Raw genomic sequence first — 130,879 nt, 5'->3', positions numbered from 1 at the left:
GTGGATCTCATGGCTTCCAGGATGAACAACAAGGTTCCTCAGTTCCTTGCTCGGTCCCTCGACCCACGGGCCCTCGGAGTGGACGCCCTGGTCCTGCCTTGGCGCCAATTCCGACTCCCGTACATTTTTCCTCCTCTTCCCCTACTACCGAGGGTCATCAAAAAGATCAGGGCAGAGGGGGTACCAGTGATTCTCGTCGCACCAGACTGGCCGCGTCGGGCATGGTACGCCGAAATGGTTCAGCTGGTAACCGACGTCCCTTGGCGTCTTCCAGATCGCGCGGATCTTCTTTCACAGGGCCCAATTTACCATCAGAACTCAGGGGCCCTGTCTTTGACGGCCTGGCTGTTGAGTCCTGGATTCTAGGCCAAGCGGGTTTCTCTCCCAGGGTGTCCTCCACCATGATCAGAGCTAGGAAACCTGTTTCCATGCGTGCTTATCACCGTACCTGGCGAATTTTTTTCTCATGGTGCGAGGCACAGGGACGGTCCCCTCTAGTGTTTTCTGTTCCTTCCATACTGGAGTTTCTTCAGTCCGGACTAGAGTCGGGACTTGCCCTTAGCTCCCTAAAGGGTCAGGTTTCGGCATTGTCAGTTCTTTTCCAGCGGAAGATTGCCAATAGGTTGCCGGTGAAAACTTTTTTCCAGGGAGTCTCCCGTGTGGCGCCTCCCTACAGGTCACCCTTAGATCCGTGGGATCTCAACTTAGTTCTCGGAGCACTTCAGGAGGCTCCCTTCGAACCGCTGCAGGACGTTTCCTTAACCCTTCTTTCTTGGAAGGTAGTCTTCCTGGTGGCCGTCACGTCCATCAGACGGGTCTCGGAGTTGGCTGCGCTCTCTTGCCGCCCTCCCTTCCTAATTTTTCATCCGGACAAGGCGGTATTGAGGACCTCTCCCACCTTTTTGCCCAAGGTCGTCTCCTCTTTCCACCTAAATGAGGAGATTGTTTTACCTTCGTTCTGCCCGACACCTGTCCATCGCATCGAGAAGGCTCTACACACTCTTGATGTGGTGAGAGCTCTTCGTCGGTACGTCTCGAGGACGGCTCCCTTTCGTACGTCAGACGTCCTGTTCGTACTTCCAGAGGGGCCCAGGAGGGGTTCTCCTGCTTCAAAAGCCACTCTGGCAAAATGGATTCGGTCAGCCATTCAAGAATCCTATCGTGTCAAGGGTGTGCCTATCCCAGCTGGGATCAAGGCTCATTCTACTCGGTCGGTGGGCGCCTCGTGGGCCATTCGGCATCAGGCGTCGGCACAACAGGTCTGCAAGGCTGCGACGTGGTCCAGTTTGCACACCTTTACCAAGCATTACCACATTCATTCTATTTCTTCCGCAGACGCCGCCCTTGGCAGGCGTATTCTGCAAGCGGCAGTTCCTTAAGCCGTAAGCCAGTGGTACATGGGGTATTAGCATATTGCTCCCCACCCAGGGACTGCTTTTGTACGTCCCATGGTCCTGTGTCCCCCAATGAGGCGTAGGAGAAAAGGAGATTTTTGTTTACTTACCGTAAAATCTTTTTCTCCGAGCCATTCATTGGGGGACACAGCACCCACCCTGTTAGCCTGTTTTGGCTTGTTGTTACTTCTTGGTTTTGACATAGTTGTCTTTGTTCATGCTCCTACTGCTTTACTACCGAACTGGTTGAAATTGTATCCAGTGATGGGGTGTATACTGCAGAGGAGGAGTTAATCTTTCTGTCTACTTAGTGTCCTCCTAGTGGCAGCAAGCATACACCCATGGTCCTGTGTCCCCCAATGAATGGCTCGGAGAAAAAGATTTTACGGTAAGTAAACAAAAATCTCCTTTTTTCTCCTGCGCCTCACTGGGGGACACGGGACCATGGGTGTTATGCTGCTGCCACTAGGAGGACACTAAGTGAACACATAAAGAATTAACTCCTCCTCTGCAGTATATACCCCTTGACTGGCCAGTAAAGACCCAGTTCTTGCTTAGTGTCTGTAGGAGGCACTTGGGTCTGTTTTCAGACCCCACCGTTTTTATTTTGTTTTCTGTAAATTTTTATTTTTTAATTAACGGAGTGAAGGGGGCGACTGATTCCTTTCTAGAGTCCGCTCTCCCCCGAACCAGCAACAGGTGAGCACGGCGAGTATACCTCCCCGTACCTCTCCTGCGACGACTGGGGCACTCCTAATCTACGCTAGGGCGACGGTTCCTATACGGTCCCGATCTCCCCCCTGTAAGATGGCGAGCACATAGAGTATAGCTCTTATGTGTATCTCCCAGGCTCCTCCGCAATTAAGCCCTCACCTCGGCGTCATGTAGTCCCCACGGCATCCGTAAGTCCCCTGCGGCAGGCACATCTGAAGACGCACAGATGCTCTCCATCCCCCGGCATAGGGAGGATCGATTGCGCTGGAGGCGGCATCTCCGCTCGGTGAGTAGTACCCTTCCTCACGCTGCCTGTGTGGGAAGGTGCGGTCCGGGTCCCTGGGGAGAGGTGTTGCTGGCTAGACGCCAGCGGCAATCATTCGGCGCTACGTCGCGGCTGCCGGCGCTTTCCGCCGGCAGGCTTCATAAATTTAGTCCCTGGCTTCTTCAGCCGGACTAGGCTGCAGTTGAAATTCCCACCCACTACTCAGGCACTTCTCGCTCTGAACAAGAAGAGCCCTGCAAATCTCGGGCGCCATCTTGGGACGCCACTTCTGCGGGGAAATCAGCCGAAAATGCTACTTTCCCGCTCTTCCTCCCTGGGGACACCAGCACAGGACTGTGGGTAAGCTGCTCCACTCTATAGGGAAAAGCTTAACCCCTTCTCTGCACCCATAGCCCTGCTATCGCAGTTTATTGGAGGAATAGACATACACTATGTCTCAATCTAAGGAGGCTAAAAGGGGCAATAAAAAGCACACTGTGTTTTTTACTTCATGTGCCACTTGCAATTCTGCTTTGCCATGTGCCCACAATAGCCCTTTGTGCCAGAACTGTGACCCGGCCTGTGCGCAGCCACCGTCTGCCTCCACCTCCAACGACCCCGTTGAGCCTAACCCTCCTGAGTGGGCCGTGTCCTTGTCACGTTCAATGGACTCCTTGGTCAAGGCATTGGACTCTTCGGGGATCCTCCCTAAGCCAGAACTCCCCTCCGTCTACTGCGACGGAATCTGGCGCCGGTACGGGGCTGTCCGACCACAGGGGTGTACTGTACTACAGGAATCTCGGGGTTCCAGGAAAAGAACCCATCTCTCGTCCCCCGTACACGCTCGAGCTTCAGCATCTGCGAGCTCATCTCGCTCCCCCGAGGGTCGCAGTGTACATGACGGAATACAAGTCGGAGGAATCTTTAACCCAAGACTCCTCTGTCGGTCAGGAGACACTTGACTCCCTTATTGAGGCAGTCAACAAAACACTAATGGTGGACGAGGAATCTGTATCCACTCAGGAACACGTCGTGTCTTTTAAAGAGACTAAACGCGTCCAATAGATATTTGCTAATCACCCTGAGTTTCAGGACATTGTCCAAAAACACAGGGAACACCCGGATAAGCGATTTACGGCTCAAAAGGCCACGGAAGCTAAATATCCTTTCTCCAAGGACCTGATGGAGTTGCTTCTCTCTCCTTCTGTGGATTCTGCCGTATCACGACTCGCATCCAAAACAGTCCTATCTCTGTCTGACGGTTCATCAGTCAAAAACCCTTCTGACCGTCAAATTGACTACCTGGCTCGTTCAGTCTTTGAGGCCTCAAGAGCAGCACTCCTTCCATCTTTTGCTGCTACCTGGGTGGCTAAGGCAATGGTTGCCTGGGCAGAGGTGTTAACCTCTACCGTCCACAACAGTAATCTTCCCCCAGAGGCGGCCAGACTCGCTAACCAGATAGCTCAGGCCGGAGACTTCGTAGTTAACGCTTCCATAGATGCGGCTAATTGCGCAGCGCAAGCGGCTGCAAACTCAATCTCCATCAGGAGGGCCTTGTGGCTCCGTGATTGGCGAGCAGATTCTGCTTCTAAAAAGTTGCTGACTTCTTTACCTTACCAAGCTGGTCGTTTATTTGGGGAGAAACTAGACCAAATCATTTCTGACGCTACCGGAGGGAAGAGTAAATTTCTTCCTCAGCAAAAACCTACCCGGCCCTTTCGGAATCAACAACAGTTTCGATTCCGGTTCTTTCGTAACAACTCCAGTTGGTCATCCACTTCCCCTGGTTCGGGACGGCGGGAAAACAGAAATCCCCAGGTCTCATACAGACCTAACCGTTCCTGGAAACCCAGACTGAGACCTTCTGGCCCTAAGACATTCGCATCCCTTAAACCTGCTACAGAATGACTCGTCGACGTGTGCGGCGGATGTCTTCTTTCGTTCTGTCAAAATTGGCTCTCGGTCGTTCACGATGAGTGGGTCAGAGAGCTCGTGTCCTCCGGATACAAGATTGAGTTTTCTTCTATCCCCCCCACGCTTCTTCCAGTCCTCTCCCCCCAAATCAAGAGCGTCACATCTTCAGGCCATACAGGCGCTTCAAAAGGGACGGTGTCATCGTTCTGGTCCCTCGAGACCAAAGGTTCAAGGGGTTTTACTCAAACCTATTCGTGGTCCCAAAGAAGGACGGGATTCTTCGGCCCATACTGGACCTCAAGCTGCTAAACAAGTTTGTACGGGTTCGACACTTCAGGATGGACTCGCTCCGTTCCGTTGTCGCGTCCCTGGAAAAAGGAGAGTTCCTTGCATCCATAGACATCAAGGACACATCCCGATTTTTCCCTCTCATCAGCAGTTCCTGCGCTTCGCAGTCCAGGACGAACACTTCCAGTTTGTGGCCTTGCCCTTCGGACTCGCCACTGCCCCCAGAGTCTTCACGAAGGTCATGGCAGCTGTCATGGCCATTCTTCACGCTCGGGGAGTGGTAGTTCTTCCGTATCTGGACGACCTATTAATCAAGGGTCCGTCCCATTCTGCCTGCGAGGAGTCTGTAAGTATCACTGTGGATTCTCTTTCTCATCTGGGTTGGAAAATCAACTTCGAGAAATCATCTCCAGTGCCGTATCAGCAAATCTGCTCCCTGGGCATGATTTTGGACTCTTCCCACGGGTTAGTCATTCTCCCTCCAGAGAAGGTCTTGACCTTACAACAGGGAGCGCGCAAGCTCTCTCGCCCAGTCCCTCATTCCATTCGCTTCACGATGCGCATCCTTGGGAAAATGGTTGCGGCGATAGAAGCCGTTCCGTTTGCGCAGTTCCATCTCCGTCCCCTGCAACAGGCGCTGCTGTTAACCTGGGACAAGAGTCCGTTCTCCCTCGACCGTCGTTTTCGCCTGTCCCCACAGGTCAGACAGACCCTCAGGTGGTGGACGCTACAGTCCTCCCTGAACCAAGGGAAGTCCTTTCTCCCGACGTGCTGGTTAGTGGTGACCACCGAGGCCAGCCTTTTGGGCTGGGGCGCAGTTTTCAATCACCACAGAACACAGGGTCGTTGGTCCACACGAGAGTCGCGTCTCCCAATCAATATCTTGGAGATTCAAGCGATCACACTTGCCTTACACAATTTTCACAACCTTCTCGCAGGCCATCCCATCAGAATCCAATCCAACAATGCCACGGCCGTGGCGTATATCAACCGGCAAGGGGGAACCCGCAGCAGGGCAGCCATGCACGAAGTCACCCACATTCTACGCTGGGCTGAGACCAATCATTCGCTCATCTCGGCGATCCACATACCGGGTGTGGATAATTGGGAAGCGGACTTCCTCGGTCGCCAAGGTCTTGCCTTGGGCGAGTGGTCCCTCCATCCGGAAGTCTTCCAGCAGATTTGTCTTCGCTGGGGGACGCCGGATGTGGATCTCATGGCCTCAAGGCTAAACAACCAGGTTCCCCAGTTCATTGCTCGATCCCGTGATCCTTGCGCCATCGGAGCAGATGCTCTGGTTCTGTTGTGGCATCGGTTCCAGCAGCCAAACATATTTCCTCCTCTTCCTCTGCTCCCGAGGGTCATCAAGAAGATCAGGCCAGAGGGGAGACCGCTGATCCTTGTCACGTCGGACTGGCCGCGCCGAGCATGGTACGTGGAACTCGTACAAATGGTCGCCGTTGTCCCCTGGCGACTTCCAGATCGCATGGATCTTCTCTCACAGGGCCCGATTTGCCACCAGAACTCCGGGGCCCTGTCTTTGATGGCGTGGCTGTTGAATCCTGGATTTTAGCCCAAGCCGGATTCTCTCCAGGGGTTTCTTCTACCATGATTCGTGCTAGGAAACCCATATCCATGCGCATTTATCATCGCACCTGGCGCACCTTCTTTTCGTGGTGCAATGCGCATGGACGTTCTCCTGTTGTTTTCCATTCCGTCCATTCTGGAGTTCCTCCAATCAGGATTAGAGTCAGGCCTTGCCCTAGGCTCGCTCAAGCGACAAGTGTCCGCATTGTCAGTTCTATTCCAGCGAAAGAACGCTTCCAGACTACCGGTTAAGACGTTCATCCAAGGAGTCTCCCGGGTGGTCCCTCCCTATAGAATGCCATTGGCTTCATGGGATCTTAACTTGGTTCTCGGAGTTCTTCAGGAGGCCCCTTTCGAACCATTGCAGGACATATCTCTCACCCTCCTTTCATGGAAGGTGGTTTTTCTAGTGGCGATTACATCAATCAGGTGAGTCTCTGAGTTGGCGGCTCTCTCTTTTACCGACCCCCTTTTCTGATTTTTCACCCAGACAAGGCAGTTTTGAGGACTTCTCCCTCTTTCCTACCTAAAGTCGTCTCCTCTTTTCATCTAAAGGAGGACATTGTCGTGCCGTCATTTTGTCCGGCACCAACCCATCGTATCGAGAAAGCTCTCCATACTCTTGATGTAGTTAGGGCTCTTCGGCGGTACATCTCTCAGACGACTCCCTTCCGTAAGTCTGACGTCTTTTTCGTGCTTCTGGAGGGACATAGGAAAGGTCTAGCCGCCTCAAAGGCCACGCTAGCCAGGTGGATTCGCTCCACTATCCAGGAATCCTACCGTGTCAGAAACACCCCTGTCCCAGCAGGGATTAAGGCGCATTCGACTCGGTCGGTGCCTCTTGGGCCATTTGGCACCAGGCGTCAGCACAGCAGCTTTGCAAAGCTGCGACATGGTCCAGTCTGCATACTTTTACGAAGCACTATCACGTTCATGCCCAGGCTTCTGCAGACAGCGGTACATGGGGTTTTAGCAGTGCAATTGCTCCCCACCCAGGGACTGCTTTAGGACGTCCCATGATCCTGTGTCCCCCAATGAGACGTAGGCGAAAAGGAGACTTTTGTGTACTCACTGTAAAATCTTTTTCTCCAAGCCAATCATTGGGGGACACAGCACCCACCCTGTTAGCCTATTGGCTGGTTGTTGTTGTTGGTCGTTCCTCAGTTTTGACATAGTTTACATGTCTTGGTTTTCTTATACTCCTACTGCTTTACTACCAAACTGGGTCTTTACTGGCCAGTCAAGGGGTGTATACTGCAGAGGAGTTAATTCTTTGTGTTTACTTAGTGTCCTCCTAGTGGCAAGCAGCATAACATCATGGTCCTGTGTCCCCCAATGATCGGCTCGGAGAAAAAGATTTTACGGTGAGTACACAAAAATCTCCTTTTCTTTATCGCCTCTCATTGGGGGACACAGGAACCATGGGTGTATGCTGCTGCTGCCTCTAGGAGGCTGACACTATGCAAATAAAAAAGTTAGCTCCTCCTCTGCAGTGTACACCCCACCGACTGGCATTATACTCTCCAGTTTAGCTTAGTGTCAGTAGGAGGTGGACACGGGTCTTTCTTTAGACCCCTATCTACCTCAATGTGCGTCGTTTTTCTTTCAGGTTTCCGGAAGGGATACAGGGTGATCAGTCACACCTGTAGTCCCACATTATGGACTATGAGTACGGCGTGTACTGCCACCCCGTATCCTCATAGATCCCTTTCCAGGACCAAGAGCTTAGCACACAAGCGTGCTTAGAAGTCCGGTCCTGGCTCCGTCCCCCACCCACTCGCCCACCAGAGCCTGTCGGTTGCGGAGACGAGGACATCCATCAGCTCCCCGGACGTCTCACCCCCTTTTTTAAGGTTAGTATCGGCGTGGGAGGTTTGAGGTAAGTATTTACCATTCAAAGGGGGGGGGGGGTCTTACTAGGGGCTCCCAGATACCTGGTCGTGGCTTGCAGATTGCCGCAGCATGACCCAGGTTTACAGATTTATTGCGCGCAGGCGCGTTTCTTCTGGCTACGGACAAAGCCTGCCTTCTATCTGACGCGGGGTCCCTACAGGCTGCCGCGCCGTTTATTTTCCGGCGCCGCGGTTCTACTTCTCCCACCAGCGCTGCAGCCCTGACAGGCTGGCGCACCGCTGGAGAGGGTTTTTCTCTGCGGCGCTCTTCAGCGGCACAGCCTGGTACGCTGCTGCACCGCCTGTGTCTCTGGCGGCGCTTTATTACGGCGCACTATTCCGGCACCACGGCTCCTTTCCTCGGCTGCCGGCTCCTAATTTAGGCCCCGGCTTCGGCCGGGGCCTACTTCCGTTTTCGCGCTCCCCCACTTCCGCTTCAGCGGGCGGGCTTTTTCCCGCCCGACATACTGTGTCCTGCCCACCGGCGCCTCTCTGTCTGACTCCGCCCCCTTCCTCCAGACGTCTGTGTGTCCTGACCGCTTCTCAGGAGCAGGAGCTCACGCAGCGCGCCCCGCACTTTCGCCAGCGCACTCTTCTGTGGGCACAGCACACGTTCTGCGCAGACTACAGCACCTCGGGGCAGGAGTTCTACCTTTTCATCGGAGACCACTGCAAACGGGTCATCTCCCAGGACCGGGTCCGTGAGTAGCTGCACTGCAGACTGACACTCCCCTCTGCCCCACTGTCCCCTAACATGCTGGCATTTTCTTCAGGGACCTCTCAAAATGTCTAACTCTAAAGGGGGCCGCTCTCGTCCTCCTACTTCTTCATCTTCTGTCTTAGTCAAGTACTTTGCATGTTCGTCCTGTAACAGCAAACTTCCCTCAGGTCAGTCCTCTCCGCTATGTCAGTCCTGCAGCAACCCGATTGTTCCCACCGCCCAGGATCCCCCGGCCGATCCGCCCGAGAGTGATGCCCCCATCCCAGGCTGGGCCTCCTCTCGGTCTCAAACGGTGGCCGATTTAACACGGGTGTCTCAAACCCTGGTGTCCGTACTGGATCGGTTACCCCTGCAGACCCCTGCCGTTGCCAGCGGGTCTCAGGAACCGCCGCCCGAGCCCTCCTGGATAAGCCACAAAAGGTCCAGACAGGAACGTCGGTCTGAGTCCTCTTCTCGCTCCATCTCGCCACACGGCCCTCCCCTGCGGTCGGTGTCCCCCAGATCCTCCTCCCCTGAGTCAGGCGAGGCATTCTCTGATGCGCACTCGGAGGGTATTTCGGAGCTGGATTCTAACCAGATCGCCACCATGAGGGATATGGTCCAGAATCTCATTGGGGCAATAAACCAAACCTGTGGCATCAAGGATCCCTCTACGGAACCCGCAGATCAGGCGGTTTCATTTAGACGGGCCAAACCACCTTCGAAGTTTTTTGCTCCTCATCCTGAATTCGTGGTAATCTTGTCCAGAGAGAGAGAGAGAACCCGACCAGACGTTTTCAGAGGGGAAAACGCCTGGGTGTGTTATATCCTTTCTCTCCAGAACTTACCGCCAATTGGACAGTCTCTCCCTCGGTGGATCCCCGTTTCCAGGCTGTCCACCAACACGGTGCTTCCACTGTCCGGCGGAGCATCTTATATAGTTATAGAATCCTTTGCGAAGTCAGCCTTTGAAGCGGCTGCAGCGGCTCTATGCCCAGCTTTTGCTTCCACTTGGGTCTCAAAATCCATTTCCAAATGGGCCATAGATCTCCGTCGAGGTATCCTGGACGGGGCGCCTCCCGCGCAACTAGCGGAGCTTGCCAACCAGATTTCCCACGCTGGTGAATACCTGGTCTCCGCCTCCCTGGATGCCACGTCTTGTGCGGCTCAGGCTTCCAGCAATGCTGTTGCCATCCGTCGGACCGTTTGGCTCAAGGCCTGGCAGGCGGACTTATCTTCCAAAAAGTCCCTTACCAGTCTGCCCTTCCAGGGCTCTCGTCTCTTTTCTTCCCAGCTGGACCAAATCATTAAGGACGCCACTGGGGGTACAAGTTCTCTTCTCCCCCAGGCTAAGCCTCGTCGCCCTCCTCCTAGATGGCAGTTTCGATCCTTTCGGCCTTTTCGTCGCTTCGCGGCGTCAAACTCCTTTTCCCAGCAGCAACAGAGGCCACAGGCACGTCAAGAGAAGAAGGCGGTGTCCTTTAGGGCCACTCCGTCCTGGCGTCTTCGCTACTCCCAGGGTAGATCCTCCAGGCCCAGGACTGGAAGATCCACCTCTGCATGACTCTCGGCAAGACTCCAGCCCAACTCCCAGGGTGGGCGGCCGCCTTCTCTTTTTCAGGGACGTCTGGCTTTCCGCAGTAGAGGACGCATGGGTCAGGGAAGTTGTATCCTCGGGATACAAGATAGAGTTCGTTTCACGACCCCAGGATCATTTCTTTCGAATCCCGTCCTCCAAGAGATCCCCCGCTCTAGTTCCGGGCTTCTTCGCAGCCATCGCTTCCCTCCTCAAAGCCGGGGTTATCGTTCCCGTCCCAGAAAAAGAAGGGTTCACGGGTTTCTACTCGAACCTTTTTGTGGTACCGAAAAAAGACGGCAAGGTTCGCCCCATTCTGGACTTCAAATTGCTGAACAGGAGAGTTCGTCTGAGACACTTCAGGATCGAATCCCTTCGTTCAGTAATTGCTTCCATGGAGGCCCAGGAATTTCTATGCTCAATAGACATCCAGGACGCCTACCTCCATGTCCTGATATTTCCCGGACATCACCGTTTCCTGCGCTTTGCAGTGCTCCGGGAACATTTTCAGTTAGTCGCCCTGCCGTTCGGCCTCGCAACTGCTCCAAAGGTGTTCACGAAGATCATGGCGGCACTGATGGCTATCTTGAGAGTCAGAGGCCTGGTCCTATTTCCATACCTCGACGACATCCTCATCAAGGCTCCGTCCTTTTCTCAGGCTCACGAAAGCCTGGCCATTGTTCTCGACACCTTAGTCCATTTCGGGTGGCTGGTCAACCGGAAGAAGTCGTGCCTTATTCCTTCTCAGCGCATCATCTTTCTGGGCATGCTCTTCGACACTCGTCAGACCAGAGTCTTCCTTCCCAAAGACAAGAGATCCACTCTTTGTCGGGACATACGCTTGCTCCAGGGTCCTCGGCCTCCCTCCCTCCGATCGGCCATGAGGGTTCTGGGGAGGATGGTAGCAACATTGGAAGCGATTCCCTTCGCCCAATTTCACTCGCGACCTCTTCAGCAAGCCATTCTGTCTCAATGGGCGAAATTCGGGCCATCTTTCTGTCCCTCCGCCACTGGGAAAGGATTCTCAGCGGCCTGCCAGTCCGGATCCAGATGGAGAATGCCACGGCCGTGGCATATGTCAACCATCAGGGGGGGACCCGGAGCTCCTTGGCCCTTGCCGAGGTATCCAAGATCCTCCTTTGGGCAGAGGCGACAGTTCCGGTGATTATCCACGGTGCATATCCCCGGCGTGGACAACTGGGCCGCCGACTTCCTCAGCCGCGAGGGCCTCGCGGCAGGGGAATGGTCCTTGCATCCGGAGGTCTTCCATCAGATTTGTCTTCGATGGGGGACTCCGGACGTGGATCTCACGGCGTCTCGAATCAACAGGAAGGTTCCGCAGTTCGTCTCCAGGTCTCGCGATCCTCTCGCAGTGGGCGTCGACGCTCTGGCCATCCCTTGGTCACAGTTTGTGCTGCCCTACCTGTTCCCACCCCTTCCACTACTTCCCAAACTGTTAAAGAAGATCAAAGCGGAAGGGGTGCCGGTCATCCTGATCACCCCGGATTGGCCCAGGAGAGCCTGGTTCACAGAGCTCGTCAACCTTCTCGCGGACGCTCCCTGGCGCCTTCCAGACAGGCCCGATCTGCTGTCTCAGGGTCCGATTTCTCCCTTTGAGCCCCTTAGGGAGATTCCTCTATCAGCTCTATCTTGGAAGATGACTTTTCTTGTGACCATCACGTCTATTTGCTGCGTTTCCGAGTTGGCGGCTCTGTCTTGCCGACCTCCGTTTTTGGTCATTCACCAGGACAAGGTGGTCTTCTGGCCTCCACCTTCTTTTCTTCCTAAGGTGGTTTCCACCTTCCACCTCAACGAGGACATCATTCTACCTTCTTTTTGTCCAGCTCCGACTCATCCTCTGGAGCGATCGTTGACCTCGTCAGGGCAGTGAGGATCTACCTGGATAAAAACTCCACTTTCCGAAAGACGGATTCCTTTTTCGTCATTCCTGATGGCACGCGCAGAGGCCAACCGGCTTCTAAGGCGACTATTGCTCGCTAGATCAGAATGGCAATTTTGGAGGCTTACCGGGTCAAGAACAGAGTGCCCCCTCCTGGGATTAAGGCTCACTCTACCCGGGCAGTCGGCGCCTCCTGGGCGGTGCGCCACAGGGCTTCCGCCCTACAGCTTTGCAAAGCGGCAACTTGGTCTTCCATCCACACGTTCGCCAAATTTTACAAGGTCCATACCTACGCTTCGGCGGACGCCAGCCTAGGCAGAAGGATCTTGCAGGCAGCAGTGGTGAGTCCTCTGACCTGATGGAAGTCTGTTTTCCCGCCCTAGGGACTGCTTTGGGACGTCCCATGGTTCCTGTGTCCCCCAATGAGAGGCGATAAAGAAAACAGGATTTTTGGTTGCTTACCGTAAAATCTATTTCTTGGAGCCTCCATTGGGGGACACAGCTCCCTCCCAATGTTTCTGTTGCTTTATGTTATATGACTGTTCTCACGTTTACAGTTCTCAAGTTTGTGGTTATGGTTTTTCAACCTTGTTCTTTATCTCCTACTGCTTTCTCACTAACTGAAGAGTATAATGCCAGTCGGTGGGGTGTACACTGCAGAGGAGGAGCTAACTTTTTTATTTGCGTAGTGGCAGCCTCCTAGTGGCAGCAGCATACACTCATGGTTCCTGTGTCCCCCAATGGAGGCTCCAAGAAACAGATTTTACGGTAAGCAACCAAAAATCCTGTTATTGCCTTTGTAATAGATGTGCAACCAGTCATTGCAATCCTGCCTCTCATGATAATGAAACTGCTGAAACTCATGGAAAAGACAGGTAAAATTATTAAAAAAAAACAAAAAAACCTCTTATGGCCAATGTGAAAACTGCAAGATTATTTATCTGAATTGTGATTGACTTTTCATAATATGTATATTGGGACCTAAACTCAACCATGAAATGCTGCAGTCCCATCTTCAGTGAGAAGAGAAGGCTCAAGGACAGGAATCCGACTGCCCAATACTTAATTCTGCAACATCAATGGGATACTAAGTCCTTATGTCCAATTCTTGGGTCTTTATAGAAGAAAAACAAGTTCTGGTTCAGTTTGGCAGATCCGATTCCATGGGAGCGATAAGAGAAGTAAAAAATAAAAACCAGCACTCAAGAAATAAAACTGATTATAAAATGTGAACAAACCTTTATATGGAGCACTGCTTACCAGTCAACAGAAAAACCATAACGCCAAATTATAAAAAAAAGTACAACAAACCCACCAGGTCCTCTCCCAGCAGCTGCTTCAGTCATCCATTCATCAAAATCAACTATATAGACAATTATGAAATTTTCAGATTTACCAGTTATATTGAATTAATTTATAAAACAAAAGGAAAAAAAAATTTCAAAGTAGAAAAATCACTTTATACGGTGAATGTGATCAGGTACAAAACAAGGGGAAAATTACAGGTGGATGTAAACGAAAAAACAAACAATCTGGAAGTCTGTAAAATATAAATTCCTGCAGTCTCTTATAAAATAAATCCTGAATTTTTTTTTTTAACATTGCAATGATTGATTATAATTTCAGTTATCGTCGGGAATTCTGGAATGTAAAAAAGTTTTAAAAACAAACTAAAAAGTGTCCAGTAGATGTGGCCGCAATGTGTAATGAGATATATACAGAAGTGAACCAGTCACCAAAGTTCTATGCGGACGGGCTCTTATTGCTGTGGGACACAGACAGTCATGCTGCAGGGTGGGCACAGCCTTCTACAGGGGGGGCACAGCCTTCTACAGGGGGAGCACAGCCCATAAGGGAGGGAGAAGAGGTGGGAGATGGCAGAGTGGTCAGTCCTTGTGCAATGTCTGGTGTAAGTGGAGATACAGTGGCTTCTTGGTTAGCAGCTGCAGCTTCTTCCGTTTAAAGTCTGTTGGTTTCTTGTAGCTGCGATCAAAAACGAAAAATCAATTACATTACTGATCCTGGGTTAAATCCTGTATTTTACCCCAGAGCTGCACTCACTATTCTGCTGGTGCAGTCACTGTGTACATACATTACTGATCCTGAGTTACATCCTGTATTATACCCCAGAGCTGCACTCACTATTCTGCTGGTGCAGTCACTGTGTACATACATTACATTACTGATCCAGAGTTACATCCTGTATTATACCCCAGAGCTGCACTCACTATTCTGCTGGTGCAGTCACTGTGTACATACTCAGGATCAGTAATGTAATGTATGTACACAGTGACTGCACCAGCAGAATAGTGAGTGCAGCTCTGGAGTATAATACAGGATGTAACTCAGGATCAGTAATGTAATGTTATATCCTGTATTATACTCCAGAGCTGCGCTCACACTGATCCTGAGTTATATCCTGTATTATACTCCAGAGCTGCGCTCACTATTCTGCTGGTGCAGTCACTGTGCCCAGACCTGGCTGACAGTGTTACATCCTGATCATTTACTACTTATACAATAAGTAATTATCAGCAGCTGGGGTATCGAGGTCACTCACAGCTCTATTACTATCTGGCCCGGTTTGATTTCATCCATCTCCATGAAGGCAAAACACTTTGTGCTTGTGAAACGCTTCTTCGGCTTGTAGTGCTTGAACTCGAAAAAAATAGCAGCTCCTGGAAACCAAGACATAAAAAGGGTTAATAAACGTGGAGGAGCAAATGACTCCCTCTGCTTATATTCAGACCACGCGTGCTACGGAAATGAGCGTCTGAGCCGCTGCGCCTCTGCTCGTGCAGGAGACATCGCGCAGGGTTGTAACGCACTCACCTTTTGTAAGTTTTTCAACGTGTTTCTGGATATCGATCTCGACGTTAAAATGAACGTATGTGTCCTCCTTCCTGGACGCCATCGGCGTGTCCTGAACCGGCGTCAAATCAATGCCGTTTAGATCTGCGAAAATAAAGCGTCAAAATCATCAGAAATGGGAGGGGGGAAAAAAAAAACACTAGTGAAGCTCCACAGTGACAGTTTCCTCTTATTTCTCAGCTTTAATCATCTGCTGTGAAATGGAAACAGTCAGCAAGCTGCTGATCCTATTAAGTGCTTAGGCAGCAGCTCGTTATTAACCCCCCAATCCCCGACACAAAATCCTCATGTAAATATTGATTCCTGGGAGGGGGTTAGCGCCACGTAATGGGGTACAAAGGCATAACAAGGGGCACCAACATCAGCTCACCTACTTACTGACGGTTTCTATGATTTATAAAAACAAAAAACAAAACACTTTAAAATTAACTAAAAAGTGATAATCTATTAGGAAATAATAAAATATAACTGGAGAATTGTGTTCAGGAGTGGACATTCCCTTTAATAATACTTAAGGAGCCAAAACTACAACTCGTCCCGGAAAAAAAAACAAAAAAAAAAAAACCACTCAAACAGCTAATAAAGTTATGGCTCTTGAAGAAGGTGAGGAAAAAAAACAAAAAAAACCAAAGCACAAAAAGAAAAATTGTCTGCGTCCTTAAAAGACTGACTTGCAAGTACCGAAACATTGCTTTAAAAAAAACAAACAAAAAAAAAAACAAACACGTCACTGTCTCTTTAAGGAGGAAAAAAAAAAAAAAAAGGATTTTGAATCTAAATGGGACGTTTTGCAATAATCTTACAAGACACAACCATCTCCCACAATGCACCGCTAAAGCAGCGTCAATCTCGGTCCAAAGGCGTGGAGCGGCGAGCGCGCCAGATGAGAACATGGGAGAGAAAATCTACTGACAGCAGCTGTGGAGCCGGGAGAGCAGGATTCCCAGAAAAGGGGCAGCCGCAGTGTACAGCCCCCCCGGGAGGACGAGGGATGAGTGCAAAACCGGGGATTACAGCGCCGGCCGGACACTGCCATAACTGGAGTATTATAGTACAGCCCCGACCCCCACAAACCCGGCTCCGCAAGGCAATATAACTCATGTAGTCAGAGACGCCGGCGCCCCCTGTGGAATACGGGGATATTACAGTGATGTTCTAAAACCTATCGGACACTCACCCTTCACACTGACCGTCATGTAGGGGTCAATACACTGACCGGCGTCTTTCAAGCCGATTTTCTCAATTCTGATGGTGAGGAGGGTCATGCCAGGCTCGGAGGGCAGTCGGGGGAGGAGAGTACCTGGTTCAGTAGAAAATATATATATTATGTGAGAATTAACTCCAGGATCTCACCCTCTGATAGCAGGACATGAAAGAGGCAAAAAGCATCAGAAAATTAAGTTGCAGCTTTTTCTATCGCCACAAGGTGGCAGCAAAACAAACTACACTCCAGCCACAAACAGTCTCAATTTACAGCCTACAGTAAAGGTGAACATTATACATTATTTCATAGATATTAGAGGACTAGAGGGTTAAAGAAGCTTTCCAATAACATGGATATCCTGCGGCTGTCAGGGCATGCTGGGAGTTGTACTTCAACAGCAGCTTACTTCCACCAGGTCTAGACAAACGTTGATGTGTTTGAGGCTGGTCAGCAAGAGGACGCTAATGTTAGACTCCCCCAGATTTTCCTTTACAGGCTAATTTACAGTGTCACAGTCCACATTTTACAGACTGTGGGGTCTCTAATTTGGCACCACGCCGTGACTTTTTGCGTGTGATGGATGGATATCTGTTAGGTTGCAGCAAGACCCCAGTCACCATCACTACTTGAGCTGTAACCGTATAACCATGCGATCAAGTCACCTGCAGCCCCCGCTTTAGCTGTGAGCACCAGAATTCTGTCTGCTTGCACTCACCACTAGGGGGAGCTCACAGCTTCATCATAAATCAGTCTTCAATTGGCTCCCCCTAGTGGTGACTTTGTGCAGTTTTATTAACAGAGATCCTGATCCTGTGTGTACATGAAGAGTAACACTATTTCCAGCCATTATTTGACTTGTATCTAGTTTTTCCCTCCATCTCTGAGCTAGTGGGTGGACAGTGGCTACTATGAGGTCTCTAGCAGTCATCTCTAAGCTAGTGATTGCAGAGTAGCAGCCATGATGTCTCCCATAAGCAGCACATGCAGGGACAGCAGAGCAGGAACCCCTCACTTAACAGATGTTCAGAAGCAGCATGGAGAACATTGTACATCATCACTGAGCAGTATAGATGTGAATCCAGCTCTGGGGTGAAATAAAACACTTACTAGTAATGAATGGTAATGCAGGGAAAAAATGAATGGGGAGTCAGAACTACACAAGCAAAACATTAAAAAGAAGCATAACGATCCTGCGTTCATACCTTGGATGGCTCCTGACATGGGCAATGATGGGGCACATGCAAATGAGGAGGCCATGCACAGGTGACAGGAAGCGCCAAGCACAACGATGGGGGGGACAACCAAGCAGGGCACAATCACGGAGGAAAAAACAAGGAGGCACATTTATTAGAAAAGGCAGCTCTTGTTTCTATAAATGTAATACATTGTATGGTTATATCCGGAGCACCGCGATGGGGGTGGCGAACCCTCCAAGTATTGTGACCCCAAAATAGCAGCTATGGCTTCTACAAATCCTACCCTCAAAGCGATACTGGATCTGTAATCAAACTCTAAATACTCAGCACATTCTCTGCTTTTCGCAGCTACATCACATCCAGAGCTGCATTCGCAATTCTGCTGGCTGCAATCGGTCACGAGGAAGCAGCAGTATGGCTCTAAATGCAGCTTTGGATGTGAGTGGAGTACAGAACCTATAAGAAATAAGATAAGGAAAGTGACTAAACATTTTATGGAGCTTTAGGGAATTGGCCAGGACAAAGATTTTACGCACAGATCTGCCGTTCTCGCTATGGGGCACATGATGCTCGGTCCTACCTTATTTCGCTATGCCCCATCATGTGCCGTATATCATGCACGTGATTTTCCCCCTTGACAGAGTATCCCCTGCTCCGCTCACTTCTCATCTACCGATTGCCGACAGGTCATGTATCTGTACTATTCTAATGGCCAAGACAGCTGCACGGTCCACGCTGCTTGTAAGAGTTATCGCAGCCCGAATATCCCTTTAAGAGCTTCTGTTCTACAGTTTAAAGAGGTTGTCCAGGACAGACATTGATAAAAGCGATGTTATAAATAATAACAGAGGTTTCTGCTTTACCAAGGGCCCAGCAAAAACATGTATTCACTTTCTTAACAAAAAAAAAAAAAAAAAAGCGCCACCTCTATTTTCAGGCCAAGTGTGGTACTACAGCATCCTTTCCACAGAGCTCAATTGTAATACCAGACATGACCCATAGGTGTAGCGCTGCTCCTGGAAGAAGGCGGCCATTGCTCTCAACGCTGCACAGTCGCCGGTTCTTACCAGGCTCCCGAGCTGGAAAGGAGTCTGGAGAGCCGACCCCGGCGCCTCCTTCATCTTCCTCCTCCTCCACTTCTAAGTTTTCTTCTTCTCCTGGGGCCAAAATCCTCCTAGAAAATAGAAAAATAATTTGTCATTTCTCTAAACCTGGTAAGAGGGGAAATATTAGTATGGACGATGACGGAGGGGGACGTAGAGGACGCCGCAGGGAGGGGGACGTTGAGGACGCCGCAGTCTATGGAGGCGACGTACGTGATGTGCGGGCAGCAGTCAATGCTGATAACTTCCATATATCTGCCTAATCAGCGGAGGAGGAAGCAGAGCGCGATCCCACGACAGATGTTCTGCTGTAATCCGTGCTGCAGCCTATATAGGTCACTGCGAGCTGTGTATACCCTCTGTACACCCTGCAATGCTCGCCACAAGACATGGCAGCCACCGATATGCGGGGGTGCGACTTCTGGGACCCCCCGAATCACGGCCAGGATTTCAGCAATGCCAAATTCTACGCAAATCTCCTCCATGTCTGACTGTCCCAATTGCCCCTCACCACAGACGTCCACCTCATTGATCCCCTGCCGCTCCGTTCTGGGGTCCTCTACTTCCTGGTGCCTCGAGATGGTTCAACCAATCACTAGTGGCAGCGGTGATCCGCCTCATATAGTGATTAGCTGCAGAGGTCACACATCGTCTCTGCGGCAGGGGCCGAGCTGCATTGGAATGCAATGGCGGGAGATTGAATTGCCCATGTGGACAACTCCTTTAATTGGCGGGACGTCACCGCCATTCACAGCTGTGCAGAACGGGGGATGGAAGGTGGCGGGACAGCGCACCTACCTTAAAGGGACGGGCTGAACATCAAAGGGGAATTCCTTGCTGAATGTTAGAAGGTTGCCCAGGACTAGAAAGTGGGAGAAAAAGAGTTAATAAAATACACGATTTCTCCAAAAACTCATTAAACATAGAAATAAATTTGGCGTCATTAACCCCTTCTTCCTGCTGCGCCCAATTTTCATTTTGGCGCTTTTGTTTTAGTTTTTCCACTTCTTCAAAGAGAATTTACATTTTCTATTTATTTTTCTACTTTTTCAGCAATATTACCGTATAATAATAATAATAATAATAATAAAATATATATATAATAATAATAATAATAAAATGTAATAAAATAAATATACTAAAAATATATAACAGTTATATAATAAAAAATAATAGTATTAAAAATATATTTTAAAAAATATATAATAAAAAAGTAAATAATAATGTGAACTAATTGTTATTATTAGCGTTTTGGGGCATAATTGATTATGATTTTTTTTTGTGTGTGTTTTGTTTACTAAATGTTTTATATAATGATCGGGGTTTTTTGTGTTTCTTAATGTTTTAAAACTTTTATTTTTTTCGATTTCCCCTAGAGGCCCTGAGCCCATGATCTTAGGGTCGCTTGCACAACATACTGCCATGCCCCTGTATAATGGGGCTGCCGATTTTGGGTAAAGTCTCCTTCATTATATAGTACCGTATTATGGCACCCCACGTTCCTGTTGCCGCTCATGTGCGCCCAAAGGGACCGCCCCGTTTAGATGCCATCGTCACAGACTGACTGCGCCATGTACACGATTGAACAGCAGTGATGGGAGCGAGCTCTGGTCGCTGCATATACTTACTCGGTTCTAGTTTCTTGAGATCCTCCAGCTGGAATCCTTCTCGACTCTGTGTGGACTGTGGAGAGAGAGGAGGAAGACTTAGGGGGCTCAGCGACAGGACGATGGCTGCACCAAGCAATGGATAATGTACAATCCAAAGTCCCTGCTGCAGTCAGGAAAAACACAACGTAACCCCCCAGGCGTGATCCCACCCATAATGTAAAAACACCTGTCCTGCATGAAATCCGTGGCTGTGACCCCACAATATAGCTGTCTCTCCGTCCTTGGTCCCGTTCTTACGCTGCTGATTTTGGGTCTAGTTCTCCAGTATTACCATGGTCACCGTCACTATGGGGGGCTCTGGGGTCCGGTTATATTAACATAACGTTACATCAGCTGTCAGTTATAACACTAAATTAATACGCTCAGCACAATATTGGCTTTTTCTGGAGCCCACACCCTTCACGCTGTGACTGAGGTTACACTGGGGGCGATTCATTCACGCCGTCCCCGGCAGGTCCTGTGGTGGTGGCACGCTGCCAGTCATCTCACAGCTGTCAATGAATAGAGGCCGACAGCCAAGAATGAACCGCAATGCATACGAGACCCCGCTCCACCTATCAACCGCTCCCTTCCCGCACCCATAACAGATCCAGCAAGACAAAAAAATGTAACGTGTGGTGAGGAAGCCACGGATCTGCTGGTAAGGAATAAAACCTGGAATTCAAGGCTTCCACCATGATACTGTGGCCTGATTACCGCTCCGCTTTTCCAATACAGAACTTCATAAAGTTAAAAGATACAATTGCAACTACATGCAAACACCACTAGGGGAAGCTTACTACTACAGATTTATAGAGCCACCACTAGAGGGAGCTCACTACATACAGATTTATAGAGCCACCACTAGGAGGAGCTCACTACATACAGATTTATATAGCCAACACTAGAAGGAGCTCACTAAATGCATATTTATACAGCCACCACTAGGGGGAGCTCACTACATGCAGATTTATACAGCCACCACTAGAGGGAGCGCACTATATACAGATTTATACAGCCACCACTAGGAGGAGCTCACTACTACATATTTATATAGCCACCACTAGAGGGAGATCACTATATATAGATTTATATAGCCAACACTAGAAGGAGCTCACTAAATGCATATTTATACAGCCACCACTAGGGGGAGCTCACTACATGCAGATTTATACAGCCACCACTAGAGGGAGCTCACTATATACAGATTTATACAGCCACCACTAGGAGGAGCTCACTACTACATATTTATATAGCCACCACTAGAGGGAGATCACTATATATAGATTTATATAGCCAACACTAGAAGGAGCTCACTAAATGCATATTTATACAGCCACCACTAGGGGGAGCTCACTACATGCAGATTTATACAGCCACCACTAGAGGGAGCGCACTATATACAGATTTATACAGCCACCACTAGGAGGAGCTCACTACTACAGATTTATACAGTCACCACTAGAGGGAGCTCACTACATACAGATTTATACATTCACCACTAGAGGAGCTCACTACATACAGATTTATACAGCCACCACTAGAGGGAGCTCACTGCATACAGATTTTTACAGCTACAATAAAACTCAACAGTAGCTGAGTAAACCTGTCTGCAGGAAGCTCCCCCTAGTGGTGGCAGCAAGCAGCTAAAATGATATTAGTTACATTATGACGAGAAGCAGAGATTTTTAATCCCTCTTCTCAAAACTTACCCTATCACGGTCCCCAAAATAGAAACTAATGGAGCAAACATAACACTCACCTGCAGGGCGGCGCTGCGTAGCTCTAGGCATGTTGCGATTTTTACAATTGTTTTCTGCAAGAAAGGAAAAATAAAAGTACATTTATGTATTTTAAATTAAGTATATTTATATAAATATATCTGGAAATTGAAGATAACGGAAAACCAGCAATTTGAATGCTGCTTTGGTTGTGACTGGAGGATGGGACATAAAATTACATAGCAGTAGAAGATAGATCTTTGCGAAGTTAAAGCAACATATTCAGAATTTCTACGTTTTCACAGCTACCAGCCACAATATCTTTAATATCTTAAAGATGGGGGGCTAAGCGGCTGCTTATGTCTATAGCAGCTTATCCCCCCAAAAAGATAAAATGCATTCTGCCTATCAAGCCCTAGAGACATCAGACTGTTGGAGGATCTAGTCGGACACTTCATTCCTTTTACAGATTTCTTATAGATTGATTTCTTAGTAGCCGCCCTCGCGCCCCTTATCGGGAAATCTGCAAAATTCACAAATTAATTTTCACACTTCCCCGCTCAGCCTCTCAGTTCAGGATTATTAATAACATGTTTCGGGGCTGACAGCCAATTCTGTAACAACATTAACCCTTAACTCTTCCTGTATCAGCAGAAGAGAGACGTCCCTTCATTGAAGTTACAGCGAGTGAAATCAGTAATGAACACGTCACCGATTTTCTAAGTAATTATATTCCTAAAGGTGCTATTGACATGGAATTCTCACCAGATGTCGCTAACAATCCAACCAATCCAAACAGGCAAACAAATCATCCATAGAGGTCTGTAATTTAGGTGTAATAATGATAAATGACACAGGGGAAAAGTATTGAACACAAGAAGAAAGAGAGGTGCAAAAAGCGATGGAAAGTCATGACACCAGACTGAAATCTATCAATACGGTAATTAAAAAGCAGTCCTGCCACTTAGTGACAAACAATATCAGATGGTTCAACTGATGCCTCTAAAAAGGTGTCTCCTTACCAAGGTGCAGCACAAGATATATGTCATGATGAGTAAAACCAGTGAGTTGTCTCAAGACCTTCACAACCTTATTGTTGCAAAAACATACTGATGGCATTGGTTACAAAAGAATTTCTACATTACTGGAGGTTCAAGTGAGCACTGTTGAGGCCATAATCCGGAAGAGGAAAGAAAGTAATTACACCATAAACCGGCTATGTCCAGCTGCTCCCAGCAAGATTTTAGTCAGAGGAGTGAAAAGAAAAGGATCAGAAGAGTTGTCCAAGATCCAAGGACCACCTGTGGAGAACTACAGAAAGACCTAGAATCAGCAGGTACAATTGTTGATTCCTCTTATATAGTAAGTAATGCACTCAATCTCCATGGCCTATACGCATGCTCATCATGCTAACTCCATGGCCTATATGAATGCTCAACACGCATGACTCCATTGCTGAACAAAAAGAAAGTGCGTTTAAAGTTTGCGCAATAACATTTAGACAAGCGTGTGAAATACTGGGAGAATACAGTCTGCTGAGAGGAGACCACAACTGGATTTGGAGGTCATAATACACACAATATTTGGAGGCCAAAAGACACTGCATATCACCACAAAAACACCATAAGAACAGTGAAGTTTGGAGGTGGGAACATCAGTATTTTTTCAGCATACAGCACTGGCAAACTTCATATAACTGAAGGAAGGATGAATGGACAAATGTAAAGAGACATTCTTTATAAAAAAAAAAAATCTGCTGCCATCCACCAGAATGATAAAGATCAACCGAGAGACAATTCAGCAAGACAATGATCTCAAACACACAGCCAAGGAAACTATCAATTGGTTTCAGAGAAAGAAAAAAAAGCTGCTAGAATGGCCGAGCCGATCACCGGACCCGAATCCAAAACAAAATGTATGGAAGGAACTAAAGCTCAGAGTTCACAAAAGAAGCTCATGGGACCCTCAGGATGTGAAGAGTGTTCGTGTGGAAGAATGAGACAATATGACACCTGAGCAAGGCCTGCGACTAGTTTCTAGGAGGCGTCTTGATTCATTACCAACAAAGGCTTTTGCATGAAGTATTAAATACATTTCAGTAAAGTGTTCAATACTTTTACCTTACATCATTTCCCATTATTACACATAATTTATGGACATCTATGGATGATTTCTTTCCCTGTGTGGATTGGCTGGATTGTTATTGACATCTGGCGAGAATTTCATGTCAATAGCACCTTTACTTAGAAAATTAGTGATGTGTTCAATACTTCTTTCACCTGCTGTATTTCTTTCACTAACTGTTTGTACCTCCAAATTAAGTGAATGAAGCAAGTGTATCTCCAGGGGTTCAAGATGAGGCCCATAGGTGAAAGCCTCATCCATCAGACAAGTATAGCATGTTCTGTGGTTACGTCTGAGGTCAGAATATCCTTTGGGGGTCGGGCTCTGAACCCACTTGATAAAAGTAAAAGGCAGGTGCACTCAAAGTTGGTCACCAGTGTCAGAGTCCCGGGCCAGACAACAGACCTCATAATACTGGGACGAGAGTTTACGAGGTGTCCCCCGGACAAACATACATTGCACCCAAGCCCATAAGTGAACCGTCATCTTCACAATTTAGGCAGGGTGCGGCCGCTTCTCAGAACATGAGTGAATAATGCCTACTGGGGGGCTGCCAAGATATGATCCATTTTCCATACACAGACACTTTCAGGTCTCCAAATCCCTCAAAAGCCATAAAAGCTCAAAGCTCTGGTGATGTGCAGAGTAAAAACAAGTTCACGAGACCTGAGAAAGGGTCTAGAATGTGACAGCAAAAAAGTGTTTAACCATAATCCTCCCCTTGTACATAGGAACAGTATTATAGTAGTTATATTCTTGTACATAGAGAAGTATTAAAGTAGTTATATTCTTGTACATAGGGCAGTATTATAGTAGTTATATTACTATACATAGGGGCAGTATTATAGTAGTTATATTCTTGTACATAGGGGAGCAGTATTATAGTAGTTATATTCTTGTACACAGGAGCAGTATTATAGTAGTTATATTCTTGTACATAGTGGCAGTATTATAGTAGTTATATTCTTGTACATAGGGGCAGTGTTATAGTAGTTATATTCTTGTACAGAGGGGCAGTATTATAGTAGTTATATTCTTGTACATAGGAGCAGTATTATAGTAGTTATATTATTGTACATAGGAGCAGTATTATAGTAGTTACAGTCTTGTACATAGGGGCAGTATTTTAGTAGTTATATTCTTGTACATAGTGGCAGTATTATAGTAGTTATATTCTTGTACATAGGAGCAGTATTATAGTAGTTATATTCTTGTACATAGGAGCAGTATTATAGTAGATATATTCTTGTACATAGGGGCAGTATTATAGTAGTTATATTCCTGTACATAGGGGGCAGTATTATAGTAGTTATGTTCTCGTACATAGGGGCAGTATTATAGTAGTTATATTCTTGTACAGAGGGGCAGTATTTTAGTAGTTATATTCTTGTACATAGGAGGCCGTATTATAGTAGTTATATTCTTGTACATAGTGGCAGTATTATAGTAGTTATATTCTTGTACATAGGAGCAGTATTATAGTAGTTATATTCTTGTACATAGGAGCAGTATTATAGTAGATATATTTTTGTACATAGGGGCAGTATTATAGTAGTTATATTCTTGTACATAGGGGCAGTATTATAGTAGTTATATTCTTGTACATAGGGGGCAGTATTATAGTAGTTATATTCTTGTACATAGGGGCAGTATTATAGTAGTTATATTCTTGTACATAGGGGCAGTATTATAGTAGTTATATTCTTGTACATAGGGGCAGTATTATAGCAGTTATATTCTTGTACATGGGGCAGTATTATAGTAGTTATATTCCTGTACATAGGGGGCAGTATTATAGTAGTTATGTTCTCGTACATAGGGGCAGTATTATAGTAGTTATATTCTTGTACATAGCGGCAGTATTATAGTAGTTATATTCTTGTGCATAGGGGCAGTATTATAGTAGTTATATTCTTGTACATAGGGGCAGTATTATAGTAGTTATATTCTTGTACATAGGGGCAGTATTATAGTAGTTATATTCTTGTACATAGGAGCAGTATTATAGTAGTTATATTCTTATACATAGGGGGCAGTATTATAGTAATATTCTTGTACATAGGAGCAGTATTATAACACAGGAGGCGCACACCATAAACATGTAGGAAACAGATTAGCACCCCATGCCCATCCAGCACCTGTCACTCAATATGCCTTCAACATTATCATAAGTAGTTAGTTTTTGCTACTATAATACCGTCCTCTAAACCTAACAATAAAACACAAATGACAGTAGGTGAGAACCTGCTCCCCTCCTCCATTACCAAGCACAGATCATGCCCAAAACACTTCTATGAAAATCAGTAAGTTACAATATCAGTTTTTCGGTCTCATCCATTTCAGATATCCATATTGTATAAGCTGACATGAGACTCTAGATTTCCGTAGTCCGTCATGTAATGAGAGTGATAATGCTCATTTTCTCAGAGAGACGTGGGCGGCAGGATGAGATGAGGATAACCAGTGATGCTATAAATCTTGCTTATCCTCAAGTTTCCTATGGACAATTACATCTAACATAGAAAACCAGAACCGCACGTCTCACGCACAGAATCTGCAGGTGTCAGTAACGTCCTGGCCTGCTGGCAAAGCATCTACCACTAGACTGCAAGAGCCCGGCCCTTAGGGGCCCAAGAGGCTTTCGAACTCCGCAGAGGAATTATTACTTGATGTTTCTTTCCTGTTTAAGTCCTTCAGGGTCTGAGATAATCTTTCAAGAATGCTGAATTATCTTCTCGCTCCATACACTACACGAAGAGGCTTAAATGAGATACAGATTTTAAGACTTGATATTAGTAATGTCTTGGCAGAGAACATACCCCCTCCCTCCAACACGGCTCCCTACCTAGCCTCCTGAATGTGGAAGAAAGACCATCCCTGGGAGATAACACAGGAAATGTCTGACCGCAGGCAGCGAGTCTGATGTACACCATGAGACATTACACTCCAACCTACAGCAACATATTACTGCTATACATCATACCCACCTGCCGGCTACAACCGATAGGACATATATTATATGGTAGGAGCAGTATTATAGTAGTTATATTCTAGTACATAAGGGGCAGTATTATAGTAGTTATATTCTTGTACATAGGAGCAGTATTATAGTAGTTATATTCTTGTACATAGGAGCAGTATTATAGTAGTTATATTCTTGTATATAGGGGGCAGTATTATAGTAGTTATATTCTTGTACATAGGGACAGTATTATAGTAGTTATATTCTTGTACATAGGAGCAGTATTATAGTAGTTATATTCTTGTACATAGGGGCAGTATTAGAGTAGTTATATTCTTGTATATAGGGGGCAGTATTATAGTAGTTATATTCTTGTACATAGGGTCAGTATTATAGTAGTTATATTCTTGTATATAGGGGCAGTATTATAGTAGTTATATTCTTGTACATAGGGGCAGTATTATAGTAGTTATATTCTTGTATATAGGGGCAGTATTATAGTAGTTATATTCTTGTATATAGGGGCAGTATTATAGTACTTATATTCTTGTACATAGGAGCAGTATTAGAGTAGTTATATTCTTGTACATAGGAGCAGTATTAGAGTAGTTATATTCTTGTACATAGGGACAGTATTATAGTAGTTATATTCCTGTACATAGGAGCAGTATTAGAGTAGTTATATTCTTGTATATAGGGGCAGTATTATAGTAGTTATATTCTTGTATATAGGGGGCAGTATTATAGTAGTTATATTCTTGTATATAGGGGGCAGTATTATAGTAGTTATATTCCTGTACATAGGGGCAGTATTATAGTAGTTATATTCTTGTACATAGGGGCAGTATTATAGTAGTTACAGGTCCTTCTCAAAAAATTAGCATATAGTGTTAAATTTCATTATTTACCATAATGTAATGATTACAATTAAACTTTCATATATTATAGATTCATTATCCACCAACTGAAATTTGTCAGGTCTTTTATTGTTTTAATACTGATGATTTTGGCCTACAACTCCTGATAACCCAAAAAACCTGTCTCAATAAATTAGCATATCAAGAAAAGGTTCTCTAAACGACCTATTACCCTAATCTTCTGAATCAACTAATTAACTCTAAACACATGCAAAAGATACCTGAGGCTTTTAAAAACTCCCTGCCTGGTTCATTACTCAAAACCCCCATCATGGGTAAGACTAGCGACCTGACAGATGTCAAGAAGGCCATCATTGACACCCTCAAGCAAGATGGTAAGACCCAGAAAGAAATTTCTCAACAAATAGGCTGTTCCCAGAGTGCTGTATCAAGGCACCTCAATAGTAAGTCTGTTGGAAGGAAACAATGTGGCAGAAAACGCTGTACAACGAGAAGAGGTGACCGGACCCTGAGGAAGATTGTGGAGAAGGACCGATTCCAGACCTTGGGGAACCTGAGGAAGCAGTGGACTGAGTCTGGTGTGGAAACATCCAGAGCCACCGTGCACAGGCGTGTGCAGGAAATGGGCTACAGGTGCCGCATTCCCCAGGTAAAGCCACTTTTGAACCATAAACAGCGGCAGAAGCGCCTGACCTGGGCTACAGAGAAGCAGCACTGGACTGTTGCTAAGTGGTCCCAAGTACTTTTTTCTGATGAAAGCAAATTTTGCATGTCATTCGGAAATCAAGGTGCCAGAGTCTGGAGGAAGACTGGGGAGAAGGAAATGCCAAAATGCCTGAAGTCCAGTGTCAAGTACCCAGTCAGTGATGGTGTGGGGTGCCATGTCAGCTGCTGGTGTTGGTCCACTGTGTTTCATCAAGGGCAGGGTCAATGCAGCTAGCTATCAGGAGATTTTGGAGCACTTCATGCTTCCTGGCACCTGCTCACCGTGCCAAAACCACTGGTAAATGGTTTACTGACCATGGTATTACTGTGCTCAATTGGCCTGCCAACTCTCCTGACCTGAACCCCATAGAGAATCTGTGGGATATTGTGAAGAGAAAGTTGAGAGACGCAAGACCCAACACTCTGGATGAGCTTAAGGCCGCTATTGACGCATCCTGGGCCTCCATAACATCTCAGCAGTGTCACAGGCTGATTGCCTCCATGCCACGCCGCATTGAAGCAGTCATTTCTGCCAAAGGATTCCCGACCAAGTATTGAGTACATAACTGAACATTATTCTTTGATGGTTTTTTTGTTTGTTATTAAAAAACACTTTTATTTGATTGGACGGTTGAAATATGCTAATTTATTGAGACAGGTTTTTTGGGTTATCAGGAGTTGTAGGCCAAAATCATCAGTATTAAAACAATAAAAGACCTGACAAATTTCAGTTGGTGGATAATGAATCTATAATATATGAAAGTTTAATTGTAATCATTACATTATGGTAAATAATGAAATTTAACACTATATGCTAATTTTTTGAGAAGGACCTGTATATTCCTGTACATAGGAGCAGTATTATAGTAGTTATATTCTTGTACATAGGAGCAGTATTAGAGTAGTTATATTCTAGTACATAAGGGGTAGTATTATAGTAGTTATATTCTTGTACATAGGAGCAGTATTATAGTAGTTATATTCTTGTACATAAGGGGCAGTATATTATAGTAGTTATATTCTTGTACATAGGGGGCAGTATTATAGTAGTTATATTCTTGTACATAGGGAGCAGTATTATAATAGTTATATTCTTGTACATAGGAGCAGTATTATAGTAGTTATATTCTTGTACATAGGAGCAGTATTATAGTAGTTATATTCTTGTACATAGGAGCAGTATTATAGTAGTTATATTCTTGTACATAGGAGCAGTATTATAGTAGTTATATTCTTGTATATAGGGGCAGTATTATAGTAGTTATATTGCATTTGCTATGAAACTGGCATCCAATGTCCAGAGTAAAGAGTAGGCCATGACAGAAATCAGAGCACTTGCCTTCTGATCCTCTGTGAAGTCGGACGAGTTGGTCGGTGACTGCGCTTCCTTCTGTAACTGTCGGGCCAATCTATAATGACAGCAAGTTAATTATTGAACATATTTTCATCATAATTTGGTTTAAAATGAACATTTAGTAATCAGCGATGAGAATCCGCACTGAAAAAACATCTATTTTAAAGCCTCATTGATCAAAACGGACTGACAGAAAACAGCAGCCTTGTGCCCACAACAACCGGAGTGCGGCCTTCATGTTCCTTCACCAGGTTGAGAAGTGAAAGGTGTGTGGTAAGTGGTTGCTACGGGCATTGAGACTTGTTTTTTTCCTGTCAGACATCTTGGCTATATGAGCTGGTGCTTCACATGTCTTTTTGAGGAATCGGACAGCAGACCTCGCCTTATTTTACCTCAGTTTTCTAGTCAGTAAACTGTCGAAAAATTGGCACATCTCTGAATCTGTGCCCGCATTAAAAGTCACACGACATGGACTCCATTTTTTTTTAATTTTTTTTTAACACATTTACCTCAGAAAACGGTCCTACATTTAGATGTCTTCCGTTGTCAACTAATTATGAAGCTTTTAGTAATAACCATTTAACCATTTTTAGGAAAACTGTGCGAGAACCAAAATGGTGGAAATGTTGCGCAAAAGTGTGTGAGATCTCGCATTTTTTTTTAGGCCAATTTTACATCTTTCGGCCGGCGTAAATATAAAAATGAAAAAAAAAAAAAAGACAAATTTACGCCGATATATGACGGCGGTATATTTCTGATGCACGCCTCTAGTTTATGGGCATCATACAGCAGTGCTACCTGGGGTGCGCTGTCCCCTTTAAGAGCGATTCAGCTGTGGCGAGTAGCAGGGAGGTAGTGTGTGGCGTCGGCCGCCCGTCTGTGTATGGATTTCATCTCTTATTCACATCCTGTTGAGAGTCTCCACCCAAAAAAAAAAAAACACTGCCAGAGATTCAGGGTGGGAACCTGAGCAAATAATCCTGCAAAACTGACAGGAATGGAGGAAATCTGTGCGCAGATAGAGTGTTACTGTGTGCAGCCTGCTCCATAACACACAACAGGGGGAAAGATGGAAAATAGAAAAGATCAGAGCTGATGCCGGACACACAAGGAGCTGATCTCAGGCCGGCTACTACATGAGGAGGCAGATCTGACAGTCAGGAGTCTGAGAAAGCTGGGTGCTCGCTCACATTGGAAATGAGAAAAAAACGTAAAGGACGTCGTCCTGGTTAAACGGGTATTCTATGCGTGCCCCTCTGACATTACTAGTCACAACTGACATTCAGGGGTCCAGGAAAGTTGGGTGAGAGTCATAATGTTCCCAGAAAGTATTTTAATTTTTTTTTTTAAGTTTTATTTGCCCCTTTAAGATCGACTAGTCATGTCTGTGCAATGGCGCATTACTGTACGTAACCCCACAGAGCAGACATGACCAATCAATCGCACCAGGAGGAACAAATCTTCCCAAAGCAGCGGGACAACATGGAGAATCCGGAACGAGCCTATCTCGTGTAAAAAGACGGGTCATTATGTGAGATCTCTGCTTGCTGTCAGTGAATGGGATCCCCAGTGTTGTCTCGGCCATGTGATAGGATACTGCACATGGAGTAGCGTCGCGATCCATCAGCCACAACAGTAATGTGTCTGCCCCCCAAACAAACTGCTACCTACCTTCAGGCATCATCATTAGCCAGGTTGGCTAATCAGAAGAACTGAGAATGCCAGGATGTAAGACGCGGTTCTGAGGGCTCCAATCCAGCGGTCAGACGTGGAAGATGGACCAAGTTCTGAGAATCGATCCGCACCAACTCTAGTAACGGCTTATGAGCTTTCTCATTCACTGACAGCAAGCAGATGGTGTCAAGAGCCAGATATTGGTAGGTAGCAGCGGTCTGGCTGGTGGTGGCACCTACTCCGTGACGAGTCACATCAGGGGGAGTCTAAAGTCACTGAGATTTGCTGGTAATGCGGGGTCCCCATTATGCTCTCACATCAGCACCTTTACCTGCCCCTTCCTGACCTCATGAGTCCGAGCTTCTAGGCTACAAGTGACATGTGACGGATGCATCATAGACTTCTATGGTTAGGAAAACCGCTATAATTACTACCCACAGAGGGTGACGGATGATGCGGGCACTTAGGGACTTTTACATTACTGCTTAATGTCAGGAGCAGGAATAATCCCCTGCCAACAAAACACGGCAGATACCCTGCAGATTCTTACTTACATGGTTGTTTTTCAATTACTCATCATTGTCAAGACCACCGCTTGCGGTCAGTGACTTTATTATATCTAGAAGCAACAAACCGTCCTACCCGGATACACTCATGCAGGATTTTTTTTCCTTTGTAATGAACGCCTCCATCTACCGAAGAGCTGGTGTACCATAATTTATTGGGGAAGATTCACAAAGATTTATTGATGTGGATTTTTGGGGGCTGAAAATAAAGCAAAAAAAAAAAAAGTTTTAATTTGCACATTTTCAGTCACTTCCTTTTGGCTTGCGTTATTTGTTAACTGTGTTTGTGGCAATTTTCAAAATGGTCACACATTTCGAAAAAAAACAAAACGTTCTTTTCTGCCTTTAACTTTTTGTGGCGTTTTAAGCACAAAAAAGTTGAACATTCCTCAAAAATAATATTCCAAAATTTTCGACATTTTAAAAAGTCACCATTGATGAATCAACTGGAAAACCCAATCTTCGCCCACAGTGGTCAACAGTAAAAAGAAAAACATGAAAACATATATAAAAAAAAAAAAAAGATCAAGGCGCAAATAAAATAAAAATAAATAAAAAAATGAGACAAAAGAAAATGCGCCAGTGAAATAATAAACTAGGCCCTATGGTTTTTGCTGGGGTTTTTTTGGGTTTGTTTTTGTTTATTTTTTATATGGCCTGCGGTAAATAAATAAATAGCATAGTGCCTGAAAATAATATATGGTACTTAGTTACATGTTTTTTTTAAATAAAAAAAAATGCGAAAGCCATCACACCTCTTCACGGTGACCGTAATTGGAACAGTCCCTATTACAGTCACCATGAAGGAGGTGGGATGGGTTTCACATTTTTTTTATGTAAAAAAAAACATGTAACTAAGTACCGTATACTATTTTCACGCACTATGATATTTATTTATTTTCCGCAAGGTATTTAATCATTGAGTTCCTGTCTATGGTTTATTTTATATATGGGGCCTTTTTTTGGGGGGGGGGGGGGGGGCATAATTTGAAGGGAGATTTCTTTCTTCAAGCAGAAACGACTGAAAAATGTAATAATTTTTCAAGTGGAAAAAACAAAACCAGGAACGTTACAGGCCCGTTTTCCATCTGACAAGCTCATGCACATAATAGCTGAATATTAAATGCGGTTTCTGGAGCAGAATCTGCCCTAAAATCCACGCTGAAAACGCTGTATGGTCGTACTTTAAGAATATAGGAACAGATAACGCCTACAACCCCCCAGCGATCCCACCCCCCAGGGTTCAGAACACATCTTACCCCAATAATTGCAACAAAATCAAGGGGTAGGGGTGGGGGGATTCATCCCAAATTATCAAACAGAATTGGAGGACACGTTCCCCAGGCACATGTAATACAGGGGGAGGATATAACTGATGGGGGCTCAGGGTATTAGGGGCAGCACCCTATTGGAGGCAGGGAGCCCCCACCCAAGGGGGAAATAGAGGCAGCCCCCCTCGCACACACCCCCAGGGGGAATTAGAGCTAGTGCCCCTCCCTCCAGGAGGAATTAAGAGGCAGTTCAGGGGCAGGGATCCCCCACCACCAGGGGGGAATTAGAGGCAGGGATCCTCCACCACCAGGGGGGAATTAGAGGCAGGGATCCTCCACCACCAGGGGGGAATTAGAGGCAGGGATCCTCCACCACCAGGGGGGAATTAGAGGCAGGGATCCTCCACCACCAGGGGGGAATTAGAGGCAGAGATCCCCCACCACCAGGGGGGGAATTAGAGTCAGGGATCCCCCACCACCAGGGGGGGAATTAGAGTCAGGGATCCCCCACCACCAGGGGGGGAATTAGAGTCAGGGATCCCCCACCACCAGGGGGGAATTAGAGTCAGGGATCCCCCACCACCAGGTGGGGATTAGAGCCAGGGATCCCCCACCACCAGGGGGGGAATTAGAGGCAGAGATCCCCCACCACCAGGGGGGGAATTAGAGTCAGGGATCCTCCACCACCAGGGAGGAATTAGAGGCAGAGATCCCCCACCACCAGGGGGGAATTAGAGGCAGGGATCCCCCACCACCAGGGAGGAATTAGAGGCAGGGATCCCCCACCACCAGGGGGGAAATTAGAGGCAGAGATCCCCCACCACCAGGGAGGAATTAGAGGCAGGGATCCCCCACCACCAGGGAGGAATTAGAGGCAGGGATCCCCCACCACCAGGGGGGAAATTAGAGGCAGAGATCCCCCACCACCAGGGAGGAATTAGAGGCAGGGACCCCCCACCTCCAGGGGGCATTGGAGGTAGGGACCCCCCACCTCCAGGGGGCATTAGAGGTAGGGACCCCCCCACCTCCAGGGGGCATTAGAGGTAGGGATCCCCCACCACCAGGATGAATTAGAGGCAGGGACCCCCATGTGTCTGGCTGCTGCACCTGTCCTGGTCTCCCCTGCAGTGACACGGCGCGCAGCCAGGGGGCGCCCCCAGCAGCACTGCCCCCCACTTACATCTGATACTCATCTATGGCCTCCACCAGTTGCCCCCACGAGTCGAAGTCCGTGCCCTTCTTGAAGCTTGCGTTCCATTTCTGCAGGGTCTTGCTCTGATCGCTCATGGCTGGGGCACGACACACCCAGGGACGAGCGCGCCTCCACTCAGCTGTGCATTGTCCGGAAAGGTTCACACGTCCCGGGACCGGTCCCGCCGCTGCTGCTGCTGCAGATGCTGCCCCTCCTCCGCGGCCAAGCCCATCACAGTGAGACTGGAAGCCCCGCCGCCCAGCACCAGACCCCGCCCTCACCGTCATCAGCCAAGCCTCACTGTCATCGATAACCCCGCCTCTTTCTCTACTTAGGACATTCCTATTGGCTCATGGGAAAGAAAACGCCCACCGGTTAAAGGGCATTTCAGAAGGGCGTGAGGTTACCCTGGCAACCACAGCAGCTTGGTCATTTGCGCATGCTCACCTTCACATGATGTCATCCAACTCCAGAGGGGGCGGTGCTTTTGGAATGATTGACAGAAGGGTGAGTGAGGTGGGAGCGGCAGGGATGGTACTGGGCATGCGTAGAGGCAAGTCCTGGCCGTGTTTACCTATGTGACCGCTCCGTCATGAGTCTCCTCCTCCCGCAGTGGTGACCGCTCGTCAGGTGGAGACTTCCTGTAGTGTCACAGCCGGGAAGAAGGCTGGTAAGTGTGAGGGAGGTCTGTGAGGGAGCCGAGAGCATCGGGGGCTACACGGCGACAACTTACAGCGCTGCCTGCTGTGGTGAGTGCGACCTCATAATGTGCAGAAGCCGTGTAGTCACACAGCACGGCCACCTGTGGCTGGGCTTAACTGTAGTGGAACTACAAGTCCCAGAAAGCCTGTTCCTGCACTTCCAGCCGATTCATAGTCTGCAGGTATCGGGGCATGCTGGGAGTTGTAGTTCTTACACCTGCATAATGAGTTGTCTAGTGTCTGTCGCTCCCTTCTCCGGCGTCTGTCGCTCTCTTCTTCGGCGTCTGTCGCTCCCTTCTCCGGCGTCTGTCGCTCCCTTCTCCGGGGTCTGTCGCTCCCTTCTCCGGGGTCTGTCGCTCCCTTCTCCGGGGTCTGTCGCTCCCTTCTCCGGGGTCTGTCGCTCTCTTCTCCGGGGTCTGTCGCTCTCTTCTCCGGGGTCTGTCGCTCTCTTCTCCGGGGTCTGTCGCTCTCTTCTCCGGCGTCTGTCGCTCTCTTCTCCGGCGTCTGTCGCTCCCTTCTCCGGCGTCTGTCGCTCCCGTCTCCGGCGTCTGTCGCTCCCTTCTCCGTGGTCTGTCGCTCCCTTCTCCGGGGTCTGTCGCTCTCTTCTCCGGGGTCTGTCGCTCTCTTCTCCGGGGTCTGTCGCTCTCTTCTCCGGGGTCTGTCGCTCTCTTCTCCGGGGTCTGTCGCTCCCGTCTCCGGCGTCTGTCGCTCCCGTCTCCGGCGTCTGTCGCTCCCTTCTCCGGGGTCTGTCGCTCCCTTCTCCGGGGTCTGTCGCTCTCTTCTCCGGGGTCTGTCGCTCCCGTCTCCGGCGTCTGTCGCTCCCGTCTCCGGCGTCTGTCGCTCCCGTCTCCGGCGCTCTCTTCTTGTTGTAGATATTATACGGCCGTCTGACTGCGCCCTTAGACTCAATACAATTCAAGAATCTTTCTATTTACGCTCCACCTGTGATTGTTAGCGGCAGGTCCTGGCTGTAATGTGTATTACAACCTCACCTGTCGGTGTATGGGGTGGGCTCGCTGCATGAACCTACTCCATACACCTGCTTCCGACTTGCGCTATATATATATGATTTTTATGTATTTTCATGACTATGAAAATTGTACATTCACACTGAAGGCATCAAAACTATGAATTAACACATGTGGAATTATATAGTTAACAAAAAAGTGTGAAACGACTGAAATTATGTCTTATATTCTAGGTTCTTCAAAGTAGCCACCTTTTGCTTTGATGACTGCTTTGCACACTCTTGGCATTCTCTTGATGAGCTTCAAGAGGTAGTCACCGGGAATGGTTTTCACTTCACAGGTGCGCCCTGTCAGGTTTAATAAGTGGGATTTCTTGCCTTATAAATGGGGTTGGGACCATCAGTTGTGTTGTGCAGAAGTCTGGTGGATACACAGCTGATAGTCCTACTGAATAGACTGCTAGGGCTCTTTTCCATTTGCGAGAAACACGTCCGTGTCTCGCATGTGAAAACCAAGCTGTGGCGTGCGGCCGCATAGCAACACATGGAGCTGCATGCTCCGCTCCAAAGTGCCGGCGCCACAGCTTGGTTTTCACATGCGAGACACGGACGTGTTTCTCGCAAATGGAAAAAAGCCCTTAGAATTTGTATTATGGCAAGAAAAAAGCAGCTAAGTAAAGAAAAACGAGTGGCCATCATTACTTTAAGAAATGAAGGTCAGTCAGTCCAAAAAATTGGGAAAACTTTGAAAGTGTCCCCAAGTGCAGTGGCAAAAACCATCAAGCGCTACAAAGAAACTGGCTCACATGAGGACCGCCCCAGGAAAGGAAGACCAAGAGTCACCTTTGCTTCTGAGGATAAGTTTATCCGAGTCACCAGCCTCAGAAATCGCAGGTTAACAGCAGCTCAGATTAGAGACCAGGTCAATGCCACACAGAGTTCTAGCAGCAGACGCATCTCTACAACAACTGTTAAGAGGAGACTTTGTGCAGCAGGCCTTCATGGTAAAATAGCTGCTAGGAAACCACTGCTAAGGACAGGCAACAAGCAGAAGAGACTTGTTTGGGCTAAAGAACACAAGGAATGGACATTAGACCAGTGGAAATCTGTGCTTTGGTCTGAGGAGTCCAAATTTGAGATCTTTGGTTCCAACCACCGTGTCTTTGTGTGACGTAGAAAAAGTGAACGGATGGACTCTAGATGCCTGGCTCCACCGTGAAGCATGGAGGAGGAGGTGTGATGGTGTGGGGGGGCTTTGCTGGTGACACTGTTGGGGATTTATTCAAAATTGAAGGCATAATGAACCAGCATGGCTACCACAGCATCTTGCAGCGGCATGCTATTCCATCCGGTTTGCGTTTAGTTGGACCATCATTTATTTTTCAACAGGACAATGACCCCAAACACACACCTCCAGGCTGTGTAAGGGCTATTTGACCAAGAAGGAGAGTGATGGGGTGCTACTCCAGATGACCTGGCCTCCACAGTCACCAGACCTGAACCCAATAGAGATGGTTTGGGGTGAGCTGGACCGCAGAGTGAAGGCAAAAGGGCCAACAAGTGCTAAGCATCTCTGGGAACACCTTCAAGATTGTTGGAAGACCATTCCCAGTGACTACCTCTTGAAGCTCGCCAAGAGAATGCCAAGAGTGTGCAAAGCAGTCATCAAAGCAAAAGGTGGCTACTTTGAAGAACGTAGAATATAAGACATATTTTCATTTGTTTCACACTTTTTTGTTAAGTATATAATTCCACATGTGTTAATTCATAGTTTTGATGCCTTCAGTGTGAATGTACAATTTTCATAGTCATGAAAATACAGAAAAATCTTTAAATGAGAAGGTGTGTCCAAACTTTTGATCTGTACTGTATATTGTCATGAAAGGGTTAAACACCTGGTATAAAACGCTAAAAACATGGCTGATCTCTTCCAAAAACAACAAGTCGCCTGTACTTAAGCTGTCTATGGCAATGCTGCTGGTCCCTAGTCACTTTTTGCAGCTGGTCCTGCGGTTCTAATCCGCTTTAAAGGGGTTGCCTGTACTAAATTGAACCCATCTAGTGGGTGTGGCCTCGCTCTGTACAAGTGTATGGAGTGAGGCCACGTCCACTAGACAGGCGCTACCTGGTACTATGCATAACGCATGCATCACCGCCTTTCCCGGATCACAAATTGGCAAATCTTCGCAGCACACAGTGCGTGTGCTGGGGGGATTCATAAGTCTGCAGTCACACAGAGTGACTGCAGACTTTTCATTTTAGACCAGACAACCCCTTCAAAGCAAATCTGTCATGGACTTACAATATAAACTGTATGCAGTATTAAATGGATCACTTAGACCTGATGCAGCTGGTGAAATTCCTGTGAAAATCCATGTCAGAATGACTGTATAATCCTTTATGAAAGTTTAAATGTCTAATCTATGCCCCCCTAGCCTAATTGACAGCTCCTCAGTGTCCCTCCTCCCTGCTGCTGAATTTACACCCACCTAGCCTAATTGACAGCTCCTCAGTGTCCCTGCTACTGAATCTCCGCCCCCCTAGCCTGATTGACAGCTCCTCCATGTCCCTCCTCTCTCACACCTCTCAGTAGAAGCCGCTGCTGTCAGTCAGTCTGGGGCCAGAGACTGAAGACACTTGGACCCGTGAGCTCCCTCTTTAGTTGGATTTCTAAAAATGCTAATTTTCCAATAATTCTGACTTCTGTTTTTCACAGTTAGTACACCAGCTTCATCAAGTTGCAGAGGTTTATGTAATAATAATGTATTGTGAACTCTGGTGACAGATCCGCTTTCTGTGAGTAGCGGCTGGCTCGTGGCCGTGGCGCCCCCTGTTATATATGACTTTTGTGCTTTATAACGTTCCATCGTCCGATGTGGAAAGTGGCGGATTTCACGACCCGCTAATGATTTTCTTGGCAGTGATTTGTTATTACAGATCTTTTCTATAATTAACCAGCGATGACATCACATGGTCACATGCCGAGTACAGCTCACACATTGCACACCGCGCCCGGAGCCGTGATGCTTCCCCTCACGTGACCTCCGATATCTGATCCATCGCAGGGCGGCTGTGGATTAGATGTAGCTGAGCCTGACAAGTTAGGAGTGTTTCTCCTTCCCTCTGCTGCTTTCTGTGAATACATTTCTCTCTGTGCTCGCTGAGTGTACGTTATCTATTCTCCGTGGTGAGGTGGATCCTCGATGCCCCGGTTCCGGATGAGCACGGACAGGTGGCACCGGTGCAGCAGGACGGTTGAGTCGGGGTGGATTCCATTCACTTTTGGTTTGGACAGCATGAATCAAGTGACAGGTTCCCTTTAAGCCCCCTTTTTCTCATTATCAGTAGGGGGTCCCAGGGATAGGGGCGGCCTCGTCTCCGGTGTCTGGGGATGGATATCACAGAGCTCGGGGCGGCCTCGTCACCGGTGTCTGGGGATGGAGATCACAGAGCTCGGGGCGGCCTCGTCACCGGTGTCTGGGGATGGAGATCACAGAGCTCGGGGTGGCCTCGTCACCGGTGTCTGGGGATGGAGATCACAGAGCTCGGGGCGGCCTCGTCACCGGTGTCTGGGGATGGAGATCACAGAGCTCGGGGCGGCCTCGTCACCGGTGTCTGGGGATGGAGATCACAGAGCTCGGGGCGGCCTCGTCACCGGTGTCTGGGGATGGAGATCACAGAGCTCGGGGTGGCCTCGTCACCGGTGTCTGGGGATGGAGATCACAGAGCTCGGGGTAGCCCCGTCACCGCTGTCTGGGGATGGAGATGCCAGAGCTCGGGGTAGCCCCGTCACCGCTGTCTGGGGATGGAGATGCCAGAGCGCAGGGCGGCCTCGTCTCTGGTGTCTGGGGATTCAGTTGATGTCACTTTTTCAGCACTTCCTCTTCGGGTTACTTCATTGGTCCCGGAGGGACCAGATTTTCAAGTTTGACTTTATTTCCTTATACAGAATTTCTTGATGCTCAGTTGTTTAACTCTCAATGCTCCAACTGCTCATCCCGATGTCACCTGAGTCTCCTCTTAACCGGCCTCTTTGGTATACGCTGGCACATGTTTTCCCATTAGTCAAAGTTTTCCCGCACACAGGGTGAACCATAAGGCCCGCCTGAGCTTAGGATGCCTTGACATGGGCCAAGAAAGTCCACACACTGGTATCTTGAAATGTCCACACCACCAATGCGGCCAATCATGAGCCGCTGAGCGCAGTGATTGGCAGCAGTGGTCATGTGTGCCGTTGTCATGATGTCACTGCTGCAGTGGCGGGTTAACCTCGCGCAACCCAATAGGCTGAACAAACTTATTCCCAGAAACCCCCTTTAATGGTGTAATTTTGAGGACAGGCCTCAGATGCTTAGAGAGGAGTGACTGGCACGAATATGGCTAATATTTTTGCGATTTTTGGCCATTTCATGTCACCTACAGATATGAAGAACCCGTGTGACTTGTGGTGTAATAATAATCAAGAAATGCAGGTCCGTGCTCCTCCGATAACTCCAGGTAGTCATCATGTGCTGCCGTCACGTGAAGTAGCGCAGCGTCATAGACCTCTCCCTCCATGGACCAGGCTCTGTTGTCTTAAAGTGACAGCTACATCTATCTATTATACAGTAGATGTTGTTATAATCCATGTATATAACAAAAAAAGAGAAATGTTTGGAGCCAGGAGAAACTAAACACCACCTGCTGAGCAGAGGGCACAATGTAGGAGTACGTGGAGCGAAAGGGAGGCCTTGCTGTTACTACTGGGGAGTAAGCTGGGGTGATAGGAGGACCCCACGGTGGTCACTGGTCCAAGAGGACACAGATGTCAAAAGGTTGAAATTACTGAGAAAATAGTTTAGGCCTGTTGTGATTACTGGTGTAGAGTTTAAGTCCTCTGCTGTGACTAGTAGGGGGCTCCTCAACAAAGATGTATGGAGAGTGTCATTACCTAACCCTACTTTTGGTGTAAGGGCCTAGACCTGGGCAATATTTGCTTAGAGCCGAATATGGTTTCTCTTTGGTCTGTGTCCCGTATGCAGAATATGGGCTGATATACAGTGGTGTGAAAAAGTTTGCTCCCTTCCTGATTTCCTATTCTTTTGCATGTTTGTCACTTAAATGTTTCAAATCACCAAACAAATGTAAATAGTAGACAGAGATAACACGAGGAAACACTAAATGCAGTTTTTAAATGAAGGTCTTTATTATTAAGGAAAAAAGAAATACAAACCTACAGGGTCCTATGTGAAAAAAGTGATTGCCCCCTAAACCTAATAACTGGTTGGGCCGCCCTTAGCAGCAACAACTGCAATCAAGCGTTTTGTGATAACTGTCGATGACTCTTTTACACCGCTCTGGAGGAATTTTGTCCACTGATCTTGCAGAATTGCTGTAATTCAGCCACATTGGAGGTTTCCGAGCATGAACCGCCTTTTTTAGATCATGCCACAGCATCTCAACCGGATTAAGGTCAGGACTTTGACTAGGCCACTCCAAAGTCCTAGTTCTGTTTTTCTTAAGCCATGCAGAGGTGGACTTGCTGGTGTGTTTTGGATCACTGTCCTGCTGCATAACCCAAGTGCGCTTCAGCTTGAGGTCAGAACAGATGGCCGGACATTCTCCTTCAAGATTTTTTGGTAGACAAGAGAATTCGTGGTTCCATTTACCACAGCAAATCTTCCAGGTCCTGAAGCAGCAAAACAGATCCCAGACCATCACACTACCACCACCATATTTTACTGTTGGTATGATTTTTCTCTTCTGAACTGCTGTGTTACTTCTACGTCAAATGTAATGGGACATGCACCTTCCAAAAAGTTTAACATTTGTCTCGTCAGTCCACAGAGTATTCTCCAAAAAGTCTTGGGGATCATCAAGATGTTTTCTGGCAAAACTGAGAAGAGCCTTTATGTTCTTATTGCTCAGCAGAAAACTCTGCCATGCGGGCTATTTTTCCCCAATCTCTTTCTTATGGTGGAGTCATTAACACTGACCTTAACTGAGGCAAGTGAGGCCTGCAGTTCTGTGGATGTTATGGGGTCTTTTGTGACCTCTTAAATGAGTTGTCGCTGCGCTCTTGGGGTAATTTTTGTCAGCCGGCCTGGGAAGGTTCACCACTGTTCCATGTTTTCGCCATTTGTGGATAATGGCTGCTACTGTGGTTCGCTGGAGTCCCAAAGCTTTGGAAATGACTTCTCAACCTTTTCCAGATGAGATAGATCTCATTTACTTTGTTTCTCATTTGTTCATGAATTTCTTTGGATTGCGGCATGATGTCTAGCTTTTGAGGATCTTTTGGTCTACTTCACTTTGTCAGGCAGGTCCTATTTTTAAGTGATGTCTTGATTGAGAACAGGTGTGGCAGTAACCAGGCCTGCGTGTGGCTAGAGAATTTGAACTCAACTTCCCAAAGATGTGATAAACCACAGTTCATTTATGTTTTAATGGAGGGGGGGCAATCACTTTTTCACACAGGGCTCTGTAGGTTTGAATTTCTTTTTCCCTTAATTTAAAAAACTGAATTTTGTGATTACTTGTGTTATCTTTGTCTAATAATTATATTTGTTTTGTGATCTGAAACTTTTAAGTGTGATAAACATGCAAAAGAATAGGAAATCAGGAAGGGGGCAAACACTTTTTCACACCACTGTGTATATATTCTTTGTGGCTGTTGAAAAAAAGGCAACAGAACTCTGCAACATCATTCATTCTGTACGAAGGGGAGGAGAACCGTAAGGCTATGTGCACACGTCAGGATTTCTGGCAGAAATTTTCCTGACAAAAACTGGACATTTCTGCCAGAAATCCGCACGCGTTTTTACCGCGTTTTTGACGCGTTTTTTGTGCGTTTTTTCCCAATTCATAGAATAGCGGGAAAAACGAAAAAAAAAAAACGCAAAATTAATGCTTTTTACCACTATGCGTTTTTTTTCGCGGAAAAAAACGCACTATGTGCACAAAACATGCAGAATGCATTCTTAATGATAGGATGCATAATGTATGCGTTTTTAATCAGTTTTTATAGCGTTTTTATCGCGAAAAAACGCGAAAAAACCTGAACGTGTGCACATACCCTTAATGGGAAGAGGTTTGCACGTTATTAATCATTAGTTTAGCGATAACCCTGCCTGTCTTCAACAGTTCAGTGATCATCCTAGCTGTCTTGTTTCCAGCTGTTCAGTGACCATTCTGCCTGTCTTGTTGCCAGCTGTTCAGTGATCATCCTGCCTGTTTTGTATCCAGCTGTTCAGTGACCATCCTGTCTGTCTTGTATCCAGCTGTTCAGTGACCATCCTGTCTGTCTTGTATCCAGCTGTTCAGTGATCATCCTGCCTGTCTTGTATCCAGCTGTTCAGTGACCATCCTGTCTGTCTTGTTTCCAGCTGTTCAGTGATCATCCTGCCTGTCTTGTATCCAGCAGTTCAGTGATAATCCTGCCTGTCTTGCCTCCAGCAGTTCAGTGATAATCCTGCCTGTCTTGTATCCAGCTGTTCAGTGGCCATCCTGCCAGTCTTGTATCCAGCTGTTCAGTGATCATCCTGCCTGTCTTGTATCCATCTGTTCAGTGACCATCCTGCCAGTCTTGTATCCAGCTGTTCAGTGATCATTCTGCCTGTCTTGTATCCAGCAGTTCAGTGATAATCCTGCCTGTCTTGCCTCCAGCAGTACAGTGATCATCCTGCCTGTCTTGTATCCATCTGTTCAGTGACCATCCTGCCTGTCTTATTTACAGCTGTTCAGTGATCATCCTGCCTGTCTTGTTGCCAGCTGTTCAGTGATCATCCTGCCTGTCTTGCCTCCAGCAGTACAGTGATCATCCTGCCTGTCTTGTATCCATCTGTTCAGTGATCATCCTGCCTGTCTTGTATCCAGCAGTTCAGTGATCATCCTGCCTGTCTTGTATCCATCTGTTCAGTGATCATCCTGACTGTCTTGTATCCAGCTGTTCAGTGATCATCCTGCCTGTCTTGTATCCAGCTGTTCAGTGATCATCCTGCCTGTCTTGTATCCAGCAGTTCAGTGATCATCCTGCCTGTCTTGCCTCCAGCAGTACAGTGATCATCCTGCCTGTCTTGCCTCCAGCAGTACAGTGATCATCCTGCCTGTCTTGCATCCAGCAGTTCAGTGATAATCCTGCCTGTCCTGCCTCCAGCTGTTCAGTGATCATCCTGCCTGTCTTGTATCCAGCAGTTCAGTGATAATCCTGCCTGTCTTGCCTCCAGCAGTACAGTGACCATCCTGCCTGTCTTGTATCCAGCTGTTCAGTGATCATCCTGCCTGTCTTGCATCCAGCAGTTCAGTGATAATCCTGCCTGTCTTGCCTCCAGCAGTACAGTAGACTACTGATGATGTGATGATCTTTTGCACCTTTGACCAGGGGGACACATATGATATTTCACAGGTATAATATTACAGATTTTATGGTCACTTCAAGGAAAGCCAGTGAAGGTCAATAATGGCATGTGACAGCGATGTTTGCAGGATTTTTGAATTGATTTTGTCCTTTTCTTATTTCTGATGTGACGTCTGATTAATAATCTGCTTCCGTACAGTCAGTGACATTCCCGTCCCCACAATACAAGACTCTGCGTACAATCAGCGGAGGATGAATGCGACTTTGTGCCGGATCCTGTAATAGTTCATCTGGGAGGATTACAGTAATGACATTGTCTGCGCGTACCCAGGACCTCCGCACAGTCATGTGTCCTGCCCACTGTGATCACTAACGCCCCCCGCAGACAATGGCGCCCTTCACATCTATAGAATACAGTCAATGGAGGGGGCGGAGGTGGGAAATTTTTCGGCTGTTCCAAAAAGCTTTGAAGTACATTTTCTTTCAGTTTGTTTCTTTTGGTTACTGGGAGCCTTTTCTGTGTCTGGGAGAGCTGACAACCAGTCTGGTTGTCAGAGGGGGTCGCATGCTTGGCCGTTGCTGTGACCATATTGGCTTTCTGCTGGCCTTCCAAAAATGAAAATAATGGCCCAGTAGGCTCCTGACTTCTCGCCAGCCAACTTTGATCACCGCCATTTTTATGCCTGACTTTACAGCACCCAAAATAGTTCAAAGCAGTGGTAACTCCATTCATACCGGTGGTCCACAGCGAGCTCTGGCGCTGTACGGTGGTGTCATCGCTCGTTTCTCTCCACGTTGGTTTTATCACTGTATTGTTAGATGTCGTTTCCTCCGCCGCTGTGATTGTCTCCCTCTTTATAACACTTACATCTTGTTTCAGGAGAATCGCACTTTGGTAAAGGAACGATCACCCCAAAATGACCCACTGGTTTCATCGTAACCCACTCAAGGCCACTGCGCCGGTCTCCTTTAATTTCTATGGCGTCGCCTCCACCCCTGCAGCTTCAAAGATGTGCAGGTGAGACAAACGTCACAGGTCAATGCCCAACCTACCATAAGGTTTTGATTTGCTATCACTTTACAAAATGAGAATATCCCTTTTAATTATAAAAAGTTCTTATTGCCACCACTAGAGGGAGCTCAAGTCATAAACATGCGAGTCCACTGTATGCAAGGAGCTCCCTCTAGTGGTGACCGCAGCCAGCCAGAACGTTATCATGTGCCTCTATGGCTTTTAGAAGAGATTTTGCAAACTCTTCCCATCAAAAAAACAGAGCACCATCCCTATAGAAATATTTATTAGCATGTCAGAGAATTGCTGCCTGATATAATGTAATATTTCATATTTTCTAGCGATTTACGGACGAGCAGAGTGCGACTGCTGGAACTATTCACAGATTCCACCTGTAACCCGGAGATGATGAAGAACGCCTCAGACACCTATTTCTCCCTGCTACTGGGTGAGTGGAGAAAGGGGGGGCAATGTGGTATTTGTTTTAGGAATTCAATTTTGTGCTGAAAAAATCTTTAAAAAAATTAATAAATAAATAAAAAAGCAAAATCAGTTCCTATATTTTTTTGCATTTTAAATTCTCGTTTTCCACACTGTTGTCTAAATTACGTGATTTTGTTTTTTTTCTTCCTTTTGATCTGTATGATTACGGTGATATCAAATACTTATACGTTTTTTATATTACTTGCAAATAGTAATAGCACATATCATGGGGAAAAAATAGCATCATAGCCCCAGTTACAGGGGAAGTTCGGCCTCAGAGCTGGTCTGGGACTGCTAGGATCCGACCGACTGGAGCAAGAGGGTCCGTTACTGCTTCCTGTACTCGTTCAGCACAGTGTGTACAGCCATGAAGAAGGCAGAGAAGGCAATAAACCGTCTCTGCCTTCTGTATGAGGAGTCTGGCTGTGTCTGACAGCTCCTTTGCTCCAGCAGTCGTGAGAATCAGCAGATCTGAGACGACTACATTCGGACCGGATCTATGTTGCCGAACACTTGGTGATCCTTAGAGAAAAGGCAATTATTATTTTTGGGTTTTTTTTGCTTTTTTTAAGGAAGAATACCACGAACTTTTAATAAGAAAAATTCAAAAACTTTATGACACGGTTGTCGATTTTTACATTTTTTGCGTCTTGGCGTTAACCCTTTGTTTACGGCATCCTAGGGGTTCTATGTCCGGTATGTGTAACCTCAGAGCCCAGAAAATAAGGCGGTAAAGCCGACGTTCAGCGCAACTTACAGCAAGGGAACACAACACTGTATAAGAAACGCTCTAAAGGTGCAGACTCGGTGAAGTTCTTGGTCTCATATTCTGTGTTGGTTCTTTTCTCTTGGACATTTAGGCTTCATTAATGCGCTGGATGGAGGAACTCAAGACAATAAACTGCGATACATCCAGAACTTCAAGTGGACGGACACCTTGCAGGGCAGCGTGCCAAGGTACAGTATACATGAGGAGACTGGGCGAAATAAGCATTGAACACGTCACCAATTTTCTAAGTACATTTATTTCTATGGGTGATATTGGCATGAAATTTTCACCAGATGTCGGTAACAACCCATCCAATCCACACAGGCAAAGAAATCAAGTCATAGATGTCCTTAAATTTAAGTGAAATAATGAGAAGTGACACAGGGAAAAAGTATTGAAAACACTTGAATTTGCTTTTTGTTCAGCCATGGAGTCTTGCGTGGTGAGCGTGCATACAGGCCATGGAGGTTGCGTGGTGAGCGTGCATACAGGCCATGGAGGTTGCATGGTGAGCGTGCATACAAGTCAAGGAGGTTGCGATGTGAGCGTGCATACAGGCCATGGAGGTTGCGTTGTGAGCGTGCATACAGGCCATGGCGGTTGCGTTGTGAGCGTGCGTACACACACAGGCCACGGAGGTTAACTGCATTACTAAGGCTATGTACCCACTATGAGCTTTTGATGATTTTTTACAGATTTTCTGCACTCATTAATTTAAATAGTTTACTTGCATTTTTTCAAAAATACGCAGTGTAAAAAAACTCATCGGAATGTAGCCTTATTTTTGTTTGTTTTTTTTAAAAACAACAATTGTACCTGTTGATTCCAGGTCTCCACAGGTGATCTTTGGCTCTTGTACAACTCTTTTGATGATTCTTTTCACTCTTCTGTCTGAAATCTTTTTTTTTGGGGGGGGGTCATCTGGTCGTGGCCGGTTCATGGTGAAATTACGTTCTTTCCCCATTTCAGTGGAACCTTCAGTAGTTTAGAAATTCTTCTGCAACCACTACCATCAGTTTGTTTTGCAACAATAAGGTTGTGAAGGTTTTGAGACAGCTCTCTGGTTTTACCCATGATGACATGTTTCTTGTGTGGCACCTTTGTAAGGAGACACCATTTTATAGGCATCAGTTGAACCAACTGATATTTGTCACTAAGTGGCAGGATTGCTTTCTAATTACTGATAAATTTCAGCTTGTGTCATTACTTTCTATCGCTTTATGCTCCTCTCTTTCTTCATGTGTTCAATACTTTTCCCTGTGTCATTTCTCATTATTACACTTAATTATGGACATCTATGAATGATTTCTTTGCCTGTTATATATATATATTACACATTATGCCATAAGTCATCCCAAGGGTGTACTTAGTTCCTGTCATTGTTTTCTGTACTTCTTGCAGTGCCCAACAAGACGCCGTTTTCGAGTTGATCTCGATGGGTTTTAACCTGGGTCTTTGGTACAGTAAATTTGCTTCCCGGCTGGCTGGAAAGGAGGAGTGAGTACTGACTTTCCGCACTTCTGTGGCCATGAATCACTGACATGTTGTTGTGGAATAATGGATTCTAAAAGTAAATTATTTTTTTTTCTAATTATTTTATCATTTTCTTTTTTTTTGGCTATCGGCACCATGTCCCCATATCCACAAATCATCAATTACTTGTAGATTTTTTTTCTGACTATTGTTGTTAATGCTCCAGTACATCTAAAAAACAAAAAAAAAAAATCCCAAAAAAACTCTTGGGTCCTAGACAGGGGCCCGCTTGCTCATACAGACTGACACCACAAGCAGCCCCAGTATTTCTCCTCTCCCGCCTGTGGCGGACAATCACATTACTAGTCTACAATAACTGGACGTCTTGTTTGTCAGTCACTTGACCACTGCCACCAATCACTTACCTCCGCAGTGACCTTTGCATATTTGGCAGGTGGCATCTGCAGCCAGTGATTGGCTGCAGTGGTCAGTTGACTGATCAGTGGTCCCAGATGACATCATGTCTGAATAACATGGTGGTACTGAATAGGAGGGAATTTTTTTTATTTTTTTATAATTGCCTACTTTTGGGTCAATTTTGTATAAGCTCTGAGAACCCCTTTACCATGAGAGGACCCCTGGCCTTGTACCGTTCGCGACATCCATGACTCGACTTGATGTCTTTCAGCATTACAGAAACTGAGGCCAAAGAAGTTCACAAGAGTCTGAAGATCGCGGCGGGGATTTTCAGCCATCTCAAGGTAAAGTGCAGTCTCGTACTTCTCCCCAAAAACCCAAAAGTTCTCAGACCTATTATAAATCCATATTATGAGATCACTTTATGGTCTGTGGCAAAAAGATTGAAGTACAGAACCCATAATGCCGGTGTTCATTATGCCGGCCATGCATACCCCCAAAACAGGAAGAGGGGGAGCCAGGGACCAGCTCTGCCCTAAATCTCAGCTGCCAATCTTCTAGGACAAGGGAAGATCCCCCTGTGTAATCCCACGTGCCGAACCTCAGTGTCCCCAGACATTTGCTGCCTCACCCCCGACACATAAGATCAGGATTTAAGGCGTCCGGGAACCCGAAAAGGGCAGAAAACCAGGAGCACACCTGGCGTTAACATCACAAGTTCCAATATCGATAGTGGTCCAACTAAATAGCCCCTAAATGCCACAAAAGACACCCCATAGCAATCATTTGATGGCTGGAACCCCCACAGATCACTAGAACGGGGGTCCTGAAACTTCATTGCAGTCATAATTAAAAGGAGCAGCGCAGTGGCCACTGCACGAGACCCAGACTGAGCCTCGGACTTTTTATCCACCCCCCCAAAGAACCGTCCGTGGTCTGTTACTGATAATAATGGAGCCTTCACCAGACGGCACCGGTGTGAATGTCTCTCACTTCTCTGCTTTTAGGAGACTCACATTCCAAAACTCATTACCCCGGTAGAGAAAGGACAGGATTTTGAAAGTCGGGTGATCGACGCTTATATCATCCAGTGCCAGGCGGAAGCACAGGAAGGTACGGTGGTCCTAGTCATGTATGAGAAGGATTAAGCCCCCACATTACTGTAAATAGGGTATGTATCATGGGGTTCTGCAGCAGCTGAGCTGTGTACGATGAGGTTTTGCAGAAGCCGATATGTGTATTTTGAGGTTCTGCAGCAGCTGAGGTGCGTAGGATGAGGTTCTGCAGCAGCCATTACCCTAGCACTATGTGTTGTCTCTTCTCTCCTGGGCAGTGACCATCGCTCGGGCGATCGAATTGAAGCACAACCCCGGTCTGGTCGCGGCTTTGGCCTATGAAACCGCAAATTACTACCAGAGAGTCGGTGAGTGTTCTCGCATTTCCACCTCTGTCCGAGGGTCGCCCTATGGAGCGGAGTAAATGGTGGCAGCACCACCAGGTCCTGCAGAGGAGCCGCGCTGAGCGCTGCCACTTAGTACGTCCATTCCCAAAATGTCCACTAGAGGGCGCCAGTCACTAACATTTCTAATCAGAGCCGGAACACCCAGTATGTAGACGGACATAACCTTGGGGTCCACCTCTAGGACCCCCGCTATTACCAGGGAGCCCTGTCTGTGACGGAAGGAATGGCCGAATGTGAGCGCTCAGCTGTTTTCTCTGGAGTTACTCATTATTAGCAAGGGTCACAGCACAATACAGAGAGGAACCTGTGGGTCCTTATTCTTGGTCACAGTGGGGGTCCAGATCAGATCCCCCTTTTTTACAGTGAACGTTTTCTGCTATTTCCCTCCGTTTATAGATCACACCCTTTCCAGCCTGGACCCGGCGTACATTGCAAAGTGGAGGAGTTATACCCAGCTGAAGATGTGTTTCTATATGGCTTATGTAAGTGCACGCCCCGTACTACAGGGGGCGCTATCGTCATACACCTCGCACATGAATTTATCCCGTTCCCTCCGCAGTCAGTTTTCAGTTTTCCCTCCTCTTCTTCCAAGAATCATAACTTTTTTTTATTATTTTCCATCCACATTGCCATAGTAGTGCCATGGATGGACCAGTGAGAGCACGGTTATTAGTACCATTTCGGGGGAACATATGAAGTTACTGCTGCTAATGATTGCCAGTGTTATTTAAAGGGTTACTCCCATCTCCAAGATCCTATCCCAGTATGTAATTATAGTGTTAGTAAATACCTCCAATTAGAAATGTAGTATAGTTCTCCTGATTCGCTGTGTCACTTGCCTCATGTGCAGGGCATTGCAATAGCAGGTATCCATGGTTACGACCACTCATAGTGACAGTTAGTTGCTAGTGGCCGTACCCATGGATACTTAACCTATTGCAATGCCCTGCACATGAGGGAAGGGACAGGTTATCAGGAGAACTAAACTACATTTCTAATTGGAGGTATTTACTAATATTATAATTATTACACCTACTACATATTGGGATAGGATCTTGGAGAAGGGGGGAATAAGTGTTTAAACAGCCGTGATTGGAGCTAGTTCTGGCTGCTGCTCGTAGCCTCAGGTACTGGCTGTATAACACAGCCGGCACCTGCCCAGTATGGCACAGGCTCAGCTAAACACCTGCACCCGACATGTGATGTACATCGAGGGGTTAAGTGACATCTTTACTTGTGCTCCCCCTATCTGCTGTGTGTCACATATGATGGGGATCAGCGGGGACATTTTGGGGTCCGTCGGCATCACATATCCTGATGGTGGGTTGGGGGTGGTGGACACTTTGCATATCACACCATGGTTATTACTCACCGCTGCCCCCTACAGGCTTTCTGCTATCACGGTCAGACTCTCCTAGCAAGCGACAAGTGTGGGGAAGCGATCCGGTCCCTGCAGGAATCCGAGAAATGTAAGTCCATATTGGTGTGCACCTGATAAGCCAATGGCAGAGAGATAAGCGGAGCCCCGATACCGCGTACCTCCAGGTGACATAAGTGATAGACAGGGGCATCCGACTGCTGGGGTGGCCCAAGTCCTTTCTGTAAATGGAGATCTAGCGCGCATGAACGACCACTACCACTGACGGTCCTATAGTAGGGTATGGACCAATGGTCGAGTGTGCAGTCACACAGGGGACTTCAGGACCCCCCATTCTCCATTTATGGCCGCAGCATCGTATGTTCATCGTCTATTCTGTAGGTCGGTGATGTCTTTAGTGAGGAAGAAAAAAATATATAATACCCTGTCATCTGCTCATTTTGAGGAACTGAACGGATTGTCCAAAGCTGACAGCCTCTTATCCAAATGCTCTGATCAGGCCAATCCAAATTCATCCCCTTCAGTCCCCCCTCTCACAGCGTTCAGTCTGAGGTTGAGAGCAAGACTTCAGCTGCATCCCCCTCCTTCCCCTTTTTTGTATTTACTAGATGGTGGCCCGATTCTAACGCATCGGGTATTCTAGAATATGCATGTCCACGTAGTATATTGGTCAGCCACGTAGTATATTGGTCAGCCACGTAGTATATTGGTCAGCCACGTAGTATATTGGTCAGCCACGTAGTATATTGGTCAGCCACGTAGTATATTGGTCAGCCACGTAGTATATTGGTCAGCCACGTAGTATATTGGTCAGCCACGTAGTATATTGGTCAGCCACGTAGTATATTGGTCAGCCACGTAGTATACTGGTCAGCCACGTAGTATACTGCCCAGCCACGTAGTATACTGCCCAGCCACGTAGTATACTGCCCAGCCACGTAGTATACTGCCCAGCCACGTAGTATACTGCCCAGCCACGTAGTATATTGCCCAGCCACGTAGTATATTGCCCAGCCACGTAGTATATTGCCCAGCCACGTAGTATATTGCCCAGCCACGTAGTATATTGCCCAGCCACGTAGTATATTGCCCAGCCACGTAGTATATTGCCCAGCCACGTAGTATATTGCCCAGCCACGTAGTATATTGCCCAGCCACGTAGTATATTGCCCAGCCACGTAGTATATTGCCCAGCCACGTAGTATATTGCCCAGCCACGTAGTATATTGCCCAGCCACGTAGTATATTGCCCAGCCACGTAGTATATTGCCCAGCCACGTAGTATACAGCACAGAGCCACGTAGTATATTGCCCAGCCACGTAGTATATTGCCCAGCCACGTAGTATATTGCCCAGCCACGTAGTATATTGCCCAGTGATGTAGTATATTGCCCAGCCACGTATGTCACAGGTTAAAAAATAAACATACTCACCTTCCGATCCGAGGGCCCCTTGTAGTTCTAACATACTCACCATACTTGTAGTTCTGTCGCCTGTCGTTTTCCGGTCCCAGCCTGCTCGCGCAGGGCCTATGATGACGTCGCGGAAACATGACCGTGACGTCACGGCAGGTCCTTTCCGCGCAGGCGCGTAGGACTTGCGATGACGTTGCGGTCACATGACCGTGACGTCATAGCAGGTCCTTCTGCCAGACCATCCGTGCCAACGGAACGTGCCGGTTGCATCGCGAGGAGCGGGATAGGCGGCGTAGGTGAGTATATAATCATTTTTTATGTTTTTTATTATTTTTAACAGATGTTTTTACTATTGGCGCTGCATAGGCAGCGTCAATAGTAAAAAACTTGGTCACACAGGGTTAATAGCAGCGGTAACGGAGTGCGTTACCCGCGGCATAACGCGGACCGTTACCGCCGGCATTAACCCTGTGTGAGCGGTGAGCGGAGGGGTGTATGCGGGCGCCGGGCAGTGAGTGCGGGAAGTAAGGAGCGGCCATTTTCTTCCGGACTGTGCGCGTCGCTGATTGGTCGTGGCAGCCATGACAGGCAGCTGCCGAGACCAATCAGCGAACGAATTACCTGCTACAGAAAGAAGGACAGAAAGACGGAAGTACCTCTTAGACAATTATATAGTAGATATACAAGCAGTTCTGGGGACAGTGACGTTGGGTACATCGATAGTTCTAGTGATCATAAATCATGTTATATATAAAAATGGAGGGATTGGTTCATTGTTCTTACCTTTCTTTGTCTAGTTTATGGCAAGGCTGAGGCTTTATGTAAGGAGTATGGTCAAACCAAAGGAGCAGGAACCACAGCAAAGCCCTCGGGTCACATCTTCTTCAGGAAACTGGGAACACAAGTAAAGAACACGCTCGCGAAATGTCAGCGGGAAAATGGATTCATGTAAGTCACAGGTTTCATGGAGAATAACTCCGAAAGTCTCTCCTCTCCAGGACAAAAGGCAGCGATGGCGTCAGATGCCCCTCGGTACAGGAAGGCAGCGATGGCATCAGATGCCCCTCGGTACAGGAAGGCAGCGATGTCACCAGATGCCCCTCAGTACAGGAAGGCAGCGATGGTATCAGATGCCCCTCGGTAGAGGAAGGCAGCGATGGAATCAGATGCCCCTCTGTACAGGAAGGCAGCGGTGGAATCAGATGCCCCTCTGTACAGGAAGGCAGCGATGGAATCAGATGCCCCTCGGTACAGGAAGGCAGCGATGGTATCAGATGCCCCTCTTTACAGGAAGGCAGCGATGGCATCAGATGCCCCTCGGTACAGGAAGGCAGCGATGGTATCAGATGCCTCTCGGTACAGGAAGGCAGCGATGGTATCAGATGCCCCTCGGTACGGGAAGGCAGCGATGGCATCAGATGCCCCTCGGTACGGGAAGGCAGCGATGGCATCAGATGCCTCTCGGTACAGGAAGGCAGCGATGGTATCAGATGCCTCTCGGTACAGGAAGGTAGCGATGGTATCAGATGCCCCTCGGTACGGGAAGGCAGCGATGGTATCAGATGCCCCTCGGTACGGGAAGGCAGCGATGGCATCAGATGCCCCTCGGTACGGGAAGGCAGCGATGGTATCAGATGCCCCTCGGTACGGGAAGGCAGCGATGGCATCAGATGCCCCTCGGTACGGGAAGGCAGGGATGGCATCAGATGCCCCTCGGTACAGGAAGGCAGCGATGGTATCAGATGCCCCTCGGTACAGGAAGGCAGCGATGGCATCAGATGCCCCTCGGTACAGGAAGGCAGCGATGGCATCAGATGCCCCTCGGTACAGGAAGGCAGCGATGGTATCAGATGCCTTTTCGGTACAAGCTGCCAATATCAGCAAAACCATATTCATTGTGTCTTTCAGTTACTTCCAGAAGGTTCCTCCGGAGGCGCCAGAATTGGAGCTAAAGGCAAATTACGGTCTGGTGCAGCCCGTACCTTTTGAGCTTCCAGCTATGAGCCCACAATGGACCCCGGAGACGCAGGCAGGATTCGACCTTACGAAGAGGCCAAAGGACGACAGTGTAAGACCCTGGCTCTGATCTGCTGCTGCGCCTTGTAGTTCATCGCGGGTTGTTCCCTGGTTTGTACATCACTCTGTAGCGGCAGGTGACCCTTCATCCACATCTCCCCAATGCTGATGTACATCTTCCTTAGAGCCAGAACTTTCACGTTTTGCCTTTGATATAGCCATATGAGAGCTTGTGTTTTGGGTGACAAGATATAGTTTTGAAAACAACAGTGTAGCTTATCTTAAAGAGATCCCCTCCTCTGAACTGTCTATACGTGCATATTGCTCGTCTCCATACCTTTAGCTAGAAATTCTGTTCCTCCGAGAAATCGCCGTTAGAGTCAATATTCAAATGAAGCTAAAGTGCTTTCGGCATGTGAAAGCACTTCAGAGTTTCTGCTCTCCCCAGCTCTAATCTCTTGCCTTTTGCTTGATGAACGATTCCTTGTCTTGAAGTCGAAAAGCAAAGAAGCTGTCAGTCAAACAGAAGGCACCACTGGCTGAGAATTAGAGCTGAGGAGAGCAGAAACTCTGAAGTGCTTTCACATGCTGAAAGCACTTCAGCATCATTTGAATATTAATTCAAACTGCAATTTCTTAGTAATGGAGAAGTAGACTGGTTCTGTAAAGATATGGATGAATGGCAGTATGTGGCTCTATATTATATATGTTAGTGCAAGGAGCGAGCGCAGCTCCTGAATTTACGCACAGTACATAGAAAAGGTCGTCCTATCTCAGGAGGAAAAGAAAGACAACTTGGCGGTAGAACAGAAAGTTTGGGAAATGGTCACTGTTGTTTCCACAAGAATAATTTAATAGTAAGAACAAATATAACAAACTTTCTAATCTACAAATATAACAAACTTTCTACTCGTATCTTCTCAGAGACATCTGCTTCTTCTCCACTTATGAGCCACTTCTTATCCTCCCCAAACCCGCCCCCCCTCAAAGGGGGATTGAGGAGCAGAGTGAGAGTCATAAAAATCCAACTAATGATTTTTAGTACATTTCCTACCCTAGAGCTGTATTCACAGATACACTGCTCAGTACAGCTGTATAATGTCCTCCACGCTGCTGCTTTTTAAACACTTGTTTCATGGAGAAAGTAGAACAGGAATCTCATAGGGTGTCTGTGTGTATATGGCACATCATAGCAGCTACTTTACACCCACCAGCTCAGAGACCACTGAAGAGCACAGACAGAGCCTGCAGAGGGTAAACTGGTGAAAATGCAGGATACAAGTCAAATAATGGCCAGAAAGTTTTATTCCTCGTGTGTACACATGACTGCTTATTCTTACCAGTCACCCGACATGACAGTCTGCAGTTCTGCTTCATATGATGTCCCAATAAAAACCTCTGATACCTTATTTTGTATTTTTTTTTCAGAGAGTGCGGAGATTTTGAGACCGTAAATATAATGTATTAGACAAATGTTTTCTAGCTTTGCGTGTACAATAGATTAGCGATAAAAAAAAAAGGTAAAAGCGACAGGTACTCAAGGTTGGATAAGACTTAACATTGATATTTCCTCATGCTCCAGGCCAAACCGAAGAAAGAAGAGGAGGTGAAGCCCATGAAGGAACCGGACATAAAGCCCCAGAAGGACAGCGGCTGTCAGATCTCCTAATCCACCTGAGGATCCGCTACAATCATTAAACGCCAAAATCCAGGACCTTTCATGACGACTTCCCGGTCTTTTACTCCTAGAGGTGCAGATATCCAATCACCAGATCACATAAGGACAACCCTCATTTTTTTATTTACTGGATATAGGACTTGGACACGTCTCATCCCTCCAGTGCTGGGAATAGATAAGCACCTTACCTAATAAATGGGTGTTCCTCTCCTCCTGGGGGCATGCACCTCTCTAGTAAGAACAGACATGTCTCTAACCATAACCGTTCACTAACCTCATTTTTGCAGCTAACACTGTGTGTAATTACAATCAATACCAAATGAGGGGAGGCATGGTTACAGCCGGACCCCTCAGCGTTCCTGACAAGTCTATTCTGGTAAATTCGGTAGCATCATTTCTTAAAATCATGTAGTCCCCGAAAAATTTCTAAAATCTGTCTTGCTCCACATGAACGACTGCCATGCTTTTATGTAATTATGTTTTATCCCAGAGCTGGATTCATAGCTACACTGCGCAGTACTTCTGTATAATGTCCTCCATGCTGGTGTAAAAAATTTTCTACATAGAGACAGGAGAGCAGGAATTGCTCATGTCTGTGTGTGCCGTGTATGGGAGACTTCATAGCAGCTAGTCTCTCTTCTTCATATTCCAAGCCCCAAATTCCTAGAAATGTAAGAATAAATTGAAAAAATGGGTGTTTAGAGTTGGGTGGATTGAGTCGTGGAACCTTGGTAAATCGGCCAGGTCAGGAGGCTCCAGAATTTATTACATTCTGGGATCCCCGGCGTGGCTCTTGATTAGCCAGGGCTGGTGCGATGTCATCTGTTCACCATACCAGACTGGCTACTCAAAAGCCGCGCTTGGGTATCCCTGAAGGTAAGAGATTCGAGAGTTTCCTGACCAAGAGCCAGAGACTACTGACCCAAGCAGATAGACCAGGACGAATATCAAAGGAACGTCACAATTCAGCATTCTAAGAAAAGATGCCTTAAAATTGACATAATTGGGATAAATGGTCCTTTTAGGGGCCGGATGACCACATACAATGGTGCGACAGGGTACAAGTCATTCACTACTGAAAATGTCTTACGGCAATAAATCTACAACCATTGACAGTGTGCTCACAATCGCTCCCTCATAGCTTTCACTCTCGAACTAGACAGGCGATCCACATGAAACAGGCAGGTATGGCCAACTTTAATGTGTTTAGGGGCCTTTAAAAGGGTGGTCTCGCCTTGGCCAGCAACACCTATCTCGAGAACAGGCCTCTGCGTTGGATTGGCGCAAGCCACCGCTCAACTCATTGTCTGTAGGGCTGCCGGGGATAGCGGAGCACTTGGTGGTCTTCGGCAGGCCCATAGACCATGAATAGGGCGGTTGATACCTACAAGCAGTCACTGTTCTATTCTAAAGGGGCATTTCAGAGCCTCGTTTTTGGGATTTGTGGGGGTCCGAGTTGTGCAACCACAGATCCAACAGACTTCATCTGTTGGGAGGACGTGAAAAGTACGGCACAGTCTCCTTTTATTGCTATATATGTATGGAACGCCTTGTGTATATATAGAGTATAAATGTACAGCAGTGCACGCAGGTATCCCCTGTATATATAGAAGTATATACATTAACTTGACGTCACATCTGGAGAATATTTGAGCATTTTTTTTTGCAGGTATAGAAGATAATATAAATAATAAATCTTTACTTACAACTAATGGCGTCTAAAGGATGTGACTTTCTAATTACAGCCCCGGTGTAAGGCCTGGTATACTCCATTCACTGCTTTTCTGTTAACACTCAGGATGTAAGATCTCAGGTTATTTACTGCTACATAATGGCCTATACCGTATATATTCTCTGCATTAATGCATCATGAAAAATGCATCTAATGGCAAAAATAAACAACAGAGAGCAGAAAGTGACCCCATATCAGCTAAGCCATTAGGTTTTTCCAGCTATTACTTGATGCAATTAGCAGAATTGTGAATGCCGCTCTTGAAGTGATAATAAATCGCCACTTTGGTCTGTACGATATCAATAATTTGCAAAGCACAAGGATCACATGTGGGATGTCTGCAGCCGGCACTAAGGGAAGGTCACTGTCAACTGTGTGTAATTACTATATGGTGGGTTAGAAAGCTCCCCCTAGTGGTGACAACAGATGGGTCACATATTAGGTTGGGGAAAAAACGGCTGGGAAAACTATTAAAAAAAAAATATATGTATTAAGACATTAACCAGTAGAGTTTCAACCCACTGAAGGAGCTGCCATACCATTTACATGATGACACCCACTGCAAAACCAAACTAAAAGGAAAATTTGTAGGAGGTCGACTCCTTCACCCCAAGCCAATTTTTTTTTTTTCCCAATTCTGACCAGTGTCACTTTGAGGTAATGACTCTGGAATGCTTCAATGGATCCTATTGATTCCGAGATTGTGTTTTTTTGACATATTGTACATCATGATAGTGGTAAAAATTTGATATGATTTGCATTTATCGGAAATTTAGGGAAAATTTTTATGCCCTTAAACCAGAGAGTTTCTTGCACAAAATTTTGGAAACTAGACCCCTCAAGGAATGTATCTAGATATGTGGTGAGCACCTTGAACCCCCAGGTGCTTCACAATATTATAACGGTGACCTGAGAAAATGAAAAGTCACATTTTTCCCACAAAAATGTTGTTTTAGCCCCAAATTTTGGATTTTCGCAAGGATAACAGAAGAAAATGGAACCCAAAATTTGTTGTCAAATTTCTCCTGCGTACACAGATATACCATATGTGGAAGAAGACTACTGTTTGGGCGCACGGCTGGACTCGAAAGGGAAGGAGTGATGTTTTGGATCATAGACTTTTATGGAATGGTCTGCGGGTGTCATGACGCGTTTCAAGCGCCCCTGATGTGCCTAAACGGTAGAAATCCCCCATAAGTGACCCTCATTTGGAAACCAGACCCCTCGAGGAATTTATGTAGATGTGTCAAGAGCACCTTGAACCCCCAGGTGCTTCACAGAAATTTACAACATTGAACTGTGAAAATTGAATTTTCTCCTTCCCCTCATTGGGGGACACAGGACCGTGGGTGTTATGCTGCTGACACTAAGTTAATACAAAAGAAAGTTAGCTCCTCTGCAGTATACACCTTCCTACTGGCTCCTAGAGCCGTAAGGCGTGTCCGTAAGAGGCACACGGGTCTGCTATTCAAACCAATATCATTTTTTATTTTAACTTTTAACTCTTAAGATTTTTGACCTGGATGAAGGGGAGACAGATCCTTTCAAGGCTCCGATCTCCCCGAACCAACAACAGGCGAGCACGTGGAGTGTCGACTCCACGTATCGTCTCCTGCAGCCAGGCCTAATGCCGGACAACCAGCCCTGTCCACCAGGATTAAACCCCTTGGATGCAGAGGCACCCTCCATTTTGGCATCCGTGCAACCCCCACTGCTTCACCACTGTCTAGCGGTGGCGGCAATGGAAGCGGTTCCTTTCGCACAGATGCACCTCTGTCCCCTACAGCATGCTCTTCTAGCAGCTTGGGACAGGAACCCGTTCTCCCTCGACTGCCGGTGCCGCCTATCCCTGAGGGTCAGGCAGACTCTCAGATGGTGGACATTGAGTTCTTCCCTCAACCAGGGGAAGTCCTTTCTCTCGGTTCAATGGCTAGTGGTGACTATTGATGCCAGTCTTCTGGCCTGGGAAGCAATTTTTCATCACAACACCGCTCAGGGCCGCTGGTCATCTCAGGAATCAAAACTTCCAATCAATGTCTTGGAAATCTGAGCGATATGGCTAGAGCTAAGGAAAGAAAGAGAAAAGGGAAATCCACCGGCACGTCCAACAGGAGAATAATAGTTACTATTTATTAGAAAAAACTTTAAAACATAAAAAAATGAAACCTCAGAAACCTGACGTGTTTCTGGTGTATATAACACCCTTATTTATAGGACAACAGTGTTGTATACACCAGAAACGCGTCAGGTTTCTGAGGTTTCATTTTTTATCATGTTTTAACGTTTTTTCTAATAGTAACTTTTATTCTCCTGTTGGACGTGTCGGTGGATTTCCCTTTTCTCTTTTTTTCCTTTGCTTGTGATCTTTTATAAATCTTTTATAAATACTTTGTAATATTTTACAAAGTATTGAGATGATGTTTTGTTTCTGACCAAATGCTTGTTTTCCACCGTAGGGTGCAGGTGAAATGGTGGAAAGGCAGACAGTGTGATTTTCTGGATTTTTTTTTCTCGGTTTGTCTCCCGTGGTTGAGGTCTACCTATGATGTGGATTGCAGACGCCTCTCGTCTTTTTGAGTGGTGGAGCTTGCACTGTTGCTGACTGACTAGATACTTTTTTGCCCCACTGTATCTCGCTGAGGATCTGTTTATACCAAGGAAGGTGACGGGCACAAGGGGGCATTCTTTGCGTCTGGAGGAGAGAAGGTTTTTCCACCAACATAGAAGAGGATTCTTTACTGTTAGGGCAGTGAGAATCTGGAATTGCTTGCCTGAGGAGGTGGTGATGGCGAACTCAGTCGAGGGGTTCAAGAGAGGCCTGGATGTCTTCCTGGAGCAGAACAATATTGTATCATACAATTATTAGGTTCTGTAGAATGACGTAGATCTGGGGATTTATGATGGAATATAGGCTGAACTGGATGGACAAATGTCTTTTTTCAGCCTTACTAACTATGTTACTATGATCACCAATGGGTGCGGCACCCTCAGGATGGATCCCGGCTGACATATGGACTTGAAATTGGCAACGTGGTGAGCGTTCTACACTTCCCCTCCCTCCTATGTTATGGCTAGAGCTACTGCAGTTTCATTATCTCCTAGCGGGTCACCCCATCCGAATTCAATCGGACAACGCCACAGCCGTGGCATACATCAACCATCAAGGGGGTACCCGCAGCAGGGTGGCCATGTGCGAGGTATCTCGCATTCTTCGATGGGCAGAGAGAAACCACTTAGTAATCTCAGCAGTACACATACCAGGTGTGGAAAACTGGGTGGCAGACTTCCTCAGCCGCCAGGATCTCGCTTCGGGGGAGAGGGAACTTCATCCGGATATTTTCCAACAGATCTGTCTTTGTTGGGGGACCCCGGATGTCGATCTGATGGCGTCCAGACTGACCGCCAAGGTCTCCAGGTTCATAGCTCGATCGCGCCATAGGAGTGGATGCTCTGGTTCTTTCATGGTGACAGTTCCGTCTTCCGTACATTTTTCCCCCGCTGCCGCTTCTTCCGAGAGTCATCAGAAAGATCAAAGCAGAAGGGGTTCCAGTGATCCTGGTTGCTCCAGATTGGTCACGCCGGGTGTGGTTCGCAGAGTTGGTGTGCCTCGTCGCCGACATACCCTGCGACTGCCGGATCGTCCAGATTTGCTCTCCCAGGGGCCAATTTACCACCAGAACTCAGCAGCCCTGTGTTTAACGGCTTGGCCATTGAATCCTGGATTCTGACCCAGGCTGGTTTTTCACAACAGGTCGCGTCCACAATGATCAGTGCTTGTAAGCCTGCGTCAGTACGCATTTATCGCCGTACCTGGAAGACATTTTTTGCTTGGTGCAAAGCTCGTGGACATCTCCCCTTCGTCTTCTCTCCATTTCTCCATTTTAGAATTCCTACAGACCGGTCTGGACTTAGACCTGGCGCTCAGCTTGCTCAAGGGCCAGATATCTGCCATATCAGTCTTATTCCAACATAGGATTGCGAGAAAACCTCAGGTGAAGTCGTTGATTCAGGGGGTTACTCATATGTTTCCCCCCCTATCGCAGGCCTTTAGACCCTTGGGACCTTAACTTGGTCTTGGGAGTCTTACAGGAAGCTCCTTTTGAACCGCTTCAGGACGTTTCGCTCACTTTTCTGTCCTGGAAAGTAGCTTTTCTCATGGCAATCATGAATCAGGCGGGTTTCGGAGCTGGATGCTGTCCTGTCGGGTGCCTTTCCTTATTTTCCATCAGGACAAGGTTGTTCTCAGGCCCCCCCATCCTTTTTGTCCAAGGTTGTCTCATCCTTCCACCTTAATGAGGACATTGTTCTTCCTTCATTTTGTCCGACTCCAGTCCACAGGGTGGAAAGGGCTCTCCATACTCTGGATTTAGTAAGAGCTTTGAGAAGGTACGTATCGAGGACGGCATCCTTCCGAAGGTCGGATTCTTTGTTCGTGCTACCTGGGGGGGCACAGGAAGTGCCTAGCCGTTTCAAAGGCCACGATAGCAAGGTGGATTCGGTCCACCATTCAGGTGTCCTACCGCATCAGAGGTGAGCCTATCCCAGTGGGGATCAGAGCGCACTCCACTCGGTCAGTGGATGCTTCCTGGGCCATTCGGCATCAGGCGTCGGTGGAGCAGGTATGTAAAGCCGTGACTTGGTCCAGCCTACATACTCTTTCAAAGCACTATAATGTTCCTATCCAAGCTTCAGCTGAAGCGGGGCTGGGCAGAAGAATTCTGCAGGCTGCGGTGGCGCACATCTAGGCAGTTGTTATGTGAAGCCTGATGTTTTCTGTTGTTTTCCCACCCAGGGACTGCTTTAGGACGTCCCACAGTTCTGTGTCCCCCAGTGAGGCAAAGGAGAAATAGGGATTTTTGTGTACGCACCGTAAAATCCTTTTCTCCGAGCCCCTCATTGGGTGGGGGACACAGCGCCCACCCTGTTAGCCTAATGGCTGGTGTTTTTTCGTTAGTTTGACATGTACTTTTATATGTTGTTAATGTTCTCCTACTGCTTTTGCACTGAACTGGTTCTCTAGGAGCCAGTAGGAGAGTGTATACTGCAGAGGAGTAGCTAACTTTCTTTGTATGAACTTAGTGTCAGCCTCCTAGTGGCAACAGCATACACCCACAGTCCTGTGTTCACCAATGAGTAGCTCAGAGAAAAGGATTTTACAGTGAGTACACAAAAATCCCTATTTTTTTTAAATTTTCAAACAAAAACTGTTTCAACCTCAACTTTTTTCATTTTCACAAGGATAGCATGAGAATATGGAACCCCAAATTTGTTGTCCAATTTCTCCTGAGTACAATTACCCCATATGTGGTTAAAAACTACTTTTGAGGCACAGTGCACAGCTCAGAAGGGAAGAAGCGCCATATTGGAGATCAGATTTTGCTGGAATGGTTTGAGGGTGCCATGTTACATTGGCAGATCTCCTGAGGTGCCAGAACAGCAGAACGGTCCCCCCACATAAGAGACTACATTTTACAAACTCACCACTCCCCCGCCCCTCCCCCAATTAATTCATAGCGTGGTGCAGTGAGCATGTTCACACCCCATGTGTCTCACAGAATTTTATACCATTGGGTGGTGAAGAAAGAGTAATTAGCTTTTTACCACTAAAATGTTTTTAGCCCAAAATTTTTAATTTTTTGAAAGGAAAAAATGGATATCTGTTGTGCCATTTCTCCTGAGTACGCCAATACCATACATGTAATCCTGGAACTACTTTTCAGACACAGTTCAAAGCTCAAAATGGAAGGAGCACCATGTTATAGTGCAGATTTTGTCATGGTTTGCGGGTGTCATGACCCACTGGGAGAGCCCATGAGGTGCCAGAACATCAGAACCCTTTATAAGTGACCCTATTTTACAAACTACACTTCATTGAATTCATCTAGGGGTGCAGTGATCTTATTGACACCACGGGTGTGTCACAGAATTTTATACCATTGGGCAGTGAAGAAAAAAATAACTACATTTTTACCACCAAAATTTTGTTTTAGCCCCAGATTTTGCATTTTCATACAAGAAGTGGATAAAAATGGCACCAAAATATGTCCCACAATTCCTTCTCAACGAGGAAATACCCCATATGTGGCTGTACAGTATTGATTAGCCATACAGCGAGACTCGGGAAGGAAGGAGCACTATTAACCTCCTGGAGCGCAGATTTTCCTAGAATAGTTTGCGGACTCCATATACAGAGCCCCTTAGTGGTAGAAAAGCAGAATCTCCCCTCAAGAGACCCCATTTGGAAATGATACACCCTTGGGAATTTATGTACAGGTGTAGTGATAAATTTGACTCCATGGGTGTTTTCCAGAAACAACATCCAAAAAGTGGATGTTGCCGAGTGAAAATTGCAAATCTACTATTGTAGTGACCAGTATGCTGTAGTCACCAGTACATTAGGCAGGCTCTAATCACTACAGAAATGCCAAACATATGGATGCTAAATAAGGTTTAGGCGCACTGGGGCTCAGAAGGGAGGGGGGCATATGGATTTGAGAGTGCAGAATTCGCTGAATTTCTTTTGGGAGGCGAGGCGCTATAGTGCTTTTCCAGAGCCTCTGTGCTACCAGTAACGTGGACATCCCATATATTTCCACTAACAGATGACAGACCTCAGTGGGGCTTGCTTTTTTGTGGATTGAGTTGAAGCTTTTGTTGGGAACATTTTACATCACATCTTGGATCACATTTATCCGACACTCTACGCTGAGCACTTCTATTGGGGTTTCCATTTAAATCTGAGTGACGTGATTTAGATGAAACCCCCAAGGGATTCATTCACTAGAATGAGGCAGCAGAGTTACTCTGGACTCTGTCTGGCCTCTGTTCAGCATTGTCGTTCTTTTCAGAAGTGCACAAAACTGTGGCTGATGGCACTTTTGTGCAATCCTAAGGCTACGTGCACACGTTGCGGAAAGTCTTGGGAATTTTTCCGGACTGATTTTGGTAAATCCGCAGGTAACCCGCACTGCGGACTACCTGTGAAATTACCGCAGATTTACCGCGGTCTTTCAGCGGATTTCACCTGCGGTTTTACACCTGCGGATTCCTATTATGGAGCAGGTGTAACACGCTGTGGAATCAGCACAAAGAATTGACATGCTGCGGAATAAACAACGTAGCGTTTCCATGCGTTTTTTTCTGCAGCATGTGCACTGCGGATTTTGTTTTCCATAGGTTTACATGGTACTGTAAACACATGAAAAACTGCTGCGAATCTGCAGCGGCCAATCCGCTGACCCTAAAAAGACGGACACTGCCAAATCATAGGCCAGACAGCGTCCACAGTGTCTCCATCTGCTTTATTATAGGGAATCTTCCACCAGAGGTTCCGTCTGAATTACATATTTCAGAGATTTACAAAGAAACCCCGATGTAAGCGCTGACCTTAGAGTGCAGGATAAATGGGTGTCGAGCCTTACTGCGATCTTTGGGAGGCAGAATGAACAAATCAACAGCTGGTGACAAATTGGTTTTATTTAATTTTTACGCCGTTCCTCATGTAGTAGAACTGATTAGACAACTTTATTTTTCAGGTCAGTGCAATTACAGCTCTACCAGATTTATATCGGGTTTTTTATGTTTGGCTTGTCACATACTAAAAGACCCTTCTCATTGCACATTCCCGTATTTTTGCCCACAGTCATCTGAGGGCTTGTTCTTTGCTAGACGAGTTGACAGTTTTATTGGTACCATTTTCGGTCACAACTTTTTTTGATCGCCTTCTATTCCGATTTTTGGGAGGCAGAATCAAGAAAACCAACAATGCAGGAATTGTTTTTTTGGGGGGTTTCATGCAATTCCATGTGTGGTAAAATTGATAAAGAATTTATATATTTTTTTTAATGTTTTGGCGCTTTTACACAAAAACAATGTTATGTAAAAAAAAAGTTTGCATCGCTTTATTCTGAGAGCTATAACTTTTTTTATTTCTCCACTGATTGAGTTGTATGGTGGCTTGTTTTTTTGCAGGACAAGATGGTGTTTTTAGAGGTACCATTTTTATTTTACATTCTTTTTTTATTGCGTTTTCTTTCACTTTTTGTTAGGCGGTATGATTATAAAGCATAGATTTTTGCCCCATTTTTTTTTCAAGGTGTTCACTGAAGGAGTTAAGTAGTGAGACAGTTTGATAGGGTGATTGCGGTGATACCAAATGTGTACTTTTTTTTTTTTTGTACATAAAAATACAAATTAGAGGAACCCATTATATAGAGAGATAGAAAGATTAAGTAAAAATGTATACAAATAATAATAATAATATATATATATATATATATATATATATATATATATATATATATTTCGTGATTGTTTTAATATATACTTTTGTTACTTAGTCCCTCTATGGGACTTTCACTTTTTGCAGTCTGGTTATTGTTATAGAGCATTATAACACTGAGTACTGTACTGACACAAGCCACTTAGACCATTTTCTGAGTATGCTCTAAGGGGCTTGCCGACAACATCACCATGGCAATGATCAATCAGGCCCTCGTGATGACATCGCGGGGGAGTCAATCAGAGGGGAGAGGAAGCCCCCTCTCCCTGCCTTCTAAATGCTGCAATCGACCTACGCCCATCTACTGGTTACCTGTCTTGAGCCATATCGAACCTGCAAACCTGAGAAGACAAAAGCTCCTACTTAAAGAATACACCAAAGTAGTGAATAAAGAAAATCACCCAATACATCAAAATATCCAAGATGTTCAAATACAGTTACTGAAACCAAGACATCCACCCATCCGAACCGCAATTACCCTGTATGAACATGATTTCAATTTAGAAGAGAAATTGCGAGAACTTTGGGTCAGTGCAGTAGACCATGAACTTCAAACGTTTCCTCACTTACAAAATCCACCACCAGGCTTCAATCTGCCAAGGAAAACCTGGGTTACTCTGAATTGTATCAGAACAAACTTTGGTGTCTGTGCAGATCTTATGCATAAGTGGGGAAAATATGACTCTCCTGCCTGTGACTGTGGAGCTGACCATCAAACAATTCAGCACATTGTCGAGGAATGTCCCCTCAGATCTTATACTGGTGACCAGAATGATTTCTACACTGGAAATGACAATGTTATTGCATACATAGAAAATCTCAATATCCGCCTCTGATGTTTTTTCCTTTTCAATCACTGTTTATTGTTCGTTATTCATTCTTATATTATGTTAAAATATATGTTCATATGATTAACTTCACTTTTTTTTTTGCCACTTAAAAAAAACTATACATCTTTTCTATCTGCATAATTATACTGACCTAGAGAATCATCTTGCTAAGTTAGTTTTTAGTTAACATGATAAAAAAAAGCAATTGTGGAATTGGACTTTTATTTTACAGTTTCACTACACTTCGAATTTTTTCCCCCTGATAAAATGGTGTCATTCAAAAGTACAACTCGTCCTGCAAATATCAAGCCCTCATACGGCAATTTTAATGAAAAAATAAAATGGCTTTTGGAAGAAGAAAAGGAAAAAAAAAAAAAGAAAACTCAAAAACTGAAAGCCGACATCTTTCCCGGCACATGATGGCTGTGATATTCAGCCATCATGTGCCTTTAACAGCCATCAGCGAAGCTCCGCCCTCGCGGCTCTTAACCTGTTAAATTCCACTGTTTCATTAACCATACATATAACAGGACAACAAACTATAAACATAAGCGCATTCATACTCCTGAACAAAACCAAGTATAACGGCTAGTCGAAACAAAAACCTGAGAGACATACTAGTTCAGAGTCACTATGAATAAGAATGACCATATGACTTTACTTTTCACACAAATTCGCAATCCTAGGAGGGGGATGTTCCCCATGTGGAAAATGCGTAGGTTTATTTAGTTCTTAACTTGTTTTTATTTTTTCAGTGGATATTTACACTCACTGGCCACTTTATTAGGTACACCTGTCCAACTTCTTGTTAACACTTAATTTCTAATCAGCCAATCACATGGCGGCAACTCAGTGCATTTAGGCATGTAGACATGGTCAAGACAATCTCCTGCAGTTCAAACCGAGCATCAGTATGGGGAAGAAAGGTGATTTGAGTGCCTTTGAACGTGGCATGGTTGTTGGTGCCAGAAGGGCTGGTCTGAGTATTTCAGAAACTGCTGATCTACTGGGATTTTCACGCACAACCATCTCTAGGGTTTACAGAGAATGGTCCGAAAAAGAAAAAAAATCCAGTGAGCGGCAGTTCTGTGGGCGGAAATGCCTTGTTGATGCCAGAGGTCAGAGGAGAATGGGCAGACTGGTTCGAGCTGATAGAAAGGCAACAGTGACTCAAATCGCCACCCGTTACAACCAAGGTAGGCCTAAGAGCATCTCTGAACGCACAGTGCGTCGAACTTTGAGGCAGATGGGCTACAGCAGACCTGGGGAGTCCTTTTTGGGGGCGATGAAAATCCTTAGGTCGTTTGGAGATGTATCGGGCCTTGAGATTAACTGGGAGAAGTCTAATATTCTGGTAGTGGATAGAGGCTGTAATGATATCGTGATATCGGGGGAGGGTAATAAGTTAGCAGTGGTCCAACAATTCAAATATTTGGGTATCCAGGTGTCACTTCCCCTCTTGAGGTACATAGAATTGAACCTGTCCCCCTTCTTGGATAAACTTAGGAAGAAAATAGGGGTGTGGTGTAGATTATACCTCTCAGTGGTTGGAAAGATACATTTAATTAAAATGATTCTCATGCCCCAAATTATTGTATGTATTGCACAATACCCCCGTATGGCTGCCCCGGAGGTAGTTTCGTGCCATCAATTCTATGATTCGAGACCTTGTTTGGGAGAAGAAACAGCCAAGAATTAGAATTGAATTGCTGCAGAGGCCTAAAGAAGGAGGGGGACTGGCACTTCTGAACCCATGGATTTATTTTTTGGCAGCGCAAGGCCAGCAAATGAGAGGTTGGAGGGAGGTGAATGGCCGGGGCTCGGTACAACCGATGTTGGTTTGGTTACTGGGAAGGGATCCATTATGGAATGGCCTATCCTACTTTGACACTTCTACAAAGGGTGTGGGAGGCAATTAAAAAAACAAGGGGGTGGGGCCCCTGACAAGTTTCTCCCCAATTTGGCATAACAAAATGTTACTGGAATTTATTAAAATGAGGGAATTCAAAAATTGGAAGTAATTGGGTATTCAGTATATGGCCCAGATACAAGACGCACAAGGACTGATATCCTTTGAGGCACTGCAGGAGGGCTTTGGGCTACCGGAGACCTGTAGGTATCAATATGGACAGCTGAGACATGCTTATTTAGCGCAGAGTAAAACAGTTAATATGGTGATTCATAAAGATATCCTGGTGGATTATGTTTGTGTGGAGGGTGGTACGAAAGGGGTGGTTTCTGATATCTACAAAGATTTGCTATATACCTTTCTCAACAGATACCCAATTAAAGCAAAGGACAAATGGGAGGAAGAGTTGGGGAGGATAGAGGAGGATAAATAGGAAGATATCATGGAATATATCCCACAGTTGTCATTGAGTGAACCGGGTAGACTCTCGCAAATATACGTGCTCCACAGAATATATAGAACTCCAGATAGGATGTATAAAGCCAGGTTGAGACTGACCTCTGAGTGTACTAGGTGCCACTCCGAAGGGGCGTGGATTCTCCACATGCTGTGGCAATGTCCGAGGCTAAACCCATACTGGTTAGATGCGGGGGGAGCAATTGAGAAAGCATATGGTTGCACGATTCTCCGATAGTTTGTATCTTGGGCTATGTGGAGGAGGTCCGGGTGAAAAATTATCATAAGCTGGCAATAGCCAGATTGTTATATGTTGCGCGTAAACTATTTGCCAGACACTGGATAAACGAAGAACCGCCGACGCTGCGAGAATTCTACAGACAGTCCGATATGGTTTTTTAATATGGAAAAGGGTATTTATGAGACAAGAAAACGTGTAAAAACCTTTGAAACATTGTGGAAACCCTGGATGGAGAGGAGCTGACTCTGATGGGGTGCTGCTTTAATGTGTATGCAATGTATGTTCGTGTCCTATTGTTGTTCAGAGTGTTGTTGGGAGTATTTCAAAATATGTAAACAGGTCTATTCCTTTTTTGATACAATTACAAATGTTTGTTAAATTGATTAATTAATAAAAATATATCTGATTTAAAAAAAAAAAAGAGGAAGAAGAACAGACTAGCTATTTAATCTCTGGCTGAGGACATCGACATCGACCGAACAATGGTAGGTATTTTTCCAAAACACTTCATTAACAAATCAAAAAAATTCCCAGCTCTGAGTATTTACAAAACTGGTTTCTGAGGATATTGAAAACCTACCTAAGGGTACCGTCACACATTGAAATTTTCATCGCTGCGACGGCACGATTCGTGACGTCGCAGCGTCGTATGATCATCGCTCCAGCGTCGTAGACTGCGGTCACACGTTGCAATCACGGCGCTGGAGCGATGCCGAAGTCCCCGGGTAACCAGGGTAAACATCGGGTAACTAAGCGCAGGGCCGCGCTTAGTAACCCGATGTTTACCCTGGTTACCAGCGTAAACGTAAAAAAACAAACAGTACATACTCACCCGTCGGTGTCCTTCAGGTCCCTTGCCGTCTGCTTCCTGCTCTGAGTGCAGCCGTACAGTGAGAGCAGAGCGCAGCACCGCTGCGCTCTGCTCTCACTTTCCGGCCGGCACTCAGAGCAGGAAGCAGACTGCAAGGGACCTGAAGGACACCGACGGGTGAGTATGCACGGTTTGTTTTTTTACGTTTACGCTGGTAACCAGGGTAAACATCGGGTTACTAAGCGCGGCCCTGCGCTTAGTTACCCGATGTTTACCCTGGTTACAAGCGAAGACATCGCTGGATCGCTGTCACACACAACGATCCAGCGATGTCAGCGGGTGATCAAGCGACGAAAGAAAGTTCCAAACGATCTGCTACGACGTACGATTCTCAGCAGGGTGTCTGATCGCAGTAGCGTGTCAGACACAGCGATATCGTAACGATATCGCTAGAACGTCACGAATCGTAACGTCGTAGCGATGGAAATTTCAATGTGTGACGGTACCCTAAGAGAGCTGTTGGACCCTCTAATCTTAATAGAGCAGAAAAAAGGCTCAGATTTCTATCAACAATTGCAAGGCACCACCATGGGGGCCTCTTGCGCTTCATCATACACATATTTGTCTCTAGGGGCTAATGAATGGAAATCATTCAAGGTGATAATATACTTAATTCAGAAAATATGAATAACTGGATGAGGTATTTAGATGACATCATCTATGATGATGGCCATGATAAGGCCTTGTCACAGGCCGAAACATGTTGGTTCTAGATGTCCACTGGCTGATTTGACTGCAGGTAACTGTGCTTTTATATTATTTAACTATTCTTCAATAAAATGGAAGTTTTATAATACAAGACCCCAGCGGATTCTTCATCGCTGGGCCATACACAATTTTCTGGATAGAAGACATCTGGTTCATCTGGAAAGGATCCATTGTGGAGCTACAATAAATTATGAAATCCTTAAAGAACATCTTAAACATCAGGCTGACATTTAAATATTAATATTGCAAAAGTTTTAACTTCCTTGATATAAAAATAAACACCTCATCAAATGGACATTTATCTATGAATATATTTAAGAAATTCACAGCTACCAATTCTCTTCTTTATACCCATTCCTCACATCCACAGACTACTATTCAAGGAATCCCCACTGGCTAATTTTTAAGTCAAGAAAACATGGTCAGAAGACAAAAAGTTAAGGTTGTGTGTTGTTCTATTTGTTTATTTGTTTGTGATCTTAACTTTTATGTATCTCTTCTTTCAAACAGAGTATATGGTCACCAATATGGTCCAAATAGTTGAACTTGTGATACATATGCATGTCTGCACTAGACTGCCAGAACATACCTCTATGTAGAGAAAACCTAATGCTTCAGGCTTTAATACTTGGTTAACAACTGTCCCTCTTGGCTAAATACATGCATGGTGTTTGTCACATGTTCTAAACCTAGTTTTGAAAGATACCACCAAGCCAACTTTGTAAAGTGCATCACTATTTATGCTGCTCAATGATGCAGGAATTTTCATTAAAGTTTCATATATTCAAATTGTTTTGCTGGAAAATGTAAGCCAGGACCCTTCTCCATCTTAGCTTTTCAACAATAGCTGAAACACGTTAGTGGTCAAAGGTTTTTGGATCCTCTGCCAACCCAGATTCTGCTTTATGTCTGCTTCATTGTCATGCTTACAATTTTCCATAATTAAAGCAACTGAAGGGATACTACAAATGATCACTAAAGTCCAAATTTGTTATATATATAAAACCCCACCAAAAATTTAATGGATTCAATTACTCATCCATACAGTTTAGCGCGATTCTTGTTACTGTTTTCCCCTTCCCATATGTTCCACTGAAAGCACTGTGAACTGTTCAAGAAAAGTTTGACTGTTGAAAAGCCCTCGCTGTCGTCTGAATTGTGTGCGCCAGTTCTTGAAGATGGAAGCTTGGAGTCAGCAGACGCCTATGGCTCTCAAGTGAGATGCACCCCACACCTAACAGCACACAGGGAATGGGACACGATTCACCTATAGGGTGCCACAGCGTGCAGAAGCTACAGCTCGTCCACGACTACCCCACCCGGTCACCTTAAACTTGTGTACCTACTGGGGAAAACCCATGTTTTACATTTTAAACTCAGTCTCCTCCTACCTTGTCGGACAGCTCTGTCCATCCACCCCTCAGTTCACGTGTCTCTCTTTACTATTACTGAATCTTCACCCACATATCCTGATTAACACATCCTCAGTGTCCCTCCTCCCTGCTGCTGCGGAAATTTCACTCCTCAGATCAAGCTGCCGCTGTCATTCAAACTGGGTGGGTGGAGACTGAATTTACTTAACTCACGATTCACACCTAAAAAAATGTTCATTTTAATATCAAATTTATACAGGCATTCTGACATGTATTTTCACTGTGAGTAAACCTGTCTCAACAGGTCTAAGAGCTCTTAAGCAATGTATGAAGTTTGTATTGTTACATTTGGTGACAGATTTGACTTAAAAAGTCAAATTAAATGAATGGAAAAAAAGAAAAAAAATATTTCAGTGCCACAGTGGATTCCATAGTAAGGGCATTCTCCAAAAATCTTGGAGACCTGACCCCAGATATTCTATGTATGAGGCTTGTGCGGATCCGTTGGCTCTTCATGTGATCTCAGTCAGACTAGATAATGTGAAATCAGGGCTCTGTGGAGCTGGATTATCACTTCCAGAACTCCTCGTTCTTAATGACGTTGGCTGATTGTTTGGGGTCGTTTTCCGGCTGCAGAATAAATTTGGAGCCAATCAGACGCCTCAGTAATGGTGTCACATCATGGATAAGTATCGGCACAAGCCTCATATACATAAGATGTGGGGTCAGTTCTCCAAGATGTTTGGAACAACCTCCTGCCAAGTTCCTTCAAAAACTGTAAGGGTACCGTCACACAGTGCCATTTTCATCGCTACGACGGCACGATTCGTGACGTTCTAGCGATATCGTTACGATATCGTTGTGTCTGACACGCTACTGCGATCCGGATCCCCGCTGAGAATCGTACGTCGTAGCAGATCGTTTGAAACTTTCTTTCGTCGTCTAGTGTCCCGCTGTGGCGGCATGATTGCATCGTGTGACACAGGTTGTATACGATGTGCGCACAGTAACCAACGGCTTCTACATCGCAAACACGTCATGAAATTATCGCTCCAGCGCCGTGTATTGCAACGTGTGACCGCAGTCTACGACGCTGGAGCGATAATTATACGACGCTGCAACGTCACGAATCGTGCCGTCGTAGCGATGAAAATGGCACTGTGTGACGGTACCCTAAGCAAGTACTAGTACCTAGAAGAAGCGATGAAGGCAAAAAGCGGTCACCAAATATTGACAGGATTCAGATTTCTCTTTTGTTCATTCACTTTGTGTTTCTTTTAATTGATAAAAAAATAAACTATTAACACTTTTATTTTTGAAACTGTTCCTAATTTTCAGCATTTTTTTTACAGGTCTAAAACTTGTACACAGTATTAAATGGAGGATAACAGGGAACAATAGATACCAATCAGCTGCTCAGCTTCGTCTTGCAGCCATTTCACATTATTCAGACCTTTAATCTTAGACAATTACATTATGGAGATGAGTAAATAGAGCGTGTATACAGAGTGTGTACACCTCCCATGTCCCTGGCCCAGGACTGTGATAAGTGGAGAACTGTGGACTCGCCCTAAAAGTAAATAAAAACCGTGTTTTTTTATTTTTCCACAGTTAATATGGGACGAGCTGTAGTTTTGAAAGACAGAATTTTGCTTAAATAAATTCTAAGTGTAGCGAAATGGTGAAAAAATACCAATTCCGACCTTTTTTTTTTTGCATCATTTTTACAGCATGTGTTTATTATGGGGGAAAAATAATCTGGCACTGGGTCAACACGGCAATTGGAGTGGTGTCGTCATTATTCTGAGAGTCATTTATACTGGGGGCGGGGGGACCGAGACTCAATGGAGCGGTGTCGGAGCTATTTTTTTGCAGTACGTAAGTTGATGTTTTTATTTTTACCATTTTGGTACTCATAAGACTTTCTGACCTGTTCTTCCATTTTTTGGGCAGCTGAAGTGACCAAAAAACAGCAATTATGCCATTTAAGGTTTTTTTTTTCCCCATTTCAACTTTCACGGTATGTGCACACGTCCGGAATGCATGCAGAATTTTCCTGAGATAAACCTGAGGTTTTCCACAGGAATTCTGCATGTGTTTTTTTTTGCGGATTTTGTGCGGATTTTTTGCGTTTTTTTCCGGAAACTCCAAAACAATGGGAAATCTGCATAAGGCTAGGTTCACATTGCGTTAGGGCAATCCGTTTAGCGCTAGCGGATTGCGCTAACGCAATGTATTTTTCGGGGCCGCGTTTAGGGGTCGCGTTAACGTCCCCGCTCTCGCAGATCCCCGATCTGCGAGAGCGGGGAACGGACCTCGGGCGCGCCGCGGACGCTGCAAGCAGCGTCCGAGGCGCGCCACAAAAGAACGGCACATCGCTAGCACGAGCCGAAAAAAGGCACGCGCTTGCGATGCGCTAGAGGGAAACTTCACATTGCTGTCAATGGGCATGCTAACGGACCCGTTGCACGGCGTTAATTGCGACATTTCCGCCGTGCAACGCTGTCCGTTAGCGTGCACACATTAACGCAATGTGAACCTAGCCTAAAATCCGCAAAAATAATGAACATGATGCTTCTTTTCCCGCAATTAGTGTTGAGCATTCCGATGCTGCAAGTATCGGGTATCGGCCGATACTTGCTGTATCGGAATTCCGATACCGGGATTCCGATACTCTTGTGGTATCGGGTATCGGAACAACATTAATGTTAAAATGTGTAAAATAGAGAATTAAAATAAAAAATATCGCTATACTCACCTGTCCGACGCAGCCGGGACCTCAGCGCAGGAACCGGCAGCGTTGTTTGTTTAAAATTCCCGCTTTTACATGGTTACGCGAAGTCCCGGCTTGTGATTGGTCAGGGCGGCCATGTTGCCGGGCCGCGGACCAATCACAGCAAGCCGTGACGAAAATACGTCACGGCTTGCTGTGATTGGTCCGCGTCCCGGCAACATGGCCGCCATTAACCAATCACAAGCCGTGACGTCACGGGAGGCTGGAAACGCGCTCATTTTAAAAAGGGCGCGTGTCCAGCCTCCCGTGACGTCACGGCTTGTGATTGGTTGCGTCGCGGTCAACCAATCACAAGCCGGGAGGCTGGACACGCGCCCATTTCAAAATGAGCGCGTCCAGCCTCCCGGCTTGTGATTGGTTGATCGCGGCGCAACCAATCACAAGCCGTGACGTCACGGGAGGCTGGACACGCGCCCATTTTAAAATGAGCGCGTGTCCAGCCTCCCGTGACGTCCCGGCTTGTGATTGGTCAGGGCGGCCATATTGCCGGGACGCGGACCAATCACAGCAAGCCGTGACGTAATTTCGTCACGGCTTGCTGTGATTGGTCCGCGTCCCGGCAACATGGCCGACCTGACCAATCACAAGCCGGGAATTCACGTAACCAAGTAATAGCGCGATTTTTAAACAAACAACGCTGCCGGTTCCCTCGCTGAAGTCCCGGCTGCGTCGGACAGGTGAGTATAGCGATATTTTTTATTTTAATTCTTTCTTTTACACATTTATATGGTTCCCAGGGCCTGAAGGAGAGTTTCCTCTCCTTCAGACCCTGGGAACCATCAGGGATACCGTCCGATACATGAGTCCCATTGACTTGTATTGGTATCGGGTATCGGTATCGGATTGGATTCCGATACTGTGACGGTATCGGCCGATACTTTCCGATACCGATACTTTCAAGTATCGGACGGTATCGCTCAACACTACCCGCAATGCTTTTTTTTTGCGGAAAAAAACGCATCATGTGCACAAATATTGCGGAATGCATTCTAAACGATAGGATGCATATGTATGCGTTTTTTATGCGTTTTTATAGCGAAAAAACGCCCAAAAAACGCGAAATTTCCTGAACGTGTGCACATACTCTCACTGTTGGGGTTACATACTTTTATATTCGATAAATCTGTTATTTTTATGGGAGCGGGGGAATTCATATTTGGGGAAAAAAAAGGGATGACTAATCTTTATGATTTTTAGGGGTCTTTTTTTAGATTTTTTAAAATGGTTTTCATATTTAAAAAAAAAATTCCTAGCATTCTAAGTTGGACTGAACATGCGATGGGTTCGGTATACTGGAATATCGAGGCATTGCAGTCTGTTGCTTAATAACTGATCTCTGTAGACTGGACTTCCTGGCTGTACAAATATGGGAGCCACGCAGGCCTACTCTGATAACAGCGTCAATGGCACCACATGACTGCATCACGGGGAACCACTATACATGTACGACTGATTTTTACTACAGCGTTAAGGCCCCGTCTCACATAGCGAGATCGCTAGCGAGATCGCTGCTGAGTCACAAGTTTTGTGACGCAACAGCGACCTCAGTAGCGATCTCGCTACGTGTGACACGTACCAGCGATCAGGCCCCTGCTGTGAGATCGCTGGTCGTGTCGGAATGGCCTGGACCTTTTTTCGGTCGTTGAGGCCCCGCTGACATCGCTGAATCGGTGTGTGTGACACCGATCCAGCGATGTCTTCACTGGTAACCAGGGTAAACATCGGGTTACTAAGCGCAGGGCCGCGCTTAGTAACCCGATGTTTACCCTGGTTACCAGCGTAAATGTAAAAAAAAACAAACAGTACATACTCGCCTTCTGATGTCCGTCAGGTCCCTTGCCGTCTGCTTCCTGCTCTCACTGACTGCCGGCCGTACAGTGAGAAGTGAGAGCACAGCGGTGACGTCACCGCTGCGCTCTGCTCTCACTGTACGGCCGGATCTCAGTCAGAGCAGGAAGCAGACGGCAAGGGACCTGGACACCGAAAGGCGAGTATGTACTGTTTGTTTTTTTTGGTAACCAGGGTAAACATCGGGTTACTAAGCGCGGCCCTGCGCTTAGTAACCCGATGTTTACCCTGGTTACCCGGGTGCTGCAGGGGGACTTCGGCATCGTTGAAGACAGTTTCAACGATGCCGAAGTCGTTCCCCTGATCGTTGGTCGCTGGAGAGAGCGGTCTGTGTGACAGCTCCCCAGCGACCACACAGCGACTTACCAACGATCACGGCCAGGTCGTATCACTGGTCGTGATCGTTGGTAAATCGCTTAGTGAGACGGGGCCTTTAAAGTTTCCTTCCATCCTCAGATTATGTAGGTAAAAGGCTTTGGACACATCATAACAAAAGAGCAATCACTGAAGAACGACATCATGTAGAAGGAGCAAGGCGAAGAGGAAGACCAGAAAACCCGATGGCTTGATACTATCAAGATAACAGCTGAGAGGAACCTGGTGGACCTATCTAGGCTTGCAGAAGATCGATCTTCCTACAGATCGTTCATTCAAGTTGCAAAGGGTCGAGATCGAGCTGAAGGCTGTTAAATAGTAAAATAAAAGGTCTTCTTATATTTTCAGGTCTAATCCCTATTTGGGGAGAAAATAATGTATGAGTACTTGTTCCGCTTGAATGAGGAGCAGCACTCCACATACAAGGGCAACCATGTACAGACAGGACGGGCTTCGTACCATCAGGGGGTATTTATGATGCCGCCTCCCTGGCACTGAACCATCACCAGACTGAAGCAGAAGGCGAGGGAAATGTTACTGTCTGGCAAAGGGGTTGGGCTTTGAGCAATTGTTGGAATGACCACTTAGGATACTTGCACATGGAGCTTATTTGACAATTTCAAAGATGAGTTTTCTAGTGGAAGAGGTTTTTTTTTTCTCCTGAAGTGTTTTTCATTTTTTTTGCAGCCTTTTGATTGGACGGTGCCTATTCTGGAGCCGATTCCATCAGAAGGTGCTTTAAAGAACTGAAGGGCTCTTTTAATTTTTCCAATCTGGTGGTTTTCAAAATCAGAAGCAAAAAAAAAAAACCTAAAAATGACTGATCTAGCAATCTGGTTAAATAAATGAATAGGAGAAGTCAATCGAGAGGTTTTGAAGCGGATCAGATAAAAAAACTTTTTCAAAAACTCTGTGTGCTCATATCATAAATTGGGTCGACCACTTCATGACTAAAGAGGCGTATAACCATCATATCACTCAGCATCTTCAAGTGAAAAACACGGCTCACGCCCGAGTTCCTCCCGCACAGTGGAGACGGATGAGTCAGGTCACATATTCCTCCACAGATGGACATGAAAAAGGCGGCAGCGCTTCACAAAGATGGCGGCACAGATTTGCCATTAACAGAGTATCATTAAGGTTTTTCCAGTCTGTTTGTGAAAATAATCACAGAAGTCAACAGCCTAAAGTAGCAACCCACAGAGAATATTGACTGCGGACCACCCACAGAGGAGATTATTCCACAGAAGGCGATGGGAAACCACACATTTCCATCTAGCAAAGAGTGAAACTGCCACTGACATCTGCAGCATATAATGACACGAGGATCTCAAGCCCGCAGCTTTTGGCAACGTAGGATATTTATACTATTCGCGTGTACATGAGATTTCTTACAATTTCATGCAGTATGCTGGCGCTGTAAAAAGGAAGCAGATTTTCCACAAGTAAATACACAGTGGAGAATCTGTTGCGTTTCTGCTACATTACAATCTACCCCCAAACTTCACTCACAGCACAACTCCTATTTTTTTTAAAGGAGAAAAAAAGTTTCTAGCAAGTATGAAAAAATGTCCAATCTTGTTAGTTGCAAGGTCATTTTCAATTTATTTCTACATGAGAAACAAACGGAGTCACTATGCAGCCCCCGAAAACCCAACAATAAGTAATGAATAGTACACAATATGGAGAAAAGTGTACAAGTCTCAATTACTGAATTCTGTTATTTCCTGCATTCCCTCTGCCGCTCCCTCCCCTTCCTGATGTACAACATCGGCCCCTCGCCCCCGGTGTATAACCTCCGGCCCTCAACATGTTGTCTGATTTTACAACCATGTGACAGAGCAGTCGGGGGTGCAGAACTCACTGATACCAGCGCGGTCCTGTAGGACCCACCGGGGTAATAAGTTCATTCATGACATTTCTTCCTCCTGAATCTTCCTCCTTCACCTGTGTGATATTATTGCGAAGCGGATGAAAGCGCAGTAACTTCATAGTTGAGTAGATGAATGCAGCCTTACATCACCAAGCACAATACCGAGCATCGGATGCAGTAGTGTAAAGCTGCCACCATTGCACTCTGGAGGAGACGTGTTCTGTGCAATGATGGATCACTCTTCTCTATCTGCGTCTGATGGAGGAGTCTGGGTTTGGTGATCCCAGAAGGACGATACCCCCTGACTGCATTGTGCCCCCAGTACATATGGTGGAGGAGGATGGTTCCAGTGAAGGGAAATCTTAATTCTTCAGCACAAGACATTGTGGACAATTGTATCTTCAGCTTTGTGGGAACAGTTTGGAGTTCGCCCTTTTCTGTTCCCCATGACTTTGCCCAGGGCACAAGCTCCATACAGACATGGGAGAAGAACATGAGCGGCAGCACAGAGCCAACACTAAGGCCATGTGCACACATTCAGTATTTTTTGCGTTTTTTTTGCGTTTTTTCTCTATAAAAACGTGATAAAAACGCGAAAAAAACGCTTACATATGCCTCCCATTATTTTCAGTGTATTCTGCATTTCTTGTGCAAATGTTGCATTTTTTTCCGCGAAAAAATCGCATCACGGAAAAAAAAGCAACATGTTCATTAAATGCAGAATTGCGGGGATTCCGCACACCTAGGAATGCATTGATCTGCTTACTTTCCACATGTGGCTGTGCCCATCATGCGGGAAGTAAGCGGACCATGTGCGGTTGGTACCCAGGGTGGAGGAGAGGAGACTCTCCTCCACGGACTGGGCACCATAAAAATGGTAAAAAACAAAGAATTAAAATAAAAAATAGTCATATACTCACCCTCTGATGGCCCCGGAGTCTTCCCGCCTCTCATCGGTGCACGCTGCCGCTTCCGTTCCTATAGATGGTGTGTGTGAAGGACCTGCGATGATGTCGCGGTCACGTGACCGCAACGTCATCGAAGGTCCTGCACACACCATCTATAGGAACGGACGCCGCTGAGGAGATCGGCTGTCTGCAGGTGAGTATAACCATTTTTTTATTTTTTTTATTTTTTTTAACAAGATATCTTTTTACTATTGATGCTGCATAGGCTGCATCTATAGTAAAAAGTTGGTCACACTTGTCAAACACTATGTTTGACAAGTGTGACCAACCTGTCAGTCAGTTTTACAAGCGATGCTACAGATCGCTTGGAAAACGCTAGCATTCTGCAAGCTAATTTCGCTTGCAAAATGCTAAAAAAAAAAACGGGAAAAAAACGCAAAAAAAAAATGCGGATTTCTTGCAGAAAATTTCCGGTTTTCTTCAGGAAATTTCTGCAAGAAATCCTGACGTGTGCACATACCCTAATAATGGAGATTGTGATCCCGGCCTCTCCACAACATCAGCGTCTGACCTCACAAATGCTCTTCTGGGTGAATGGACAAAAATTTAAAAAAGTCAGCTCCAAAACCTAGAAATCCTTAAAGCGGGAGCTATTATAGCTGCAGAGGGACCAAATACATACGTTTATGGATGTAAAATGGAAGGTCAGAAAAGTTCGAGGGGAAATGTGGAGGATAAAACTATCCCAGGAATACCTACGCTCTTTATGATATCCATTGGTCCTCATAGGTATACAAAGAGAGAAAAAAGGCAACTTGTTTGCGGATGCCCATTTTTCACTTGCAGTTCACACCTCCGTATCGACCCAGCGGTTCTGGCCCTTTAAAAGCAAACAGTTAAAGTCTGCAATCTGTCAGTCTCCACTAAACTTCTCTCAATGTCTTGTATTTACCAGCCTTGTCCTGACAATATTCCGTCCTGCCTCTTCCCACCCCCGGGAGGACGGCACAGGAACTATGTGACTTGTAACTCTAGATATTCTTGTTTTCTGGAGAGAAGGTGGCAGAGGACATGGCAGACGGGGACACAGTTCTGGTGAGTTACACCGGCCTCCCTGGTATTTTACATGTATGTAGCGTCACGGGACATTTTATGTGCACCACATGTCTATATTATTAGGATGGTACCGACATCACGTGGGATAGTAGGAGATTCTTTGGGAATTGCTGCCTCTTCCTCACTCTATCACAAAGACTTCTAGACGAATGATCGCACATAATTGTCTCGCAATATAATCTCGTAAACATACGCCCCACCAAATTTCATGTAATAAGTTCATGGTGATAAGTAGTGCAGCAATGAATAATTGCATCTGGAAAGGTGAAATTTCATTTCACATGTGATCTTAGGAAGTAGATGCTCTGTCACAAAGCGACACTGCAATCTTCATGTCGTTGTCTTCCTTTAGGGACAATTTTGTTTTCGGAAGTAAACAAAAGAATTTTGGGCTAAAAAAATTACTTTTTGTAACTGGGTTTCATTAAAAATTTCCCAGTTTACTTTCTACTGTCTCCGTTGGTGGCTGCATAATGGGTTAACTGAGAACCAGTCAGTGAGCTCATTCTGAGAGTCCAACATGGAAAAGTTTAACTCTCTTAGGGTATGTTTCCACGGTCAGGAAACGCTGCTTGTTTGACGCTGCGCAGAGCTGCAGCGTCAAACAAGCAGCGTCCAGATGTTCCAGCATAGTGGAGGGGATTTTATGAAATCCCGTCTCCACTATGCGTGGAAACCCGCATCAGTCTTCCCTGCGACTCCGGACATGCTGCGCGTCTTTTCAGATCGCAGCATGTCCGTACACTTTGCGGGGACGCAGCGTCCCCGCAAGGCATATCACAGGGCGCTATGGGACAGAGCGATCATCCCGGATGTGAAGAGTTAACACATCCGGCATGATCGCGTCCCAGAAAGGGGGCGGGGCTTAGCGCCGAGCGGCTTCGCCGCTGCGGCGATACCGCCGGCCATCCTGACAGTGGAAACATACCCTTATGTGTCTTTTTCTGAGCTCTAAGCTGATTTATGACCAGACCTCTTTAAAGTTGAACAAAAAGCCTATAAAAAATGATGCAAAATGTTTAATGAAACTAAACTACAAAAATGATTTTTATCCCTCCCTTAAAGGGAACCTGTCACCCCCAAAATGGCTGGTGAGGTAAGCTCACTGGCATCAGGGGCTTATCTACAGCATTCTGTAATGCTGTAGATAAGCCGCCGATGTTACCTAAAAGAGGAGAAAAAGACGTTAGATTATACTCACCCAGGGGCGGTCCCGCTGCGGTCCGGTCGGATGGGTGTATTCGGTCCGCAGAGCAAAGTACTGCAGTGCGCAGCCGCCGGAAAGGTCAGAGAGGCCCGGCGCCTGCGCACTGCAGTACTTTGCTCTGCCCTCAACAGGGCAGACAAAGTACGCCTGCGCCGGAGCCGTGGCGTAAAGACCCGAAGAGGACGTCATGGAACGAAGATGGGAGGTGCCGGAGCGGACCGAATACACCCATCCGACCTGACCGCAGCGGGACCGCCCCTGGGTGAGTGTAATCTAACGTCTTTTTCTCCTCTTTTAGGTAACATCAGCGGCTTATCTACAGCATTACAGAATGCTGTATATAAGCCCCTGATGCCGGTGAGCTTACCTCACCAGCCATTTTGGGGGTGACAGGTGCCCTTTAAAGGTATGTTCACACATGCTGGAAAATAAATGTGCGTGCATCCATAACTAAATTTTCATGCTCCCATTTAAGGTTTTTTGAAATCTCATTGACTTTTCTGATACTGAAAATCCGCTATTTTTCGTTCCCAAATGCGGATGGACAAGTCCTTATGCTCCTCTAGAAGCTCTGGTCTGTAATCAAGGGTCCGATGTGACTACTTAATATACTGAGGGTTAAGTCCTGGACTCTCGAGATAAAATTTCCCGATATCTGATCTCTGATTGTTCGTCCTGTTTGGTTACTCAATGAGTATTTGTTATCCCCGGGGCGGGCGGATGAGTTACACCGAACATTCCCATCCGGCCATTGACTCCAGCTCTGAGGTGCGGGGAGCAGATGGAATATAATACACAGGAGAAGGACACAGATCTCACATCTCAGGCTGAATGTTAACGTCTCCAGTTTTCCAGTGCAATAGACTTTACGTATGAGGGTCATGTAACGTTTCTTCACACGTCCATCGTCTCTCCAGGGAGAAGTTGAGCTCGGTGACGTGGAGAAGAAGGTCCCCAGAAAGATAATCCACTTCGCAACTGGAGAAACCATGGAGGAGTACAGTACAGAAGAAGAGGATGAAGAAGACCACCAGAGGGTTGACTTTTGTAACGTGGACACGGTATGGATTTCCACCTTGAAGCTAATTATTAAAAGCGACATTGGTCACGTCTCTGACCACACAATGACACAAGTCCCTTCTCCAATGTTCTGCAGGACATGTATGATTTTCGGTTGCCATCACTTTTAGGAAATTTCCAAAAAATCAAAATACACAATTGAAAAAAAAAAAAAAAATTTGCAAAATCCACTTTATTTTTACTTTATATAGAGTGGATTTTTCACATACAGATCTCTGGTGAAAAAAAACTGCAGCACATCAGTGCCTTGAGGCCGTAACTTCTGGAGTTAAACTCGGCAGCATTACTCACTGGAGATAAATTGTGAAGAGAAGTTCTGCAACTTTCTAATATAAAAACCTAATAAAGAAAAGCCAAACTGTTAAGTCATAAATCGTGCCGCTATTATCAAGTAAAAAACCTTTATTAGATACCTGGTTGGCATTATGGTGGAACTGCGGAAGAACGGTGCACACACATCAGAGATAAATATATAAATCTAGTAAAAAAACACATGTAGAAAAATAATTGTAGCAGTAAACAACAAACATATAAGGTAAGTATATAATAAGTCACGATAATGTATCTATTTTTAGGATATAATAGATTTTGGGGTGGAAAATAAGAAAAAAAAATTTTTTATAAGATGGTGGTCCATCTTATAGTCCGGATTTAAGGTATCTTATTTGTGGGCCTGGCAGCGGTGGAGCAGGGTCACAGGAGGAATTGTACCTTCCTCAGGAAGCCGATGGCAGAAGTTGAGTAATGCTGCGGGTCCTGGGTGGGAGGATGGGATATTCCAGAGGATGGTGATGAGCCAGAGCAAAGTAGGTAGCGTGGAGATTGCACCAACTCCGCAACCCCCTGGTAAGCTGGGATTTGGACTATAAGACGCATCCCCCAATTTTTTCTCAAATTGTTTTTTTTTGGGGAAAAGCGTGTTTTCTAGTTCGAAAAATACGGTATTGTCCCAAAAGTAAAAATGTAGGATATACTATACATATGAGGTTCAGCTGGTGGGGTGGGTGCAACAAGCATTAACTGGACCTCATGAGTGTAGTATTTGTTTGTTGCATTTTCTTTTCCCTGCGTGCTCTATGCATAGCAGGGCTTTTCATATTCACATGGTTGTGCCGGTAACAAGGGAGTTACTTTGTACATTGCACAGATGGGATCTACAGTTCTACACATCCTACATCTAGGGACACCTTAATCTACAGGGTGGGCCATTTATATGGATACACCTACAGTGCCTTGCGAAAGTATTCAGGTCTCTGGAACTTTTTCAACCTTTTCCCACATATCATGCTTCAAACTAAAGATACCAAATGTTAATTTTTTGTGAAGAATCAACAACAAGTGGAACACAATTGTGAAGTTGAAAGAAATTTATTGGTTATTTTAAATTTTTGTAGAAGTTCAAAAACTGAAAAGTGGGGCGTGCAATATTATTCGGCCCCTTTACTTTCAGTGCAGCAAACTCACTCCAGAAGTTCATTGTGGATCTCTGAATGATCCAATGTTGTCCTAAATGCCTAATGATGATAAATATAATCCACTTGTGTGTAATCAAGTCTCCGTATAAATGCACCTGCTCTGAGATAGTCTCAGTGTTCTGTTTGAAGCACAGACAGCATCATGAAGACCAAGGAACACAACAGGCAGGTCCGTAATACTGTTGTGGAGAAGTTTAAAGCTGGATTTGGATACAAAATGATTCCAAAACTTGAAACATCCCAAGGAGCACTGTGCAAGCGATCATATTGAAATGGAAAGAGTATCATACCACTGCAAATATACCAAGACCCGGCCGTCCCTCTAAACTTTCATCTCAAACAAGGAGAAGACTGATCAGAGATGCAGCCAAGAGGCCATGATCACTCTGGATGAACTGCAGAAATCTACAGCTGAGGTGGGACAGTCTGTCCATAGGACAACAATCCATAAAAAGTGTTGTTTAAAGTTTGAAATAAGCCACCTGGAAGGCACACCAAACATGTGGTAGAAGGTGCTCTGGTCAGATGAAACCAAAATCGAACTTTTTGGCAACAATGCCAAACCATATGTTTGGCGTAAAGGCAACACAGCTCATCACCCTGAACACACCATCCCCACTGTCAAACATGGCGGTGGCAGCATCATGGTTTGGGCCTGCTTTTCTTCAGCACGGACAGGGAAGATGGTTAAAATTGATGGGAAGATGGGTGGAGCCAAATACAGGACCATTCTTGAAGAAAACCTGTTGGAGTCTGCAAAAGACCTGAGACTGGGATGGAGATTTGTCTTCCAACAAGACAATGATCCCAAACATAAAGCAAAATCTACAATGGAATGGTTCACAAATAAACGTATCCAGGTGTTAGAATGGCCAAGTCAAAGTCCAGACCTCAATCCAATCGAGAATCTGTGGAAAGAGCTGAAAACTGCTGTTCAGAAACGATCTCCATCAAACCTTACCGAGCTCGAGCCGTTTGCCAAGGAAGAATGGCCAAGAATTTCAGTCTCTCGATTTACAAAACTGATAGACATACCCCAAGCGACTTGCAGCTGTAATCGCAGCAAAAGGTGGCGCAACAAAGTATTAAGTTAAAGGGGCCGAAAAATATTGCACGCCCCACTATTCAGCTTTTGAATTTCTACAAAAATTTAAAATAACCAATAAATTTCATTCCACTTGTTGTTGATTCTTCACCAAAAATTTACATTTGGTATCTTTATGTTTGAAGCATGATATGTGGGGAAAGGTGGAAAATTTCCAACGGGCGGAATACTTTCGCAAGGCACTGTAAATAAAATGGGAATGGTTGGCGATATCAACTTCCTGTTTGTGGCACATTAGTATATGGGAGGGGGAAAACTTTTCAAGATGGGTGGTGACCATGGTGGCCATTTTGAAGTCGGCCATTTTGGATCCAACTTTATTATTTTCAATGGGAAGGTCATGTGACACATCAAACTTATTGTGAATTTCACAAGAAAAACAATGGTTGTTGGTTTTAACGTAACTTTATTCTTCTTGAGTTATTTACGAGTTTATGACACTTATGAAATGTGTTCAAAGTGCTGGCCATTGCGTTGGATGGTCAATGCAACCCTCTTTTCTCACTCTTGACACACAGTTAGCAACACCACAGAAGAAATGATAGCACAGGCTTCCGGTATCCATTGTTTCAGATGCTGCACATCTCGCATCTTCACATCATAGATAATTGCCTTCAGATGACCCCAAAGATAAAAGTCTAAAGGGTCAGATCGGGAGACCTTGGTGGCCATTGAACTGGCCCACGATGACCAATCCACTTTCCAGGAAACTGTTCATGTAGGAATGCTTGGACCTGACACCCATAATGTGGTGGTGCACCATCTTAGGTGTCAGGTCCAAGCATTCCTATATGAACAGTTTCCTGAAAAATGGATTGGTCATTGTGGGCCAGTTCAATGGCCGCCAAGGTCTTGTGAAATTCTCAATTATTTTAATGTGCCACATGACCCTCTTCCCATTCAAAAAAATAAAGTTGGATCCAAAGTGGCCAACAGTAAAATGGCTGCCATGGTCACCATCCATCTTGAAAAGTTTTCCCCCTCTCATATACTAATGTGCCACAAACAGAAAGTTGATATCTCCAACCACTCTCATTTTATTTAGGTGTATCCATATAAATGGCCCACCCTGTGTAAACCCAGCCTTGTTACTTACATATTCTCTGACAGACACTTCCTTATTACTGAGGCTTGTGACTTGACTCTACTGCAGTTCCCATTAGCTGCATTTTTGCTTTTGTGACAATATATTACATCGGCATGATTTATGACTAAACATAAACAGTTCGGTTTCCTTTATGGTCCCCTCTATACAAAGTCTGGCCGGTGTATGTGTTTAGTATATCTATCAGGGCAATCAACCTATTCTTGTTGACATTTTCACATCTATTCTACTCCTCACCCAGGCTTTTCATTTAACTTTCCAATATCCCTGCATGTGTTGTGGCTGTCGAATAGCCGCGAGGCATGCAGCCCCAGTCTTATCCCAGCACTAGTGGCTAGATCTCTATTCAAAGCAACTTTTCCCCAGTTGAGAGTGATGTTCTGGAGATAGGTACTGGTCCAGAAAATGCTAGACTTGCAATTATCAGACACTTGGTCTTGTCCCCAAGGCTAAAAGTATTTGGTGAAGCATCTACTTGGTTCAATAAAACACAAATCAGAAAAGTATGAGAAATGCCACTTAGCCAATCACTGGTTGCAGAGGGGAATATTTTTTATTTAATGTGACCTAAACTAAGTCATTGCCCGTAGCATTCACAGCTTGCTCTTAGACTTTCTTGACTCTTTGATGTGCTTTTTGGCAGAAGCAGATGAGCTGGAGAACTTACGTGCAATTTTGGATTCTTCGAATAGCAACAAGCGCTTTTTTCAGTAAGTTATTACAGGTAATTCTGTGATGTTTCTGGTATAAGTGTTGTCAGTAAGATATGATATTTCCCAACCAGTGGAAAATGACCCAGTAAGCAAAAACAAGGGTAGATTATAGACAAATAAATCATTTTAAATTCTAATTAGACCAGGCCTACCCAGCAACTAACATCATAACGTCCCACTACTAAACCAAAGCTACAAAGAAAGTATCTTCCTTTGGAAGAGAAACCATGTCCTTACATTCTAAGGATTTCAATGAGAAATATCTAATCCTTGGTTTTCCATCTGGCGGCACTACAAGGAAATTCGTGACTTTTTGTTCCAAGCCAGATTGGAACTGATCACGGAGAGGTCTTTGAGATCAGCTTCTCATCAAAACTAATGCTTCTTCCAAAGAAAGATTTTTTTCTTTTTACTATGGAGTCCTTTGTATGATGGACAACATAAGCGGCACAAAACATCCATTGGACTCCATTGTAAAAACCTACAACATAGGAATGTACCTTGCACACATTTTTAACAGATGGAAAAAAATCTGAAATTAGCCTGAATCCTAGTTTGCTTATTATAAAATGTTTTCCGGGAATTTAATATTAGTGACTTATAATTAGGATAGGTCAATAATATCACATCAGTTGGGGTCCGGACTCGCGGCTCCAAAGCGATCAGCTGGCTGATGAAGCCAAAGAACCAGAAGTGATAATCATACAAAGGTATAAGATCACACAAGTTCACAGTACTGCCATAAGGAAGTGGTAAGAGTTGATAGAAATGAGCGACCTCTCCTCCCTCCTGAACTCATCATTCACTCTGAAAAACTGCTAAAATCAGTCTTTATCAAGCTCAGTGAGTGATCAGATTACAGCAGCCTATTGGAGCCTATGGAGACAAGTGGAGAAAAGTGATAGAATAGACAGGGAGAAACAGACAGATTGCACTACTGCTTTCAAATAAGATTTCAATTTCACTCGAGTTGGATTCACAGATACACTGCTCAGCACTGCTGTATAACGTCCCCTGCGCTGCTGCTCTTTCTGAACATGTGCTACATAGAGACAGGAGAGCAGGAACCCCTCATGTCTGTGTGTGCTGTGCATGGGGGACATCATAGCAGGTTGTCTGCACCCACTAGCTCAGAGGCAAGTGAAAATTAGTGCTACTATGCAGAAGGTGAAAGCTGGTGAAAATGGCAAATAAAAGTCATGGCCAGAAATAGTGTTTCTACCCATGTACACACTTATTCTAAGAAATTCAGCTGACATAACATACATTTATTAAAGTGCATTTTTATGAATGCTTTTCCAGAGTATTCTAACTCCTCATTTCAGCTTGTGACTACCTCGGTGGACAGTTGGCAGCACTTTTTGGTCTTAATGTTTCGAAATATCAGTACGCCATTGATGAATACCACAAAGCACAAGAAGAGGTAAGAATATAAATTCAAGAGAAATCTGCATACCAGAGGTTGTCCAAAAATCTAAATTTATCCGTCATTCACCATAGAGAGCTGATAAGCGGCAGATCATGGGGAAGTCCAACAGCTGGGGCAACCCCCACCAGTCGCGAGAACTTGGTCTACTGACTCTCCTGTGTGAATGGAGAGCAAGTCGCTCATGTGCGCTGCTGTTTCATTCATTCTCTGGTGGAGATTACCGATCTCTGTACTCCAGCTGTTGGACCTATGTTGTCGATAGGTGATGTAGATTTTTGGGAAAACCCTTTTAAAGTAATCATTTGTGATATCAAAAGAGAAACAAAATACTACAACATTATTGATAAAACTTCATTAATTTTACAGGACAGTGATTTTGATGATGAAAATGAAGGTGAAAACGTGAAAAAAACAGAAGACAAAAATGCCTCAAATGAAGGACATCACTTACAGATGCAGAGCATGGACTATGGAACCATTCAGGACACTCACACAGAATTGGGGGATAAGTATCGGCTGGACTCGGAGATCCCTTAATCAGACAATTAAATCTATCTGCAATCTCCAATCAGACAATTTAATCTATCTGCAATCTCCAACTGTTAACTTTCTGAAGAGAAGAGCTGCTCCATGAACACACGAGCCGATGAGTTTCCCAATTAATCCATACATTTTGAGGAAAAGATGGAAAGGCAAGAAGTGGTGTGCCATAGTATAAGAGAAGGTATTGATGGCTCACTGGAGCACCGTATGTTTAATTAGAGTTAATTACAGTTTTTTGTGTTTTTTTAACCTTATTTGGTCACAGCTCTACTTCCTACATTTTTTGAGGTTGCACAAGTCATACATGGCTTGGATTACTTCACCACGACACAGCATAGACACAAACTGGTTTCCCTCTCTGGCTGACAGCCCAACAGTCCCTCTGATGATGTCCACATAGGACATAGAGACTGTGGCTATCTTTCTTAAGACGACCTCTTCAACGACGCAGGGATGATACTTTGCAAACCGATATTGACTCTTGCACGAATAGTGCACTGGGTTTTATTGCCTCGATAAGTCAGAATAAAACTAGTTAATGTTTATGTTTTATACAAGTTGTTAATTTATAAGCATTTTAATAATTTAATAAAGGTCAAGCTGAATTTTCTTAAAAATTGGTGTTAAATAATATTCATCCAAAAACTATTTGCTCTTTATCTTCCTACTCCTACTGATTTCAGGGGACAATCTCCCCCAACCCTGGTCCACCATCCCCCAACCTCAACCCCTACCCTACCTCACATCGAAACCTTAATAATCTTACTAATATTATTTGCACTCCTTCATCTCCTTCTTTTAATTGTGCCCTTTGGAATCCACGGTCTATCCAAGGTTATTAGAGGACTGGGGGGTCTGCCATACCAAGATAGGTTATTACACTTGGGGCTATTTAGTTTGGAAAAACAAAGACTAAGGGGTGATCTTATGTTAATGTATAAATATATGAGGGGACAGTACAAAGACCTTTCTGCTGATCTTTTTAATCATAGACTGGTGACAGGGACAAGGGGGCATCCTCTACGTCTGGAGGAAAAAAGGTTTAAGCATAACAGACGCGGATTCTTTACTGTAAGAGCAGTGAGACTATGGAACTCTCTGCCGTATGATGTTGTAATGAGTGAGTCATTACTTAAATTTAAGAGGGGGCTGAATACCTTTCTGGAAAAGTATAATATTACAGGGTATATATATTAGATTCCTTGATAAGGCGTTGATCCAGGGAACTAGTCTGATTGCCGTATGTGGGGTCGGGAAGGAATTTTTTTCCCCATGATGGAGCTTACTCTTACCACATGGGTTTTTTTTGCCTTCCCCTGGATCAACATGTTAGGGCATGCTAGGCTATGGGTTGAACTAGATGGACTTAAAGTCTTCCTTCAACCTTAATAACTATGTAACTATGTATGTAACAAGCTTCCTTTTCTTACACAATTACTTTCTGAAAAACTCTCTTAATCTGCTGGCCCTCACTGAAACCTGGATTCAGGATTCTGACACTGTCTCTCCTGCTGCCATTTCCCATGATGGCTTACAATTCTCACATTCCCCGAGACCCACAAAAAGACATGGTGGTGGAGTCGGCATGCTCCTGCCCCCACAATGCACTTTCCAGGTCATCCTTCCAGCTCCATCACTTTCATTCCCTTCTTTTGAGGTCCACACCATCAGGCTCTTTCGTCCCCTCTCCCTCAGAGAGGGTCATATACCGGCCCCCAGGCTCATCCACCCACTTCCTGGACCACTTCTCAGCCTGGCTGCCACACTTCATGTCCTCAGAATTACCAACTCTTACCCTGGGAGACTTCAACATCCCCATTAACAGCCTCACCTCCACATCTGCATCCCAGCTTCTATCACTAACCACTTCTCTCGGCCTCTCACAGCTCTCAACCTCTGAAACACACAAAACGGTAACATCCTTGACCTGGTCTTTGTCCAGCTCTGTTCAATATCCTACCTAGATAACTCACCGCTTCCCTTCTCTGACCACAACATTCTCTCCTTCACACTCACAATTCCTCGCCCACCCCAGCACTCTCCTACCTACCACACATTCAGAAATCTACATGCTATTAACCCTCACACACTTTCAGACTCCTTACACTCATCACTGTCCCCAACCTCTTCTTTTCCCTGTCCTGATCTGGCTGTACATTACTTCAATGACACTCTTAGAAGCACCCTAGACCAAGTAGCTCCCCTCACCCTCAGAACCTCCAAACACAGAATAAAACAGCCCTAGCTCACATCGCAAACTCGATTTCTCCAGCGATGCTCCAGGTGTGCTGAACGCATATAGAGGAAAACTCGCACACCAGAAGACTTCATACACTTCAAATTTATGTTAAAAACCTATAACTCTGCCCTTCACCTCACCAGACCTACTACACCACCCTGGTCTCCTCACTATCCAACAATCCCAAGAACCTTTTTGACACCTTTTACTCCCTCACCAGGCCAAAAGCACAAGCCCCTATCACAGACATTTGTGCTGATGACCTGGCCTCCCACTTTATAGAGAAAATAGATAATATCCGTCAGGAAATCCGCTCCCAGACACCAAGTGCAGTGACTCCCATCCCTCCCTGCATCTCCCCTGGCTCACTCTCCACATTCGACCCCATCTCTTCTTCTCGTCTGACTACATGCACTACCGACCCCATCCTCCTCCTTCAAATACTCTATCATTACCCCATTACTAAAGAAACCCACCCTCGACCCATCCTGCACAAATAACTAAAGACCGGTCTCCAGGGCCGGCTCCAGGTTTTTGAGGGCCCCGGGCGAAAGAGTCTCAGTGGGCCCCCCCCCCCCCCTTTAACACATACCACGATTCATGATGCCCAGATACAGCAGAGAAATATAGGTATAGTACAATGCCAGATTTCACTTCTTACATGAGTGATAGCAATTGTAAATTCTGCAGTGTATATATACAGGGCAGGAGGAGCGGTACTGTGCAGTGTATATATACAGGAGGAGCGGTACTGTACAGTGTATATATACAGGAGGAGAGGTACTGTGCGGTGTATATATACAGGAGGAGTGGTACTGTGCAGTGTATATATAGAGGGGAGTGGTACTGTGCAGTGTATATATACAGGAGGAGTGGTACTGTGCAGTGTATATATACAGGAGGAGCGGTACTGTACAGTGTATATATACAGGAGGAGTGGTACTGTGCAGTGTATATATACAGGAGGAGCGGTACTGTGCAGTGTATATATAGAGGGGAGTGGTACTGTGCAGTGTATATATACAGGAGTGGTACTGTGCGGTATATATACAGGGGAGAGGTACTGTGCAGTGTGTATATATACAGGGGAGAGGTACTGTGCGGTGTATATATACAGGAGTGGTACTGTGCAGTGTATATATACAGGAGGAGTGGTACTGTGCAGTGTATATATACAGGACAGGAGGAGTGGTACTGTGCAGTGTATATATACAGGAGGAGCGGTACTGTGCAGTGTATAAATACAGGGGAGAGGTACTGTGCAGTGTATGTACTTCAACAGCCGCCCAGCCCAGGCCCCCAGCATGTGTCCTGTATATATATTATATACACTATCTATACAGGCTGTGCTGGGGGCCTGGGCTGGGCGGCTGCTGTACTATATATATATATATATCAGCTGCAGCCGCCCAGCCCATGGCCGCCCCATATCACCCACACTGTCAGAACATACAGCGATATAGCATTGCATTGCACTCACTCAGGTGCTGGTAGGAACTCCGTCTCCTCCGGAATCTGCCTGTGCCTGATAAGTTCAGCACTGAGCAGAGAAGTGCTCTCTCCGCCCACAATGTCACGCTGGCTGTGTCCTTAACCCCTACGTGCCTGGCCCTGCACTGACAGTGAGAAGATGCTTGTGCCAGCTCAAATTGAAAGGGTAGAAAGGGTTAAAGTGGCCAGATGGATCTATGACTGTGTGAGTGGGCCCCCCTGTCTCGTCAGGGCCCCGGCACTTGCCCGGGTAAGCCGGGTGCTGACGCCGGCCCTGCCGGTCTCCAATCTCCCCTTCATCTGTAAACTATTGGAGCGCCTGGTCTACTCCCGCCCTACCTGTTACCTCTTCACTCATTCCCTCCTAGACCCTTCACAGTCCGGTTTCCCCCTACATACGACAAAAACTGCACTCATCAAGGTGACCAATAACCTTCTGACAGCAAAATGTAATGGTGACCACTCTCTGGTCACTCTTCTCGACCTTTCTGCAGCTTTCGACACTGTTGACCACCCTCTCCTACTCTCTAGGGTCCAGGCTTCAGTCACTAGGCATTAAGGACATTGCTCTCTCCTGGTTCTCTGTCATGGATCCCAATGGCTGGGGATCGCACTGGACAAGCAAAATAACATAAATAACAGACGAGCTCTAGGGTGATGGAACCTGGGCTGACCGCTGCCCTACTCCTGACAAACACAACTAGAAATAGCCAGGGAGCGTGCCTACGTTGATTCTAGACGCCACGCGCCAGCCTAAGAGCTAACTAGCACTGCAGAGGAAATAAAGACCTAGCTTGCCTCCAGAGGAATGAACCCCAAAAGGTATAGTTGCCCCCCACATGTATTGACGGTGAAATGAGAGGAAGGCACGCACATAGAGATGAAAATAGATTTAGCAAAATGAGGCCCGCTATAACTAGAAAGCAGAATGATACAAAAGGGGTCTGAGCGGTCAGCAAAAAACCCTAATCAAAAACCATCCTGAGATTACAAGAACCCATGTGCCAACTCATGGCACATGGGGAGAACCTCAGCCCACTAGAGCTACCAGCTAGCATAGAGTCATAATTAGCAAGCTGGACAAAAAACCAAACAACTAAAAAACAGAACTTAGCTTATCCTGAGAGATCTGGGAGCAGGTAGTCAGGAACCAAACTGAGCACATCTGAGTACATTGATAGCCGGCAAGGGAATGACAAAAAAGCCAGGTTAAATAGGAAACACCCAGCCTCTGATGGACAGGTGGAAAGCAGAGACCGCAACCCACCAAAGTCACCCAGTACCAGCCGTAACCACCAGAGGGAGCCCAAAAACAGAATCCACAACAGTACCCCCCCCCTTGAGGAGGGGTCACCGAACCCTCACGAGAACCCCCAGGGCGATCAGGATGAGCTCTATGGAAGGCGCGGACCAAATCAGTCGCATGAACATCAGAGGCGACCACCCAGGAATTATCCTCCTGACCATAACCCTTCCACTTAACCAAATACTGGAGTTTACGTCTGGAAACACGAGAATCCAAGATCTTCTCAACAACATACTCCAATTCTCCCTCCACCAGCACCGGAGCAGGAGGCTCAACCGAAGGAACAACGGGCACCTCATACCTCCGCAATAACGACCGATGGAACACATTATGAATAGCAAACGATGCTGGGAGATCCAAACGAAAAGATACAGGGTTAAGAATCTCCAAGATCTTATAAGGACCGATGAACCGAGGCTTGAACTTAGGAGAAGAGACCTTCATAGGGACAAAACGAGAAGACAACCACACCAAGTCCCCAACAAGAAGTCGGGGACCCACGCGGCGACGGCGATTAGCAAACTGCTGAGTCTTCTCCTGAGACAACTTCAAATTGTCCACCACCTGATTCCAAATCTGATGTAGCCTGTCCACCACCACGTCCACTCCAGGACAATCCGAAGGCTCCACCTGACCAGAGGAAAAACGAGGATGAAACCCCGAATTACAAAAGAAAGGAGAGACCAAAGTAGCAGAACTAGCCCGATTATTAAGGGCAAATTCGGCCAGAGGCAAAAAGGCAACCCAGTCATCTTGATCAGCAGAAACAAAACACCTTAAATAAGTTTCCAAGGTCTGATTAGTTCGCTCCGTCTGGCCATTTGTCTGAGGATGGAATGCAGACGAGAAAGACAAATCAATGCCCATCTTAGCACAAAACGTCCGCCAAAATCTAGACACAAACTGGGATCCCCTGTCAGAAACGATATTCTCCGGAATCCCATGCAAACGAACCACGTTCTGAAAAAATAAAGGGACCAACTCAGAAGAGGAAGGCAACTTAGGCAAGGGTACCAAATGAACCATCTTAGAAAAGCGGTCACACACAACCCAGATAACGGACATTTTCTGTGAGACAGGGAGATCTGAAATAAAATCCATGGAAATGTGCGTCCAAGGCCTCTTCGGGATAGGCAAGGATAACAACAACCCACTGGCCCGAGAACAGCAAGGCTTAGCCCGACCACACACTTCACAAGACTGCACAAAGGTGCGCACATCCCTTGACAAGGAAGGCCACCAAAAAGACCTGGCCACCAAGTCTCTAGTACCAAATATTCCAGGATGACCAGCCAACACAGAAGAATGGACCTCGGAGATGACTCTACTGGTCCAATCATCCGGAACAAACAGTCTTTCTGGTGGACAACGATCAGGTTTATCCGCCTGAAACTCCTGCAATGCACGTCGCAAGTCTGGGGAGACGGCGGACAATATTACCCCATCCCTAAGGATACCAGTAGGCCCAGAGTCTCCAGGAGAGTCAGGCACAAAACTCCTGGAAAGAGCATCTGCCTTCACATTCTTTGAACCTGGCAGGTATGAAACCACAAAATTGAAACGAGAAAAAAACAACGACCAACGAGCCTGTCTAGGATTCAGACGCCTGGCAGACTCAAGGTAAATCAGATTTTTGTGATCAGTCAAGACCACCACACGATGTCTAGCACCCTCAAGCCAATGACGCCACTCCTCAAATGCCCACTTCATGGCCAAAAGCTCCCGATTACCCACATCATAATTGCGCTCGGCGGGCGAGAATTTTCTAGAAAAGAACGCACATGGCTTCATCACCGAGCCATTGGAACTTCTCTGTGACAAAACCGCCCCCGCTCCAATCTCGGAAGCATCAACCTCAACCTGAAAAGGAAGTGAAACATCTGGTTGACATAACACAGGAGCAGAAGAAAACTGGCGCTTAAGTTCCTGAAAGGCCTCCACAGCCGTAGGAGACCAATTAGCAACATCAGCACCCTTTTTAGTCAAATCAGTCAAAGGTTTAACAACACTGGAAAAATTAGTAATGAACCGACGATAAAAATTAGCAAAACCCAAGAACTTCTGAAGACTCTTAACAGATGTAGGTTGTGTCCAGTCACAAATCGCCTGAACCTTGACGGGATCCATCTCAATAGTAGAAGGAGAAAAAATGTACCCCAAAAAAGAAATTTTCTGGACTCCGAAGAGACATTTTGAGCCCTTCACAAACAGAGAATTGACCCGCTGGACTTGAAACACCTTCCTGACCTGTAGAACATGAGACTCCCAGTCATCAGAAAACACCAAAATATCATCCAAATACACAATCATAAACTTATCCAGATATTCACGGAAAATATTGTGCATAAAGGACTGAAAGACTGAAGGAGCATTAGAAAGTCCAAAAGGCATTACCAAATACTCAAAATGGCCCTCAGGCGTATTAAATGCGGTTTTCCACTCATCACCCTGTTTTATCCGCACAAGATTATACGCACCGCGAAGATCTATCTTAGTGAACCACCTAGCCCCCTTAATGCGAGCAAACAAATCAGTCAATAATGGCAATGGATACTGATATTTGACTGTAATCTTATTCAGAAGGCGATAATCTATACAAGGCCTCAGGGAACCATCTTTTTTTGCCACGAAAAAAAAACCTGCTCCCAGAGGGGACGAAGATGGACGAATATGTCCCTTTTCCAAGGACTCCTTAATATAATTCCGAATAGCAGTATGCTCTGGCACTGACAGATTAAATAAACGACCCTTAGGGAACTTAAGGTACCTTCACACGAAACGACATTATAACGATATCGCTAGCAATCCGTGACGTTGCAGCGTCCTCGCTAGCGATATCGTTTCGTTTGACACGCAGCAGCGATCAGGATCCTGCTGTGATGTCGCTGGTCGCTGAATAAAGTCCAGAACTTTATTTGGTCGTCCGATCGCTGTGTATCGTTGTGTTTGAAAGCAAAAGCAACGATACCAGCGATATTTTACACTGGTAACCAGGGTAAACATCGGGTTACTAAGCGCAGGGCCGCGCTTAGTTACCCGATGTTTACCCTGGTTACTAGCGTAAAATGTAAAAAAAACAAACAGCACATACTCACATTGCGTCCCCTGCAGTCTGCTTCCTCCTCTGACTCAGCGCCGCAAAGTGAAAGTGAAAGCAGCACAGCGGTGACGTCACCGCTCTGCTCTCACTGTACGGCGCTCAGTCAGTCAGGAAGTGGACGCAGGGGGACGTGAATGTAAGTATGTGCTGTTTGTTTTTTTTACATTTTACGCTGGTAACCAGGGTAAACATCGGGTTACTAAGCGCGGCCCTGCGCTTAGTTACCCGATGTTTACCCTGGTTACCAGGGGACCTCGGCATAGTTGATCGCTGGAGAGCGGTCTGTGTGACAGCTCTCCAGCGACCAAACAGCGACGCTGCAGCGATCGACATCGTTGTCGCTATCGCTGCAGCGTCGCTTCGTGTGAAGGTACCTTTACTGCCAGGAATTAATTCTATAGCACAGTCACAATCCCTATGAGGAGGGAGCGAATTGAGCTTAGGCTCCTCAAAAACATCCCGATAGTCAGACAAAAACGCAGGGACCTCAGAAGGAGTAGATGAAGCGATTGAAATCAGAGGTGCATCATCATGAACCCCCTGACATCCCCAGCTTAACACAGACATTGTTTTCCAATCCAGGACAGGATTATGAGTTTGTAACCATGGCAGACCAAGCACTAGTACATCATGTAAATTATACAGTACAAGGAAGCGAATCACCTCCTGATGAACGGGAGTCATGCGCATGGTCACTTGTGTCCAGTACTGCGGTTTATTCATAGCCAATGGTGTAGAGTCAATTCCCTTCAAAGGAATAGGAACTTCCAGAGGCTCCAGACTAAAACCGCAGCGTTTGGCAAATGACCAATCCATAAGACTCAGGGCAGCGCCCGAATCCACATAGGCATCGACGGAAATGGATGACAGTGAACAAATCAGAGTTACAGACAAAATGAACTTAGACTGCAGAGTACTAATGGCAAAAGATTTATCAACCTTTTTTGTGCGTTTAGAGCATGCTGATATAACATGAGCTGAATCACCACAATAAAAACACAATCCATTTTTCCGCCTATAATTTTGCCGTTCACTTCTGGACTGAATTCTATCACATTGCATAGTCTCAGGTGCCTGTTCAGAAGACACCGCCAACTGGTGCACAGGTTTGCGCTCCCGTAAACGCCGATCAATCTGAATGGCCATAGTCATAGACTCATTCAGACCTGTAGGCGCAGGGAACCCCACCATAATATCCTTAATGGCCTCAGAAAGACCATCTCTGAAGTTTGCAGCCAGGGCACACTCATTCCACTGAGTAAGCACCGACCATTTCCAAAATTTTTGACAATATACTTCCGCTTCATCATGCCCCTGAGAGAGGGCTAATAAAGCCTTTTCAGCCTGAATCTCCAGGTTAGGTTCCTAATAGAGCAATCCCAGTGCCAGAAAAAACGCATCCACACTGAGCAATGCAGGATCCCCTGGTGCCAATGCAAATGCCCAATTCTGAGGGTCGCCCCGCAGGAAAGATATTACAATCTTAACCTGCTGAGCAGGGTCTCCAGAGGAGCGAGATTTCAAAGAAAGAAACAATTTGCAATTGTTCCTGAAATTCAGGAAGGTAGATCTATCTCCAGAAAAAAACTCTGGAATAGGAATTCTAGGTTCAGACATGGGAGTGTGAACAACAAAATCCTGTATGTTTTGAACTTTTGCAGCAAGATTACTCAGGCTGGAAGCCAAACTCTGGACATCCATATTAAACAGCTAAGGTCAGAGCCATTCAAGGGTTAAGAGGAGGTAAGAAGCAGCTAGACAGCAATTAAGGGCTAGGCAGCAAAACTCTGAGGGGAAAAAAAAAAAAAAAAAAATTTCCCTTAAACACTTCTTTTTCTCCTGCTTCAGCCCAAACAATTAACACTTTGTAGGCCGGCTATACTGTCATGGATCCCAATGGCTGGGGATCGCACTGGACAAGCAAAATAACATAAATAACGGACGAGCTCTAGGGTGATGGAACCTGGGCTGACCGCTGCCCTACTCCTGACAAACACAACTAGAAATAGCCAGGGAGCGTGCCTACATTGATTCTAGACGCCACGCGCCAGCCTAAGAGCTAACTAGCACTGCAGAGGAAATAAAGACCTAGCTTGCCTCCAGAGGAATGAACCCCAAAAGGTATAGTTGCCCCCCACATGTATTGACGGTGAACTGAGAGGAAGGCACGCACATAGAGATGAAAATAGATTTAGCAAAATGAGGCCCGCTATAACTAGAAAGCAGAATGATACAAAAGGGGTCTGAGCGGTCAGCAAAAAACCCTAATCAAAAACCATCCTGAGATTACAAGAACCCATGTGCCAACTCATGGCACATGGGGAGAACCTCAGCCCACTAGAGCTACCAGCTAGCATAGAGTCATAATTAGCAAGCTGGACAAAAAACCAAACAACTAAAAAACAGAACTTAGCTTATCCTGAGAGATCTGGGAGCAGGTAGTGAGGAACCAAACTGAGCACATCTGAGTACATTGATAGCCGGCAAGGGAATGACAGAAAAGCCAGGTAAAATAGGAAACACCCAGCCTCTGATGGACAGGTGGAAACCAGAGACCGCAACACACCAAAGTCACCCAGTACCAGCCGTAACCACCAGAGGGAGCCCAAAAACAGAATCCACAACAGTTCTCCTCCTAACTTTCTGACCGCTCCTTCAGTGTTCTGTTCTCTGGCTCCACTTCATCTCCTCCTCCTCTTTCTGTCGGGGTACCTCAGGGCTCAGTCCTGGGCCCCCTTCTCTTCTCCACCTACATGGCCCCAATTGGACAGACCATCAGCAAATTTGGCTTTCAGTACCATCTTTATGCCGATGACACACAACTATACACGTCATCCCCTGACCTTACCCCCGCTGTACTACAGAACGCCACTGACTGTCTGCAGTCTCTAACATCATGTCCACTCTATCTGAGACTCAACCGCTGCAAAATCGAACTTCCTCTGCTCCCACCATTTACTATCCTCCCTAAATCTGACATTTATAAAAATATAAAATAACTTTTTTCGCGCTGGTACACCCTAAGTATTGAGTAACAGTCGAGTAGCCAAGATAATTTAAGGAATTATGGACTCGCGTATATAGTGTAATCGGATATCAGGGCAGCCCTGAGGAAGAAAACAGCGGTTTTCGAAACGCGTTGGCTAGTTTTGGTCCCTATAGCGATCCGTACGGAGTTTCACGATCACGTGGGGCGGGCACCTGATCACTGACATCACACAGGTCCTAGACGCGCCGCTTGTACACACCGCACCTTGCGGCGGCGTCAGACCAAGACGGAGTATCACCGCCCCTAACTGGAATCGGACACCCGGATTGAGCTACTACCAGCCGGGGTAGCTCTCCGGTATCACACTTCCTGCAAGATTCTACATGTGCTGTCCAGTACAGCTGAAAACTTCTTTAAAGGAAGAGTGAATCCATCCATCTTCATTTCTCAAGGTATTGACCGTTTTATGATTATATGTTTTAACTGGAGATTGGATTCATCTGCAATTGACAAACTATTTTGTGGTTTCTACGGGGTATAGATTATACTATATCCACATATTAGATTATTGACTGCATAACGGGTTGTGGATATACATCCACGTAGATATCCGATTACACTATATACGCGAGTCCATAATTCCTTAAATTATCTTGGCTACTCGACTGTTACTCAATACTTAGGGTGTACCAGCGCGAAAAAAGTTATTTTATATTTTTATACTTGTTTTTCACAATCTGGTGGTGATTGTGTTTCTTTTTCGCTGCAGGTAACTATATACCCTATATCACCAGCGCCACTTTCATTATATTTTTTGACATATACTAAATCTGACATTTCCCTCTCCGTGGGTGGCACCATAACACCCCGGCAGCAGGCACGCTGTCTGGGTGTTATGTTTGACTCCGATCTCTCCTTCACATCCCATATACAATCTCTTGTCCACTTGTGCCGCTTACACCTAAAGAACATCTCTAGAATCCGCCTTTTTCTCACCATGGAAACAACAAAAACCCTCACTGTCGCCTTGATCCACTCCCGCCTGGACTACTGTAACGCTCTATTAATTGGCCTCCCTGTTACTCAACTTTCCCCTTTCCAGTCTATCTTTAATGCAGCAGCCAGGGTCGTCCATCTAGCTAATCGTTACTCGGATGCGTCCACTCTTCACCAGTCATTACACTGGCTGCCCATTCATTACAGGATACAATTCAAAGTACTTTTTCTCACCCACAAAGCTCTCCACAGTGCGGGACCCCCATACATCTCCTCCCTCATTTCGGTCTATCGGCCTAACCGACTGCTGCGCTCTGCAAATGACTTTCGACTAACCTCTGCACTAATCCGTACCTGACACTCCCGACTCCAAGACTTCTCCCGTGCTGCGCCAATCCTCTGGAATGCTCTACCCCAAGATATTAGGACCATCCACAATTTGTATAGTTTTAGGCGCTCCCTCAAAACACAATTTTTCAGAGCGGCCTATCAAATTCACTAACCAAAGTCATTTTATGATTGTGTGTGTGTGTAGCCCATTCACTACTTCCATCTATCCCCCACCCCCTGAAGATGGCTGGACCATCATTGTAACTACATTATTGTAAATAAGCTCCTGTACTTTGTATCTCCCCCACCTCATTGTAGATTGTAAGATCTCTCGAGCAGGGTCGGCTTATTTTGCTTTAATTATTGCATTGTTAACGTTGTTACTTATGACTGTTGTGTTTGAAACTGTTAAACTGTAAAGCGCTATATAAAGATTATTATTATTATCCACGGTGTCTCCCTTGTGTCCGGGAGTTTGGGTTGCTTTGATGAAAAACTTTTTGTCTACAGGTGGTATTGTGTTGTCTTGTGTCCAATGCCTGCCTCTCACCCCACAGGTACTGAAAGTCCGGGCTAAGTTAATGAGGGTAATGCTTATTTTCTTTTCTGCAATTATTGTTTTTGGCTTAATGCTAATCTTTGCGCCTTTGTCATTTCAGGTCTACAGCGAGTCTTGTATCTCTATCTTGAACATCCTTTTATCTCTGCAGCAAATCCCCGTCTTTGTCTGTATCTGAGATTCTACATACATGCAGTGTGTTTTCTTATTTTCTATTTCTGCCGCTTGTCCTGCTAAGGCCTGGTTCACATTAATATATTCTAGGGGTTAGTGTTACCATTTATAGGGCACAATGGTCTCTGACATATAAATGTTAATAGTCTCCACTTTGTTAAATAGTTACGCAAGTTGAAAAAAGACCTAGATCAGTTAGGTTCAACTTTCTCTACCAATCACTAAATTTCGTCACTAAATTACCTATAACTCAGAATGTTATGTATGGTGAGGAAATCATCCAGCCCACGAAGGGGAACAAATAAACGTAGTGATTTCCAAGTCTTCTGACAGGGAGCCAACATTGTGGAATAATTAAATTTATTGTGGGAATGATCTCCCTGTGATACCACTAAAGCTGTGGTAAAAATCTAAAAACAATCCTATCCCAGCATTCTATACCCCAATTGTACTTTAGAGCTAATTTAATATCTCCTCTAGCTGTAGATAATAAACGTTTGAACTACACTGGTGATATATTTAAAAAAAAGAAGCTAGTGCTGTGAAATAAATCTATAAATTGCAAAATATTCTGTCTGTTTTGGATATACAAAGGCAATCTCTACAATAAATCCTTTGGATAATAGCATTTAACCCCCTTCACGACCTTGCCCTTTTCCGTTTTTGCGTTCTTGTTTTTCGCTCCCCTTCTTCCCAGAGCCATAACTTTTTTATTTTTCCGTCAATATGGCCATGTGAGGGCTTGTTTTTTGTGGGACAAGTTGAACTTTTCAACAACATAATTGGTTTTAGCATGTCATGTACTAGAAAACGGGAAAAAAATTCCAAGTGCGGTGAAATTGCAAAAAAAAGTGCAATCCCACACTAGTTTTTTGCTTGCCTTTTTTGCTAGGTTCAGTATATGCTAAATCTGACCTGCCGTTTTGATGCTCCAGGTCATTACGAGTTCATAGACACCAAACATGGCTAGGTTACATTTTATCTAAATGGTAAAAAAAAATTCCAAACTTTGCTAAAAAAAAAAAAAAAATTGTGCAATTTTACGTTACCTGCTGAGTCTCCATTTTTCGTGATCTGGGGTCAGGTGAGGGCTTATTTTTTGCGTGCTGAGCTGGCATTTTTAATGATACCATTTTGGTGCAGATACGTTCTTTTGATCACCCGTCATTACATTTTAATGTAATGTCCCGGCGACCAAAAAAACGTAATTCTGGCATTTCGCATTTTTTTCTAGCTACGCCGTTCAGCGATCAGGTTAATGCTTTTTTTCTTTATTGATAGATCGGGCGATTCTGTATGCGGCGATACCAAATATGTGTAGGATTGATTTTTTTTTTTTTTTATTTTGGATGGGGACTTTTATATTTTTTTTATTTTTTTCATATTTTTTAAAACATTTTTTTTTGTAACTTTTCCCATGCTTCAATAGCCAGATCGCTGCTATGCAGCAGAATTGCAGGCTTGCTATGAGCTATGAGCACCAACCACAGGGTGGCGCTCACAGCAGGCCGGCATCAGTAACCATAGAGGTCTCAAGGACCTCTATGGTTACCATCCTGACGAATCGCCGACCCTCGATCATGTGACAGGGGTCGGCGATGCGATCATTTGCGGCCACGCGGCCGGTTAAATGCCGCTGTCAGCGTTTGACAGTGGCATTTAACTGGTTAATAGCGGCGGGTGAATCACGATTTCACCCGCCGCTATTGCAGGCACATGTCAGCTGTTCAAAACAGCTGACATGTCCCGGCTTTGAGTTGGGCTCAGCGCCGGAGCCCACATCAAAGCGGGGCTTCTGACCTCCGCTGTAATAGTACGGCGGAGGTCGGGAAGGGGTTAAAGAGACAGTAATTAATTCCTGGTTAATCAGCCTTATACTTCAATACATCATAGACAATTCCAAATGGATCAAAGATCCGAAGTTAAAAAATCCTCACAAAATTACAAGCAAACTTCCACGCTATCTTCCTCCAGATCATTTGTAGCTATCCCTAATCTGTTAAGCCCAAATAAATCTAGATCTCCCCAAAAAGGGATGACTATGAGGGTATGTGCACACGTTCAGGTTTTTTCGCGATAAAAATGCTATAAAAACTCATTAAAAATGCATACATTATGCATCCTATCATTTAGAATGCATTCTGCATGTTTTGTGCACATGGTGCGTTTTTTTCCGTGAAAAAAACGCATTGCGGTAAAAAAAAAAAAAAGCAGCATGTTCATTGATTTTATGGATTTTCCGTGTTTTTCCCGCAATTCCATGCATTTGGAAAAAAACGCACAAAAAACGTGTAAAAACGCGAAAAAAACACATGCGGATTTCTAGCAGAAATGTCCGGTTTTTGTCAGGAAAATTTCTGCAAGAAATCCTGACGTGTGCACATACCCTAAAACAAATAAAACAACAATAACACATAGGGGTGGAGCCGCATATTCATCACTGTAATTGGCGGCACCACGTGACCGCTCATACAGGAGAAGCAGCGGCGCGGAGAGGAGACATCGCGGGAGCTAGGTGAGTATTTCTCTGCATCTGCAAGGGGCTGGGCGGCACACTGGGGATGGGAGGACACCAGCAAAGTTTATTTTTAACAACAAATTTGAAAAAATTGATCTTTCATCTCTTCTCTCCAGCGAACGCTGCGGGGGAGAAGAGATGAATGCAGCCTTCAGCACCACACAGGGGGGACAGCGCTTACTGTAAGCGCTGTCTCCAGCATGGCACACGGACGGCACATGGACAGCATCCGTGTGCGGTACGTGTTTTACACTGACCCATTGACTTTAATGGGTCCGTGTAATCCGTGCGCTCCCACGAACACTGACATGTCTCCGTGTTTTCCAAACGGACACACGGTCGGCGAAAACACGCTGACATGTGTAGAGACACATTGATTTTAATGTGTCTACGTGAGTCAGTGTCTCCGGTACGTGAGGAAACTGTCACCACACGTACCGGAGCCACTGACGTGTGAAACCTGCGGCCATAACGCTGGCATTAACCCTGTGTGAGCAGTGACTGCGGGGAGATTGGAGCGGGTGCCGGGCACTGACTGCAGGGGAGTAGGGAGGGACTAATCGGAATGTGGCCGACACTGATTGGTTGCGGCAGCCATGACCGGCAGCTGGCGAGACGAGTCAGCAACTTGGATTCCATGACAGTGGCCGTGACCAATGAATATCTGTGACAGACAGAGGGACAGAAAGACGGAAGTGACCCTTAGACAATTATATAGTAGATATATATATTCACACATACATACATTATATATATATATGTATATATATATATATATATATATCGGTGTGTCTACAATTTCTAATTTTTTTTATATTCTTCCTTTTTTTAATGTCTATTACATCTGAGGAAGGTTTTTAATTACATTTTGTTATCCATTATAGATAAGGGACATGCCCGCCATATGGGACCCGGCCGATGAGGCATATAAAGACAAGTATGCACGTGAAAATTGCTGGACGAGGATTGTACGTGACCTCAATCCGCATTATGACGGCTACAACTATAGCCTGCAGCAGCAAATTAGTAAGTATTTTTTTTACACCTTGCAGAAATTTTTTTTTTAAAGGGAATGTAATGATCATATTTTATTGTTTTAGATAAAGAAGTCAAACAGCGGTGGCGCTCTGTGCGAGACCACTTTCAAAAAATTCTGACCAGCCGGTCCAAAAGCGGGTCTTCCCCGGTCAAAGGGAGCTTCAGCTGGTATGATGAGCTAAGTTTCTTGCTCACAAGCAGGACTTTGAGGAGGTGATTTGTTAAAACTAAAGTGAATGCAGTACTGATGAATATAATTTATTGTATCAAAATTAAAAATTCCTTTTTTTTCACAGCACTGAAGGGAACATTCCAGCTCCTGACACCGTAGAGGACTCAACAGCAGAAACAGCAGAGTCAGCAGATGAGGCATCTGCTTTGGGCTCACAAGACTCTATCCCTGTTGTCGTAGGCACTTCGGGAATATGTTCCAGTTCAACATCTTCGGCTGACCAAAGTGATGTGCCAAGAACCCAAGGAACCTCTGTCATTCCGATGCCAATAACAGTCCCACCCTCCAAAAAAAAATTAGGCAAAAAAAAAGAAGATAAAACCACAAAAAGAGTCAATGAGACCATTGATCTTCTGAACAAATTGACCAAAGAGGATTATCTTGATCTTTTTGGGTCTACTATTGCAAACAAGGCACGGTTATTGGCACCGGAAAGACTGAGCAAATTTATGAGATCTGTCCATGCCCTTTTGGATGCATTCGAAGAACCTGCACCAATTGCCCCCTAGCGGACATTGTAACAGGTATCACAAAGAGTGTGAGACCTCCACCGCCAACACCACAGCCACTGCAGCATGACCAATGGTATCACCGGCCTACCAGCCAGTACTACTCTGATACCAACTCTGACCACTTTGTATTTGGCCCGGAGTATACTATGTTACATTAGTTACAATGTTGACAGTCATAATGCTGTTCCATTATATTCTGTCACACTATTTTTGAATACCCATACCCAACAAGTTTTTTCAGAAAATCAAATCGTGCTATAATTGTGATTTAGTTAAAAAATAATTAATAAAAGAATGAAGTTTAACAAAGCAATGACTATTTTTTCATACCTTTTTTAAATAATTTATAAAAAAAATTGGATTTTCACCATCCCATAGCATATTTTTCAAACTTTATTTACTAAACTCCCTAAAATTTGCCTTTTCTTATTTTTAAAATAACATTTCTTTGACCTATAGAATATACGACGAAAAAAATATCTTTCTAGGCCTACAACTAATGACTGGGCCCTGATGAAGCCACTATGGTAACCCTCCGTTCACGGGATCACACACACACACAACAATTGGACTAGGAAATGACATCACGTAAATATATATATTTCTTTTAACTTTATCTCATATTTAGCTTAAAAAAAAACGCTGACAAATCAGCATAAAAACTCATAAAAAACGCACAAAAAACTGCACCAAAAGTGCACTGCAAAAAACGCACTAAAAACGCATGAAAACGCACAAAAAACCCATAGGGGTGGAGCCGCATATTCATCACTGTAATGAGCGGTACCACGTAACCGCCCATACAGGACAAGCTGCGGCGCTGAGAGGAAGCAACGAGGGAGTATTTTATTTCCAGCGGGCAGGCGCACAGGGGGTGGGAGGGGGGAGGTTGCCGGGAAGTATATTTTAACCACAAAAAAAATAAAAAAACATTGATTTTTAATTCCTTCTCTCCAGCGAACGCTGCTGGAGAGAAGGGATGAATGGCGGCTTCAGCACCACGCTGGGGACAGCGCTTACTGTAGGGCTGTCTCCTGCATGGTCCGTGTGGTACTCAGTCGGCACACGGGCGGCACACGGCTGCCGCACGTGTATCACACTGATGTGCCACGTGAGCTCACGGACACGGATAACTCCGGTACTGATTTTTCCGGTACCAAATTATCTGGACGTGTGAGACTGGCCTAAATTGAATATCGGTTTTGCAAAACACTACTCTTCATTTGAGGAAGTATGCAGAGGTATCACTCAAAAATTGGAACAAAATTAATCAAAAATTACTGAACTAGAACACAAAACAGATTCTTTAATTAACCAAAACACTGTCCTGAAAAAATAAATTAACGACCTTAGATCCAAAATGGCAGATCTAGAGGACAGAAACCGTAGAAATAATTTGAAGATAAGAGGAATCCCAGAGGAGGTGAGCCAATCCGATCTACCAGAGTTTGATAAAACCATATTCAAAAAAACCCTACCAGACACCAACAATCTCGAACTCTGCATCGATAGGATCCATAGATTGCCAAAACCCAAAGGCATACAGGCAGACAAACCAAGAGACACAATTATACGCCTGCACTTTTATGGCACAAAAGAAAAGATCCAGAACTATATAAAAAATAAAGGATCGTTACCAGAACCTTACCATCATCTTAACATTTTTACTGACCTTTCTAAACATACTCTGGATATGCGCAAATCATTTAAACCCATAACAGATATATTGAAAAAAACAACACATTCAATACAGTTGGGGAATTCCTACCAAACTGATGTTCCACTACAGAGACAAGTTCACGGTGATTAACTCATTGGAGGAAGGAATGTCATTCTTTAAATCTCCCACTTAATTTGTCTTATAGATCCAAAGAGTTATTAAGTTTGAACAATCTTAGCTCATGAAGATTAATTACTACCAATGGAGAAGGTTACTAATTGCATTATTAATCTTATTGTCTCATAAGTATTTGGGGTTAATAGGGGAGAGAAAAAACTTTTCACAAACTTTTCCCCAGCTAGGTCAGAATTCCCATTGGGAAAAGACCCAGAATCGAACATTTACGTCTATATTTGTTATACTGTTTGGCATTTGATAAAACTGTTCAATTTTCCTGTTTGTTAACTTTCTATTTTGTTCTTGGTGTTCCTATAGCTCCTACAACAATCTAACATATGCAGTTAAAGTTTTTGTCCTATAATGTCAGGGGGCTCAAAAGCCCATGGAAAAGATACACGTTATTGAAAGAAGTAAAGCAAATACAAGCAGACATCGTATGTATACAAGAATCGAAATTTAAAAAAGGTAATCACCCAAACTTTTCCCACAGGGATTTTCCACATTGCTTTTCATCTTCCGCACAAAAGAAAAAAGCAGGTGTAATCACCCTGATAAAAAACACAGTACCTTTTCAATTCATAGAGGAGATCGTAGATCCATGTGGCAGATACCATATTTTAATAAGCGAGATTAACTCGGCCGGCCCTATGTACAATTGTAAACATATACTGCCCCAATACAAAACAACTGAATTTCCTTAACAATGTAATTAAGAAGGTTCAGTTGAAAAAAAGGGTAATCTATACATCTTAGGGGATTTCAATATGGTACCTGATGGAAACCTTGATTCTACATCTCCAACACGCCAGCTTTCGAGTAGTCTCAACAAATGGATCCAAAACAATGAACTATATGATACATTTAGGTGTCTGAACTCATCTAGAGAATTTTCACATTTCTCATCAGTACATAAGTCTTCTGCTAGAATAGATTTATTTCTTACAGATGTGTTTTCCCTTACAAAAATTAAAAGGTCACTCATTCTAGATAGATCAATATCGGATCATTCTCCCATCACAGCCGAATTGTGGATAGGCCCATTTTTCAAAAACTCAGCTTTATGGAAATGTAATAATTTTTTATTAAACACTCCAGAAAATAAAAACGAAATTGATACCTCACTAAGATTATATTTTAAAGAAAACGATACAGAACAAATCCATTCACAATCTGGTGCGCACATAAGGCGGTATCCATTCACAATCTGGTGCGCACATAAGGCGGTTGTGAGGGGAAAAATGATCCAAATTGTGGCAAAACATAATTAAAAAAAAAGAGAAAAAATAAAATCCATTCAGGAACAAATACGTATAAAAGAAAACTGTTTTAACAACACTCATCCAAAACCTCAGCAATTATACACAGAGATCCTTAGTTTGAGACGGGAGTTAAATAAAGCCATTCTAGATGACTTTGAAAAAATCATTAAAACATCAAAATTTAAAGCTAACTCTGAGACAAATAAACCGACAAAATTTATGATGTTTAAGTTAAAGAAAGAAAGAATCCGTAATAGAATAAATAGGGTCAAAAGCACTACAGGAGATATGAAACAACACCCAGTGGACATTGTGGAGGAATTTGCGAGTTTCTACAGAAATTTATATAATCTAAATAATGATAATGCAAACACCAAACCAGATTCCCAAAAGATAACAGATTTCCTTAACAGGCTACAGCTTCCAAAAATTAGCCCCCCAGATTTACTCAACTTCAATCTACCCATCTCAAATTCTGAAATCACAGAAACTATACGTACATTGAAATCACAAAAATCACCGGGCCCTGATGGTCTAACTAACGAATATTATAAACTATTTACAGAAATACTCACTCCTTACATGCCAAAAATCTTTAACCAAGCTTCAGATTGGGAATTTTCCTAACGAAATGCTGGAGGCTACCCTCATCATGATTCCACAACCTCAAAGTGACTTGGAAGAAGTTAAAAATTTTAGACCAATTTCTCTTATTAACTCAGATTTAAAAATCTTCGACAAAATATTAGCCATAAGACTAAAAGGAATCCTTCCAAAAGTAATAAATGACGATCAATCAGGTTTCATTGAAGGTAGGCAAACGTCAGACAGATCCAGGAGACTTGTCAATATTATTAATAAAATTAAATCTACATGAATTCCATCGATTCTTCTAGCGCTGGACGCCGAGAAGGCGTTCGATAGGGGTAATTGGAAATATTTGAAGATAGTTTTATCAAACTTTGGATTTAATAATGAATGGATAAAATCAGTATTTGCTCTTTATTCCGACCTAAGTGCTAAAATATATATAAATAATAATATATCCAAACCTTTCCCCATAAATAACGGAACAAGACAGGGCCCCTTATCGCCACTCCTTTTCGCCCTAGCAATTGAACCACTAGCTGAAGCAATTCGTAAGAATGAAAACATTACAGGTATCAACACTTCAACTAAACAGTTCAAAATAAGTTTGCAGATGATATGCTGTTAACACTTAAAAATCCGACCCGCTACATCACTGCACTACTTGAAATATTTAGGGAGTTCTCACTATTATTATATTTTAAAATTAATAATTGTAAATAAAAAATTCTGCAATTTAATCTCACAAATAGTACAATCAAATCTATAAAAAATGTAGCAGAAATATCTTGGGAAATGGAAAGAATTTCCTACCTAGGCATTCTATTCACAAAAACAATACACACTACAATTAATGCAAACTGCGAATCATTTTGATCTGCCATCTCAAAAGACCTACAACCCCGGGAAAATATAGGATTATCATGGATAGGCAGAGTCATGGCAATCAAAACAGTAATCCTCCCGAAACTATTGTACATCTTCAGAGCCCTCCCCTTAATCTTCACAGCAATATTCTTTGAAAAATGTAATAAAAATTTTCATTTATCTGGAATAGGAGGAGAGCTAGAGTAGCTAGGGACATACTTTATAAAAAGAAATACAACGGAGGAATGGGGATATCAAATCTTCAAGCCTATCATTATGCCAACTTAATCAAACAGAGTCAACATTGGATAACTTATGGTGTGAAACCAGCTTGGATAGACTTGAAAAAATCTCATAATACATCCAACTCTTTAAAAGGCCTTCTCCTCAATCATATATTTAATCTAAACAAATATAAATTGAAGCATCCTATTTTCTGAGCTATCACCCACTCTTGGGATAAACTGGCCATTAAAAAAAATACTTAAAAATTCAAATTAAGAGAAGATTTCCCAATTGTCCTAATTGCCTCTATTTATGGAATTTCTATCCCAGAAAATTGGATACAAAATGGTATTCGGAAATTGGGAGATATATTTGCAAATGATAAACTATTAAAATTTTCTGCGATTAAGAATAAATTCAACATTCCTTCCTCGGACTTTATACACTATTTTATAATTAAAGATGGTCTTCAAGGTTTCGTCTTTAAGGTCTCTCCGAAAACAGAAATTATTCATCTCCTCCTTAACAACACAAACCATAAAATTTTTTGGGAGTATGAGATTTCTCTATAACTCTTTTAATAAAGATAGCAAATTAGGAAAAAATAAATACATGTTCAAATGGGAGAGGGACCTTCAACTTAATGTAAAACCGGAGCAATGGGAAGACTCAATAAAATACTCCTACTCCTCAAGCATTTCAGTACCACTGCACGAATCGTACTACAAATTATTAACTAGGTGGTACCTAACACCCTCCAGACTTGCACATTTTAATACTGACTCATCCCCTTTATGTCGGAGAGGATGTGGTTCCAAAGGAGAATTGCTACATATTTTCTGGTCATGTTCGAAACTCACAAATTTATGGAACCAGGTATCCAAACATATTGGTGAATTTTTCAACAGATATTTTACTCTTTCCCCTCAAACAGCACTTTTCTTTTTGGATATGGAAGATATACACTCACTGGCCACTTTATTAGGTACACCTTTCCAACTTCTTGTTAACACTTAATTTCTAATCAGCCAATCACATGGCGGCAACTCAGTGCATTTAGGCATGTAGACATGGTCAAGACAATCTCCTGCAGTTCAAACCGAGCATCAGTATGGGGAAGAAAGGTGATTTGAGTGCCTTTGAACGTGGCATGGTTGTTGGTGCCAGAAGGGCTGGTCTGAGTATTTCAGAAACTGCTGATCTACTGGGATTTTCACGCACAACCATCTCTAGGGTTTACAGAGAATGGTCCGAAAAAGAAAAAAAAATCCAGTGAGCGGCAGTTCTGTGGGCGGAAATGCCTTGTTGATGCCAGAGGTCAGAGGAGAATGGGCAAACTGGTTCGAGCTGATAGAAAGGCAACAGTGACTCAAATCGCCACCCGTTACAACCAAGGTAGGCCTAAGAGCATCTCTGAACGCACAGTGCGTCGAACTTTGAGGCAGATGGGCTACAGCAGCAGAAGACCACACCGGGTACCACTCCTTTCAGCTAAGAACAGGAAACTGAGGCTACAATTTGTACAAGCTCATCGAAATTGGACAGTAGAAGATTGGAAAAACGTTGCTTGGTCTGATGAGTCTCGATTTCTGCTGCGACATTCGGATGGTAGGGTCAGAATTTGGCGTAAACAACATGAAAGCATGGATCCATCCTGCCTTGTATGGAGCATCTTTGGGATGTGCAGCCGACAAATCTGCGGCAACTGTGTGATGCCATCATGTCAATATGGACCAAAATCTCTGAGGAATGCTTCCAGCACCTTGTTGAATCTATGCCACGAAGAATTGAGGCAGTTCTGAAGGCAAAAGGGGTCCAACCCGTTACTAGCATGGTGTACCTAATAAAGTGGCCGGTGAGTGTACATCATTCAACAAAATTTGTCATAATACGCCTTTTATTGATAGTAAAAAATATGATTGCCACTCTTTCGAAAAGTTCCGAAATCCCAATACTCCCTGACATTATAGACAAATTGCGAATACATAATACGTTGGACTTCAAATTTTCAATAGCAAATGGTTGTTTACATAAATATGACTGGAAATGGAGCAAATGGAACACTATACACCAACATTTTTATTAACTAATATTGTCTTTATTTTCGAGTTATAGGTAGTAGAACTTGCTACCTTTCATGTATATGAAATCCTAGACATAATAGAAGTTAACTATATCAAGACAGATCCTGTTCCAAGAATCGTTATAAGTGTGGTTATAGGTCTGTCTAGTTCCAACCATATAGGTATAGGTACTGAATAATTACCCTGTTTAAAATATACCTACAGGATATACTTCCCTTCCCTTTCCTAATACCTTACCTTCCTCCTACCTTCCCTACTACCTTTTTTGCAAAATAATTTGTAAATCTATGAAAGTACTGTTTATAAATTTCAAAATGTTAATAAAAATACTTGAAAAAGAATATGTTCTTACAGAGTTATTTTTCCTTCTAATCAGAAATTCCAGCTGAGGAGGAAGTAAAATCTACAATAAATCTGAGTATTAAGGAAGAAAACTCAGAAAATGTAAAAAAAAAGGGAAAAAGAGACAAGGTAAGTGTAAGAATCAGCTCCATGTTGTATGATGTATGTCCGTCAGTGAGGATAATTCATATGGAGCAGATGTCATGTCAGTGATGGGATTGTCACACGTCTGACAGTTATTCCTAACATCTGTGTGAATAAGATTCTTCTGTTGTCCGGCCTCAGTGATTGCTCAGTAGAATTATGTAATACGGAGCCCCATCACTTACATTATATTTATTTCTCTTTTAGGTTCCATCTTACGCCGGATCTTATCATCCTGCCGGCGTGGATTATCCAGGGCTGCTCGCTTATTTGCATGTTGTCACTGTTGCCCTAGTGTCATCTAAAAGACGTAAAGGCTCAACATTTAGCACCCTGAAGTTCAGCAGACCCACCATCACTGCTGGACCTGTATAGAAGGACCATCACCATCTACCTGTGGCCTTCTGACTGTAATATCTTTACCTGGATATGTTTTGGTAATGCCTCCGTCACCAGGCTCCGCTGTATCCATACTGCTCGCCTGACTTGGCTTTTCCTGATAACCTGGTATTTGACCCTGGCTGTCTTCCTGACTTTGATTTTGTCTACTGATTCTGTTCATTTTTTATCCCTCTATCTCCTATTCTTCATTTAAAAAAAATCTATATTGATTGAGATTCTCTTGTCATCAAACTTCACTCCGAATGTTGTAAAAAAAAAATACATACAAATGTTTGAGCTTTTAAAAGCATTCTTCCCTTGTACCACCAATAAACTGTGCAAAAAAATAAAGGGAACACTTAAACAACAGAATATAACTCCAAATAAATGAAACTTCTGTGAAATCAAACTGTCCACTTAGGAAGCAACACTGATTGACAATCAATTTCACATGCTGTTGTGCAAATGGAATAGACAACGGATGGAAATTATTGGCAATTATCAAGACACCCCCTATAAAGGAGTGGTTCTGCAGGTGGGGACCACAGACCACATCTCAGTACCAATGCTTTCTGGCTGATGTTTTGGTCACTTTTGAATGTTAGTTGTGCTTTCACACTCGTGGTAGCATGAGACGGACTCTACAACCCACCCAAGTGGCTCAGGTAGTGCAGCTCATCCAGGATGGCACATCAATGCGAGCTGTGACAAGGTTTGCTGTGTCTGTCAGCGTAGTGTCCAGAGGCTGGAGGTGCTATCAGAAGACAGGCCAGTACACCAGGAGACGTGGAGGTGGCCGTAGGAGGGCAACACCCCAGCAGCAGGACCACTACCTCAGCCTTTGTGCAAGGAGGAAGAGGAGCAGCACTGCCAGAGCCCTGCAAAATGGCCTCCAGCAGGCCATAAATGTGCATGTGTCTGCACAAACTGTTAGAAAACAACTCCATGAGGATGGTCTGAGTGCCCGACGTCCACAGATGGGGGTTTTGCTCACAGCCCAACACCGTGCAGGACCCTTGGCATTTGCCACAGAACACCAGAATTGGCAAATTTGCAACTGGCGCCCTGTGCTCTACACAGATGAAAGCAGGTTCACACTGAGCACATGTGACAGAGTTTGGAGACGTAGTGGAGAGCGATCTGCTGCCTGCAACATCCTTCAGCATGACCGGTTTGGCAGTGGGTCAGTAATAGTGTGGGATGGCATTTCTTTGGAGGGCTGCACAGCCCTCCATGTGCTCGCCAGCGGTAGCCTGACTGCCATTAGGTACCAAGATGAGATCCTCAGACCCCTCGTGAGACCATATGCTGGTACGGTTGGCTCTGGGTTCCTCCTAATGCAGGACAATGCCAGACCTCATGTGGCTGGAGTGTGTCAGCAGTTCCTGCAAAAGGAAGGCATTGAAGCTATGGACTGGGCCGCTTGTTTCCCAGACCTGAATCCAATTGAACACATCTGGGACATCATATCTCGCTCCATCCACTATCACGTTGCACCACAGACTGTCCAGGAGGTGGCGGATGCTTTAGTCCAGGTCTGGAAGGAAATCCCTCAGGAGACCATCCGCCGCCTCATTAGGAGCATGCCCAGGCATTGTAGGGAGGTCATACACGGACGTGGAGGCCACACACAATACTGAGTATCATTTCCTTGTCTTGATGTATTTCCTCTGAAGTTGGATCAGCCTGCAATTTGATTTTCCTCTTTGATTTTGAGCATCATTCCAAATACAGGCCTCCATGGGATATTAATTTTGATTTACATTGATCAATTTTAAGTTTTACTGTTCTCAACGCATTCCACTATATGAGAAACACAAGGGGTAACCAGGGACAAAAAATTATATATATAGTACAACATCTGGGAAAATGTGCATAAGTAAAAGGACATGAAGATAATTAATACCCAAAATGAATGTTTGCCATGCATTCAAGATGTGACCGGTTATCAGAAAAGCATACAGACAGGGGGGTGGAACAGAGCGTTCCTCGAAAAATATTTGGCTTGCAATATGATCCCAAGGGGTCTGAGAGTCCGGGTGATCCCTACCTTCCCGATTGAAGACTCCCAGTTTATCACCAATTGGGAAGAGATTTGTAGTACATGTTCATCATCATTGATAAAGTTACTGATTGGCCTTAATTCAACTAACATATGTGAGCTGGATAAACTAATTGACACAACTCAAAATGGACTACGCACGAGCTGTCTTGCTTAAAAAATGCGTGCATTTGATTCTAGTCTAGAGAAAACCCTTGATTCAATAGTTAAAAAGATACGAGTCCCAAATTAGCAAGTTTAGCTGTGATCAGAGGGACTATCAACAACATATGGTGTATCAGTGGAGAAAGGTCAAATCAGTGCAACAACATCTTAAACATATACCATCGGTCACCTCTATTTCTTCCGAGTGAACAGTCCGATGTCTCTTCATTTTCAATGACTACAAGATCTGGTGCTACTGGGAATAGATCACGGGGTTACCATCCCTACAAAAGACGCACCTCTCGCTCACCTGATCGCCTGAGGAAGGACAATAAGGTGATTAACCTGAGTAATTATGCTCTCCCCAGCGGATGTCTCTACTCAGTAGAGGTTTTTCCTTCTCCCCGATGGCGGGCTTTGATGCCTTCTCAGTGATTAAGGACCTTCATTTGTTTGCTAGATCTTTGCCATTTAAACGCCATTTTTTTGACGATAATCTCCATAAATTATTCCCTACAGAGGAAGAGCAGAATACGCTAAGGATTCTTGAGGAGCTCTCCGGCGAAAATGTCATGGAGGGAGGTAAGATTCCACCTGCCATTAGACCACGGTCGAGGAAGTTTCCTCCTCTTTCTACATGTACCCATATTGATATGTTCTTTCAGGTGGTTACCCAAGATCTCCTGAAGATACCACAACATCTTGGGAGGGATAATCTCAGTAGAGAGGAAAGGATGAGACTGCAGTATATAAAAAATATTCCGGATGTTGTACTGAAACCGGCCGACAAGGGAGGTTATGTGGTCATTTGGCCAAAAGCCATGTACGAAAAAGAGGCCTATAGACAACTTTATAATACTTTTTGCTATAGGAAATTGACCTTTAATCCCTTTTCGGCCTTCAGTACCCAACTGGATAACATCCTCGACTCTGCTGTTACTGGTGGAGTTATTACCAAGGAACTGTCTTTGGCACTACGTGTTTCTGAACCTGTGGTCTCTACCTTTTATCTCCTTCCCAAGATACATAAGGACATATGGGTGCCACCTGGTAGACCCGATTATTTCGGGAAAAGAGAACTTCCTCGAAAATATCAACCAGTGGATTGATTTCCATCTTCAACCCCTGGTTGAAAATTTGCCTTCCTTCCTGAGGGACACCGGTGAGCTCCTCAAGAAAGTGGACTCTGTCCACTTGGACGGTAATACAATCTTGACTACAGCTGATGTCGAGTCTTTGTACACGAACATTAAACATCAGGATGGGTTAAATGCTGTACGTTTTTTCCTTGGTCTACCCGGCTCTCCCTCAGAGTTTGGAAAATTATTATTAGAACTACTCGAATTTGCGCTAACACATAATTTCTTTGTGTTTAAGGGGTCCTTTTTCCTGCAGCTCCAGGGAACAGCCATGGGGGAGGCCTTTGCACCCTCCTATGCTAATCTGTTCCTGGGGCTGTGGGAAAGGGACCTCTTCCTGTCTGATCAGCTGCCATCGATGGACCGGGTCCTTCTTTGGACCTGGTACATCGATGACGTGTTTATGATCTGGCAGGGTACATCTGATGAACTTTCCACATTTATGTCAGTGTTGAGTGACAATAATTTGAACATTCACCTGACATACAATTGGAGTATGGAGAAAGTTGAATTCTTGGACGTCATGGTAAGGAAGGACCGTTCTGGTCTGATACAAACTGATATGTTTCGGAAACCAACATCAACGAATACGTTATTACACGCATCATCTTGCCATCCATCTCATATCATTAGGGCTGTACCAACAGTGCAGTTCCTTCGGTTGCGAAGGATCTGCTCAACTGAGTCGGATTTTGAACGACAGGCTAAAGAACTGCAGACTAGATTCCTTAACCGTGGTTATAGTAAACGGTCCATCAAGAGGGCTTACAATAGAGCTAGAACTACCCCTCGGGAATCCCTCATCTATAATCAACCACTAAATAGATCTGTGCAGTCTGACAGGCAATTGCGGTTCATAACCAATTTTAACTCTCAGGCTACCAAAATCCGTGAAGCATTATCTAAATCCTGGCCTATTCTTAAAGTGGATAAAACCATTTCAAAAATTCTACCAGATGGTCCTCTTATTTCTTTTAGACGAGCTAGGAATCTAAAAGATCACCTGACAAGGAGCCACTATGAAGGGATACTCAGGGCCACTTTTTTAGATAATGGCCCTCCACGCCGTGGCTCTTTTCCGTGTGGCCACTGCGTGGCGTGTCCTAACATGGACCGCATTGGTATGTTCTCCGACTCTAGTGGCGAGAAAACCTTTAACATCAAGAAAGCAATTACTTGTACCACACGGTATGTGATTTATTATGCCACATGCCCTTGTGGCTTAATCTATGTGGCATAATAAATCTGCACCACCGATATCTCTGATTTGAAGACACTCCCGAGACATTTCAAGAAATTCCATGGGAGCAATGGTAGGCTCATTAGATTTAGGGGTATTGATTCTCTAGATGTTGGAATACGGATGGATGGATGTTGGAATATGGGGTGGTAAGCTCTCTACTAAGCTGGCTTAACTGTTTAACTTTAATGCCTGCAATGTACTATTTTTTTCTACCTTGGAACCTCTGTCACTGCTGGGATCCGCCAACTTATTTCTTCATGGCAGGGACTGTCTTTTTGCCCACAGCAGACATGACTGCTCCAGCTTCGGATTTACTTCGGTGCATGCGCCTACCTGCTATTCCTCTGGCGGCGGCGTTCTTGTGCTTGTTGCAGGCGGATCATGTAGGGCCCCATGTGTGTCGGCACGCACAGCCTGGACGCCGCATTTCCCTCTGTTGTGCGGTGGTTGCTAGGTAGTGCCGGGATACTTCCGGGGCACATCCAGGGTTCATTTCCTATGTGTGGCCTTTTTATACTTCCCGTTTTCTGTCTCTTACTATGCGCACCCTTACGAAGGTGTTCCGAAACGCGCATTGGGGCGGGCACTGGGATCGTGTACCTGCCAGCACTTGCCTTCATTTGGGGTGATGTACTCTCTAGATATGTACCGTTTCTTTGTTATACACATTTGCTATTCTTTCTTATTCTATTAGAAACCGGTCTGGCATTGTCCAGTGCAATATATATATAGTTACATAGTTATTAAGGTTAAAGGAAGACTGTAAGTCCATCTAGTTCAACCCATAGCCTAGCCTAACATGCCCTAACATGTTGATCCAGAGGAAGGCAAAAAAAAACCATGTGGCAAAGAGTATCTCCACATTGGGGAAAAAAATTCCTTCCCGACTCCACATACGGCAATCAGACTAGTTCCCTGGATAAACGCCTTATCAAGGAATCTAGTGTATATACCCTGTAACATTATACTTTTCCAGAAAGGTATCCAGTCCCCTCTTAAATTTAATTAATGAATCACTCATTACAACATCATACGGCAGAGTTCCATAGTCTCACTGCTCTTACAGTAAAGAATCCGCATCTGTTATTATGCTTAAACCTTCTTTCCTCCAGACGTAGAGGATGCCCCCTTGTCCCTGTCTCAGGTCTATGATTAAAAAGATCACCAGAAAGGTCTTTGTACTGTCCCCTCATGTATTTATACATTAAAATAAGATCACCCCTTAGTCTTCGTTTTTCCAAACTAAATAGCCCCAAGTGTAATAACCTATCTTGGTATTGCAGACCTCCCAGTCCTCTAATAACCTTGGTCGCTCTTCTCTGCACCCGCTCCAGTTCAGCTATGTCTTTCTTATACACCGGAGACCAGAACTGTACACAGTATTCTAAGTGTGGTCGAACTAGTGACTTGTATAGAGGTAAAATTATGTTCTCCTCATGAGCATCTATGCCTCTTTTAATACATCCCATTATTTTATTTGCCTTTGTAGCAGCTGCCTGACACTGGCCACTGAATATGAGTTTGTCATCCACCCATACACCCAGGTCTTTTTCATTGACGGCTTTGCCCAGAGTTTTAGAATTAAGCACATAGTTATACATCTTATTACTTCTACCCAAGTGCATGACCTTACATTTATCCCCATTAAAGCTCATTTGCCATTTATCAGCCCAAGCTTCTAGTTTACATAAATCATCCTGTAATATAAAATTGTCCTCCCCTGTATTGATTACCCTGCAGAGTTTAGTGTCATCTGCAAATATTGAAATTCTACTCTGAATGCCCCCTACAAGGTCATTAATAAATATGTTAAAAAGAAGAGGGCCCAATACTGACCCCTGTGGTACCCCACTGCTAACCGCGACCCAGTCCGAGTGTGCTCCATTAATAACCACCCTTTGTTTCCTATCCCTGAGCCAGCTCTCAACCCACTTACACATATTTTCCCCTATCCCCATTACTCTCATTTTATGTAACAACCTTTTGTGTGGCACCGTATCAAAAGCTTTGGAAAAGTCCATATACACTATGTCCACTGGGTTCCCTTGGTCCAGTCCGGAACTTACCTCTTCATAGAAGCTGATCAAATTAGTCTGACATGAACGGTCCCTAGTAAACCCGTGCTGATACTGGGTCATAAGGTTATTCCTCTTCAGATACTCCAGTATAGTATCCCTTAGAAAGCCCTCCAGGATTTTACCCACAGTAGAGGTTAAGCTTACTGGCCTATAATTACCGAGTTCAGTTTTTGCCCCTTTTTTGAATATTGGCACCACATTTGCTATACGCCAGTCCTGTGGTACAGACCCTGTTATTATGGAGTCTTTAAAGATTAAAAATAATGGTCTATCAATGACTGTACTTAGTTCGTGCAGTACTCGGGGGTGTATCCCATCCGGGCCCGGAGATTTGTCAATTTTAGTTATTTTTAGACGCCGCCGTACTTCCTGCTGGGTTAAGCAGGTGACATTTAATGGGGAATTTTTATCACTAGTCATATTGGCTGCCATGGGATTTTCTTTTGTAAATACTGATGAAAAAAAGTCATTTAGCATATTGGCTTTTTCCTCATCCTCATCCACCATTTCACCCAGACTATTTTTAAGGGGGCCAACACTGTCATTTTTTAGTTTCTTACTATTTATATAGTTAAAGAATATTTTGGGATTATTTTTACTCTCTCTGGCAATGAGTCTCTCTGTCTCAATCTTTGCTGCCTTGATTTGCTTTTTACAGAATTTATTTAATTTTCTGTATTTATTTAATGCGTCCTCACTACCTACTTCCTTTAATTCTCTAAATGCTTTCTTTTTGTCCCTTATTGCGCCCCTTACAGCTCTATTTAGCCATATTGGTTTCCTCCTATTTCTAGTATGTTTATTCCCATACGGTATATACTGTGCACAGGTCCTATCCAGGATGCTAATAAACGTCTCCCATTTTCTTTGTGTATTTTTGTGTCTCAGGATATCGTCCCAGTTAATTGCACCAAGATCCTCTCTCATCCGTTGGAAATTTGCCCTCCTGAAGTTTAGTGTCCTTGTCACCCCTCTATTACACATCTTATTAAAGGATACACAAAAACGTATTATTTTGTGATCACTATTCCCCAAGTGACCCCCAACCCTTATATTTGATATGCGGTCTGGCCTGTTGGTTAATATTAGGTCTAGCAGTGCCCCCCTCCTTGTTGGGTCCTGAACCAGTTGTGAAAGGTAATTGTCTCTCATAGTTGTCAAAAACCGATTACCTTTGCTGGAGCTGCAGGTTTCTGTTCCCCAATCTATTTCAGGGTAGTTGAAGTCCCCCATAATAATGACTTCTCCTTGAGTCGCAGCTTCATCTATTTGCTTTACGAGGATATTCTCTATTGCTTCCATTAGTTTTGGAGATTTATAACAAACCCCTATCAGTAATTTATTATTTTTTCCCCCTCCCCTTATCTCCACCCACAGGGACTCTACATTTTCATTAAATTCACCTATATTATCACGCAGAATGGGTTTTAAGGAAGATTTTACATATAGACACACCCCTCCCCCTCGCTTATCTGTACGGTCATTTCTGAACAGGCTATAGCCCTGCAAGTTAACAGCCCAGTCATGGCTCTCATCCAGCCACGTCTCAGATATCCCCACCATGTCATAATTATGCTCCAACAACATTAATTCTAATTCGTCCATTTTGTTGGCGAGGCTTCTGGCATTAGTATACATGCACTTGATGTTCCTCTCTGTACCTCTATTCTTTCTTAAATTATTAACTGTTCTAACCCCACCCCCCATGCCACCGCCACCCCCAACTTCCTTATTTGTGCCCAGGTCTCTATCTGCACTATCTTCCCCTCCTATAAAATGAATACCCTCCCTCCCAATCCCTAGTTTAAACACTCCTCCAACCTTCTAACCATTTTCTCCCCCAGCACAGCTGCACCTTCCCCATTGAGGTGCAGCCCGTCCCTAGCGTAGAGCCTGTAGCCAACAGAGAAGTCGGCCCAGTTCTGCAAGAACCCAAACCCCTCCTTCCTACACCAATTCTTGAGCCACTTATTAACCTCCCTAATCTCCCGTTGCCTCTCTGGCGTGGCACGTGGTACAGGCAGTATTTCGGAAAATACCACGTTGGAGCTTGATATTATATATGTACTCACTTCTGTCCGTATACCCTTGTGGGTACATTTTATTCCCCTTTTAGTTTTGTTAGCAATACTCTTTGGTTATTTGTATTATTTCTTATAGTTCATATACTATACAGTTTGGCGGGTCCAGTTCTCAGCGCCCTTTTATTTCTTGTTGGGTGATTCTATTGTCACCACTGTCTCCTTGCGCTCTACAAATAAAGCAATTTTATCTTAGACCATAGGTTGTCGTTTGCATTCCACTATACAGTTAGGTCCGTATATATTTGGACAGAGACAACATTTTTCTAATTTTGGTTATTGAGATTACCACAATGAATTTTAAACAAAACAATTCAGATGCAGTTGAAGTTCAGACTTTCAGCTTTCATTTGAGGGTATCCTTATTAAAATTGGATGAATGGTTTAGGAGTTTCAGCTCCTTAGCATGTGCCACCCTGTTTTTAAAGGGACCAAAAGTAATTGGACAATTGACTCCAAGGCTATTTCATGGACAGGTGTGGGCAATCCCTTCGTTATGTCATTCTAAATTAAGCAGATAAAAGGCCTGGAGTTAATTTTAGGTGTGGTGCTTGCATTTGGAAGGTTTTGCTGTGAAGTAAACATGCGGTCAAAGGAGCTCTCCGTGCAGGTGAAACAAGCCATCCTTAAGTTGTGAAAACAGAAAAAAACCATCCGAGAAATTGCTACAATATTAGGAGTGGCAAAATCTAGAGTTTGGTACAGCCTGAGAAAGAAAGAAAGCACTGGTGAACTCATTAATGCAAAAAGACCTGAGCGCCCACGGAAGACAACAGTGGTGGATGATCGCAGAATAATCTCCATGGTGAAGAGAAACCCCTTCACAACAGCCAACCAAGTGACCAACACTCTCCAGGAGGTCGGCATATCAATATCCAAATCTACCATAAAGAGAAGACTGCATGAAAGTAAATACAGAGGGTTCACTGCACGGTGCAAGCCACTCATAAGCATCAAGAATAAAAAGGCTAGACTGGACTTTGCTAAAAAACATCTAAAAATGCCAGCACAGTTCTGGAAGAACATTCTTTGGACAGATGAAACCAAGATCAACCTCTACCAGAATGATGGAAAGAGAAAAGTATGGCGAAGGCGTGGTACAGCTCATGATCCAAAGCATACCACATCATCTGTAAAACACGGCGGAGGCAGTGTGATGGCTTGGGCATGCATGGCTGCCAGTGGCACTGGGTCACTAGTGGTTATTGATGATGTGACACAGGACAGAAGCAGCCGAATGAATTCTGAGGTATTCAGAGACATACTGTGTGCTCAGATCCAGCCAAAAGCAGCCAAACTGATTGGTCGTCACTTCATACTACAGATGGACAATGACCCAAAGCAACTCAGGAGTTAATTAAAGCAAAGAAGTGGAATATTCTTGAATGGCCAAGTCAGTCACCTGATCTCAACCCAATTGAGCAGCATTTCACTTGTTAAAGACTAAACTTCAGACAGAAAGGCCCGCAAACAAACAGCAACTGAAAACCACCGCAGTGAAGGCCTGGCAGAGCATCAAAAAGGAGGAAACACAATGTCTGGTGATGTCCATGAGTTCAAGACTTCAGGCAGTCATTGCCAACAAATGGTTTTCAACCAAGTACTAAAAATGACCATTTTATTTAAAATTATTGAATCTGTCCAATTACTTTTGGTCCCTTTAAAAACAGGGTGGCACATGTTAAGGAGCTGAAACTCCTAAACCCTTCATCCAATTTTAATGTAGATACCCTCAAATGAAAGCTGAAAGTCTGAACTTCAACTGCATATGAATTGTTTTGTTTAAAATTCATTGTGGTAATGTCTATAACCAAAATTAGAAAAATGTTGTCTCTGTCCAAATATATATGGACCTAACTGTATAAAGAATAAAGATTACAACTGGAATGTTTCAATCAGTGATATCTAGGATGTGGGATTTTAGTTTTACCTTTATTATTTTGAGCAGTATATACAGTGGGGCAAAAAAGTATTTAGTCAGTCAGCAAAAGTGCAAGTTCCACCACTTAAAAAGATGAGAGGCGTCTGTAATTTACATCATAGGTAGACCTCAACTATGGGAGACAAACTGAGAAAAAAAAATCCAGAAAATCACATTGTCTGTTTTTTTATCATTTTATTTGCATATTCTGGTGGAAAATAAGTATTTGGTCAGAAACAAACAATCCAGATTTCTGGCTCTCACAGACCTGTAACTTCTTCTTTAAGAGTCTCCTCTTTCCTCCACTCATTACCTGTAGTAATGGCACCTGTTTAAACTTGTTATCAGTATAAAAAGACACCTGTGCACACCCTCAAACAGTCTGACTCCAAACTCCACTATGGTGAAGACCAAAGAGCTGTCAAAGGACACCAGAAACAAAATTGTAGCCCTGCACCAGGCTGGGAAGACTGAATCTGCAATAGCCAACCAGCTTGGAGTGAAGAAATCAACAGTGGGAGCAATAATTAGAAAATGGAAGACATACAAGACCACTGATAATCTCCCTCGATCTGGGGCTCCACGCAAAATCCCACCCCGTGGGGTCAGAATGATCACAAGAACGGTGAGCAAAAATCCCAGAACCACGCGGGGGGACCTAGTGAATGAACTGCAGAGAGCTGGGACCAATGTAACAAGGCCTACCATAAGTAACACACTACGCCACCATGGACTCAGATCCTGCAGTGCCAGACGTGTCCCACTGCTTAAGCCAGTACATGTCCGGGCCCATCTGAAGTTTGCTAGAGAGCATTTGGATGATCCAGAGGAGTTTTGGGAGAATGTCCTATGGTCTGATGAAACCAAACTGGAACTGTTTGGTAGAAACACAACTTGTCGTGTCTGGAGGAAAAAGAATACTGAGTTGCATCCATCAAACACCATACCTACTGTAAAGCATGGTGGTGGAAACATCATGCTTTGGGGCTGTTTCTCTGCAAAGGGGCCAGGACGACTGATCCGGGTACATGAAAGAATGAATGGGGCCATGTATCGTGAGATTTTGAGTGCAAACCTCCTTCCATCAGCAAGGGCATTGAAGATGAAACGTGGCTGGGTCTTTCAACATGACAATGATCCAAAGCACACCGCCAGGGCAACGAAGGAGTGGCTTCGTAAGAAGCATTTCAAGGTCCTGGAGTGGCCTAGCCAGTCTCCAGATCTCAACCCTATAGAAAACCTTTGGAGGGAGTTGAAAGTCCGTGTTGCCAAGCGAAAAGCCAAAAACATCACTGCTCTAGAGGAGATCTGCATGGAGGAATGGGCCAACATACCAACAACAGTGTGTGGCAACCTTGTGAAGACTTACAGAAAACGTTTGACCTCTGTCATTGCCAACAAAGGATATATTACAAAGTATTGAGATGAAATTTTGTTTCTGACCAAATACTTATTTTCCACCATAATATGCAAATAAAATGTTAAAAAAACAGACAATGTGATTTTCTGGATTTTTTTTTCTCAGTTTGTCTCCCATAGTTGAGGTCTACCTATGATGTAAATTACAGACGCCTCTCATCTTTTTAAGTGGTGGAACTTGCACTTTTGCTGACTGACTAAATACTTTTTTGCCCCACTGTATATATATATATATATATATATATATATATATATATATATACACACACATATATGTATATATATATATATATATATATATATTAGAATCCCCTGACAATGGGGATGCAGGGATTATGCAGAACGGGGGTGGGTAATTGGAGATTTAGGGGGTTTGCGGACTCAGAAATTATTATATTTTTGACATGGCAGTGCTTGGACGTAGTGTATCTCTCTTCTCTCCCAGAACAACTACAAGGAGAGAAGAGTTGGGCACAGTCCAAGTGCTGCCATATTTACTAATAGTGGGGGTTTTGATCACTGTGATAGGGTCTATCACAATAATCAAAAGCCAGCAGCCAATGAGAAAATTCTTATCGGTTGCCAGGTGCAGGCAGGTAGATCTTGGCAGGCGCACTGCGCAGGTGCCCATCACTTTCTTTCTGCCGGAGGAAGGAGGGGGACCGGGGTACTACTGAACCGGTACATAAAGTACTGTGGAGGACTCGGGGGAAATCTGTCTTTTTTTTGCGGTCACCGTTATTCTGTTAATAACAGTGATCGCAACACTGGGGTCGGTAAAAACCAACCCGAATCATGGTCTCTGGGGTCTTGGCTATCCGAGACTCTGGAGAAATTCCGACACTGGGGGGGACGCTATACCCTTATTTCTCAGCGCCGTTAAAAAGCGGCGCTGAGGAATAAATACCCTTATTTCTCAGCGCCGTTAAAAAGCGGCGCTGAGGAATAAGTACCCTTAACCTCCGCAGTTAAGAGGCGTATCGGTGGTCATTAAGGTGTTAATTATTTTTTCATCACTGGATTCTGAAGTACCTTTAATAAAGCAGGGGAAGATTTAAAGAGACAGCGTTCGTGTGTCTACCTCTGTGAGCAGCTGAGTGAGCCAATCCACCACACAAGTAACAGGAACGGCAATCATCCATCGGCACTCGTGAAATATATCTACATGCTTTAACTACAACGGATTAGTATATACAATATTAAATAAATGTAAAGTTGCTATACTGCTTCTCATAAGAATACCAAGAATACCAGATAACTGTTCATAAAATGTTAACAAAGTTGATTTTTACATGATATAAGGTAAGCTGTATGGAAAGCATTTCATAAAAGACAACATAGGTCAAATGGCACAAGTCCCCAAATTAATGGGCTTCCAATTAAGGACATTGGAAAAACTAATGTCTGGATCTACTGTAATCCACCATTTATTTATCCACTCACCAAGTCCAAGATGTCAAAGTAACAAGCATGGCACAATGATGAAGGAAAAAGGACAATGCATTGTAGCTTACAGTCCACATTTTCCACATGAAAATGTAAGGGAAAACTTTTTTCTTCACTTGGACTACCAGGACCATTGATAACCCTCTTTTTCCTCCATTATCTGGTGCTTTTATTTCACCTCTTGATACAAAACATGAGCGATATGGTGATATGAGAATATAGCCAATGGAGACATTCTCACAATGCAATGATCAATATTGTCAAGAACAAGCTGGCAGAAGATAAAAGAATATCATTAGGCCTGTAGATCAGCAAGAGGAACAGGTTGGCATGTATTTCAGCACATGGACTTCCCATTGCAGTCACTACAAAGCTGATGGGCAGGCTATTAAAGTTGGATTTTTAAAACTATAAAGATAAATATTTTTTATAAATTACCTCTTTATACAATGTTTTCTGAAAGATTAATAATTTACTAAGAGGTCACCATATGTAACTCGCATAGAACACATTTTTAAATATCCATTACTACAATATTACCTTTGGTATCAAAAAGTTTAATGACTAACTGATTTATACTCTGAAGGACTAACTTATAGCACAACTAATGCAGAGACAGGACAGTACCCATTCCAATTCCTCCAATTATTCTGTAGTAGAAATAGAAATCACCCAATGGCACTCATGAAAAACATGAATAATTTCTCCTTTTTTTAACTAAAATGGAATGATACAGATAAATCTGTCTCGGAACCTGGTGATAATATTGAAAATATATGTACAGTATATGCAGTATCAGTCCCCATAGCAAAACCAGATAAATGTTCATAAAAAGCTCGAGTTTTAGGGAGCTTTTTAAAAAAGTTACATAACTTTTTTTTATAAACCACCTTTTTATACAAAGCTTTTTCAAAGATTGATATACCGTATATACTCGAGTATAAGCCGAGATTTTCAGCCCAAATTTTTGGGCTGAAAGTGCCCCTCTCGGCTTATACTCGAGTCACACGTCCCACGGTCTCCGGGTGCCGCAGCTCTTCCCCTGTTCAGCGGTCACGTGGGACCGCTCATTAGAGAAATGAATATGGACTCCACTCCCATAGGGGCGGAGCCGCATATTCATTTCTCTAATCAGCGGTGACGGTGACCGCTGATAGAGGAAGAGGCTGCGGCACCCGGAGACCAGCTGTCCGGGGGAAGGAGCGGGACGCCGGGAGCAGGTAAGTATGTCATATTCACCTGTCCGCGTTCCACACGCCGGGCGTTGATCCATCTTCCTGGCGTCTCTCCGCACTGACTGTGCAGGTCAGAGGGCGCGATGACGCATATAGTGTGTGCGCCGCCCTCTGCCTGG

The 130,879-nt window shown here is 44.8% G+C and overlaps 5 protein-coding genes across 11 annotated transcripts; 4 read left to right on the top strand and 1 right to left on the bottom strand.

Annotated features, from left to right (window-relative positions):
* Nucleotides 1-14,056: 14,056 nt before the first annotated feature.
* Nucleotides 14,057-35,015, bottom strand: AIDA (axin interactor, dorsalization associated). 2 transcript variants are annotated; one of them, XM_077282224.1, is made up of 11 exons: nucleotides 34,689-35,015; nucleotides 29,983-30,052; nucleotides 22,016-22,069; nucleotides 20,233-20,287; nucleotides 19,403-19,466; nucleotides 18,569-18,675; nucleotides 17,508-17,519; nucleotides 16,279-16,401; nucleotides 15,063-15,185; nucleotides 14,791-14,908; nucleotides 14,057-14,213 (listed from the first exon to the last, which is right to left on the bottom strand). In XM_077282224.1, the coding sequence occupies exons 1-11, from the start codon at nucleotides 34,985-34,987 to the stop codon at nucleotides 14,117-14,119; spliced, it is 1,122 nt and encodes a 373-aa protein (XP_077138339.1). In that variant the 5' UTR covers nucleotides 34,988-35,015; the 3' UTR covers nucleotides 14,057-14,116. The 2 variants fall into 2 exon arrangements, with proteins under 2 accessions (XP_077138339.1, XP_077138340.1); XM_077282225.1 differs by lacking the exon at nucleotides 17,508-17,519.
* Nucleotides 35,016-35,098: 83 nt separating this feature from the next.
* BROX (BRO1 domain and CAAX motif containing) lies at nucleotides 35,099-57,647 on the top strand. Of its 4 annotated transcripts, none has more exons than XM_077282222.1 (13): nucleotides 35,099-35,207; nucleotides 45,584-45,721; nucleotides 46,057-46,163; nucleotides 47,059-47,155; nucleotides 48,369-48,464; nucleotides 49,129-49,201; nucleotides 49,865-49,970; nucleotides 50,191-50,280; nucleotides 50,716-50,801; nucleotides 51,707-51,788; nucleotides 53,910-54,060; nucleotides 55,021-55,180; nucleotides 56,711-57,647. In XM_077282222.1, exons 2-13 carry the CDS (start codon nucleotides 45,621-45,623, stop codon nucleotides 56,795-56,797), a joined length of 1,236 nt encoding a protein of 411 aa, XP_077138337.1. In that variant the 5' UTR covers nucleotides 35,099-35,207; nucleotides 45,584-45,620; the 3' UTR covers nucleotides 56,798-57,647. The 4 variants fall into 4 exon arrangements, with proteins under 4 accessions (XP_077138337.1, XP_077138335.1, XP_077138336.1 ...); XM_077282220.1 differs by lacking the exon at nucleotides 35,099-35,207 and adding an exon at nucleotides 35,223-35,370; XM_077282221.1 differs by lacking the exon at nucleotides 35,099-35,207 and adding an exon at nucleotides 35,320-35,449.
* Nucleotides 57,648-81,847: 24,200 nt separating this feature from the next.
* Nucleotides 81,848-91,729, top strand: FAM177B (family with sequence similarity 177 member B). Of its 3 annotated transcripts, none has more exons than XM_077282218.1 (5): nucleotides 81,848-82,100; nucleotides 84,246-84,389; nucleotides 88,740-88,803; nucleotides 90,132-90,229; nucleotides 90,602-91,729. In XM_077282218.1, exons 1-5 carry the CDS (start codon nucleotides 82,077-82,079, stop codon nucleotides 90,770-90,772), a joined length of 501 nt encoding a protein of 166 aa, XP_077138333.1. In that variant the 5' UTR covers nucleotides 81,848-82,076; the 3' UTR covers nucleotides 90,773-91,729. The 3 variants fall into 3 exon arrangements, with proteins under 3 accessions (XP_077138333.1, XP_077138334.1, XP_077138332.1); XM_077282219.1 differs by having other exon boundaries at nucleotides 81,849-82,100; nucleotides 88,743-88,803; XM_077282217.1 differs by having other exon boundaries at nucleotides 81,944-82,100; nucleotides 88,737-88,803; nucleotides 90,602-91,725.
* Nucleotides 91,730-107,339: 15,610 nt separating this feature from the next.
* LOC143809052 (uncharacterized) lies at nucleotides 107,340-108,901 on the top strand. The gene is made up of 3 exons (XM_077292218.1): nucleotides 107,340-107,506; nucleotides 107,581-107,731; nucleotides 107,815-108,901. The coding sequence occupies exons 1-3, from the start codon at nucleotides 107,374-107,376 to the stop codon at nucleotides 108,257-108,259; spliced, it is 729 nt and encodes a 242-aa protein (XP_077148333.1). The 5' UTR covers nucleotides 107,340-107,373; the 3' UTR covers nucleotides 108,260-108,901.
* A 584-nt stretch (nucleotides 108,902-109,485) lies between these two features.
* On the top strand, nucleotides 109,486-116,164 carry LOC143809051 (uncharacterized). Its single transcript, XM_077292217.1, has 3 exons — nucleotides 109,486-110,567; nucleotides 115,502-115,596; nucleotides 115,819-116,164. Exons 1-3 carry the CDS (start codon nucleotides 110,438-110,440, stop codon nucleotides 115,984-115,986), a joined length of 393 nt encoding a protein of 130 aa, XP_077148332.1. The 5' UTR covers nucleotides 109,486-110,437; the 3' UTR covers nucleotides 115,987-116,164.
* Nucleotides 116,165-130,879: the final 14,715 nt, after the last annotated feature.

The sequence above is a fragment of the Ranitomeya variabilis genome, chromosome 2, assembly GCF_051348905.1.
Source record: "Ranitomeya variabilis isolate aRanVar5 chromosome 2, aRanVar5.hap1, whole genome shotgun sequence".
Lineage (NCBI taxonomy): Eukaryota > Metazoa > Chordata > Amphibia > Anura > Dendrobatidae > Ranitomeya > Ranitomeya variabilis.
The sequence above is the reverse complement of the archived record's forward strand: the minus strand, read 5'-3'. Positions and strand labels throughout refer to the sequence as shown.

Excerpts from the sequence above, each read along its gene's own strand:
- BROX (XM_077282222.1), top strand. The coding sequence starts at position 45,621 with ATGACCCACTGGTTTCATCGTAACCCACTCAAGGCCACTGCGCCGGTC. Across the intron at positions 45,722-46,056 it reads GCAGCTTCAAAGATGTGCAG|CGATTTACGGACGAGCAGAG; the intron begins GTGAGACAAACG and ends CATATTTTCTAG. Across the intron at positions 46,164-47,058 it reads CTATTTCTCCCTGCTACTGG|GCTTCATTAATGCGCTGGAT; the intron begins GTGAGTGGAGAA and ends TTGGACATTTAG.
- FAM177B (XM_077282217.1), top strand. The coding sequence starts at position 82,077 with ATGGCAGACGGGGACACAGTTCTG. Across the intron at positions 82,101-84,245 it reads CAGACGGGGACACAGTTCTG|GGAGAAGTTGAGCTCGGTGA; the intron begins GTGAGTTACACC and ends TCGTCTCTCCAG. Across the intron at positions 88,804-90,131 it reads AGCAACAAGCGCTTTTTTCA|CTTGTGACTACCTCGGTGGA; the intron begins GTAAGTTATTAC and ends TCCTCATTTCAG.
- AIDA (XM_077282224.1), bottom strand. The coding sequence starts at position 34,987 with ATGACGGTGAGGGCGGGGTCTGGTGCTGGGCGGCGGGGCTTCCAGTCT. Across the intron at positions 19,467-20,232 it reads TCTCAAGAAACTAGAACCGA|TCCTGGGCAACCTTCTAACA; the intron begins GTAAGTATATGC and ends CCCACTTTCTAG. Across the intron at positions 14,909-15,062 it reads CGTTGAAAAACTTACAAAAG|GAGCTGCTATTTTTTTCGAG; the intron begins GTGAGTGCGTTA and ends CTTGGTTTCCAG.
- LOC143809051 (XM_077292217.1), top strand. The coding sequence starts at position 110,438 with ATGCAGTTAAAGTTTTTGTCCTATAATGTCAGGGGGCTCAAAAGCCCA. Across the intron at positions 110,568-115,501 it reads AGAATCGAAATTTAAAAAAG|AAATTCCAGCTGAGGAGGAA; the intron begins GTAATCACCCAA and ends CCTTCTAATCAG. Across the intron at positions 115,597-115,818 it reads AAAAGGGAAAAAGAGACAAG|GTTCCATCTTACGCCGGATC; the intron begins GTAAGTGTAAGA and ends TTTCTCTTTTAG.
- LOC143809052 (XM_077292218.1), top strand. The coding sequence starts at position 107,374 with ATGCCCGCCATATGGGACCCGGCCGATGAGGCATATAAAGACAAGTAT. Across the intron at positions 107,507-107,580 it reads TAGCCTGCAGCAGCAAATTA|ATAAAGAAGTCAAACAGCGG; the intron begins GTAAGTATTTTT and ends TTATTGTTTTAG. Across the intron at positions 107,732-107,814 it reads ACAAGCAGGACTTTGAGGAG|CACTGAAGGGAACATTCCAG; the intron begins GTGATTTGTTAA and ends TTTTTTTCACAG.